General features: G+C 40.5%; 1 long non-coding RNA gene across 1 annotated transcript; it reads right to left on the minus strand.

Moving 5' to 3' along the window:
* Positions 1–17482: 17482 nt before the first annotated feature.
* LOC309673748 lies at positions 17483–87645 on the minus strand. The gene is made up of 3 exons (XR_014269340.1): positions 87584–87645; positions 40440–40536; positions 17483–17557 (listed from the first exon to the last, which is right to left on the minus strand). It is a non-coding gene; the product is annotated as an uncharacterized lncRNA (long non-coding RNA).
* Positions 87646–144179: the final 56534 nt, after the last annotated feature.

Here is a 144179-nt window from a genome sequence, read left to right on the forward strand (position 1 = left end):
GGATCACCTGAAGGAGACTGAAGCAACAAGGAGGCTGGTTACTAGGGCATTCTGTGTGAAGACACCAGAAAGATGCTCTTCAGCCTAACTTGGAAGCAGCATTCACCTGGTACCAGCAACAGCAGACAACTAGTCAAGACAAGAGAGGCTCCTTGCAATACATGCCAGCAAAGCACCTCTGCTATGGCTAATACAATTTTATGATACCATTACCAAGGAGAGTAAAGTACTTCAAGCATTCTGTAAGAATCTGATTAACCTTCTCTAAAGAAACCAGACAAACGAGCTGTTTTCTTGCACATAGACAATTTAATGAAAAATCTCCAGATAATTCATCAGAAGGAAAGCCTAAGCCTCCAAGACATTCCTATGTTGCAGATCTCCCAGATGCAGAGAAGGCTACACTCATGCCTGTCACCCCTTCCCTACTAGAAATGTGGACATCACTAACCTGCATCACAGAAAAATTGCTCACAACTTTCTGCATTTGCTAGTTCACAAAAATTCCAACACTTGGGAGGGGGTGTCAAGCCATTTAGTGTTGATTTTTTTATCTGCTTTTTTAAAAAAAAAAAAAAAATTTAATTTTCACCAGAATCTTGGAACCGATTTATAGATACATAGTTTTAAAATTATGTATTAATCTATTAATAAAGCCTTAAAATACACTATTGAAAGACTTCACTGCCATTTTTCTTTTCAGACCATTGTACCACTCATTTACTTTGTCAAGCATTACTCTCCTAATATTTAAAACCTACTTCTAACATAACTAGTAAGCTATGAAGTGCTCAACTTTTGTATGGCTGTCACTTAAACTGTATTCTCTCTCACGGAAAACCATTAGAAGTGACTGTTCACTCCCCATCATTTGGTTACCTGACATGCTTACTAGACCTACAAATTCTGCGTTGGGTATGGCAATTCACTAGGGTGCCAGCTAAAAAGCAGACTTCATGCAATCATTTACCACTGAAGAATAACTTTTCTACTGTATATAGAAGTTAAAAGCCCCCAAACCTAATGAAAATTCATTCCACTGTACGAAGCTAAGCATCCCCTTTGTGCATGCATGTGATGGGGGACACACACAGGGAGAGGAACAGAACAGAAATAATTATGTTTGGCTTGAATCCATTATTTAATTTCATTAATTGAAAAATATTCAAAGATATTCTTAAGCATGGAAAAATTGACACAGAAAAAACAGATCGAATGGTTGTCTGAGAATACCTTGGGGGAAGCAAGTTCGATACATACAAATGATAGCAATTGAATATATGAAGTCATGCTGTACTGACTTAGTTAAACCAATGTCATCCCTGTGCATGAATGCTCTTATGTAAGGTTAAGCCCATTTTTCAGTTTATCTTGTTATTTACCAGGAATATTTTTACATCAGGACTGGTATCATCTTTTCTAAATTGTAGGAAAAAGACTATGTATTTTCTGTAGTGGATTTATGATTTCACATTCCACAGCATGGACACACAATTAACTGCGAACCTATACAAGCTGAAGAAAATACTATACAGAAACCAACTGTTGCATACAGATTACTGTACCTATCTAAATATACCTGCATTAAGTTTTGAATTATTGGATATTCGAAAAACAGCTTTGATAACGTCACATTTATGAAAAGAATTCTTTATTTTTCCAGTTCTTCCCAGTTAGTTTAAAAACAGAAAGTAAACAAGCTTAATGCAACCATAACAGAAAACATTACTCAACCTGATTAAAAAGGGGACTATTGTGAAAAAGCAAAAGCTGTGATCACACATTTCAGGCGGTCTGGTGCAGAGAGTTGTAACAAAAGAAAGAGACCTGTAATGATCACAGACTCCCCTTGAACCCGAGCATCTTTCAGAGAGCAGACTACATTCTCACCCCATAATAAGGGTTTTCAGACTGACACTGTACATCCCAATAACAGTACTCCGCTGTGGCCAAGTTCTGAGGACGTTACACCACCTGCAACACCTTCACCCCGTCCTCTCTTTGAGGGCATCAATGAAAAGAGAAACAGGGCAACAGACAGCTCATGAAAAGAGCTAGAAAACAGTTAGGAAAAGATGGAGTTTCAACAGTCCTTAAGCTATTTAGGAAACAAGAAAGCCCTTTAGGATCAAGTAAAATAAACATCTGCAAAAAGGAAAAAAGCTCTTTAAGGCAATGCTTAAGAGTATTAACAATAAAATTAAATATGAATCCGTAAGGCAGCAACAAACTAATAACAAACTGCAACACCAGCCTCATTTATAAATTTTCCATTTAATATACAAGTCACTGTGGCCCATCCCTTCTGTTTTTTTAAATCTTTCTGAGGTCCTCCTCTTGCACACACTGCATACATACTCTCAGTTAAAATACACTGTTAAGCTGTTACAGAAATTGTGCTGTAGAACTTGCATTTGGAAGTTCTTCTTGTTTCTCAATTTGTATTAGCCACAAAAGGTAAATTCTATATACATTTTATAGCACAGTTAAATACAAATATTGTGACTGGGTGCCCATGTGAATTAAGTCCACATTTCTGATTTAGACTACACCTTATTGCATTTGTTATTTTTAAGGAGGGAGGAATTTATAGGTACATTTTTAGCTATGAAAATTTAAAAGGAAATTCTCCAATTAAAATATTTTCCCTCTGGATACAGTAACTTTTAATGTGCACACACAAAAAGAGCTATGGTGATACCTTGATAGGCACGTGAAAGACACTAACAGCCAGAAGGCCTTTATAAAGAAGAAAAGAAAATATTTTACAGTCATAAAAAAGAAAGATATCCATATAAGAGGAGTATTTGGTTATACCCAGTTACACTTGGAATAACTGTAAACTTGACTGTCACAGGCTGCCCAGGGAGGTTGTGGAGTCCCCTTCCCTGGAGATTTTCAAGACCCGCCTGGATGCAGTCCTGAGTGATGTGCTCTGGGCAATCCTGCTTTAGCAGGGGAGTTGGACTAGATGATCTCTAGAGGTCCCTTCCAACTCTGATAATTCTGTGATTCTGTGATAATACAATGCTGAATCTGTTTACGTTTTCTGTAACAATTTAAAATGCTGCTGCTCAGCATCAAGGAGGCACTTGAGGTGCTAATGTTCTTACTGAGCCTGGCTTTGAGAGTTTGATATAAACCCGTCATACCCAACTTCTGTAAATATTTAACACAGCTATAGGCACTGCAAATTTAATGGCAGTTAAAGCAGATCCAGCCCAGAGTTTCTGAAGTTTCAAAACTTAATTAATGCTGTTTGGGAAAAAAAAAACTCTTATCAAAATAAACTTTACAGTAGTGATTTTCACTGGCTGTTTCAGATGGGTACTTGTATATTATTTGTTACAGAAAAACCTTCAAACTCCTACACCTATGAATACATCCCTATTGGAATATTTGTTTCCATATTCTTGAACACACAGTAATTTCAAATATCCAACACTAGCTGGAAAGTAGAATTACCAATATCCGTGATTCATACCGATATTTAAAAAACCTCTTGTGTATCTTCATATATAAGGCAGTTTCCATTAACGTGTACATGAACTTCACAAAAGAAAGTCTTCTCAGGACCCTTGAGAAGTTGTAAAACGCTCTTCGCTCAGCCACACAATTTCTGAAAAGCTGTTATTCATCCAGAAACTTCAGAACGCGGGGTCACTCTTCCACAGGTATGGTGGTAGAACTCACACACAACTCCCTTGCCCCCCTGGCTTTTGGCCATGCAGTGCTTGGTGCCCATGGCACCGGGCACTTGGTCCCCATGCCTGGGCCACATACCAACCTTGGAGAAGTCAGGCATGAATTGCAAAAGACAAAGGACCAGAGCACTAAGGGAGTGCCTGGCTCCTGCTTCCGCTATCACTTCAAAAAGGTAATGACAATGATCCATACCTCGATCATGGCCCAAAGGGGGGGTGATACCAGAACTTGCAGATCTACCAACTTCTGGGCTCACACAACTGGTAGAAAGTGCCAGAATATCCCATCATCCGAGTTGGGCCAGAGTGGACAAATACCTGACGGAAGTCCACTATCTTGGATGCTGTAAGTAGCGGTTCTAGCAAGACCCTTTGAGCTCTTCTGGATCGCAGCGGGCTGTCACCGGCATCTGCCCCAACCTGGGATGCCGCTCAGGCAAACTCCTTGAGGATTAAAAGACCAGGGAGAGTCAACGCCCCCTCCAGTCTCAGTTATTACCTGCTGAGGAACCCCAACGCATTGTGAGTATTTACTCCAAACTCAAAGAGGAAAAATTTAGCTATAGGCTAGCTTCTCTTTTGTCCACTTCTCTGTATACACATTAGCTCCTATGAGTGTAGATGCTCTTACGCTTACTGGACCCAAATATTTGTCCATGCGCGTGTAAAAAGAGGCACCTTTTGGCTCACTGTAGTTGCCTGTTGCGATGCAAACTTTGGTCCTAGCAGTTAAATCTTGGCTGTGGGCACGACTGTATGACCCCTGAAGTGGTGTGTGTTTGGTATGTTTGTGCCCGTATGTGTATGTACTGATTTGGGGTACTTTATAGTAAGTTACTGTGAATCTTGCCATTCTCGAATCTTTAAGTTGCTGTTCAATTGTTTTGTTAAATCATCTTGTAAATCCTTAAATCAGTTAATGATTAAGTATTGCTAAAACTTAAGCACTTTACCATCTCAAATCATTAATAAATTTTTTAATTGCCACTAAGTCATAACTGTGTCAAACATTTCCAACACAACAAATTGGCATAGATGGCAGGATGGCAAGCAAAATCACCAAATACTTACAAAAACACAGTATGCAACCAAATCCCACCTTCCCAGAGGACTGGGCTTGTAATAATTGGCATAACTTGGAAGAGCGAGAGGAACAGTTAACTGACACTACAGGTTCAACTGAAGTTGGAAAGAATAAAGGTATAACTTGTAAAATGTTGACCATGTGCCTAGAAGCTGCCTGTCAGGAAAGAGGAAGACTTACTGAAAAAATACAAAACTTACAGGATGAGATAGAGGAGCGCAAACCTACTGAACTGTTGTTATCAGTTAAAATAGACAACTGCAAAAACAACTTAACAAATCTCAATTAAAACAACCAAAACTTGGAGAACGCATTAAATTGATGCTAATGCAAACTCCAAATCCCCACAACATGTTTCAAATCAGAAAATTAATTACTTCTCCCGAAGACTGGGATGGTAATATCTAGGGTGCTTCAAACAATAATGGCTCGGCGAAGATAATTCTTATCATCCGCCTGAGTCTCCCCCGCTCCCAGTCAGACCAATTATTAAAACAAAAATAACTACAAGACCTTGGAGCGGTAAAGAAGAAAGAACTTCCAAAACAACTCCATTTGATTCCATTCAGATAGCCAACTTACAAGATTGGTATGGCCTAAGCCTGGAGAAACTGAACCTGAACACCAATGGAGAGTGTCTCTAACCAGGGGAGACAGAATCTTGCTAGACAGCAAGGAAGCCAATAGCTATTGGAGTCCCGGCGTCTTTTTTAAATGCCATCTCTGACTCCGCAGAGGACTCCCATTCACTAACCAGCAGAGTAGCATTTTGGGCTGGTGGCATCAATGTCTTAGAAAGGGGAGAACCCCTACTAATACCTAGCAGATCTATAAATGAGTTCTCCACAGCTTTTAAAAGGCTGCCTGTATTCAAGCCATGCATCAACATGACTCCACTGATGCTCCTATCTCAAACACCTGTAACTCCTGCCATGCTTAAACTGTTAATAAAAGGAGCCCCTGCTGCACTCAAACCTTTCCTTATTGCAAAAAGAGATGAAATCCATAGGAATGTAAGTTTTAATGAAATAATACATTTAATACAGGCCATTAAAGAAAGTGAAAGCAGAGTGGATGAAGGGGAAGATGAGACAGGTTGCAGAGAGGTCCCCATCTGGGCAATATTAATGCCTAAAACTATCAATTATATGCAAGAAATGGGATGGAATGAAATTCCCAGTTAAATGAAAAATATAGGTTGGGCTGTTAGACAAATTCAGCAATCACATCCAAACAGCTCTCAAGAACCAAAATCCTCTAACCAGCAATTAAAGGGCCAGGAGTAGAGAAATGAATTATGGAAACAAGCACTGGCACTAGGAATTCCAAGAACCACGATTCAAAGCCTACTGGCATCATTCTGAGTCTAATCCAAGCGTTACAGAAACGCAATCATGCAAACACTTCAACTCCTCCACTGCCGGCTCCTAGAGAGAAAAATAGTCCTTTCTCCCCTCATAGCAATCAGTTACAAAGCACAAAATCAAAAAACTAACAGTGGCCAGACAGTGATTGGGCATGACTGTCCAGCAAGTAGAAGCTTATCAATGCCTATATGAGAACAACCCTTACATTTTAATTCCATTTGGTCCTAAAAAACAATTAATAAAATTGTTAATTGATAGTGGAGCTCAAATTTCAATTATTACACAACAGGATTCCAATAAGCTGGGCTTATGGCCTAGGCAGCAAAGAGTTAAAATTACTGAGGTTATGGAAACTTGTGCTGTGTGCCAAACCACAAAAGCTCATTTATGGCCCTCTGGCGAAAAGTGCATGACATCTATTCACTTTGCAGTTAAAGATCACCATGAAAATATCCTAAGTTTTGATGCTCTGAAGGGCCACACTTGGCATCTGGCAGACAGTAGTTTATGGTCTTTCAGTTCGAATGCCAATCTTAACCCTAATAAAAATCAACAAACTGCCACAGCGTGTGCACTCCACGCAGCCCCAGTATTTCCCTAATCAAAAATCACTAATGTTCCGCAGTACCTAATTTCTGTGATGGCACGGACTGGAATTTCAGAAATAATTGCAGATTTAGAAAAACGACAAATTATTTTCAGAACTCACTCCCCATATAATTCTCCAGTTTGGCTAGTCCATAAACTGGACGGGAAATGGCGTTTAACGATTGATTATTGGCACTTAAATGCCAACACAGCCCCATTGACAGCTGCAGTCCGCAATAGTGCAACTGCTACTTTGCAAGCCTCCTCACATCCTTGGATGGCAGAGCTAGATGTGAAAGATATGTCTTTCAGGGTTGCCCTTACAAGAGAAGGATAAAGAAAAATTTGATTTTACATTGGAAGGTATCCAATAAGCCTTTAATAGACTCCCCCGGGGTATAAACACTCACCCACAATTGGTCATGCTGCGCTTGCTGAACTTTTACAGACAGTTTCACTCCCTGAAGGAGTAAAACGGTATCAATATATAGTTGATATTCTAATTGGAGGAATCTCCCCTGAAAAGGTGAGGGAAGCAGCAATAACCGTTTGGCAAACATTGCACGCAGCAAACATCAAAATCCCACCTGGAAAATGTCAGGGACAAAGTGGAGAAGTGAAATTTCTGGGCATTTGGTGGATCACTGGAAGCACAGTAATTCTACCAGATATTCTGGATAAAACAGAACAATCACAGATGCCCCAATCTAGGAAAGAATTACAACAGCTGATGGGCACTTTAGGGTATTGGAGGAAACATGCACCTGGATTCTCCATCACTGCCCCCCCACTGCATTCACTTCTACAAAAAGGAAAACCATGGAAATGGGACTCAGAACATCAAGAGGCAGTCAAAACTCTAATACAAGAATTAAAAACATATCAATCTCTAGGACCTGTCCATTCTCATGATACTATTACAGCAGAATAGGGCCTTGCAAAACATGGTACTACTGTAATCTATTCCAAAGCGGTCCTGACGGACCAAAAAGACCTATACTATTTAACTCGGCTGTATTTAAAGAGACATAACAGAGGTATTCTGAGTGGGAAAAAAATCTTTTGTCCTTAGTCCATGCAATTAAAACAGTTAAGAAAATACACCTGCAAGCTGTTTGAATCAGAGGCCCAGTTAATTTACTAGAAATGATCCACCCTGCTTCCCCAGAAGGGATTGTACAAAAATCCACTATCAAGAAACGGTATGCTACCTAGTAGGAGTAGCAGACGAAATGTAGTTGACTGAAGGACACACAAAAGTTTCTAAATTACAAATGCCTATTAACACTGACCCACTAGCAGTGCAACCACCATTTAAGCCCTCACCAATCCTATACGCACCCACCTTCACTGACGATATACCAACTGAGGGAGTTTGATTTACCAATGCCTCAGGAAAGAGAGTGAATGGCAAATGGCAATATAGAGCTGTCACACTGGAAATGAAAACTGGTAAACGAGTTATCAAAGAGGGGGAGGGCAGCGCCCAAGCGGTAGAATTAAGAAGGGTTGTTTTAGCAACACAAAATGAAGCAAAAATCATATATGTGGACTCTTATGCCGTTTGGGCAGGTGCCACACAATGGCTTTGTCAATGGGAGGCCTTAAATTGGGAAATAAATAGATCCCCAATCTGGAAAACTGAAGACTGGAAATTGCTATTAGACATAGCCAGGAAAACACCACTCCAAATAGGAATGGGTGAAACCTCATGCCAATGACAATAAACCAGCTACACACTGGAAACAAAAGGTGGACGAACTGAGAAAAATTAGGAAAATAAAAGTTGAGAATTCTGTAAATCCCACATGATATTGATTCGGAGAATGCTTACAACAGAAACTAGGCCACACGGGTTGAGAAACCCTTTGTTTTTCAGTTCAAAGCCAAAGTTGGCCCCTTAGTAGAAAAACATGTGAAACCATTCTTACCAAATGCCCCCAGTGTAAATTAAAATTACAAACAGATCACCCTGCTAAAGCACCACCTTTACATATTAGGGAAGCAAAAACATTATGGTCTAGTTGGCAAATTGATCATATTAGTCCTTTAAAACCCTCTGCCGGGTATAAACATATCTTAACAGGGGGAGAAATAATATCTAGACTCCATGCAGCTACCAAGGCCTCTCTTCATGGTTCCCAATACTGCCCGTTCCAGACTCTGTCCAGAGTGATAACAGCTCACATTTCACTAACAAAGAAGGACAAGAATGGGCAAAACAGGAAGGAATAAAATGGGCATTTTACACACCTTATTATCCACAATCTAATGATATAGTTGAAAGAGCCAATAGACTATTGAAAAAAATATCTTAAACCACATGAAGGGCGATGGGATAACCGTCTTTAAAATTTTACAACTAAATAATTGGTATGGAAGTCCAACCACTCAAGCCTTTCTAACATCTCCTCTGGAAAAACCCTGAAACAACAGGCATACCTGGTCTTCAATGAAACCAGGACAGCCTGTGATGGTAACAATACCATCTGCGGGGACAATACCAGTAATCCTAATTAGACCACAAGGATTTTTAGCATAGGATGCTATTGACAATGATGAGTCGAGTGCAAAAATCAGTACCAGATGGTTTTATCCTGCATCATAAAAGGGGTAACCTGTTTCGCCTTCCCCACAAAAACTGTTCTTTTTTCCTTTTTTTTTAACAGAAATAATGAACTCTGCCCAATGGCATCAGGAGAACAAATAACATCTCTAACGACCCCACTAATAGCTCAGTGGAAGCAATACTCATCTTCAACATCGGCATCTTCCCAGCATCATGCCTACTCCTTCTCTCCCTTACTGTATTGGTCTGCTGGGACACGTATCAATGGCAACAACAATGAGAACAGATATATGGTCCTTCCCCACTCTTGCTGCTCATTGGAGTAAGTATGCTCACAATGGCCCAATACACAAGATCCATGGGACCAGGCACTACTAAGATACACTGGAAGTACTAGCACATCACAAAATAAGACAGGCCTAGGTCTTTCTATTTTAGTCTTATATGGGAAGAAAGGCTACACAAGGAGGAATGGGGTTGGGATGACTCTCATCAGATGGCTCAACTCCAAGGCATGCCAGGAGAGAAAATACAAACTGGGTGCCGGGTAAGCAATGGATCCACATACCAGCAAGCCAACCAAAATTAAAAGATTTTATACCAATTTTCCAGACCAGAAAACCACAACAACGGTAGTTAACTAACAGAATTGCTGGTATAATTTCACCTTTACCAAACCTATAACTGCACTTTGTATTTGGTGCCATAAAAACACACATCTACTATTTGATTTTTACCATTGGCATGCAAAATATGGAACTTGAGCACAACAGCATAGCCCTGGATCCATGCTCATATAGGCTATAATGGATATGCACCCAATATTTACCCTGCGAAATCGCTAAATTTGTCTGTAGTAGTGTAGCGTTATGTAACAATTTTGCCTTTCATAAGCAAAAATTAATCATAAAAGATGAAGACTGGCAAATTCCATCTCTAAAAAGGACAAGTGGAGATACCATTTCAATGGGATGCTAAATTGAAAACCATACTGAGTGTACAACAGTTGTACACATTAGTGTAGGCTATACTGAAAAACTCGAACATGATGTTGACCATACACATACTTCTCCTTATGGACAGGATTGTTCTTATGCCTTTACCATATTCTGCTCAGTATTCATAATGTGCTTCTGGGCTGACTTCAAATTCCATTCCAGTTTGGCTTTCCAACTCAAAATCAAAATTCAACAACCATCTTTTCCAAATCAGTCTCCTACTAAACTGCCTCCTCACATGTATAACAAAGGCCCTTACATAATTAAAAATACAAGGCAACAGTGAGTTGTCTTTAAACCCAGTTGGTCCCTAATAAGAATGGAACTAATGCTGCACATTAAACATGTCAGCAATTAGTCGAGATGCTTCTGCCTTTCTGGGAGTTGCTCACACTGGCTGGCTAGCATGGTTACATGGGCGATCTTTTAACAATAAACAATCCTGACACATATGACAGGATACCACCGGGTTACTGGGAACAGGATTAAGAGTACCAAATAGCATAGACACTGAAGTCCTAATGAAGAAACTAACTGCTACTACCGATGACCTAACCAAATTGGAATGCTCACTAAGGTCATCTTCATCAGCCTTGGGAGCAAGTCAATGGCTCACTCCTATCAGACATTTTACCTCATTGGGAATGGATTGAAGAAAATGATCACCAACTAATTGTAAAAGCCCTCAGAGCAACCCAAGGTAATACCTCTCTTGCCTTCACTTGCATCCAACCATAACTGTTGATACAGTCTATAGAAGCAGCCATAATTAGAAAAGAAGGAGGAATCCTACCACTGAGATTTGTAAATTGATTTGGGACAATGCCTCAGAATTTGAAAACGAGTTTCAATCATGGTGGCAGTTAACTTCATTTATCATGTAGAAAGTGGTAAGACCGTTGCCTTCGTCCTCACAATATGCAATGCTTTGGTGTACAATATATACCCAATCATTGCAATAGGACTGAATCACAACAGAACCATACTCATATCTCTTAAAGCATAGAGCATGAGCCCATCAAAAGGAGGAAAAGTGTCAAACAGCTGATGTAAATGCATGCATTGTGCAAGAACAACAAGGTTTAATTTGTGAAAGTAACACTCTTGAAGCTCAAGACATCTGCTTAGACACAGAACAACACATTTGCCACTTTGAAATCCATCCAAGCAAGGTTCCTGAAATTGTAGCCATGCGTGCTGGAAAATGATCTGTTTGCATGTGAACACTGTATGAATCCTTATTGATACATGAGTTTTCTTATAATCAAATCGGCTCAACTTTTGTGTATGCAACTTTTCTATGGTTATTGGCTGTGATTTCAATTTCTGTGTACCAATAACTACTAACGATGATTTGCCTTTAATTACATGTTATATCACGAGCTACAACACACACCTATTGGAATGGATTTAACTATAATCAAACAACTCCTTCATCACCCTGATATAATCGGCCTCCTACAACAAGCCTGAGAAACTGGATAGAAAACTCTTATCACAGTCCATCAAGAAGTTGAAGAAATACATCAAGTGTCAAAAAGAATCAAAGGAGATGGTGGGAAGTCCTCTTTGGATAGTCTCCAATGGCAGCTGGAGCACTAAACATGGTGTCGCATCCTATCATGATTTTACTGATTGCTGTTATATTGTGCATGTTGTTAAACATCGTTTTATGTATTAGAATTTGGAGAATGGCTAAAGGTTACATTTTTGCGAAAATTTTACTGTATGAAGTCACTTAGCCACATTTAATGAAATTCTGAGACTAATCGAACACAAAATTTCCCTCAAATTATAATTGGATCACGGCATTCCCCGTTTATAGCCATAGAGGCAATGACACCGCCACGCTATGGACGAAATAAATTTACTTTAGTCATGGGGTAGATTGTGGTGGTGCAACACATGCACTACCCCCCTCCTCCCTCCCAGCTTTCGGCCATGCAGGGCTTGGTGCGATTCCCCATGCCTGGGCCATGTACCAACCTTGGAGAAGTCAGGCATGAATTGCAAAAGACAAAGGACCAGAGCACTAAGGGAGTGCCTGGCTCCTGCTTCCGCTATCGCTTCAAAAAGGTAATGACAATGATCCATACCTCGATCATGGCCCAAAGGGGGGGTGATACCAGAACTTGCAGATCTACCAACTTCTGGGCTCACACAACTGGTGGAAAGTGCCAGAATATCCCATCATCCGAGTTGGGCCAGAGTGGACAAATACCTGACGGAAGTCCACTATCTTGGATGCTGTAAGTAGCGGTTCTAGCAAGACCCTTTGAGCTCTTCTGGATCGCAGCGGGCTGTCACCGGCATCTGCCCCAACCTGGGATGCCGCTCAGGCAAACTCCTTGAGAATTAAAAGACCAGGGAGAGTCAACGCCCCCTCCAGTCTCAGTTATTACCTGCTGAGGAACCCCAACGCATTGTGAGTATTTACTCCAAACTCAAAGAGGAAAAATTTAGCTATAGGCTAGCTTCTCTTTTGTCCACCTCTCTGTATACACATTAGCTCCTATGAGTGTAGATGCTCTTACCCTTCCCGGACCCAAATATTTGTCCATGCGTATGTAAAAAGCGGCACCCTTTTAACTTTATAGTAAGTTAGTGTGAATCTTGCCATTCTCCAATCTTTAATTAAGTCACTGTTCAATTGTTTTGTTAAATCATCTTGTAAATCCTTAAATCAGTTAATGATTAAGTGTTGCTAAAACTTAAGCACTTGATCTATCTCAAATCATTAATAAATTTTTGAATTGCTACTAAATCATAACTGTGTCAAATATTTTCACACCTGTGACACCAGGAACATTCTGGGAGGAAACAGGTAGTTAGCATCAGCTCATGAAAAACCACCTGCCTTCTTTCAAGTGAATTTTTCCATGAAGCCCTGTTCCAACACCTTTGGCCTCATTTATCAGACATATACCTCTGAGGGCAGAGCTCTGAAAAGCATCAAGGAGACATATGCAGTTGGGGTGGGATGGGAACACTCACAACCCTCTGCACCTTCTGCAACCAGAGCACCATGAGCACACACAACACAAGCTCTATGCGATACAATGCAAAAATATAAACAAGGAACAAGGTTGATGACTAAAGTTAAACAGGGGTAGCCCCACTGATAAGTCAGAGATCAACTATTATCCTGTGTAGTGCGGGGAACACCAAGACGACTAGATCTTGGTAAAGATCAGATGCTTCCAGGTTGACCTTCAGATTTTCTGTTTTCTTTCTGATTATTTTATTCAGCATTTTGGAGGACATACTGAATTATTCCTATCCTATTGCTCAATTGCACAGTTATCAAAAATACTTTGGTCTACAGATGATGGACAGGCTCTAAATTCCACTGCTGGTTTACACACCACAACCTGAGAACAAACACTGGTAAATCACATGAAAGCAATAGGTCTTGTTTAATGATTTCTTTTTAACCAAACTTTGAGGTGTAATTCATCAAATTGACAAGCTGTTGGCTGCCCTTGTTTCTCAGCAAGTTGCTCCAGCTAAGCTCATTGCTAATCCATCAAATAATTTGCTTATTTCCTTAGGTCTCCAGTTATTTTAAACTAAAACGCAACAGCACAGGCTCCTAGCCATTCTCCCGTTACTCCATACTTTGCACTGGTTGCGGTTGTTTCCCCAGTCACTGGCCTACTTCCTTTGATGTCTTCAAGTTCATAAGTCTGAACTTTAAAAAATAAATTTAGCGCATTTTTTAAGACACTACAAGTAAGACGGCATGATTAGATAAAATTGCAGGTAAGACAATTATACTTGTGAAACCAAAATAGTTTTGGTACAAGTACAGAATGTTTACGTAAAGCAGCTGCAAGAAAAAGGAAGCTCTGCTTTTTTGTTGGATGCACTGAAATCAAATCTTTTGCCAAATCCTCTCCCAGTTCAAGCTCCTTCACACAAATTATTCCTTGTACTTTCACATCTGAAAACCAGATCACTTGAAATACTATGAAATCCTTTTATATAAAATATGAGCAATTAAGCCAATAACTAAGGTTTCAACTTTCTTGTCAGTAATGGGATGGGGCGGGGGTTTTTAGATGGGAGAAAGGTCAAAGGTTTCTGGGCCAGATGCTTGAGCAATCTTGCTGCTATTTGTTGTTTTTACCATGGAGAGGTTTATGCGGTAAGCCATCTACATGTTATTCATTCCATATAACAAAAAGCCTGATGAGAATTTTAAAGTTTGAATTATGTAGAAAGAAACAGAGCTCACAACTGACATTTTTATGGTACCACTACTATGACTACTAAAGTCATACCCTTGCTTTGATAACCACGGACCAGCTCCCTCTCAAAGGACAGCTATTACAGATAGCCCACTCTTTTTGTGTTTTGAGTAGCCTGCAAACCGATTATAATTTTTAGAGGGGTGATTGCTATTCCTTAACTATTCTCTAGACCATTTGAAAGCAGTTTTCAGCTACTGGTGCTGCACAAATTGTTCAGTTTAATTTTGTTGTTTATTTTATTATAGTAAATGAAAATCCTTCCTAGTTAACAGTTGAATACAAGGGCCTGGTTTTAGTACACAACCAACAAACATTCTTCCATTCTTTTTCTGTGTGAAAGTTAGTATAGAGAACAGCCACTATTCATTTAGTTGAAGAAAAACTCATACACACAATTCTTTCCAAACATTAGCACATGTACAAAACCACAATGGGGTAGAAGTTGTTAGTGAAAGGCAGGAACAAAAAAAAAAGAGTACACAACCACAGATGTTTCAATCCAAGTAAGCAGCAGCACAACATCCATCCATTACCACTGCAGTTCCCAGGATTTTCACATACAGACCTGCCTTCCCTCTCACACCCCAGAGGATGGGGAGGCAGGGCTGTCTCTGGCTTGCCCCAAACCTTGGCAACAGCCAGTCACCCAATCTCCCCCAGTTTAACAAGCCAGTTAGGTTTCACCTAACCCAGCTCCCCACTTCCAAATTTTGGCCCTACTTGTCTCCTGCTCCCCCCAGCTCAGCATCATTCTTCTGGCTTCCAGAAAGGAGAAAATTAAGGGCTGAAGAGGAGAGAAAGGAAATCCCTTCTTCTCCAGTACATGCTACACGTCCTCAGTAGGCCCACCCTATTATAAAGGAACTGTTGTTTTATCAGCTAAATACTCTATAATTTTCAAGACACCACAATGGGGTCCTAACGGGAAGACTCTTCCATGAGCATATAGCAGCTGGGGAAACATGAGACACCTACATCACAACACACACACGCAAAAGAAAGTAATTATAGTACTACACACAGCCTTAACTTTTAATAGTCACGATTCCAGAGAATTCAATGTCTCAATCTGAACAGTCTCCTAAACTTATTTTACAGTGGAAAAATATGCAGCTGTATTCTCCTACACTTTCATGGTTTTCTGCACTGCAAAACAATGTTGATTGTACGTGTCTATAGTCTTGAGCTGTCTAAATGCCACCCCATTGATCTCTGCAATCTCTGTTAGGGACAAAAGAGATATTGACATCTGAGGCCCACAGGGACTAAGCTGGGGGCCCACACCAAGCCAGGGGCTACAGTTTAACATTACAGCTTCAGCCCAGTTGACAGCCTGACGCTGCCAGAAACACAGAGACTGAATCCTCCCATCCCCTGCTCCATTCCTCCCTTCTCTATTTCTGGCCTACGATCATCCCCCTTGCATTACAAACAGATTCAGCTTCCAAACCAGTAGAAAACTAACCCAGTAACAAAAACTAAATCAGTCTCTTTTTGCTAAGATGATCCAGCAGATCAACTTACAATGAGGGCAAGAGCTAGGGAGAGGAGCAGAAGAGAGAGGAGGAGGAGAAACAAGACTTCAGTCTTTCAGGGTACTGCTTACCTGTAAGGCAAAACTACCAGCTGTAATTTAAGTTCACAGACACTTTTAATAAAATTTACTATATTGTAAAGATTTTAAAGACGTGAGTATGTCTTCCAAGTTAGAGGAGAAAAATCAAAATACAACACACATATATGGAAAACTCCTGTTCAACTACATTCAAATTAGCCTGCATTTTTACACTTAAAGGAAGGTCTCCTTGTGAGCGCAAAATACATCTGAATGTCAACTTACCCCACAAATTCCTACTGCATATCTGTTTGTGAAGCTGCTTATTTCCCTGAAAATGTATGTTTCTAAACTGGGAGAAAACTCTTACAATTCCTCTTCCTCAAGCTGAAACAAGCTTTGTTATAAGCATGCATAGTCCTTTATTCATACTGTACCACATATCGCAAACACCATCGCAGTAGCCACACTACTGCTGACCCTATATTGTGAATTTCAGAACACGATGTTTAAGAAACTGATTAACATACACAATGTGTCCAGAGTGCAAAAATCAGTATTTCTAGAAGAGAGACGCTTTGAAGACTGGTCTTCATAGTATTCATACCTAAAGAAGCAAATACACAGTTCTTCAGGAACCCCAGTAAACCCCCTACTTTCACAATTCCATGTTAAATAATGGATCTAAGTGCAGATTAAGATCTCGCTGCGTGCCTGTCTTCATCTTCACACACCTAGATATTTGCACAGATCTGCTCAGCCATACTCCTGTGATGATCTAGCTAGTTCTTAGACAGCTGGCAAATCAAGTTAAATAGACAGTCAAGTCCCTCCCTTTTTGTCCTGCTCAAAATTTCTAAACCAGAAAAACATATCAACCCCTTAACTCTTCTCCAATATGGTTCTTACAATCCAGAGGGGAGCTTTTGGCTTTCGTTTCAGTACTTATTCTCAAAAAACAGCTGTAAAGTATAAAATTCAATTAATAATGTTTTGATATAAGACAGCTCACCCAGACACTACACAGGACAGATTTACTATTCTTGTCGTTAAATAAAACAGTCAGAAATCTCCAGAGACTTTTTTTCCCCTCCACAAATGTTGACAGAGATGAGCACTGTTTTTATTATCACTAAGCTTACAATAGAAGTATACTATTCATTTCAAATGACCAAAGCAAATAAAAAAAGGGAGCTACCCCAAGCATCAATCATTATTCTCAATTATGAATCATGAAAAACATTATGTACTAAAACCACCCAGTTTTTAAACTGTTTAGACTTATCTACATATAGACATTCCTATTAATGCACTCAATTAATTCATACTATGCATTCAATATTCATAGAAAAGAGCTCCACTTACAGAAAGATGGCTCCTATTGGAAATATCACAGGCATTTGAAGGGCACAGGAAATCTCTCTTCAAAGATGCAGGAGCTGGTAAAACAGAGACAAAACTAAACAAAATATATGGATAAAATAATTTTGGTTCAGACTTAACTAATTTAAGATCTAGGCAGCCAATGAGTTGGAGAACAATAATCCTGAAAAAAAGAAGCTTCCACCGAGAGCATCTGCCACAAAACTTCAGTGGTATCAAACAGCAGTACTGTAACAGAAGAATGGTCCAAGCCATCCAGGACTTTTAAAAAACAAACTAGTAGTTATCTGCATTCCCCCTGTCCCCAGAATCTCCTTTTGTTACTCATTCCTGCTCACTGCTTACAAATCAACTCCTCCCACCTTTCCTTGTCCTGTTCCCTCTCTCTTCTTCCTTCCCCTTTTTTTCTTTTAAACAGTCTCCGGCTCTTACAGTCTTTCCTTCCTCCCCTCCGAGCGCCCAGCCCTGTCTCCCAGCCTAGCATCTTCTTTCTTTCTGTTCTTCAGCCCTCTGGTATTTGAACCACAATCGTTTCCTCCCTCTGCTCTGCACTGGATGCCAACGCAGACTGCACTACCAGTACTGAACAGATTGTCCCTGCACTCTCATTTCGGAGACCCACAGCTCATGGAGGCTGATATTTCAAGAGGAAAGCGATACAAGGAGAAGACAGCCTCAGGCACTGCAGCCATGCACTGAGGTAAGCTCAGGTGCCCTGCCAGACCTTGAAAAAGTCCAGCCCGTGTTAGAAACAGCGAGTGAAGCAAAATGAGGGTCCTTCAGCAAACTTAGGTGCCAGAAGAATAAACTTAAACTGAGTGTGTGAAATCTGTCCAAGCTAAAAGTTTTTGACAAAAAGGGCTTAAATCGAGACAGCTTTCTTTTTCCCCCCCCCCCCCAAACAGTACAACCACCTCCCTCTAAGTTCAAAACAACAGGACTGCTAGAGCTACTCATCTAAATAACTGCAGTTCAAGCTAAACAAAATGTGGGTTTTTTTCCTGCAGTGCAAGCCTTGGAGCTTGACCGACAAGTCAAGATAGTACTAACATTTCCAGAATGGCATTTAAGACAAATGATCCCCAATGCAGAACTGCCTTGCAATACGAGGCTCTGAAACTCAACAGATCAAGGACTGACTGATGAGCAACTCTGCTTTCTGTTCAGCAGGGCAGGACAGAGCACACAGGTGTAGGCACCCAAATCAAGATATGCTACCCTCACTTATCTGGCAGAGTCACTCAGAAAAGGATCATTTTTAAGTAGTAAAAAATCTTGGGCAAACCCCAATATAACAGTTTCAAGAACTAAACTGTACAGCTTCACGCTGTGCACAACAGTTTTATCCAAATGCATCAGAACCTGTGCTGCAACACAACCCACCGTGAAATATTTGATTAGCTGAATTAAGCAAGACATCTAAAAGATGCTCCTCTCTGTGCAATACAAGCACATGCGCTGTGCACTTGAGTTGAGACTTCACACACCCATCCTCTCTCACGATTCCTGGGTGAAAGACCCTCAAGCAACCACCAAATCAGCAGGAAGCCAGGACCACCCCTTCCAAAGAGGGCACCAGCTGAAAAGCATTCAGTGAATTAACATGTAGGCCAAACTCAAGGATGTTCTATTTAACTTAATAATTACTTCCATTTGCAACTTCTGTTGTGTAAGCTGCCTACTTTACCCACTGATGGCTTTACCAGCAGAGGTTTTTGGTTTTGCTTTTTAAATCTGCTTGGAACTTTTAAGAAAACAGAACAACTGTAACTGCAATTTGAGTAACAGGATTTATTATTTCAACAGCTGTTCACAAGTGAGATTAATTCCACTAATGATGGGGAAAAGAACACAAATAGAAAAAAAAAAAAAAAAAAAAAATCAACCTTCACTCAAAACTGTAACATTTTCCTAAAGTCAGTAACATAATTCTGTTGGTTTAGGTCTTGCAATTTTTATTTTTAGCAAATATCCTTAAATTTTCTTTCCAGTTAAAAAAGGCAAACTAACCCAAAACTCTGCTGCACAACTACGTTTTCAGTCCTCCAGTTATTTGGAATGATTTTCTACTTGTTTTGCACTTAAAATGCCTTCCCAGACATGACAGATTAAAGAGAAACCCATGCGTCAAGTAGAAGTTATCAGAAAACCTACATGGAAAAAAAATATTAAACCAGATTGAATTTCCATCTCTGTCTTCCCTTGCACTTCAATGTCTTGATTTTACCAGTGTAGTCTATTTCATATAATTAAATAAAGGAAGAGACACAGTATCTGCTTGGAATAGGGGTTTTAGTGTGGTGTTTGAGCAGTGTAATTGGCAGAACCAGCAAAGAATGTTCAATACCAGTTCAGTAATTCAGAGAAGAAATTTGTCAAACAGCAACCATTTAGGACAAGAACCATTAGAGTTTTCTGGATAGTCTCCAGTCACCACAGCTTCAGCTGTCAGCACATGTAGTGTGCTACAGCTATTTGAACGGGGTTTTTGAACCATGGTCCTTTACTAAGTAATTCCAGCCATCACAGGGGGAGACCTATCAGCCAGGCAGTCCCAAGATCTATATTACAGCATACATTTACAAGATACCTAGCAATACTGCATGCCCTAAGTTACAGCAAGTCTGCTCAAATGACAGATATAGTACAACAAAAATAGTCACACAGGCTACTCATTTGTCTGGCTTTTTATATTTTTGCAAGCCAAGAACCTCCTTCTCTGCGCTTTTTTATACTGTTCTGACTCAGACAAGAAGACCTTTAAGTCAGTCCTAGTCTTGCCCAGATAGGAACTGCAGAAAAACATCATACATGCAAGTAGGTGGTTAGCAATACCAACACAGAATTCGTTACTCCCTCCAAGTCTTCCTGAGTGAAATACCGGTCCAGCAAAGCTCTACAATATAGTTCTGGGGGTGGTAAAAATCACACTCACATACAACAAAAAGTGAGGAGCATTATCTTTTTAATTTTGAGAAATACCAACCCTGCTCAAATTCATTAAGAATGAGTTACTTAATAGCAGCTTTTCAATAGCATACTGGCTTAGACAGCTAACATTGATTCTCGATCTCACCCAGGCCATCAAAGTCTACAGAGAAGGCTAAATTTGTGGTGGCACGTAGCATCGTGAGCCAGTTTTAGAATCTGGTCTAGATAATGAGAGATCCAAATACTCTAGGGGCTTGACAAGGAAGTGGCAAGAAAGTTTGCAGAAGTAACACTCAATACAATTTCCTTTTAAAAAGCCCTGCTCTTTAAATAAGAAAAATTAACACACATTTTAATCCAACTACTTACGATAATGTGCACTAGTGTACATGAATAACTAGTCTAAATAACTTCTAAACTATTACTGATTTGCTTTGAGAACTAGTAAAACACAGGAGATTCCAGAGCAGTATGAAACAGGGTACATGTCCTTTAACAGTAGTGAAGAAGTGGGAAAAGACTGAAGAAGTGATAAGACGCAAAACATAATTCTGATGCTTAGAAAGATCTGGATACATGGCTGGGGGAAAAAAGAGGGGTAAAAATCAATTTACATTAAAAGAGAAAGCTAAATTACAGTCAGGAAACCACAAAACAATATAATATTCTCCCTTGGGTAAATGTCTTAGTGAAGCAGCAGGTATAGTTTATGTAAATGATGCTTCTGACACTGTTCAACATGACCTGAAGATCCAAAATAACCAGTGTAGATAAGCATAACTCCTGGAAATTTTGCTTTCAGAGAACTAAAGCAGTGGCTCAGTATAAAAAACAGAAAGCATTTTAGGTCCGTCCACCCAGAACTTGACCTGCAGCAAGTTTTTTTTTGTATTTTCATTATTAATTTGGGTGGCCAAACAGATGCCCGCTTGCGTGCCCAGGTGGAGGACCTCCTGCAGCAGGTGGCTGAGCTGCAGGAGGCAGTGAGGAGGCTGCATAGTATTAGGGAGACTGAGAAGAAGATACATAACTGGTTCGAAGCGCAGTCTGCGGTGCACCCACAGCCAAACAACCAAAAACTCCCCCACCAGCACACACAGAAGGGAGAGGGGCCAATAATGCAGAACAACAGAAGATGCAACAGCAAGGACCAGTAGGAGGAAGAGACTTCTCCCAAAGCCTGAGGTGCCCTTGGAGATCTGCTTCACTGCTCTGCAGACTGAAGAGGAGAGACCAGTCACATCAGGAGAGACACTGGAGCTCAGTATGGAAGCCCAGTCTGCTCCCTGTGTAACAACCAGGCACGTAAGAAAAGGAGACAGATGACAGTAGTAGATGACTTTCTTCTGAAAGATATGAAGACACCCATTTGCCAACCTGACACACTCTCTGGACAGGTGAGCTACTTACCAGAGGTTCATATCACAGATGTCACCAAGAGACTACCACGCCTTGTACAGTCCACTGACTTATCCACTGCTGTTGTTTCACATGGGCACCAGTGATACCACCAGGAGCAGGCTGAGGAGTATCAAGAGAGATTACAGAGCCCTGGGAGTGGCGGTAAAGGACTCTGGAGTGCAGGTAGTATTTTTCATCAATCCTCACAGTCAAAGGGAAGGGATTTGAAAGGGCCTGTCAAATCTAGCAAGTCAACAAATGGTTACAGGACTGGTTCCAGAGCCAGGCATTTGGCTACTTAGACCATAGGACTTGCTTTGAGAAACCAGGTCTACTGGAGGCTGATGCTCTTCCCCTTCTCTGACAGATGGATCGTATTTCCAGTCACAGGCTTGCCAAGCTTGTGAAGAGGGCTTTAAACTCAAGTTGCCGGGTGGGGGGAACCTCAATCCATCCTACTTCTACCAGTTTGATGCCAGTACCAGCAATAGATGCCCAGAGCCTGGAGAAGGGTTGCAGGTCAGCAGGAGAGCATCCGGACTGCAGCACAAAGGAATTCCAGCCACTCCAGCCAAGTAAGTCAGCTTCATCAGGGGCCCAACTTAAATGCCTCTAAGTAAACGCATGTAGCATGGGGAATAAACAAGAGGAGTTAGAGACATGTTAGAGACTTGCACACGCCTGCAGGGCTATGATCTTATTGGCATTATGGAGACATGGTGTGATGGCTCCTATGACTGGAGTGTTGGAATGGAAGGATACAGGCTTCTTGGGAAGGACAGGCAATGAAGACAAGGAGGCGGTGTCACCCTCTATGTCAATCACCAGCTGGAGCGCATGGAGCTCTGCCTGGGGACGGATGAGGAGCTGACCGACAGCTTATGGGTCAGGATTAAAGGGAGGGCAGGGACAGGTGACATTACAGTGGAGGTCTGCTACAGGCCATGCAACCAGGAAGACTAAGAGGATGAGGCCCTCTATAGACAAGACAAGAGCAGCTTCATGTTCACAAGCCCTGGTCTTCATGGAGGACTTCAACCACCCTGGTATCCATTGGAGGGACAACACAGCAGGGCACAAGCAATCCAGGAGGTTCCTGGAATGCATTGATGATAACTTCTTTCTCCAAGGGATGGAGGAGCCAACAAGGAGCGATGCTATGCTGGGGTTCTCACCAACAAGGAGGAGCTGGGGGGGAATGTAATGCTTAAGGGCAGACTTGGCTGCAGTGACCATGAAATGGTGGAGTTCAAGATCCTTGGGGCAGCGAGGAGGGTGCACAGCAAGCTTGCTGCCCTGGACTTTAGGGGAGCAGATTTTGGGCCCTTCAGGGATCTGCTTGGTAGAGGACCATGGGATAAAGCCCTAGAAGGAAGAGGGGCCCAAGGAAGCTGGTTGATATTCAAGGATTACCTCCTCCAGGCTCAGGAGCGATGCATCCAACAAAGCGTAAGCAAGGACAAGCAGCCTGGGAGGAATACAGAGAAATTCTCCAAGTAGTCACAGATCAGGTTAGGAAAGCTAAAGCCCAGATGGAGGTAAATCTGGCCAGGGGCAACAAAAAAGCCTTTTATAGGTATATCAGTGACAAAAGGAAGACTAGGGAAAACATGGGCACTCTCCAGAAGGGAACAGGAGACCTGGTCACCCAGAATATGGAGAAGGCTGAGATACTCAATGACTTTTTTGCCTCCGTCTTCACCAGCAAGTGCTCTGGCCACACCACTCAAATTGCAGAAGACAAAGGCAGGGACTAGGAGAATGAAGATACATCCATAGAACGAGAAGATCAGGTTTGAGACCATCTAAGGAACCTGAAGGTGCACAAATCCATGGGACCTGATGAGATACATGCACAGGTCCTGAGCCAACTAGCAGATGGAAGTTGCTAAGCCACTATCCATCATATTTGAGAAGTTGTGGCAGTCTGGTGAAGTTCCTGCTGACTGGAAAAGGGGAAACATAATGCCCATTTTTAAAAAGTGAAAAAAAGGAAGACCCAGGGAAATACAGGTCGGTCAGTCTCACCTCTGCCCGGCAAGGTCATGGAGCAGATCCTCCTGTAAAACCATGCTGAGACACATGGAAAGTAAGGAGGTGATTGGTGACAGCCAACATGGATTCACTAAGGGCAAATAATTCTTGACAAATTTGGTGATGACACAGTTACAGCATTGGTGGATAAGGGAAGAGTAACTGACATAATCTACCTGGACTTGTGCAAAGCATTTGACACTGTCCCACATGACATCCTTGCCTCTAAATTGGAGACATGGATTTGACAGATGGACTACTCGGTAGGTAAGGAATTGGGTGGATGGTTGCACTCTAAGAGCTGCAGTCCACAGCTCAATGTCCAAGCAGAGACCAGTGAAAAGTGGTGTTCCTCAGCAGTTGGTATTGGGACCAGCGCTGTTCAACATCTTTGTTGGCAACATGGACAGTGAGATTGAGTGCACCCTCAGCAACTTTGCTGACAACACCAAGCTGTCCAGAGGGACCCTGACAGGCTTGAGAGCTGGGCCCACGTGAACGTCATGAAGTTCAACAAGGCCAAGTGCAGGGTCCTACACCCGAGTTGGGGCAATTCCGAGTATCAATACAGCCTTAGGGATGAAGGGATTGAGAGCAGCCCTGCCAAGAAGGACTTGGGGGTACTGGTGGATGAAAAGCTGGACGTGAGCCAACAATGTGTGCTCACAGATCAGGAGGCCAACTATATCCTGGGCTGCATCAAAAGAAGCATGGCCAGCAGGTTGAGGGAGGTGATTCTGCCCCTCTACTCCACTCTCATGAGACCCCACCTGGAGTACTGCATCCGGCTCTGGGGCCCTCAACATAATAATGAAATGTACCTGTTGGAGCGAGTCCAGAGGAAGGCCACGAAGATGAGGGATGGAGCACTTCTCCTGTGAAGACAGCCTAAGAAGGCTTCAGAGAGACCTTATAGCAGCCTTCCAGTACCTAAAGGGGCCCTACAGGAAAGACGGGGAGGGACTCTGTATCAGGGAGTATAGTGATAGGACAAGAGGTAAGGGTTTTAAACTGAGAGGGTAGATTTAGATTAGATATTAGGAAGAAATTCTTTACTGTGAGGGTGGTGAGGCACTGGACCAGGTTGCCCAGAGAAGTTGTGGATGCCCCATCCCTGGAGGTGTTCAAGGCCAGGCTGGATACGGCTTTGACAACCTGCTCTAGTGGAAGTCGTCCTTACCCATGGCAGGGGGGTTGGAACTTTAAGGTCATTTCCAACCCAAACCATTCTATGATTAAGAATCCACAAATGCCATGGAACTGGGGGGCAGGAGTTGCAAGGAATATGGAGGAGACAATCCCGATTCCAGGAGAGCTTGGGGAAATCAGGAATTCTAAAGCTGACCAGATAAAAGTCCGTGCAGGTAAAAGCAAAATAAAATGATCTAACTCTGAAAGAGATAATTAAAGTAGTAATAATTTTTTAAAAAACCAAAAGCCCCTCCCTCACACACAGAATTAGCCATATAAAGAGTAATAAAGCAGGAAAGAACTGGGGGAGCTGTACTGGATAACAGACTAAATAAGAGTCATAAACTTGATGTTGTTCCAGAAAGCCAAACATCATTCTGGAAGGAGTTAAAGATTACTGAGCACAAGAAGTTAAAGGAAATATTTCAAGTCTACTCAACACTATTGTCCTATCTTAGAATACGTAAGAATGATCTATATGGTATTTCAAATGTACAGATCATAAAATCTGGTTTTAAGGTTACTAAAAACAGATTGACAGCAACCGAAAAATAAAACCTTATCTTCTTCATAAGGATACTTATGTTTGGTTTTCCCAGATATCTTTACAGTAAATGAAAAAAAAAAATATATAAAAAGTGGTCTTTATGCATAAATTCATTCTTGTGACTTAATTCATGTGAACAGATTACTCTTCCCCTTCACCTCCCTTCCTCAAATACAAAAACTCTTTCCAACTTCAGTCTCCTTTTTTCTTGGTCTTCTTGTAAAACTAACATGGAATACTTTAAATAGAATCAGTGCAGTTAAAAGTTACACACTCTAATGCTTATATCCCATACTAATTCTACTCCTTTTTCACATTTGTCGAGTCATCTTTAAGCAGTCACAATTTTAAACAAACTTTCAATTGGACAATTTTTTTCTCTTTATAAAGTTGTTATATGCTGATTCCAGCTGATGTCATGTTGTGTTTACACCTTTAATATAATACAATTTAGACTTTACCTATAGTTGTGTATGTATACATTTATTTTAACTCTGACTGTGCATGTATTTTAGCTCTGATTTTATTTTTCAGCTTTGCTGTGAAACAGCAATAACATTCATACTCATACACCAAAACGCAACATGTAATTTACACAGGTACAGACTTAGAGCTTCTATCCGATTTGGAGTGTCAAGAGCATGTGACACCACCTCTCAGCTTTTTAAAGAATTCAGACTTTCAGCAGTTCTTGTGTAGATTTTGCACCACTGCAGCCCCAATTCCTTCATCAACATTCCTTTCTGCCAGAAATGTAATAATAGTAAGTTATTCACATATACAAGTTAGTTTCTCCAAACTGGTAGATCAAAACAAAGTGCCAAACACACACCTATAATGGCCATAAAGCTAAAACCAGACAGCATTCCCCCTTTCCTTTAAAAATATGTTTGCATATTTACTAGTTCAGAGATCTAAAAGCCAGAATCACGGAGTTTTCAGAGTTGGAAGGGACCTCTAGTCCAACTCCCCTGCTAAAGCAGGACTGCCTAGAGCACATTACTCAGGACTGCATCCAGGTGGGTCACATAAAAAAAACAAAAAGCAGTTTGAAAACCCAAGACTCCTTATATATATCACGTGAAAATACTTGCTGAAGGACAGAACAAGACTTAGATTATATCTCCAGGACTATTCTAAATCATCTGTGAAACTAGACCACGACGTCTGGGTCCAAACAAGACACACACAAGAAGGAATGCAAAACTTCTCTCTTTCCAGGAAGAATACCAGCAGTACTGCAAAAGGAAAGAAGGTCACCGCTGGCATATGTACAAAAAAGTGCTATTTCTCTGATACTATGGACAGGTATGCTAGTGTATCTGAAAACACTGTATTATCTTCAGAAACAGAACTCAAAATATCCCAATTATCCATTTGGTGTGTAGAATGAATTTTGTAAAGCTTTAAAAACAAACCTTCTTAACATTTGCCTTTTGCCTTACATCTGCATTAACGGAAAAAAACCATCAGCAATCTGGCAAACCACTTGGAGAGAAACATAAAACAACATGGTAAAAGAAAACAAGTTACCACCACAAGTTACCACATCCATCTGAACAGGGCAGCACCATTACACCTGAAGGGAGATAAATGCTACAGAAAATAGGGAATAGTGATGGTGTTATTGCCCTACAGAAGGCTGATCTCTCTCCTAACATAGCATTTTCAATCAGAAAACAATTCTAAAAGTATTTATCTCCTACATTTTGTTATTGTTTGGGACCTTGTAAGTCTGAACAAACAGCGGTGAGCTTTTAAATATTGCAACGCCAACCTTGTTCACCATCAAGTCTTCACAACCAGCAGTTCCCAAGTATGAGAATGCAATTTGTGAAGTCTCAATGCCTCTAAAAGGCAAAAAAAAAAAACAAAAAAACCACCACCACTTTATGTGGGAAGAACAATGACTAAGAGACAGTAGTATTATTAACCTGTGGCAAAGCAGCAGTATAATTCAAAGCTCATGGTTCCTGGTCCAACATCTCCATTTTTAGACAACAGTTTTTCTACATATCAGGTAAATCTTCAAGAATCCACATGCTTAACCACAGACAAAAAGAAAAAAAAAAAAAATCACATTGGAGAATAAACAGCTGTCTAAACACCCACTGAAGGCCAGAAAAGAAATTCTGCGTCATTATGAGGGATTTCAGTCCTGAAAAGATTAGCCAGAGGCCTCAGTACCATCAATAAAACTCCCCAGGACTGAGGTCTGCTTTTTTTCTGGGGGATGGAGGTTGGGGTAGTTAAGCTTATTTTGCAAAGTATTTTGTCAGAATAAAGATGATTTTACATTAGACCCCATTCCAACAAATAAAAGTTAGTTTATTACTGGATTTAGAAGCCTGTACCTGCCCAAATACAAGAAAGCACCGTCCGGTTTATATGAAAAACACAAAATATTGTCCGAATGTGTTACATTTTATATTGATCATATAGGCATGATAAAGGTAAACAATGCTGAGGTTTCTCCTGTTCTTGCCAGTGACAGATCCATCATTACTCTGTATACTCTTACAGTGTAATTCATGCACTAAAACACACACTGCAAAAGCTTTCAGACTAATAAAAGGGACTTAAAATACTTACTAAATCTATTTGATAATACAAAATACTTTCCCTAACAAAGGAATTTACAGCGCTATCTTACACTCAGGGTCATCTGAGTGTGGACTGTTTGGTGGATGAGGAATTGGCTGGATGGTCACATCCAGAGGGTAGTGGTCAACAGCTCAATGTCCAGATGGAGATCGGTGATGAGTGGTGTTCCTCTGGGGTCCATACTGGGACCAGTACTGCTCAATATCTTCATCAATTACACAGACAGTGGGATCAAGTGCACCCTCAGTAAGTTTGCCAACAACACCAAGCGAGTGGCGCAGCTGACACACCTGACGGACAGGATGCCATTCAGAGGGACCTTGACAAGCCTGAAAAGTGGGCCCATGTGAACGTCATGAAGTTCAACAAGGCCAAGTGCAGGGTCCTACACCCGAGTTGGGGCAATTCCGAGTATCAATACAGCCTTAGGGATGAAGGGATTGAGAGCAGCCCTACCGAGAAGGACTTGGGGGTACTGGTGGATGAAAAGCTGGATGTGAGCTAACAATGTGCGCTCACAGATCAGGCGGCCAACTGTATCCTGGGCTGCATCAAAAGAAGTGTGGCCAGCAGGTCGAGGGAGGTGATTCTGCCCCTCTACTCTGCTCTCATGAGACCCCACCTGGAGTACTGTCTCCAGCTCTGGAGTCCTCAGCACAGGAAGGACATGGACCTGTTGGAGCAGGTCCAGAGGAGGGCCACGAAGCTGATCAGAGGGCTGGAGCACCTCTCCTATGAGAGCAGGCTGAGAAAGTTAGGGTTGTTAAGCCTAGAGAAGAAAAGGCTCCAGGGAGAACTGATTGCAGGTTTTCAGTACTTAAAGGGGGCCTACAGGAAAGATGGGGACAAACTTTTTAGCAGGGCCTGTTGCAGTAGGACAAGGGGTAATGGTTTTAAACTGAAAGAGGGTAGATTTAGACTAGATAGAAGGCAGAAATTTTTTACAATGAGCTTGGTGAAACACTGGAACAGGTTTCCCAGAGAGGTGGTAGATGCCCCATCCTTGGAAACGCTCAAGGTCAGGTTGGACGGGGCTCTGAGCAACCTGATCGAGTTGGAGATGTCCCTGCTTATTGCAGGGGGGTTGGACTAGATGACCTTTAAAGGTCCCTTCCAAACTGAACTATTCTATGATTCTTTGATTCACGTAAGCTCAAAAGAAAGCGTTGCTGTTAGAGACAACAAGAAAAAACACTAGATCTGCATAACATAGAGGTGAAGAAGGCATAAAAATATCTTTCTAAATATTCTCTAAATTTCTCCACTACCTGACAAACCCATAGCCTCTGCACCTTCAACACAATTTGCAGTTTCTTTGTATGTGTTTTTCTTCAAATTAACATCCAATCTGACTATTGTCCCCAAAATTTGAGAGAACTTAACTTACCTGTTGTTAGAGTGTATCCTACATAACCAAAGCATCTCTGAGATCACCCAGGTGCACATGTGCCACTAAAAAATACTAATTACACAGCTCTCCTAGAGCAATGCTAGATTACAAGCAAAAATTATTTGGTGAACATGGGGTAAAAGTAAAAAACAAGGTAATAAAAGCAAGTCTATCATGACTAACAAAGATTAGGAAAACTCTGTTTCTTATTGATTTGTGCCCTGTTGCTCCAAAGCATCTTCCATCTCCACAACTTAATATTTTAGCTCCATTCCCTGAGAACTGCTCACACCGCACACCCCATCAGGGCAATACATTGCATTTTTCTCCAATCAAGCTACCACTCTGCACAAACTATTTGGAACTTAATATCATTGAGACTTGTATCTGTCCATCAAACTGATGGAAATAAACAGGTTCAAAAGCTGTTAGGAAAGCTTAGACATCATCAAAGCAAGTTTAAAAAACAGCACATACACACAAGTATTTCTGTCTAGCATAGAAATTAAGGTTTTTGTTTGTTTTAGACTTCCCCTATCAAAAATATCCCGATCAAATAAGAAGAAAAAAAAAATCAAAGTATGTTTTATTTGTTCACCTTTGTGACAATGTACTCCCAAACTCTGAAGCTACAAAAAGAAGCATCTTCCAATTATTTCTTCTTCCAATTTGAATTGTCTATATTTACAAAGTCAAATAACACATTCATCCTGAATATACAGCACACTATATACATTTTTATGTGTACAATCAACTGTTTTGCAGGAAAAAACATTTCACAGAATTTCCTTTTCAAATTCTTAAATTCTCTTGAATTAGAGATGCACAGAAGTCAGTAGCGTGGCAAGCAGGACACTGTCATGATAAAGAGCCACATGGAAAAATGCAAGAATGTGAGGTTATTGTTTCCCTGAACATAACAAATGAAGAGCTACTGTAAAACGATGAAACAGTGTGCAACATTTATCATTCTGAAAAGCAAAGACTAAAAGGGCAAGCTGTGCCTGGCAGTAACTGCGCTGCATCGGCAAAGATGTACTAACAGCTGTACGGATTTTCACAAACACTGGCACCTCTGCGCTACCGCACTGCAACCAACACTGAGAAGATACGACCACCACCACAAAACATGACACCTGCCACGTTGCTTTCTAAGCAGCGCCTCGTAAAATATGTCTCTGCAATCTTTTTTTTTTTTTTTTCCAGTTAAAATAGATGCCCTTTTTTCCCAGCCCCTGCCTTCAGGAACACTGCCTTATCTAAAGGAATTCTTTGTTATTTTAAATAAAAAATAAAATAGTTGATTCAGGGGAAAATAAAACAAAAACAAAACACCACAGCAATAAAAGCTCCAGACTCAAAATCTACAATAAGTACTTTAAAGAAACAAGCTTAAGCTTACCTAACAGTACATTACCTCCAGTGTTTTCATCATTATTTTAAAATGCTATGAGATACCCTTCTGAGCAGCAAAGAAAAATGGAAGAAAAAAAAAAGGAGGAGGGATGGGATTAGAGGTATAAATACATGTATCAGCCACTCAAACCAGGAAAAAGACTTCTCCAAACACCACCTTCTTGTGTAGTGTGAAGTATAATATTTTAGGAACTCGAGCTACAAGGTAACATCTCTGTGCCCTCTATGCTTCAATATACTTTACATTTTGGTGCTATAAAACTGGAAAGAAATCAAACATACTCATGTATGCTCCTCTACCACAAAGTACAAAAACATTTTAACATAGCTGTTTCTGATTTTTGATAATACTTACTACTAAAAACATTTCAATCTAGTTCTGCAATTCCTTGTCAGAAGCACTTACTTTACAAACACTGTTTTTCAAACACAAAATCTGAAATTGCAGGTCTGGTGCACTTGTGCTAAAAATAAACTAATACTGTAAGCCAGACAGCTAAACTGTAAAAAAAGCAAGCAAATACAGATTAAATAAGAAATTTATGATTATTTCTTTTTATGCCTAGAAAGACCAGCTGAAATAAGCATGAAAGAAAGATGTTTTTAAATTAATCTTGGCCATCATTAGGATGATCCTGAGCAGCACTGACAATCCAAAAGCCAAGCGAGAGGAACTATTTCAATGCCTCACTGGTCAATTTAGAACAGGAGCATAACCACTGCACAGGTATTAACACAGAATAAAACTGTTTTATAGGTAAATTGTATTTGCAGTTGAGATGACAGAACACACGAGTCTCTATAAGGCTCATAGCTGGAGCACCAAACCCAAACCTCGTCCTCAAGGGTTGGTTCTATTTGAAAAAGGGAAGAGAAAGGTGTCAGTTCTTCATGGTTTACCGAAGGACAAGGAAGAAAACCTCTCATATTTTTGCCATAATGGAATTATGGCCAAAAAAAGAAGTCTGTCAGGAAAAAAAAAACACACTAGTAACTGTAGTCCTTTGGTTATAAAATATTATGCAGCTTTTGTAGCATCTTAAAATTTTGTTTAGTGGTGACGTTTGTTGACACCTTCCATACCAGAATTTCAGAGTATGTAATAATAAACTCTTGCAGTTTCCCACACGTATGGTAAAGCTCAAAGGGTCTCAAAAGGTTTCTAACATTGATTTCCTTCAGAATTCACTCATTTAACAGAAAGGCTAAATCTCCATTTTCATTTAATAGGCAAAATTAGAAAACAGCTTAAATCCTGATTATATAAAAATGTTAGAAGAAGGTCAGCCACAATCCTCTTTGCTCTGTAGATGAACAATTCCAGGAGTGACCTTAAAGCACCGACACCATTTTGTTCATTGTCTGGGGGCCCCTATGGACTGAAGGTATGTGATTGCACTGCTATCCCAGAAAAACGAACAGCCATATTACTTGGTGGACATGGAGTAACAGTAAAAATAGAGAATAAAAAAAAAATGCAGTACGCATGCCTTTGGACATGTCAGCAGAGGTATTATTCATCTGGAGTAGGCACAGGGAAGTTTAAGCCCTAACCATGAATACAGGAGCCCAAACCTTGGAAAATTTCACATGCTGCAATGATTCACAGCTCTGAAGCACCCACTGTTAGGTGGGTGATTGTACCAACCAGATAATCAAGTATGATAAGAAGAAGTATTACCAGTACTACCTGGCATTTCTGAATTCCTTGCAGAATTCATTACACTGAATGATATGAAGGTATCTGCATCCATCAATTTATACTCCAGTGCTTACCAAAAAAAAAAAAAAAAAGAAAAAAAAAGCCCACAACAACAAAACCCACCCATACACAGCATTAGGAATTATTCTGAAAAGAACATTGGTCCTTTATCATACAACTGTATAAAATTTCTACCTTCGGTACCAAATGCAATTCTGTTCTTCCCAATTAAAAAATGATATTGCAGAATTAGAAAGGATAAGAGAAAGGCAACAAAGAGCAAAAGGTGCTAGATTTTCTGATTCAGAAAGTTCTGAGCTAGAAGTCACCAGATGTTAAATTAAGCTTAAAGCTACAAACCTGCCCTATATTCCTCCATTTACATCTACTGTTGTGCTCTGTCAGAGGCAGCACCACGAGGCTAGAGGGAACTTTGATGTGACCAAATACAGTAAGATAACTGTAACACTGGATTTCTGGATGAAAGACAACAATTAAGATTTTAAGGTATGAGAAAATGCATCCAACTTGTCCAAATATTTAACCTGCTCTTTTGAATACCTTTCCAGTATCTATAAAGATGGTCGTGAGCCTCAACATTCCTCTCTACATCTGAGCCAATTTAATAAAAGCAAAGCTAAAAAAACCTAGATTAGCCTTTACTAATGAAGAAATGACAACTGCTTTGCAGAACAATCCAAGAGAATGTGCTTGGCCCACAACTTAATTCCACAGCAAAAATATTAAATAGCCACTGCCTCTACCTGCTCTTCTCTTTCAAGTTTTCAGTCTTGCCAAACCTACCTCTGCTTCCCTTTTATAGCCAAGGACAGATGCAAGGAGCAAAGATTTGCAAAGAACACACGTCTGTCTCCTTTCACTCCCTCAGAGCCGAGCATGTAAATGTTTAAAGAATGCTATAAACTTCTGATTCTAAATTAATCCCAGCTGGGACGGCACTCAGGCCCCAGTCATTTTGCAGCTCATCCTCTTTCCAAACAACCTCCTCCCAACAGCCAATTATTTTCAGAGGAGAGGCTAAAGCAGCAGTTACCCTTTCTCAGAGGAAAGAAGGGTGCCTTGGTTCTCAACATCAACCTTTCTCCTCAGCCACCCTCTGCAAAGAGCCTCAGCACAGGTGCTAGAAGGGAGAACAGAACTAAAAAGAGCAGGTTATGCTGAAAAAAGTAAATGCCTAAAAGCAGTAGAGAAAATAAAGGAAAAAAGAACAGAGTGAGAAAATAAAGGAAAAAACAGAGTAAGAAAATAAAAGGCACACAAAAAATATATTAAACTTAACTTGGAGTTTAAACAATGATTATTCAGTGCTTCCTCATATCCTGAAAAGTCGTATCTATACTACTACATATACATGCACACAGCACCTCCGGGCTATGGGCTTTACAAACACATTACCAACAGCACAGCAGCATGAGGAAGCGAGAACAGCAGTGGCTCTTCCCCTAAGGTATGACTGTCACACAAAGAAGCCAAGGTCTTCAGAAGGCATGCTGCACCAGTACTGACAAGGCTGGTTAAAAAAAAAAAAAAGGGGGGGGGGCCAAAGAAGCAAAAAAGAAAAAGAGGTCTTCTTCAGCATTTCTTGTCACAGCTACCTAAACAATTCCAAATCTGTGGGACCCAGTAAACAGGTTGACCCAACAAACGGATGAGGAAACAGCTTTCCTGCCTTCATTTGGTGCGCATATGGAGTGGAAGAACCAAAAGCACTAAAGGCTGGCCAGGCCAGCACTGCTCTAGACGCAGCCTAGAGTGGTTCACACGTCCAGACACTCAGCCTCACAAACAACAGCACACTGATGTGGATGAAGGAGAGGACCATCCCCACACAGCCTATGAAGGCTTGCACACATGCTAAACACCCAACAGCAATAAAACCAAAAAAATCCACCACACCACATCCCAATTTAGTTCTATCCAACCAATTTCTCAACTTTAAAAGACTTTGCCACCCTAGGTTTAGAGAAAAGATTTTCAAATATACATAACTGCAAAAATCTAATGAGATTTAATGAGAAATTTTGCTCCTCCCCCTTTCTATTCCTATTGAAGAGGTACAGGCATGGGAGAGGTTGCAGCTCAAGCACATGTTAAGACATCCAACTTATTCCTGTCAAAATGGCACATGTAGAGCTAAATCTGAGTTTTCAGCTACCCTCCTGAGTTATAAAATTGTTTTTAACCTCTGCAAATTGTAAGCTTCCTTTGTTTTAAAAACTATGATAATCTATATATGTTGAAAAAGACTCAGTCAAATGAAATATTAGTGGTATTAAAGGTCAATATAATAAATAGCATAGCTTCAAGGTACCAAAGAACCATATCAAGCTTTTAAATATGGAAACAATGGGATAAACTAATGACTGATTACATAAATTCATCTATGAACATATAATAAGGCATAGAGACCACCATGCTAAGAAAACCTATACAAATCAAGATGGGCAGGAAGCACTATTTATTAATTGCATTACTACTAATGTGAAAGCTATACAGCCTCATTCACATTATGATGTGTATATACATGTATGCTATGTTATATACATAAAAAGACGTGACTAATGCCTCATGCTGATGGGATCTGTAAAGCTAGCATCATACTGTCTAGTAGACACTGATCTTTATCTTTCATCAAATGGAGCAGAGTTAAGTTGTGGTCTTGCATTATGCATAAGCAGTGAATACAATTAGACTGAAAAGTAAGCTGATCTTCTCTGATCTCAAGTGGAAAGCATGAACTCTGATCTTCACAGGTGACAGCTTTGTGCGTTACTCCAGTTTACTAGTTAGCTTGCTTGAATCTGTGTACGCAATATAAAACTCACAACACACAGTTGTGGCTAATCTTATGCAATCCACTAATGTTTAAACAAGCAGGAATATCAAATCAGAGAGCAAAGCAGTTATGTTACTTTGTTTGGCACAGAGAAACTGCAATTAGTTCTTGATTTTACAGTTCAAGAAGGATGCTGAAACACTGGAGGAAAAAAAAATTAGAAAGCCTATAGGAAGAACACAGGGAAGAAGAGAAGGAATGAATTTGATCTCTCATCAAGCAGAGAGATAAAAGAACCACCAGTGACGGGAAACTACACCTATAAATAAATTCAGGCTAGAAATGAGGCTTCTTTTGGTTTCAGATAGATGGAATAATTTAAGTATTGCTTATTTCCAAATTCCCACAAATTTTTCCCTTGAAACTGGATGCTTCCCAATAAATGCTATATTTCACCTTGATGTATCTGTTCTGAAGCATGAATTTAGAAAATCTAATAATAGTCAACACAGTTGTAGTAGTAGCAGTTGCGTATGTTCTCAAAACACTTTTACAAAGGAACCATGCATTTTCCATCTACAAGTAAAAAAGCAGTGAAATAACACTAGTACTCAACGGCAGCACAGGAATGAAGTTCACAGTTCCCAATTCAAATTATGCTACTCTATGGTCCCTTCTGCTGGGTTTTTGGTTGGTTTGTTTGTGGGTTGTTTTGTTGGGTTTCTTTTTGGGGGGGAGGGGGGGGGGAGGAGTAGGAGGTGTTTGTTGGGATTTTTTTGTTTTGTGGGTTTGTTTTTTTTAATTCAGTCTGTGAATTTTTAATTCAGTCTGTTAATTTTTCCTGCTTCACAGATTCCACTGCTGTTCTGCGTCTCAGATTTAACTGCCGATTCTTATTACTAACCTGCAAAAATGAAAAATATTTTAACAGCAGAAATCTGTTGCTATTGAAGTAGAAGCACAGCACGTAGTACTTTAGTAATATGCAAGCTGAGCCATGCAGAAACTCAAAATACCAAGGTTTCTCATTCTTCACCAGCCAGTCCCACAAAGTGTTAATATAGCAGGATAAACCACAGAAAACATCTTGTTTGTTAATCAGCGTACATTTATAATCATACATAGTACTAAGTACAAAGTTACAAGTTCTAAGTTATACTACATTCCACATATTAAAGGTAAAACTAGGAAAAATTCATACACAGAATAATATATGTATTTAATCTACCAACAGCTCTCCACATTTATGCAAGCTACAGAACTCAGTATCATGAGTTTTACAAAACCCACTCAATTTCCAGGGCACAGGATTGCAGTGATTAAGCACCCAGACTCCTTGACAGCCTCAACCAAGCTATGCTAAAATCCATGCTGTTAAATCCTTGCAATCTTTTCTAATCCAGGCTATCTAGATTAAAGGTAACTTGGGTGTGCCTAACCATTTTCAGATGAGGAAGTTTGCAGACATAGCATATGTACCCTCATTCTTGGCCTGCCTAGTCAACAGGTAACAGCATAAAAAGTAAATCATTACAATCCATACCATTAAGTCTTCAGTCATTCTGGACTAACAGAAAACAGCAATCAAAGCATATAACTCTCACCAGTTTACCAGTAGCCAAAAAAATAATGGGATCCAAGCTTTTCTCCTTTCATTCTCTGATATACACTTAGTTTATGAATATACAATTATTTCAGTCTCATACACAATGAAATGAAGGTGAGGCTTTTCTCATGAACACCCATTTCCTTTTATAAAGGACAGATTTAGCTATTAAGAACATTATCCGGTTTTGCTGAGTGGTCCAATTGCAATTCTTCAGTTCTAGAGTACATTAGATAATCTCCCAACTATCACATGCCAACTTCTGATAATTTGCCACACTGTTTTTAAACATAAAAGAAGGTAAAAATATACTAAGCACTTTCTATTTCTTTTCCATTTAAAGATAATAACTGTAGTTATCATTGCAATACCACAGTACAAAAAAGTTATGGAAGGCACATCAATGAGAGCATCTAATACCCCTATTCCCTTTGCCTCTCAGGTACACCGAGTGCGCAGGTACATGCGTGCATACAAAACACATACATGCACTCCCCAAGCAACACCTAAGGAGGCCAAGACTAATCGCAGGGCTTTTTCCTAACTTTCTCCAGACTCCTCAGGGAAACAGCTTTAAGTACAGACCTACACAATCCTAACAACAGAAACCGTTTGTACAATCACCAACTAAACCTTGGTGAAATTTCAGGGCAGAGAGGACGGGGACCTGAAAAACATAAAAACAGAACACAGTTCTGTACACAACTCTGTGCATCTCCTCCTAGCCATTCAGAGAAAAGATACCCATACAGCTGCCATCTCCCATTACACGCAACAGAGCACTATGGACTCTTAAACACGTCCCTGTGAAAGAAGAAGGATCACTGAGGCAAAACCTTTCCCACCCCAACCCCACTGCAGGCAACCAGGCCTCATTACCAGTGATAAATGAAGCCACGAGGCTTCAACCTGTCGACAGGAAAAGAACAGTACAGATAAAACCAGCAGCTTTAAATGCTATCCTACAAAATATAACTTAAGGTCAACATCAGCCACTCAGGTAGAGAGACCATCCCTTCCTCCTCCCCCCTCCCCCAAGTCCTCCTCTTTATTCTAAGTGTAGGTCAAGGAGAAATAAGCAGTCTCAGGTTAAGTTGTAGGCAGAATTTTACAAGTTTTATTCTGTCAATATCAACAGAAGAATGCGGGGAAACTAACAAAACTAAGCTTAAGCTGCTGAATGTCTTGCACCTAAATATCTTTACAAATCCAACTAGATTCTGTATTTGATACATAAGCAAAAATCAGCTTTATTGGAGCATGTTACTACTTTTAAAAAAAGCTACCTGTTAACATGGATATGCTTTACTAAAATGTTAAACTCCCAACAGTAAAACTTGTTCGTGAATTTTGGTAAACAAGACCGGGTCTATAGGACTATGGCCTTATGAGCTAATAAATAGGAACTGTTACTAATGAAACAAATTAAGTTTCAAATAAAACATTGTATAAATAGATTTATTACAAGCTGGAATTTAACGATTTAAAAAAATCCACTGGGAAACTTTCCATTAGTGGACAAAAATTGCATGTGTATAATAAAAAGGAACTTAACCACCTTCAGTAAGTATTTCAGTGGTATAACATGGTGACAGCATCACTGGCAAAATTAGTTTAATTACTTGGACATTCTTTATGGAATGTATATGAAAAAAACCTGTGGAATACAAGCATAGCAAGGGGGAAAAACTGTTCACTTTCCACCGGTTAGTTAAATTAATAGCTAAGAGACTGCTTTAACTTCATCACTCAAGACAGCCCTTTTTCACTGTCCATGCCCCACTACACAATGTTTAGGATCAAAATGCGTTTCTTGGGACCACAGACTTCAAAAACTTTTGCATTGTGTGGTGGAAAAGAGATGGACAACACTCCTCTCTATCCGTAACTTTGGGAGCTACTTATCAAAGATGAGCACAATAATGATTGCATGTAAAAATCAACACATGGTGCCAAGTAAAAAGGAAAGATGATTCCAGGGGAAAGATAAAATAATAAAACCAGCCTTTTCCAAGGGCTCCTGTAGAGCCCAAACAAACATGTTTGTTTCCAATACATATGTCCTCTGAAGGAAAGGTGTTGTTACTACAATAAATCAAACCTCAGAGGCTAAGCAGTCCTCTGCCGACACACGGCAGCTTTGCCGACAGTATTTCTGAAGAACAGATTTTAAACTGACACTTTTGACACAACAACATTGTCCAAAACAACTGCAACAACTACAGGGCAGATGCTCTCAAACAAGAAACCTATTTGTTTCTTTAGGCACCCCACAGACTGATGAACTGATTTTACAAGGGAGGGCTTTTTCTTTAGTAGCAATGTTTATTTAACTGCTTGTCACTTCCAGACTGGACTTCCTTGGCATATCCTACACCTATAGCTTTCAACATCAATTAATAAACAGGTCATCAAAATCTGTTCAGTGGAGGAGGCTGTGTTTCTACTGCCTGGTTGCACATCAGTTTAAACTGATCTAAGTTCAGATCTTGATGATGTTCTCCTTTCAGGCAGCACTACAGCTTGCACAACATGCGGAGTTAATTCAGGTAGCCGATTTGTCTGAAAACAAATCCATCCCTGCCCATCTTTGCAAAACCAATGCCACTGCTCCCTATCCCTCCTCCCTCTACCCTCAAAACCACACACTGCATCTTTGCAACCTTCTTGATATGCCTTCTTGAACCAGGTCATTACACACTCGCAAAGGACTTGCATTTGATACAAGGCAGAGTGCAAGGCTGCATGGGCAGATATGCAGCATCCCTTTTATCCTTTCAAAAGCTCCATAAAAGTATATTATATTTCTCTGTGAAAGGATAGATCACATACTGAAAGCCAGTCTTTTTCAAGAATCAGGCACATTCAGAATAATCATCCCTTTCTTCCTTACAACACAAGTTTAGTTTCGCAAGTAGAATAAAAGAAACCACCTACAAGAACTACTGTGTTTTAGAAAATGTGATAAAAACAAGCATTCTGTCACAGCCTGAACAGAGTCCAATCTGCTTTTACAAACACTTCTACAAATACCTAGTAGAAAGAGGGGACTCAGTAGCCATCTAGTCCCCTTGCATCTCCCTCTTGAAAAAAGTTCTCACATGGAGGATGCACTCAGCAACAGACAGGGATACAGTCTGGCACTCGGCAGCAGCCAGCCTACCCAGGCAAACCATCCTGCTGGAGACCACCCCTTACGTATTCTGTGAAACACTACGTGCTACCAGCAGTCGCTAAGCCAATAATGATTTTGTGGCAACTAGCACTACTCCAAAGGGTGACTGTCAGATGGTACAGGAAGTGGAGCATGCATTCTTACCTATCCAAATTCCTGAGAAGGCAGGCACGTGCACCTTTAGCAAAAATTCCTGGTGGTTGTCACAACCAGCTTCAGATGGATCATAGCACGGTGAAACCTAGAAGCAGAAAGACCATGCGTGTGTGAACAACATTTGAATGGGAAACAAACAGCTGAAATCTTTTCCGCAAGGTAAAGGGTATTGTGGAAACTGTGCTTGGAAGAAGCCAAAAGCAACAATGAAGACTTATAAAACCGTGTACCTATTAAGTTTTTGCAGCTAGCTTACTCATCTGAGAAAGCCTGCATGAGAAGTTTTTCACTACGACAATCCCAACTTTTCTTTTATCACCCTTTCTCTGAACTAAGTTATCTTCTTTCAGAATACATTCCACCAGGCATTTGGAGATTGGTTACACCTGAAAGAAAGGGTACATCTAGCAGTGCTGTGGCCCACTTTTTTCCTCACTGCTCAACATGAAGCCTACCACACATACCAAACACAAGAGAGAGCAGGAGTGAGTTTATCCAAGTCACCAACTGCAGCCCTCTAAGAAGTCTCCAAGAGTAGCAAGGAAAAAAGTTTCAAAGCCAGGCTGGATGGGGCTTTGAGCAACCTGGTCCAATGGGAGGTGTACCTGCCCAGGGCAGGGGGGTTGGAACTAGATGATCTTCAAGGTCCCTTCCAACCCAAACAATTCTACGATTCTATGAAAGCTGGCCCTTCCTATTTACCAGGTCCTGTAATGAAATCTGTATTGTCTCAGCATTAGCCTTAACATCTGACTATTGCTACAAAAGGCTTACATCTGTAGATGATAGGAGCCCTCTAAAATTAGACTGGGCAAACAGATGTAACCATGGAGATTGATGCTGGAGTCCTGAGAACTCTGCAGAGGCACAAGCTGGAGGCATAACACATACCACCAAATGAACTTTTTGTCCTCCTCTACTCCCACCAAGCTCACGTGTTAGAGATGTGTGGTGAATCATATCAAAGAAACAGATTAAAACCCAATTCTAAATAAGGAGACTGGAGGAGAAGACCTAGATCATTTCTCCAACCTGGTTTTCTGCAATCCAGTTCACTGCATGGCTACGTAAGCACTTGTGCTGACGTGAGGCAGAAAAAGCACAGGACAGGATAAGCAGACAAGGACGGCTGCTTTCAGCTGCAATGCCAGCTTAAGCTTAACATAAAACCATGGTACAAGTGCTATTTATTTTATTACATTTATCTCTGAAATTTGATAGGTTGATAAGCAAATAATTTTAAGTCACCCTTTGCTACTCTCCCAACAGTTATTTCTAGATAGAGTTGAATAGTTTGCATACTCGGTAGCCAGAACATTAGCATCAACCAAAATTCTTTAAGTGCCAGACAGCTTTATCAACAGAGCTCAAGAAAGTAATTATTGCTATCTTCCTTCAAGCAATTAAAAATACAGCTTTCAGAGGTTTTGATTTTTTTTTACCGTGAGTTAAGTTTAGGCTTATTTACAAAATATTGTGTGAAATTAAGACCTTGGAAAAATGAGAAGCATCATCAAAAGAGCTGCAGTACATGAAAAAATAATCATCAAGTATAGCAAAAGCAATTTCCAAAAGGTAGAGAGAACTGAACTCATGTTTAAAATAAGTAACATTCCAGGAAGAACAGCATTTTAACTTTTATATTACCAACAAACCAAGCCTGTCTCTTTCAAGTAGAATCACATTCTAATTTTGGGGTGGAAAAATTCAATTATAACTCAGTCTAATGAAGCAAGTAAAAGGTTTAAAATCCACCTGCTTGTGATTGCTACTGACATTTTGGCAAGTCATTTGGGCAGCAGGTAAATAAATAATTTTCGCAGGTGGTGGCCTTCTGGTCAAGAAAAATTTTCCTTGTTTCACTTAGGGTGAAATTCTTCACCTATTCAAGCATTACTGAGATGCATCATAATTCTAACTCAGAACTCTCCATTTTCTTTGGTGTTAAATTATAGACAAGCTGTGTAAAGACAACTTTTTAAAAAAAAAGATTGCCTGTGAAGCTCAATTGTGATTGGGAAGGCCGCCTACACAGCAGAGAGAGTGAGAAAAAACACACTTGCAGAGCTGAAAAAACATTGGTGTAGGCGTACTTAAGGGGGGAGGGAAGAAAGAACTTGGTTCTGCTGAAAAAGGCTATTTTCTTACATCACCCCTGAAAGAACTAAAATGTGTTACTTGAAGAGAATTGAAAGGATTGTTAGCTATTTTCCAGATGTCAATATGCAGTACTACAAGCAACATGAGGAACCCTTCCAGATTCATCCCCCTGATTTCAGGATCCACCACCTACCCAAGGAATGCTTCACTTCCCCCACTTCTCTGCCGCATCCTGCAAAAGCTATTCTCACAGAGCAGCAAGTCACCTGCACAACAGCAGTTCAAAGCTTTAGAAGCCTTATGTAATTAACAACATTAGGAAGTATTGAAATTGTAGCCAGAGCCTTTTCAAAAAAAGGAGAAAGAGAATGCTCTCTAGAAACATTAAGAATAGCTACCATTTATTCGCAGCAGAATCTAACAGTATTCGAAACTGTTGAGAAAATAGCTACGAGAAGTTCAGATGTTTCATTCTCATAGACACTCAAAAAAAAAGCCATTTTCCTCCCTAGCCTACACAGCCTTCAGTCCATTCATCTCCCAAGAAAAGCAAGCAGGCCTTTCAGGATGCCCTATTAACTAACCCAGACCTTCAAACGAGAAAAAAAAAAAAAAAAAAAAAAAAAAAGAGCAACAGTGGAAAACATCCTTTTTTTTTTTTTTTTTAAAGGAAGGCACCACCTATATGCATTATAATTTCTAAATAAAGAAGTCTACACAAAGTGTTCTTGTGCCATCATAAAGCAATGAAAATATTTTTAATAAGTCTGTCTTTCCCTCATGACAAAAACAAAAGGCTTCTGACACACATGTGTTAGCTTATTATTACTGTAATTACTACCGAAGGAATGAAGACAGCCAGGACAAGTTTCACCAATGAACTTCAACAAACATGAGATGATGTCTTGCGGGGAAAAGATGCTGCTGCTGCACCCACGGCCTTGGACACCAGCCTGCAACCTATTTAGTGAGCTTCAGTCACAAGGAGATAGGACTTCAGCACCTAATTCCCTTGAGTATTCAAAGCCCTGTGCCGAGCTGATGACTGAATTCCTGCAGCCACACTACACCGCCACAACGGAGAACAGCCTACAGAGCAGTCCTGCTGGAAGGCCACCTCCAACTAAAGCTTTCACAGGGCTCTAAGTTTCATCTCCACCCAAGCGTATGCTGCCACTGAAGATGCTGAATGCCAAAAACTGATAAATAACACTACTACAAAGTAAACTCCATTTTTATACATCTTTTCAACTACACAACTGCTAAGCACTAATGGCTATTACTCATACGCATCAGAAACACAGGTAAGACAGGGTTTTAAAAAGCACCAAGCCAGCTGACTCGGACAAACCTATATGGCAAGCAAAGGCAGCATGTTTAGAAGTCACAGCTAAGCTCCTAAAACCACTCTTCAAACTCAAGTCAGTTGCTCCTGAAGCTTGCTGAGGCACAAGCTCTTCTGGGTCAGAAAGGCAGGAAAGGATGAAGTATCAAAGGGAGGTATAAAACTCAGCAGCAGTAAAACCTCCAGAAAAAAAGGAGTATCTGAAACACTTAATATGAAACGGTGAAAAATAGAAGCAAGAAGTAAGGTGATGTAGAAACAAATACAAAAAATGAAGGTGCATAAAAAGTAGTAAGAATTGAAATCCCTTATTCTAGGAAAATTGGAGTCATTTATTATAAAAGAGGGTATATAGATTCCTATCAAACTTTGAAATTATAGCCGTCTTGACTTTCACCCTGGTGAATAGTGAAATGCTATTTCTGACACATTAATAAAGCCTCTCTACATACTAATACATGTATAATTCTAATAAACCAAAAATGCATGAAAATATTACACAACAAATGAATGGCATACATAGAATTTGCATCCTAATAAAGCGTATCCTTTCATGCTCAGCTTGTCAAGCTAAAGAACATTTGCTTCAAGAGTCACTGCTAGAATAACCTGTTATCTTGTATTCTTCCATAAATTTCACTTTTAGGTAAAATGAAGTTTTATTTCCTCTTAGTGAGAATAGAACAGCTCAAAGTAGTTTGGAAGGCTGCCTTTTACTGTCAGGCTCTAAAATCTCCAGTCAGACTAAGGCTCTTAGGAAAGAAAAAAGCCTAGAAGAGCACAGAGGGCTGTCAGGGGATTCTCTGCAGCTGCTGATATCAAAATTCAGAGAGAATACTTGCTTTTTGCTTTTCAGACACTAAGACCTTCAGGAATTTCTCAGAGATATGCTACTAACAAGGAAGAAGGCTGAACTAGTGACACCTTTTTACCTTCTCATACCTTTTGGTAAAATAGCAGTATAGAAAAAGAGATCTGAAATTATATTATACTTCAATTTCTGAATGAAGGGAGATTCAGCTCAGATGGGGGGGGTGTCTGGATTTTCTCATTTTGTGTGTTGGTCTTTTGCTCTTGTCAAGGGTAAACTAGAAGTCTGATGCAGATTTGCAGCCTGATACAAATTCAAATACCTTTGACTTCAAAATTACACGGTATCAATCAAAATTAGTAACATTGCACTTAATTCATTAATTCCTTTGCTGCCCTGTCACCAGGAATCAATTACTGTAATTCTTAACATTTGTCTCGAAAGGGGTAATGGAAGAAAATTTTATTAAATTTCATTTCATCTAAAAAGGCTTCTTCTAATGTTCACAACATCATTTCAGTGCAGTAAGCCATAACCTTTCCTTATTATTCACAACCACTATGGCTTACACACTTTCACACTGAGGCCGGTTTTTCTAGCCACACAGCAGATGACTGTAATAGCGTACAAATGGCTTCATGTTGACCTTTAATGCAACTGCACATCCTACAATAAAATACCTGTACCAAGAAGATACTGCTGACTGGAAAGAGCTTCTCATCTACTGCTTTTGTCTAGTGCTGAACTAACTGAAGTGAAACATCACGGAATTTATAGAGCACAACCATGAAAATGTGAACTTTGGAGTTATCCCTGACAAAAGGAAGCACTTTATAGTAAGGAATGCAAATACTTAAGTTTGAAATGGAGAAAACTAACAACAAATGCAAACGAAGTCCTCTTTTTCCCATACATGAAACAGTGACCCATCCTTTTTGCTGTCCAATATTCCTTCTTTTAAAAGTTAGTTTTTCTCTTCAGAAAAATTGTCTTATTGCTTGTTTTTCGGCCTAGCTTTCTGTCACAGCTAAGCTATAAGACAGGATTTTCCACCATAGGAGGAGTTACTGCTGCCAAGCAAAGAACTAAAAATCTGTCTATGGCAGAAAATACCAGTGGAGCAAGGATAAAGGGCAAATTTAGCAAAGAATTTGCAAATTCACAATTTGAAAGCTCACGCATTTTCCATTTTCCCTTTCCCCCTTTCATACGTAATTTCAATCCATTTGACTGCTGTTAAAAGAAATGAAACACTGAGCTGACATCTCGACTGATTTCTGTATTTGGAATTTTAAAGCCGCGTGTCAATGAAAACAGAGGAAGCGCCATAGAGAATATGCCGCTGTTAGGAAGCTTTCCACTGATAAAGGTTCAGAGTGCTTTGCAGATAAGGTAAATATCATTAAACCAAATACAAAGAAAGGGAAATCAAGGCAAGAGAAAGAAAAGGAGTTGTTCAAGGTCATACAGTGAACAAACTAAAAGCCATTACTGAACAGCATCTGCACACACCAATCCAGTGGGTTTCTAAATTTCCCCATCTTTCACAATATACTGGCATACTGCAGAAACTCCACTACTTAAACACTTTTTGTGGTAAAGGATAAAGCCAGGAATAGCCAAATGCAGATTTTGGTTAACTGCGTATGCGCTAGTACAAGCCTCCGATCCCCTTCACAGCACAACAGAAACATATACCATACATCTGCTACCCAAGGAAGCTTCACAATAGAAGTTGTATAGGTGTATACTGCCTATAAAATTCACTGAAAGAGGCATTAACTACATCAATATATTTTCAAAATATTCAAGAGCATATGAAAAGTTCTGCTCTGTTGAGGAGAATTTTTTCAGTCTTCAAAAGCTTTGAAACTGTCAAACTGAAAATTCTAGTAATCTCTAAGAAGTTTCACACTCCATAAATTATATCTTGCTTTATCCCTAATTCAAAATTCAACTATGATAAAAAGACAATTCTTTAGCTAGAAAGTTTTTTGCATATGCAACCAAACTTCTGCTTTCCTATGTTACAAGCCTTCCTTCAAGGAAAAGAAAACATTCATCCACATCACCTTTCAGATAAAGTAGAACGCGTTATTCCATCCTACTGAAAGAGGCAAAATTAATTGAAGATACTCCCCTCCCGCTGCACCCAGGGTTTCCATTTTCAGTGGAGAAGCCCCTGTTTCACTTGCATTTCATGGGAACTGATAATCTGCTATTCCATAAAACACAAGCACCTCATGTCTCAACCCCCATCTGACTCGCTTGGCAGACCTGGTAATTTCCATTAAAGTGGGGGGTTTCTCTGCCCATTCAAGGACCTTCACGCTCTTTGCCAGGTTAAGATAAAATTTAAGAGGGTTTTCTGCCTGCTTTCCCAGGAAAGTTACAGACGGTTTTGTACTCCTCTCAGTAGATAGCTCATTTATCCACATTTCAAGATATACTGTTCTATAAACAATAGTTCACAGTTATCCTCTTGGTCACGCAACTCTTCAGAAAACAAAACCAGCATTTTTCTGTCTGCTTAGACTGCATCAATATTATTACAGCTTACATAAAAAAGTTTTGCAAAGAATTTATTGAAAACCGGCACAGTCTAGCAATTTGACCACGTCTAAGAGCTCTGCATAATTCAAACAAGCAATTTTACTTGTCTGTTCTGCAATTTTCCCATTAATGAAAATAATATTTACTTCACAGGGGTCAGAATGATTAATTTCCATGAAGAGCTTTAATCTAAAACAGAGGGTAATTTCATAGATCTCTGAGGAGAGAGGGTGAAGGAAAAACAAATTAAATTTTATATTCATGTTCAAATGAGAAAATATTTGAGTTGCAGCAGAACCAGCTACCTTTGCATTTCCAAGAATATTAGCAAAATTACACACAATAAAGAAAATTCAATGCTAATATAATTTCTCTCAAACTACATGTCCAGCCATGAACAGCAGCAGATTTTTATCAGAACAAACAAGTTTGGGAATCTGCCTGGATTCTCATCCATTCCAAAGTTGCAGCAGTTTCACTCATAAAATGAGATGTAACATTTTGAGAACACGGTGCTCATTTATCCGTGGGAAGGAAGGGAAGAGAGTTACAGAACACTCTGAACATACGACTTTTAATAAACCCAAACCAAAAGAGAAATGTAAGAAAGTACCTCGTGAATCCAGAGACTATTAATATAGCTAACCATTAAGGATTTATCAAAGTCTATTCCCAGCTTCAACTGTTCAACTCAAGGCCAGAAAAATTACCCAGTCCACATCTGCGCACTACATAATTATTCAAACACTATTCTTAAGGTGGTGTCACTATTACAGAACCATCTGCGCCCAAGCTGACCAGGTATAGATGAAAATCTAGTCCACATCTTTCCTTCTTTTGTTAAAAATAAAGAGATTTTGAATGTCCAGCGATCAGCACAGGATTCTCTTATTTGTCAGTAAACATACAGAAGCATGAATTCACAAATATGTACTTTTTGTGCTTTTTTCAGTGCTAGCACTGAGAAATTATGCTACTTCAGGTAGATTACTTCGGGTATTTTGAGTTAACTTCTGGAACAAATTTGATAGATACCCTTGGACACAGAGAAAAATCCGTTGTTGAACAACTCATGATTTTAATAGGAATGCCAAAAAGGTATACACAAATTGAGATTCTGCACTTCAGTAAGTATTCATTAGTGCAGGGGAAAAAATACAACCTAGATGTACAAGAGCAGAAAAAAAGTGACTTAATGTAATGCTGAAGTATAAAGGTGATAATGTAGCTTTCGATGCGGTTTTTGTTTCTTTAGGTGCAGAAAACTGAGTTTACTTCTACTTTACAAAAGATACTCTTTAAGGGAAGGGTCACCAATGTTAGTAACTTCACACCTGCAACACCAGGCCAATGTAATCAAACAGCAGTTAACAAAGTTGAGAAGCTACAAATGTTACAGAACATAAAACTAAAAAAAAGATGTGATGTGCCAAGGGCATAACACTGGCATTTAGGGAGGCCAGGAAATAATTATTTATCTTTTTCTCCCAAGCCACAGAAGCCCTGTGGAGGAGGCGTGACACCTCCGCCACCAGCAGCACTCCTCCAGAAGGTAACCATGGTGTTCTTGTCAGCTCATCTCAGCCACAGCAGAAGCGCCCTACTCACCCACCACGCAGAAGGACCCACTATCCACGTCCGTTACTTAATGAAATGCACTCTGTACACCAGAAATTTCCATTAAAGAGAAGAAAAATCTTTTATCTTATGCCAGGCTAAAAAAATCAAATATAAAAGAATTAGTAACAGCAGCACAAAACCTGTACCCATTACTCATGAACATTTCTTTTTCAGCAATGTCTCAATCCAAATAGCATCTTGTGCTCTAGTCCATTTGAGTCATTGTCCATCACAGTCAAGAATATACAGGAACAAATCAATTCTTCACCTGCTTCCTTAAGTCCTTCAGGGCAGAACATGACTACTCTTCTAAATAAAAGCCTTGAGAAAAGCCTGTTCCAGTGATTCATTCAAATAAACATGCCAGCAGAGGTTTACATTCCACCAGTTGAATGTAAAAATAAAAAGTGCCTATAAATCTTGAGGGAAAAAATTAACAGGCTGTTCTTTAGTTCTTCACGAAAATATTTGTCCATTCATATCAGACAACTGAAACGTTGCACAGCTAGGTGAGCTGTACTAACAGGAGAGCTAGAAATCAGCTCTATTAGGTAGAAGTTATGGACTCCACGTTACATGTCGTTCCTTTGACTAGATATGTGACTTTAGTAAAAAAAAGTAAATGGTTATTCTCTTAAATTAAATAAGAACAAACCAACTCAGTGACAAGTAATCATTCTGAGGTACTGTCGACATTATTCCTACCTAAAAAAGCTTGCCTGCGTGCCTGCAGTGAAACCCAGCAGGCTTTATTTGAAATTTTTCAATTTCAAGATCAGCTTCAAAACGCACTGTCTTGAGAACACAGAAACGTTCAAACTGTTTCACAAGTAGGAAAATACTTCACAGAAAAGACCATCTCAGGTGTATCGTGGCCATTTGAATTGGCCAAGAGCAGATTTTTTTTTTCCCCCATATATTTGGAAATACGTTTTGAAAATCTATAGGATTATTACATGATCCTTAACCTCCACTGGCAGTGTCTATGAAGAGCCTAAGGCAGTCCTTAAGTGATTTTACCCAACTCTAACAACATACCAGCACCATTACTACAAATGCATGATGGTTAGCTTCTGACGGGATTAGGAAAAGCATGGGAAAGAAAACATTAGTAATGCATCACATGGAATTCAAACAATCTAGAGCAGGGACGTGGGGCACATGCCCAACTTTAACAAATCCTGCTTATAAAAAAAAAAAAGACATACCGTAAGTGACAGTCAATTTCAGAAACATCCTAGTAAGGCCATACAGGGCCAATTGAACCCAATATAAGGCATGTGGATGCTGATGGTGGGGGAGAGCTCTCTTCCCCCCTTCTTTGGAAGTGTTGGCTTTCAGCAGGACCAATCCCTTGCTCCAGCCTACCCTGCAGCTGCACACAGCTGTAAGTGGAGGAGGTAGGAAGGAGAAGCTGAGTTGGAGCAGGGGGAGGACAGAAGCAAGATGTGCCCTTCCAGGGGCTGCATGGGCTCATGCCAGGCTGGCGTGGACACAGCTCCGCACCCTGAGCTTCCAAGGAGGAAAAGCCGATTTTGCTAGAAAAATACAGATCCCATCCAATACTGCCACAACAGTGATTACCAAGAGAGAGGGCTGAGCTCTGAGACACCCGAACAAAAGAGCTCATCCCATTGGCTTTATTAGTTACCCCAGACAACTATTCATTGATTTTGAGGAAAAAAACACTTGAACTTTAGCTAAAATACTACTTTTACAAGGTACAAGCAAGCTTAAAATCTGTCAATACACTCCAAAGTTAGGTTTGAATACAGTTTGACTCTTATTCCAAGAGATTCAGCAGAAGCATTTGAAAAAAAATGCAGTAGATCTAGTTACCACACATGGCGCAGTTCCCTTGTTTTAGCATGACTGATGTAAGGGGAATTGAAGATGAGCTTCTGCAGTCCTGATGTCCCATAGATGGGAGACAAATCAAATCAGCCCAGACTGGTGCACTCTGTTAATGGATCTTCTCCTGACCTGTGGCAAGTAATCTCATAATTCATATGAGAAACTGCTCTGCTGAACTAGTTTTTAGAAAGGTCACAAACGGTTATCTAGCAATTACATACAAGAACAATTTGCTGCCCAGTTTCAAGTATTTGGAAAATATAGTATTATCGGCATGTTACATGGAAAGGTATTTGAAATTTGAGAAAAGATCCACCATCCCATTTATCGCTTCAGTATTTGGGCACAGAATAATTAGCAGTTGTAGTTTTGATTCAGTAAATAGAAAGGTCTTTTCTTGACAAGGGAATGTTTCCAAATCTGAAGATACATATTTTTATGATATTTTAGAGGGTACCACGTACTTTGTAAGACGATGACCTAAAAGGACTTCCCCATCACCAGTATTTCAATCACCACAGCCAAAGTGTTAAGAAAACAGCACACCACAGCACAGGGACGAGACCACAGGGAAGCAAACCCATACTCTGGCACAGGATTGCAATCATCGTGTTCCCACAGCTCTCTAGAGATGCACAGATTTTTAACATATTTCTAAGAATTTTACAAACATTATCTCCAGACAGATTAGCTGCACACTGCTTGCCCAAAATAGCTGGTAAGATACCCTAGAAAAGTTGTCAATAATAACACAAAGTTTTCTCCAGAGGAGAACGGACTCCTATCACACCACTCGTGCAGTTTTTCCCTTACATTGCAACAGGGTCTCAAGTTACAGCCTCAGGTTGTTTTCAAACACAAAAATACCTTGATCATAAGTATTCCTCACACCTCCCTGGCTTTCTGAAATACTTTGGTATCAAAAAAGCACAGGTAAGGGTTCCTTTCCTCATATCTAGACTCAACACATGAAAATCTCTCCTATCATGAGCCTCACCCAAAAACCCAACTGTTACTTGAGTGCACCTCTCCAGAGGGAAGTGGTTGCTTTTCCCCAAAAGAATGTTTCTTGTGATCCCTCCACAAAGCAGCAGGATGCAAACACTGTTTCGCTGAGGAGAAGACGGGTATATCAACACAGCATGAGGCTCCGAAGGAAAATGACCTTCACTAAAGCCTGCCGCCAGGCTAGCGTGTGCTCACAGATTCGGTACTTTGCTTCTCTTCTCACTCAAGCATGTCACTTAGCTTTGTGTTATACAAGTTACAGAAAATAAGTCTTAATATGTTGCCAATCAGTTCTTAAGCAACTGTGCACAGCGATGAGAGGAAAACTATTAGAGTTCATATGAAAGAACCATTTCAGGAAAAAGAGCAGCTCTAATTATGAACAGCAGAGGTAAATAAAGAACATCAATGTAACTAAAACAGAATACCCCGACAAAACAAAGGTAAATTGAAAACAACAAAGAACGCTTCAGATGAGTGATGTCACCACTCAGCACAAGTCCCAAAACCCTTCCTCCCTGTGGCTGCAGTGGGCAGGGAGAGGAAGGGCCAGAGACACCTGTGAGACCTGGGGTGACCTTACCCTCTACAAAAAACCAAGGTAAACTCTATTTCAAGTCAGTTCACACCAAGAAAAAAATACACTTAGTCTAATGGAAGACTAATTTGGCTCTATGGTAATGAACACAAAGTAAATCTAGCTAGTGAGAGAATATTATAGGAACTCCCCTCTTAAAAATTGTCTACCTGCATGTGTATGCTGTGTTTACACTTAATTTTCCACCAATTCAAATTCTGATTCACATTCACTAATTTGCCAACAATTGTGCCTAGTTCTGGAAGGAAAGGGGAAGAAATGGGAGAACAGCAAGATGCCAAACCCCTTTCTTTAAGAAACTACTGGCTGAAGCTTATTGCTCTCTTCTTTCAGAATCTTTTGTGGATTTCAAAAGTTTATAAATACATCCTTTTATTTTAGAAATACAACCTAAGGTTTTCAAACAACTTACCTTTAACTACAGTTGTTAATATTTTCTTTATCACAGCACAAATACCATACTGCAGGACTCAAAGGGATTTTTTTTTTCTTGCTACTGTATTTTTGTTAGGTTCATTTCATAAACCATCTGTTTCTCAGTAAAATACATACATAATGGGATATCTGCCTTAAAACAAGCTCTCAAGTAAAAGGTCCTACCTTCCTTCTCCTTCCTTTCAGGCCTTAAGTTGGCAGATGGTCAAGAGGATGTTTATAGCGATAGAGGATGTTTATCAACCAGCCTTCATAGGTTAAAGAGGCTGGTGCCTTAATAAAAACATTTGACAAAGCCTTTTAGCAATCAAAGTACTAAACGTGTAATGCATTCAAATAATTTAATTAAAAAGTAATTGGAAATACTACTCCTGCACTCACATCTGCAAAGCTGCCTTCTTACACCTATTTGGGTCGAAATCCCCCAAAATACAACCTTCACTCAATCTGTCATATTTAAGCACTACTTTAATTCAGAGTAAGTCTCAACAACGCTCTTGGGAGTTAACAGTCCCCAATGACTTTAGGGTTTGAGAACAAAATACTTACGAATTCCAGGTTCTCTTCATACTGCAATTTTGATTAAATACCCTTTTTCTTTTGAAGACAGAAAGTTAGGTAAACTTATTAAGCAGGTCACAGTCAGAGTTGCATAGACTTTACTACACTAATCAGAGAAACAAAAGCTCCACTAGCATACTGGATTTGCATGGGTTACGGAAGACATTGTTCAGTGTTACAGGCCAGGACTAATCCATATTCTACATATAACTTACTGGAATCTTCAAGCATTCCTCCTTATCACACTTTGTGAAACACGAAGAATTATTCCATTTCCGAGAGACGTAGCTGAGATAAGCAAGCTGAGGGTCAGGGGGTCTCTCGTCAGGGACACCCAGCCCCCTCAGGCACCCCCAAGGCAGCCAATCCACAACCCAATACCATACACTTCCACACATGCAAGTTAATTGTCATCATTAGGGAATCATACTCCATTTTGTGCTATTGCATTTTAACAAGATTTCAGCTAGTCCTCCAATTACACACTAATGGAAAGGGACCATCTTTTAAAAAACAATACAAAAACCCCCACACCCCACCACACATTAAGGCCTGACTCCCCAAAAGGACACACTTGCCTAAAAAACAAAAACAACAAAATAAAACACAACACTTGGACACGAACATCCAAGTTTCACACTAAACTCTAGTTTTGCCCTTCAGGGTTAAACTGCCCGAGGGTAACTCCGTCCTTATGTTAGCCTGGAGCAAGTGGGAGCTGCAGAGGAAAGAAGCCTTGATTTTTCCCACTCTCAGCCCTTTCACATGCTGTCACCAGCAGCCAGTGACATGGTGAGCCAGATCAAGAGAGCCAACTCGTCTGGAAGCTGAAATGCCTTCTTTGGCAGGTTAGTTTTAACACAGGGCAGCTTCCAGCCACGTTCACTGAATAGCTACCAGAATGCCCTTGCTAGCAAGAGGCTAGGGGGAGTACAAGACTACAGTTCTGAGTGATTTCAGGCCAGATTAAAATTGCCCAGGGAGCTACAATATTACTCATCTACATTTCCACAAGTCATTTTCCCAAGCCTCTGTTCCTGTTGAGAATTTTTATTATCTTATGCCTAACAATCCCTAAACAAGGAAATCGGATCTGGGTTTTTAAACAAGATCCTCTTCCATCGCACCACCAGGTACACCAGGGCCTAATCCAGCACATCCAACACACAGCCATCCAACCAGAGCCCTATAAAAGCACATCTCACACATATCAGGAGGACTATGATCCACATGAAACAATTAATAAAGACACAGCTAGTCAAAATTTCAGGAGGGCGATGGTAATACCAGTTATAAAGGTTAAGTAAGCATTTCTCAAATCTGAGACATTGAAATTTATTTTTTTCCCCTATGTTCTTTTTTTCTTTAAATCAGTGGATTCAAGTCCTGCAATATATGAACTAAGACTTACTATGCATTGAGCTGACCATTTGCAAAGAGAGAGCTCACAAAACTGTCTACTAAAAACTTTCACCTTTAAAAGACGTTAAACTATATTTTAGCTCCTAAAAACAACCCCAATATTCATTTATAAAAATATTTTTGTACATTTTCATATGAATTATATGTCTAAAAAGAAACTTCTAAATAACTTTTAAGCTTAATATACTTCTAAAAGAAAAATACCATATATAGAAAGCCATAAAATAATGATATAGGTGACATGTTCAGCAACTTTCAAATTGGATCATAAACATAATTGTCACATGCGTATAGCATACTAATTGTAAATATCCAATATATTTTGCTCTAGGGAACAAATTAATGTTTTTAAAACAAGGCAAATCAAAAGAGTATCAAGGATTTTTAATTGTCTGTGACCTAGCAAGGATAACTAGTATACTTCTTGCTGGGTATCATTCTTACTGATTGAAATACCAGTAATTTCCCTGTAGACAAAGCATATCTTATCAAATGACTACTATGCCCTGAAGAGGCCATAAATTAATAATGTTATGCAGTGACTTGATACTGGGTGGGGGGAGAAGGAAGGTGGAACAAGAATACACATGATGTCAATGAATTGCAATTTGTTTCTGAACAGTATGCTATCATCCATTTCAGCAGCAATAGACAGAGGAAACAGGTAAATGACATACAGGCTCCCACGTGAAGACACACAGCTCTTGAAAGAAAGTTTCCATGCAAGTCACATCATGTCAAAGCCCTAGTATCTAGAAGACCTCTTTAGCTCTGAAGCTAGTGACAGCAAGTTACATCTTTTAAAGTGTCTTGGCTTTACCAAGGGAAGCAAATCAATCTGTACATTTTAAGCTTTGTAATATAAAGAATTGAGAACATAGCTGCTGCAGTAACAAAGATACAGAAGGCCACCTAAGCAGCAGATGCACTTTATCAGGGAACCAGAAATCCAAAATCTGTTCCATGGATCAGAATACATGCACATACAAACATCTGTACAGTTCTATACTCATGTGTGCCCCTCAAGAGAATGATAGATGAAGAAAGACAAAGTCAGGCATGCAGAAAACAACAACAACAACAAAAACCAAAAACAAACAAAAAAAAAAAAATCAGCAAATCCCCAATGTTTTTCTATTTCAAAGTTATAGCAATACAGTATTGATTTTAACAAGTATTTTAAAACATTCTGTAAATACTCTCAGCAGAGGACTCACATCAGCAAGACCCATTACTTATACCTGAGAAGTGGTATGTATCTGAAAGAACCTGGCTGTCACATGTAACTCAACCTATCATATTCTCTTTTGGTAAGTGAATTATTGGTGCTTCAGAAGAACAAAAGACATACCAGGACACCACAAACACTATGCAAGTAAAGAAAACACCGTATTTCTTAATTAGATGCAATCACAGGAAAAGACCTGGAAGGTACCTTACATGGAAAACAGCATTCCATAGAATAAGTTATCATGCAAGCTAACAACAGGTCTCAGAAAAAAAACCTTCAGACTCCTGCATTCCCTTACTCCCATGTTAGGTGCTCAGAGCATCTTATTCCAGCAGATCTGGCCATAACAGAGGACTGGATTCCAGGAAACAGGCAGTGATTGCACATCATTTGGATAGAAGGGGCATTTTAGGGTATAATAACATGAGAGCTACTTTAAAGAAGCGATCTATGTAGAAACAGGGCATTAAAGATACTAAAATATCTCACCACTGTGACAGAACTTACAAATTCAAAGTGATCAAGAAAAAAATAGGTTTCTTTCAGGTGCAAAGACTATATCATATATAAAACAAATTGCCCCTCAAATCTTCAAGTTTTCCCTTTTTTGTTGCTTATACTTTTAACACCTTTTTCCAAATGTTTCATATCCAGTGCTTGACAATGAAACAACATTTGCTTTTTTCTGTTTTAAGGGCAACAAATGCAGGTAGTTAACATTAAGGACCTGTACGGAGCACAAGAAGATACCAGATGAACTTTGTAAACTCAAACGGAAACTTTGTGAAAGAGATCCATCTTCAATCTTATGGTTGCATGCTTTTGACAAGAAGAATGCTTGGCCTTCATGGCAAGACAGAAGCTGCAGCTCACCTGAGGTCTCAGTTCTTGCTGGAGGTGAAGGGCTCAGTACACGTTGTAGGAAGAACACTATCCAATTTCACTGTTCTGGAACAACGACGTTTCTTTCAGATACCTCTTGCTTACATTTGCAAACCCGCATATAAATATATTCATGCACAAGACGCTGACAAATCAGTCCAGAAGTGGTGGATATTTGCATTTCAGATGCCCTAGACATTTCATTCACAGCTCTCATTTGCACCCTACCGCAATCCACGTGGCCGTTGCTGTCCGAGTCACTTATAGCAACCAAACTATTCTCACTACCTTTCAAACTACATGCTGGTCAACTATCAATTCACCACCAGCAAAATCAAGTTTCTTTCTACATTATTCTATTTCTCCCATCCAAATAAATTATTTATAAATAAAGGGGCTTTTTCCCCCAGATTTTTTTTCATCTAACCAAATCTACATTACATTGAATTCATCAATTAATTTAATCCATGCTCGTTTCTCATTTTACCAGACTTCCTAAAATGTAAATAAAATGCACACTGCCATCTTCCTTTTTACCTACGGACTGAAACAGAAATAATCAATAAGTGACTGAATTTTGAAGGGCACTGCAGGACACTGCTGTGGCTCATTTATATTGACTTTTTTTTCCCTTTTGGGGAGGTGAAAGAAGGGAAATAATTATTTGAATTCTCATGCAACCCAATCGGTTTTACTCAAGTATGTGCATAAATACAGGCGTTACTGTCACAGTAAGGAAAAAGGCTAAGTATCACCAAAAATTTAAGTCACACAAGATTACTTTAACATGAGGCTCATTGCGTCATTCTAACTTTTAATCAGAAACCTAAAAAATACATCAATTCAAAATACATCCTTTTGCCATGCAGATAAAGAGGCCATACACCTAACTGCAAACAAAAAGGCATTACAGTGGCTGCTGGTCATGGTCTTTTCTCCCACAGGCTGAGCAGAAAAATCAGAGAACTAAACCAAAATACTAAAATCATAGCAGCAAATACTGGATATGGTGGACTTCATAAGCCCCATAGCTGGATGTCACATCTAGAAAGAATACAGGTACTGAACAGATATCGGTGCCTCTGAAGCTTTATGCCTACCACATGACAATCTTGCCATTACCAACCAAGCCGCCAGTGGGAATAACAGACTGTAAGCCAAGCAGGAATTTGGAAACACTTAAACTTACACATGTAACAGAGGAAAAAGACAAGAAGTGCAAAGAAACAGCTCTGCAAAACAAGCTCAAGGAAAAAAAAAAATCTTATCCAGTCTCAAGGGGAATGCTCAAGTTTAGAGATGAAGTATTTGTACATTGCAATGTTTCTATAAATACCTCCTTTTGAACAAAGTGTCTGATCTTTCTTTCCCTCCAACTTATAACACGGTGAATGCTGTCACCTTAAGATGTACTCTGAGCTCAGAGAAAAGAGGACAGGCCTGAGAAAAAGCAGGTTAAATTGGAGCAAGTTGAGAAACAGTACATGGAGACAGCTACTTGCTACGTAAGTGTGAAGACTAAAACATAGATAAGTCCTCCTGTTTTTAAAAAGCACTCATAAAAGGTACACCCAGAGAAACAATCATCACTTTTTTAACATGTGACCTTTATAAAAGGTTAGATTTCCAGGTCCCATGAGAAAGGGATAAGGGAGGAAGCTTTGCACTGTTCTGAAACAGGCAAACAACAAGAATTACACAGCGTTCACATGTGAAAATAAATTAAAGGCTGTTACAGGTTTTTGGCTTTTGTGGCTAGTAGAACTGGTCACTCATCTTATCCCAGATTAAAATTAAATAATTAAATAAAAGCTTCAGGTACAGATAACTTCCTTGCTTTGCAACAAGGGAAGCCAGTGCCCTAACAGGCTTGCCAGTTGCTCTTCACAATTCCATTAGTGTCTCAAAACCAGAACAGAACACAAAAAGTGGTAACAGTTCTTAAACTGGCTTCCAGAAACAAGAAAAATTCAGGTTATTTTCTGCCTATGAAACCTTAGGTAACAACACTACTTAACCCTTGACAAACTACCACTTTAAAATATTATAAACACCCCCCCCCCCCAAAAAAAAAAACAACAAACAAACAGGAAAAAAAACCCAAAGAAACACCCCCCAAAAAAACCACAAACAACAGACCCCAGCAATCCTCATGAGTAATTTTACCTACGGCAATGTTCTTGCTGAAGCCAACTAGACTGTTCACAAATTAAATACACGCCCTCATGTTGTTACAATCAGGAACTAACATCATTCTCACGGCAGATACATTTTCTTAGATAAAAAACAAACTTTAAATGACTTCAGGACCTTAAAACAAGTCAGATGGGGAGGGATATCCAAAATAGAGTATGTTCTTGCAATATTCATGTGCTCATCCATTTGTATTACACAAGCTGACTCACTCGTTTTAAGCAAATATTAAGTGTGACGATAAAATTATCATATTGGGGTTTGAACACAAAAGTATGCACTCAATAAAAAACATCCCAAACCCCTCCCCCAAAAACACCTATAAATCAATAAGCAATAAGCAAGAATACGTATACCTGACTTGAGAAGACTCGCATGAAGTTTTATTTTGCAAACCTGTTCACAGATGTTGTCTGCAATACCTTTAACATATTCATTCATTCATTCCTAATACTTTGTAGTAGCTATTCCTTGCTTTTAATTCCAGTTAAGCTTTGCTTCTAACAGTTAAGGTAAAATAAAATTTCTGCTAAGCTGTATAAAATGGAAAATATTTTAAAACTGAACATTTTTTTTTTCCCCTGTTCAATGGAAGAAAAGCATCTTTGCTTTGGGTCAGCCCTAGGTAATTAGAGTATCAGGAATTCAGAACAACTTTCTGGTACTCTGCTCAGGAAATTCTACCCATTCTCAAAGAAAAAACAAATGTTGCTACTTTATAGCTAAAAATCAGCTATTTTCATGGTGAGTTTTCCTCTTTTTTCCAACATTGCTTACATTGCACAAAGATGATGGAATTTAGTCCCACTTGACAAGAAGCATCATCAGAGATGCAGCCAAAAGTGTATTTGCAGGACAGAGAAAGTGACATTTCACAAAATTAGCTATGTCAGGACAGGGGTATGCAAGGAATAAAGAAAGAAACTTAGCAACTGCACTGCAATGTTGTTTCTGCACTACCACTATCATGGAATACACAATCACCCACTCCTCAGTACTAATGAACTCTATATAATACATAAAAAAAATATTCCCAGGATGTCCCAATTCTGTATGCAGGAAGAGACTGCACAAATTCTCTGTTGAAATCTGAACGTTCTGTAGTAGGATTCAAACTAGTGAATTCTACCAGCAGATATTACCTATAAGACGATACATTAAGCACCTACCTTTCTGTTTTCTTACACTCTGTTTCTTTAAACCTAGAGCAGGAATGCAAAGTCTGGTTTTACTTGAAGGTGTATTTTCAATATAATCTGCCTCCAATTTTGAAATACTACAGGAGAAATGCAATACAGTGATTTTAGCTACTTCAACTACAGCATTGGTGGAAAAATCCTGCCCCAATCCTATTTTTTAATTTAACACGACCCTGCCCCACCCCCACAAAAAAACCCACAACCAAAAAAACCCAAAGAAAAATCCCAGGCATATTGCCTAGTTTTTCCTTTATAAGGATGAAGTTTGGGGAGAAAAATATTAATAAGTAAACAAATTGAAAATGAAAAATTTACAGTGCAGTCCAAGTAAAATATCACCCTGTCTAAAAAAACAGTATATGGTAGGTCTTTCACAAGAGGCTGAAAGCTTCTAACTTGTTTTGCCAGTATAAAAGAGCTCTTTTATAACTGTTAACCAACAAACGAAGCATCTCATCACTTCCCCATCCAAATCTCTCCTGGTTGAACTGAGAAATCCACCAGCTGTACCAGACCAAATGAGCAGCACTCTTTATTGCTTGAAAACAACTTTCAAATGCCTCTCAAGTAAGATTAAATTTATCAGTGAACAGCTCTCTTTCAGTGATGCTATGCTGCTATTGGTCCCAGGTGTACGCTCAGAGATAAGCATAGGTCCACTAGTGTGGCATAAAAAAGGCTAACACAGCCCCACTGGGATCACCAGGGCAGCTATTTGCTCTGGCTTATGTACGCACAGCTGCACCTCCCCCTATTCTCTTCTCACTGGCAGCTACACCCAGCCCTGTATAAATAAGATTCAGCTGAATGCCACTATAGTTAATATTTTCAGATTAGGTTTGGTTTTTCTGGGTTTGGTTTGGTCCCGTCCCGTCCCCTCTCCCCCCCCCCCCCGACAACTGATTTGTAGAAGATAACTGTAGTTTCCTTTACAGTCCAGGCAGCTAAGGGTAAAACCAGATGAGTTAGGAGATAGTCTTCTATTCTAAGATAAACTAATGAAACATCATGAGCAGGAGTTACAAACCCCCGATACTCCCTCAGCATACACCCTGGGTGTGTCCATCACATCAGTCAGACCTGGCACTCCCCACGGTTGCAGTTCTGATCTGAAATTCAAGAGCAAAGTTGTTGTGGTTGGACAGAAATGAGGCAACAGAGACTGCCATATTAATTTTTCTTGCCTCACCCTTAAAAGATTTTGGAGCAATGACAGAAGTGTAGGAAGTGGTGCGTGAGCACTCCTAACTGCACCAGGCAGTGTTCCCTCTGGTGTGTCCTAGAAGTGGAACATGCAAGGCACACTCAGACAGATCTCACAATTAATTGTTTTTGTATATTCAGGCCTTGATTTTCAAATAGGCAGAATTTCATTGAAGTCATACTCCTGTCAGTTAGCACGGAACCCATTCACAGTATGTTTTAGAGTAAACAGATGAGTCACTGAAATCATCATGTTCCTTGATATTGTCGTGCATTTCAAATTACCTTCCTGTTCATGAGAAAAAGCAAATAGGTTAGAGAGATGAATAAATATAACTGTTAGACCACAAATAAACTCATGCCTACATATCAAGTGCCTGTATTTCACTCTCATTTTAAAAAGGAAACAGATAACTCACAATATGGAGATTTAAATACACATTAAAAGATGACTGTTGTGGTCCTTCAACAATCTTTACATCAAACTAATTAAATCAGTATTTACATGAGAATTGTAGTGATCAAAATACAAAAATGGAGATAATGGAAATAAGCCAATAGATTTGGATTGTGATAACCCAAAAAGCGGGCTAGTTAGTGCAGAAAACTAGCTTGAAGCCTCCACCAATTTCAGATTCTTTCCACGCACCATCATATCATCAATGATTTTAACTCCCACATCACTTGGAATTTTGTCCCTAATTCTGAGAAATCTTGCTCGTCCATTTAGGAGTAACCTAAAATGTAACCTTATTTCATTCATACCCACATTACTATGACCATTCTGCTGTATTATTGCAGACTTCCCTCTTTCACATTCCTTTCTGCATCCCTCTGAAGAAACCTTACAGAGCAGTCTCTATTCCCGACTGTGTTATTTCATTGTTGTAACCCTTATAACAAATGGTAAGTAAGAAAACACATCTGGAGGAAAAAAAAAAGCACACGTAGATTGCAGAGGAAACAGCAACAAGACATGCCTTTTACCCAAAAGAATGGCAAAATGCTTAAAAGTGACAGAACTCATTTAGAAAAGGAGCTACAATAAGGCCAACCGCTAAGGCATATAGACAAACTGGGTTTGGAGACACTAAAGTAAGGGGTGGAGTTTTTGCATTTTAGTCTTGAAGACCTCAAACACCATATGGCCTTAGTTGTTTGAATCAGATACTTTGCAAAATTGTCAGTGAACCAACAGGTCAGTCTAGCCCCCAACCCCAGCACATGACTGAATGTTTGAGTGTTTCAATGGTTATTACCAAACTTTACCCCACAAATACATAATCTGCAGACCAAACATACAGCCCATCAGTAACAAAAACAAATAAAAAAATTTTGAAATGCAAGCATACAAAGACACATTTCCATGAGAGACGGGCATTCTGTAACAAGGACAGCACAGGGCAGCCCTTCACAAGTGGCCTAAATTGTGATTTGCAATTGCTTTCATTTGCACTTCAGAACCTGAGGATTTCTGAATATTTCCTAGAAAGACGTTTTGCCAAGATGAGAAATCCAATACCATGGCTTCATTTTAAGGTGCATCTTAATCAAAAAACAAACTAGAAGACCCTGGAACATACACATTTTCTTAAGGGGGAAAAAAAAATTAAAAAATAAAAATTGCACATTTCATAGAATGGTTTAGGTTGGAAGGGACCTTGAAGATCATTGAGTTCCAAAGCTCCTGCCATAGACAGGGACACCTCCCACTAGACCAAGTTGCTCAAAGCCCCATACAGCCTGACCTTGAACACCTCCAGGGATGGAGCTTCCACAACTTCTCTGGGCAACCTCTTCCAGTGCCTCACCACCCTGAGAGTGAAAAATTTCTTCCTAATATCTAATCTAAATCTACCCCGTTCCAGTTTGAAGCCATTCTACCTTGCTCTATCACTACATGCCCTTGTAAAAAGTCCCTCTCCAACTCTCCTGTAGGCCCCCTTTAGGTACTGGAAGGCCACAATAAGGTATCCCCAGAGAAAGATTTCTTTTGCAACGGCATGTCTGACATTAACACAAAGGACTGTTCTTACTGACAGTAAGAACCTCACTGAAAAGAGGGAAGAATCAACAGTTTGAGAACTGCCACATTTGGAAAATAACAGAAAACACTTCTTATGGAAAGGGGGGGTTATCAAACTGAGGACTATTTTAAACAACAGACACCCTGTTTTTATGAAAAAAAAATGTGTTGTATCAAACAGATAATTTTACTTACTACATGATGAATTAACATTTAGAGATTTAATTACAAGCGAAACTTTCTAAAAATATTGTCTACATCTCTGGCTTCCAAAGATGGGAACGCAAAGCCCTGTATTACAAGCTTAAGATGTATCCACAAATCTATAAAATCTGGATTATGGAAACTTTTGCAATACCCAAGTTAAACAGAACACTTTAGAAGTTTGCCTCACTCACCTGTAAAAGACAGGCTCCAGAAATGATATAAAGGTATGATTAAACCTTCTCAGTTATAGACAGACAGGTTCTTTCATCTTGTAACCAAGGTCTGAATCCGGGCCTGGACACCCACATCTGGTCACACAGGGGATGTGCTCTTTCTTATTACTTAAGTTTCAAAGTTTCAGAGCCCCACATGTTTCCTGGACTATATTTTCTCCCCACAATATTAGCTGATAGCTCCCTAGAAACACTAACAAAAAAAAATACTGCCAAATTAAATATTGTTCTGCAGCTTAACAGCTTCCTTTCTCTTGAAATATGTCTTGGCAGTTACAGTTGACATGGTCACATTTACACACCTCTGGAAGCTAGACAGCATGATATCACTTCTTTGAGCACCAAAAATACAACTGGTTCCCCTTTTAAAATATATATACTGTTATTTTCCAATTTCAAGTGAATTAGTGAAACCAATCTCTTATTAAAAAAGAGGGAAGTTTATTTTACTGTATAAACTCTTGTTACCACGGGTATGAAAGAAAAATACATTAAATAGTCATTTCATTCAGCATTTCTACCTTCAACTTGACCATTAAAGCAGAGAATACAAACAGCAAGGATAACGTGCTATGTGAGAAGAATCTTTTTATGTAGCTTTTGGTTCAAGGAGGGATTTCCTTCATTCATTCTATTTTTAAAAATCCATGAAACACGGTTGAAGCTCCAGCTAATCTTATTTCTTTCATATGTCAGTTCAGAAGTAAGAGGAAAGATTTGCTTTCAACCTTGTGCAGCTCAGCTTGCAGGTTCCTCCCCGAGAGAGGGCTGGCTATTACTCAAATCCAGCCAGCCGCAATGAAATGCCCAACTCCCCCTAAATGTGCCGATGAAACCCAAGAAACGTACTACATAATCACAATGGCAAACACCAGAAGAAGGATGTGTGCATGCATAAATACAGCACATCACAACTCTCTCTTCTGCTGAGCTACAAAATCTCACATAACAAGTTATGCCACCTGACTGTCTAAAGGCAGTTTGCCTTCAGCCAGTCAGATGGTAAATTAATGCTTTGACATGCCATACCATACAGATTCCCACAAAAAAAAGACACCACCTGAGACGATTTAGACGGCAAAGGGCAAAAAACTTGTATCTGAATAGTCACTGAGCGATTAAGGAATGTGAACACCATGCTTAGGAACAGCAGCTCCATGAAATACAGGGTGTAACACAGAGGTGTTTAATTTTATTGTCAAACATAGTACTTCTGAATAGATTTCTGGAATAAGAGTATCAAAATGTTCCTCAAGGGGCACAAAAATTCCCTGTGATTGTGATTTTAAAGCACATATAGTAAGAATTAAACACTATTAAATACTTCCATTACCATAGTGCATAACAAATTAAATCAAAATAGGGCCTACTTTGTCTTAGGTGCAGCAAAAATAAAGCCAGTTCCCGAGATAATTGCCTAAACTACTTGTCATACTGTGAGCATTAGGCAATTAATATTGAAACTGCGTTGTCTCCATCAGAGGGAAAGATGCCATACAGTTAAGGATGTACAAGTTCATTTTCTATTGTGCAATGCCTTGTTTGGATTGCTTGTTTCTATCTGATCTGCATAAAATCTGTAAAGTTATCATTTAATTATGCAGTACGCAAATCCCTACATTTCAGTTGGTTTAAGCTGTTGCAGTCAGAGCACAGGAATTCATCGTCTCCCTAGTAACACACACCTGATCCAGAAAGGACTCAGACTGAGGCCCAGCAACGCAGGCAAGCAAAAGCATTTTCTGGAAGTGACTTTAAGACAACCTTACCCACTGGTGAAAGAAATCTGCTCCAGACGACTAAATTCACAGCCTCAGGCTTTTAAGCCCCCTCCACTCCAGCAATGTTCGGAAGTGTTTTCCACCAACCTAAGCCAAACTACTAGACCCATCCTTGCTTGATGATAGTAAAAACCAACCCAAACCAACTTTGTAATCACAGAAGCAATGTTACAAAGGAAGTTACCTGGGGCTAACTCAAGGCACCCCTGAGAGCTACCTCACCCCATTGTGACCTGGTCCTCCTCAAGCACCAATGCCTGAACTGACCATGCTGCAGAACGCTGCCATCCTCTGCCATGGCTGTTAAGCATCACTGCAGCTCCAGCTCACAACCCTATTCCCACACCAGTGGCAGTCAGTGACCTCATTTTCCCTTTGAGGATGACCCCTGGATAAATACCGACAAGTGTTCCTGCTATTCAAATCCTTCGTGTCTCCTGACTACATCTAAAGTTAATTGAGGGGGGAGGAGGGACACAGGAATATCAGTCCAGGGGCACCGTGAGATCAAATGCCATGCAACCTCTCATCCTGCCTGAAGGTGAACTTCTTCAAAGATAACATTTCCCCCAGAAAAGAAAAGATGCAGCAGGAATGCAATGCATTCAACACATCTGACAGTCTTCTGAAGTGACAGTGCCTATTTATGTAGTTTGAAAAAGAACGGGAACAAGAAATACAGAAAAAGTTCAGATGATTCTGCTTTGTTGTTGGGAAGCATCACAGTCAAGCACCACAGACTCCTCCTAAACTCCCTTGCAAAACAGATGTTGCTAAGGGTTTTTCTATATGCAAATATCTCACCTTGATCAATTATAACAGATCTTCTAATCAAACTCTGTTCCAATACTCAAAATTTGAGACTTTTTTCAAGAAACAAGAAAGCTGTTCTTTAACCATCCAGCCAATCAACAGAACTGCATTTCTTTCTTAGAAAGGCAAAAAAGAAAAAAAATATTTCTTTCCCAGCAACTGGTGTACAATTTGTCTGCCAGGCTTCTTCAATTCAACTCTATTATTCCAACTCAGGTGTGGGACGTTTTTCCTCATAAAGGGTGAAGCAGAGTAGCTGTGTAAGGCAACATATTGATAATGACCACCATTCACGTTGTGAAAAATTAACTGTCAGGAGAACTTACAATGAATTAGTTCTACAAACACATGAAAAATGCTCTTTCAACTTCAATACCCTGAGTATTTACAAGCCCCTAAAATTATCCCAAGGGCCAAATTACTTTACAAAATTAATTACTGAAAAGTCCCAGTGAACCAATTTTTACATGTATGCAAGAATTATAAAGCACATTTTTTCCTTACTGCTGTAAGTAGCAGCTGTCCTATTTATCTTTCAGGCTTTTTACTCCACACAGGGACTGTTTACACACAAACTTTGACAGAAGTGGGAGAATGAATTTTTAAGAGGCTCAAAAAAAAAAAAAAAAGAGACTGCGTGCTTCAACAGTTTAAGATGAGCATCAGAAAATAATCTTTAAAAGTGCTATATAACTTTCATATTGTTTTGATCTTATCCCTATAAACACTGTTGGCTAACTCAATTTAACTACAGAAAACCAGGTTACCCTCTGGGAAAATAACAGATTAGCCTACACTTACAAAAAGTGATTCTTTGAACTTTTAAAAATATATATATATATTTATTTCACCTCAAAGATTCACCTCCCTACTGCCATCTCCCACACAGCCCTCCTCTACAAGGCTCGACTGCCTGGCAAATAAGACACAAAAATAAAGCCCAGCTGGCAGTCATTTGGCCAAGTGATAGTGCACAAAACAACAGGCAATCAAAGTGCTAGTGAAATAGTTTAATGGTTATACTGTTGCAGTGCAGTTTTCACATGCCATCTCAGAGTTATGCAAAATACTCTGCTGACCCTGATGTCATGAAAGCAGGTGGCATTTCCTTGAATAAAATAGCAAGATTTAGCAATAGTGAGATATTTTGTGAACCATAACAACTGAAGCAAATAAAGGTAACACCAGATCTACTCTATTGAGTTTTCAAGCTCCTGTCACAACAGAGCAGTGAGATTCCCTCCTCTCGCTGTATCTTCAGCGCTCATTTCTACTACCCTCTCTTGGAGGAGACATTAAAAAAAAACAAACACACACACACTCTGAATGAACTATCATCAGTTAAATCCACACACACACACCCCAAATGGATGAAGTCAGATTAATTCAAGCCACGTTAGCTAATAGTTTGCTATCACCACAAGCCATAACCTGACAGACAGCTTGTCTCCCCTGCACACCCCGTCCTTCTGGGTTACCTCTCTACTGACTTCGCCAACCTACACAGTGTCAAGTCAGAGACAGGCTCACACCGTGAGGTGGGAGGAATGGGGAAAAATGAGGTACTGGAGAAGTAGTTATGGAAGGGTTTTCCAATTCTCTCATAATGGGGTTTGTTACTTATAGATAATAGATACATATTGGCCTCTCTGATATCTCTTACAAGTAAAACCCGACGGACTCCACAAAGCACATAACCTGTTCAAAAGAAGGAACCCAACACATACAATGCTCACAGACACAGGGTTAAAAAAAGGCTTTATAAAAAAAGCAAGCAGCAATGGTTTTCAAAGCAGAAAGTTAAAACTGCACAAGCCCACCTTTCATAGTTTTTCTTTGACAGGTCATCTTGAAAATCAGAAAGTTTCTGACTTTGTTTCAGAGGGCACAAACATGATGTTTCCCAGACTCCGCTGAGTCTCAGGCTTTTGTTCTGATAGTAGCTTCAACTGACTAGCACTCGGGGCTTGGAGTTTAATAAAGAGATTTTTTTTTTTTTTAAAGATGACAGTATTAATATTACTTTTCAATTCCAAAAAATGGCAAAAGACTACAAGATGAAATAAAAAGAAGTAATGAATTTTCCAAGTGAGCACAAGAAAGTTTCTAAGAGGAGAGGAAGCAGAAAATTGGCGCATTAAAATTGCATGAATACTACCCATGTTGCTCATGAGGAAAAGCTAATCTTTCCCTGTTAACATTCCATTTTTAAGCATTAACAAACATTTCACTTTTAAAAAACCTGTTTGGCATTATCTGGTACGCATGAATTTGGGCCTATGAAAATCCAGTTTTAAAACCTTATGACTTTTTGTCCTTACACAAGAAGTGTTAAACCTTCTGTTGCATCTTACTGGGTTTGTTCCGTGCTCATATAGAGCTGCCCAAAGACAGTGCTACTGCCCAAACTGAATTCTGTGGTCTTTTATCAAGTAGTTGATGCACACGGAGTTCATTTTCTCCTACCACTTTATCAAATATGTTGCTTACGTTGAACTTCATGATGGGGAAAAAAGTGCAAATATTCCAAAGCAAATTTTACCTTAAAGTTGCTAAGGCTATGAGTAATTTTCATTTTGTATCTTCTTTCCATTGTCTTACTTCTGTTTAACCTAGACTTACCCCATCTGAAAATAATTGCAACTCATTTTTTTTAGTGTGGTACACAATTATTTTGTTACACTAACATCAGCTAGACTTAAGCAATATTGACTATGTTAACTGATGGTATTCAACACAAGTTACAGCACTGTATCTGTGTTAGTTAACTAAATTAAACATATGAAAACTTTTCTGGCTTTGTTTCCCAGAAAAGGAAAAAAGCACTGAGCAAGGAAGCCAAGAATTACAACATAAATGAACAGGTTGATAAAGTATTTTAATTTCACATAATTTATTACTGTTAAAGTTTTTTTAAAAAAAAAAAAAAAAGCAAGAGTCAGGAAGAAGGTAGAAAGCTAACCCAATGAAATGGTAAGTCATAAACTTCTAATTTTCTGTTGGCCACCAGCCTCTGAACTTTGGCACCACTGACAATTGTACGGTGACTTGAAATATGAGTTGGTAATTACTGTTGGTCTCTGTATACAACAATTCCAACATATCGGCCAAATCTCTCATCAAGAATGAATATGCCTTTTGTTTCCTTTAATTACTGTAAACATTGTCCTGCCACTGACCAAGATTTCCTTACTACAGAAAACCTATAAATTTTCACAACAGAGCACTCTGCTTTTCAATTCCACCAGGAGTAGACCGACCCCATCACCCTGAATGTACTGTTCATTATGAAAAAGCAGCCCACGTTCCACTGCAACAAAGAATAGATTTTAAATGGATTAAAATGTGAATCTACCCTGGAATCCTTTTTCACCTCCACCTGAAAAAAAAAAAAAAAAAAATCTATAGCCCTCCCTTAACCCGGTAACCATGCAGGGCAATAAGAATGATAGCATAGCAAAACCAGCTGGTCTTGGCACTCTGTTACTAATATAACGGACAGGTTTTAAGGAAGGTTTGGAGTTCATTCAAGGCAAAAAACTCTGCTGCTGCTGTTGCCCTGTTGTCATAACCTGAAAGAAAGATTTTGAACATAAAGCCTTCTTTACAACAGTTCAAGCCATACCTTTACAGTCTAGTTTACCTCCACTTTCCTCATACTCTCCCTCCTTTTTGTTGCATTTTCCATTTAATTTTTCGCAGTTACTTGAAAATTCTTGTTTCACCACTCATATTTTGTTAAGAGCAACGTTTATTCCACATTCTATGTATCGGTATCTATATGTTCCAAACAAGCAGAAAGGTGTCTTACAACTTTTTCATAGGATAAAGGCCTGCAGAAATATTGCCAGATACATAAAACATAATGGTGTCTTATCTTCTAAAACATGTGTAATGGCGTCTCTTCCATCTAAATGGTGTCTCCTGCATGCTAAATTAATTTTTCATAATTTTAAGTGCTATTAACACTCTGAAGAAAGAGTACAGACAAACCTAAAATGCCAATGAAACATTTTCATACACGCACGTAAGTCTAATCCTGTAATTTAGATTTTTGTGAACTAAATCATGTGGCTAAAATACAATCTACAACTGCCTTCTGGCCTCCACTTCAACCATATATATGTGTAGATCACAGGATTTCTACCTTTACCGAAATCTCCTCTGAGAAACTGTCTGTGAAACTGTGCCACTATAATAGAGCTGAATGTTTAACAACTAATCCAAAATGCTTTTCACTTCAGACAACGAAAATTTTAATGTGCTAAGGAAGAAGGTGAAGGGGTTGGTTTGTTGTTTTTGGTTGGTTTTTTTTTTTTTTTTTTCCCCTCAAGAGGTTCATATACTTGAGCTCCTTCATTTCATTATAAAGTCATTGTTTAAATACAGTATAAAAGGTAGTATTGTTGCGTGTTTCTCAAAAACAAAGACAAATTTCTTGGAGAAAGCAAAAATTTATTGTTTGGTGGCAAAAACTTCAAATTTAAAAAGATTAAAAACAAGAGCTTTGGGGACTAAGTCAAAGCAGCTTTGGGGACTACCAAAGCAACCTGTTCCTTCTCACAAACTACACTGATGACAAAACTCCTGAAGAGGAATAAGCTTCCCACAGGCAAGCTCCCATAGAAGTGATGATTCTCCATTATTAGTTTTTCATTATATTCCAGCATTACTACTGACAGAAAATGCTAGCATACACACTAAATGCTTGCTAGCCACCTGCATTCAGCTGACAAACCACATGTTATTTCTCTAGCAGAACTCTTGCCAAAGGAAGCACTGAGTGGTCAACACCTTGTTAGTTACGTTTCTAACTTCTCCCACCAGCTTCTGCCTCAAATTTAGAAACATAAGTTCTTAAAGAAAAATTCCACCTAGTGCTCTTATTTCAGATGGCACATTTAACAAATCCAATTCACTGCCCTGGGGCACGTGATGGATGGCAGAACAGTCATCTCCACTTCTCTGCTACTTTTCTTCTGGCCAGCTGCAGTAGGGCAGTGTCCTTGGCCCTCCCCAGCCAGTCTTTCCACCACACCCCCAAGAAGTTTCCTACCAAATCCCAGCCCAGGTTCTGTCATCCACAGCTGCCAGGGACACCTCCTTAGATGAACCTGCTCAGGAGCAACTCTTCCGTTGTGAAAAAAGCTGTGTATATGTTAAAGGCAAAAGTGACTAAAAACCTCCAGCCAAGAGGTTACTGTCATAAATGAAAATTGGAAAAAATGGGGCAGGGGGCAAGTCAACGTTCAAAACCAATATCCACTCAATCATAAACTTAGAAGGGCAGAGTGTTGCTCTACAGTTGTATGAAGTTAAGCAACCAGTACTGAAAAGCCTGCAAACAAAAAATTTCACAAGTTACTGGTGTCTTAAAAAAAAAAAAAAAAAAGGGGGGGGGGGGGCAGTAAGCTTTCATGGATTGAATTGCTATATACCAGCTGCAAATGTTGGTAAAAGCAAAATATGGCAAAACCAGTTTAAATATTAAAAAAAAAAATGCCAAAACTGCATATTTACGGCCCTATACTTTTCCTTCCTCCTTTTTTTAAAAGGTAGATACGCTTCTTTCTAGTTTTGTTATTGATTTGGAGGAGCTAAAGATTAGGGAGAACCAGCAGAAGAAACGATGTTTAAATGCATCTGAAAAAGAACAAAGCCTTAAGTTTCCACAATGCTGCAAGAATTACATTGCCAATTTTTCTCCTCCTACCCTCTATTATTCTGTGTGATATAATCACATATTACATACAGTCGTTAATCAAAAGCTTCTCAAAGCTTTTCACAAACATCTAGTTAGGCCTTATAAAAGAAATAGTAGTTTTCATCTTTCCAAACAAAGAAGACTCACAGACAGGGACCTGATCCAAGACAATACCATGTCTCAACCAGAACCTCTGTATCTATTCCTCACTGCTCTGCTGCCCGGCACTCACCTGGGTGTTCTTTCTGGTCTCCCTCAGAGCGCTCTAGAAACGTTTACTATATACACTTAAACGTACACTTTAAAACTATTTACCAGACCAATCTAACTGCAGAGAAGCTGTTCTTCAAATAAGCTGCAGGGTTTTCTTCGTATTAGGGCCAAAGCATATTACGCGAAGCATTCTAATTACATCTGAACAACAGTGCTTCTAAAAACCAGTCTGGCTAAAACAAGCTCCCAAGCCCAGCAATGCACCTGAAGACTTCCAGGAAGTGAACGTGCCACACAGGACGTTAGCTTCACCTTAAGCTTCCAGCCCCTTCTTTTCCTTGAAAGCACACCACAATGAAAATGTGCCTGTACAACAACCATAAACCCAGGCTCCACTTCAGCAATATTCTGATGAATACTTCGGACCTTTAAAGGTCTCTTCCAACCCAAACCAACTATGAACCATTCTAACATTAATCAATTACCACTACATAAAATGAATAATTTGGAACATCAAATCCACCCCCTGCATGCGAAAACAGGAAAAGACAAAGGTTGTATTTTGTAAACAAAGCACTTTGCTGTCTTCCTTAGACGTGCTATTGTCAGCTCCGCATATAATAAAAACAAGCCTGGCTGTCACGTCGTGCCCTACAGGGCAGGCGTTTGAAGGTGAACGCAGCTACTCAAGGCAGAAAATGAAAGGAAAAAAATCTAACCAAACCTCACTGTGGAAATCCAGGTCCCAGGCAAACTTGTTTTGTACACGGTCAGTTTAGCTGTAGATATTAATATCCCAAACCACCTGCTTAGCGCCAAAGATGACAGGAGTGAGACCTAACTTACTAAGGGCAAAATCAGCCAGGCAGGTTAGGCAAAGAGCCAAGCCAGCCTACCGTAGACAGGCAGCACTCACACAATCCCTGCAGCTGAAATTGGGAAGATGGGGAGGAGGGATTACTTGGCAGTGGGATTAGCACAGGGCCTTTTTCACAGACACCTCTGGTCTGTCTCGATACCATGTTTTTCACCGAGAACGTGAGAATTCATACTGTGATGGCATGCACCAACAGGTGTTGACATCTTTCTCATCTGCAGAAAAGGTAAAAGATGAAGAATTGTACAGTGATGCTAATGAAAGTATCCAACACTTTAAACCACTTCACATCATCCCTCCTACCTTCATAAAATTTTCTCAAGACAGGCAGAAAGTAGTCTCTAATAAAGCTTTGTATAGACAAACTCTCCTTTTCACCATTCTATAATGTTTCATACTTTAAAAAGAACCACATGCCTAAAAGTAATTTACCAGATATTAAACTTAAAATTAAAAGGCAACACCCTTTTCTTTATGGTGACCTGACAAAGGTGAACAAATTAATAAAACTTCAAAAAAGTCATAATACAGTTTACAACATTCATTACAGTATAGTCCAAGCTGTTATTAAATAGCTAGCATTGCAGCTGAAAACACAATATGCCAACTGAAAGTTTAGAAATACTTTTCATAATAAATCGAAATGCAGTTAAAACATAAGACGACATGAGGAACCCATGGAAACAAGAAAGGTTTATGAACATGAGAAGCTCAGAACAAGCCTAAGCATCGAATCCTTTTTTCACCCCTCGCTGCACCTTATCTGTTCGTAGGTAGAGCCTCAAAATACCTGTAGAAAATACAAACATTCAGAGTGCGCTACTACACAAAGGCAAATCTCTTGCCTCCAGTTCCAAAATATGCAGTAGCTTTGACAGAAAACTGTCTGTTACAAATACTGCGGGGAAAAAAAGATTAAAAAAAAAAAAAAAAAAAAAGCAAGCAGCTGATGCTCTTCCACACCAACACAGAGGCGGATAACCCTGGATACAGCCCCGACTGTCCCACACCATACAAAAGTCACTTTAGTCTTTTTAGCTTCATGACAAACTAAAGTCCTAGATCCTCCTAAACTGAGAGACAAAACTGTGAATTCCTAATGCAACAGTGCATTCAACACCAGTGACTGAGCACGTTTCATTGCTATTTTTTTTAAATAGGGTAAGAATACATGATGTTCAATAATCCAATTATGAGCATCTGCACCATCTTCAGAGTAGCAGTCATGTCTACGCTCTAGAAAATTATTTTTAGCATATTCATTTAGTAATCATCCCTATCTTTTCTGTTTCTAGTATAATATGCTACTCTATTAACCACAAGATTTCATTATCTAAAGGGCTGGACAAACAAACTTTAGCAATTTATTTTAGAAAAAGTAATTCTCTATTTTTTAAATGAATATGAACATTAAGGGAGACTAAGTCAAGTTCCATTTCATAATTACTCATTTCTACGAACATGTGTTGACATTTTTCAGCATATGGCCATTTCTTCTAAAGCAGAATCTACGTTACATTTCATGTAAGTGACTTAAGCTGTTTCCCAACACTCATGCTTTACTCTTATCTCTACCAGACACAGGACTGCAAAGATTTCCTGATAACCACCCACTTGGAAGCAAGGCATAGAGAAACTGACACAAACCCGGAGATATTCTGCCACTCTTACTTTCCAAATGAGCATACTTGGTGCTTAAAAGAAATTCCACTGAATAGCCTGATGACTTTTTGGTTTTTTTGTTTGTTTGTTTCTTTGCTTTTTTAAAGTACAAACAGAGAAGAAGGAGGATGCACATCCAATAATACTACAACACCGTCACACATCCTTGTCCCGGTCACGCAGGGCCCCTACACAAGAGCCTCCTTTCCTTAACAATACTTATACCTTGTGACTTTGCGTCTTTTTTACACCTTTCTTTCCACAGCCGATGCACATCCATTCTAAACATCCCCCCAGTCAAACACACTACTCATTTCAGAAATATTTGCTAACTTCACACTTACCTCTGGTTTTAGTCTAGCTCTCATTGCAAACCATCTGTAATAAGGAACAGTCCAATAACCCACTATCATCAAATCTTTTTATCATAATATTCTCCATCTTTTCAACTTAAGTGGAATGTCATTCACAAAACTGATGAGAAAGTATGGCAATCCACAAACGTAAACAAATACAGGACATCCTTTCCATAAGGAAGCCAAGAAAAACAATTTACACAATGCATTTTATAAAAAGCAACATTTAGTGTTTAGAGAAGGCGCAATACAGTAATCTTTTATGGAGGTATAGCAAGCAAAACAAAATACCAAGCAGGAATATAAAGAAAATAATGAATTATGTACACAGAAAATGCTGTGTGCCTTTCAACAGCAATTAGCAATTATGATTTTGGTACAATTCTTTTACATGATTTTTACTTGAATACGTTCCCTCAAAAATACACTGTAATCAGCACAAAATAAAAGATTTACTTCGTACTGATATGCTGTGCTTATCACTAGTTTAAAATGAAAAACCAAACTTCTTACTTTAATTTAATTGCACAGGCCCTATCAGCCAATACAGAGTTTTCTTGTCTTACGTATTTTTTAAAAAAAAAAAAAAAAAAAACAAACACACAACAAACCAGCTGTCATAGTTCTCTGCTTTCTGGAAATAATGATCATATACAGAGAGGAAGTTGATGCAACAAAACTACAGAAAATAGCTCAGACAGTTTTATAAAGGAGAAAAAGGAAGGAAAAGAGCTATTCAGAATTTGGAAGCTTTTCTAAAAAGATTTCAGAACACAGTTAAACTAATTAGGCTTAATTTTTTATTGCTAGATTATTTTATTATATTAATAAGATATGCAAAAGCAAATTTCTATGACATCATAAGCAGTAAAATACTGAATGGAGCACCTCTCTTACGAGGAAAGGCTGTGAGACCTGGGTCTGTTTAGCCTGGAGAAGACTGAGAGGGGATCTTATCTACGCTTATAAATATCTAAAGGGCGGGTGTCAAAGAAGATGGGGCCAGACTCTTTTCAGTGGTGCCCAATGACAGGACAAGGAGTAATGGGCACAAGCTGGAACACAGGAAATTCCATCTCAAAATGAGGAAAAGTTTCTTTACTGTGAGGGTGACAGAGCACTGGAACAGGCTGCCCAGAGAGGTGGTGGAGTCTCCTTTTTCAGAGATATTCAATGCCTGCCTGGGTGCGTTCCTGTCCAACCTGCTGTAGGTGAACCTGCTTTGGCAGGGGGGTTGGACTAGCTGATCTCCAAAGGTCCCTTCCAACCCTGACCATTCTGTGATTCTGTGAACTGCATTAGGACCATCCAACACCGCACTGGTTGGCTGAAGATGCTATGTCTCAGCCACACATTCTCAATCCTCTCCTGTGCCCACACTAGTACGTGGTAAGCAGCAAGTTGGATCACTTTGCTGCTCTGGCTGAAAAGCAAAAAAAAAAAGAAAAAAATCCAAAAAGTGAAAAAAAAAAAAAAGAAGGTCTGTGCAGATCCAAGAGCTGAAGTGATTCGCTGCCTATGTGCCAATCTCCTCATACTACTGCAAGAAAGCTAAGTAGAATGCTTCAGCAGGAAGAAATTATGCAGCAGCAGTGCATTTTTAGGTTGCCTCCGTCATACTTTACACATAGGATCCTGTTATAACTTTGGCTGAAACCAAAACTACACAGAACATTCTCCAAGTGCACGCACTGCGAGCGTTGCCTTTTGAACACGATGCACATTCAGAGGAGGCCTGGAATCAGTCAGTTCTGTAACCTGCCTCAAAGACCAAGTCCCCTTTTCAATACAGTTTTTAAACTTAATTTTAGGACTCTTCGCCAAATTTTAGCTAAATTACTTTTTTGCTCATGGTTTCAGAACAATGCACTTCCACTAGGGAAATCAGAATCTGTATTAGAAAACTATGTAGTAGGAAATGGGATATTTAATGAAAACATTATATTCTCAGACATTTCAAATCCCATTGCATTCATGAAATAACTTAAATGATTTGCCCTTCACCCCATCTTCTGTGCTCACAAACTGTAAGTGCCTTATATGACTACCACAAAACACGACGACTTTACTATTATTCTCTCACGAGGTAGCAAACCAAATGCTGAATTGCAAAGCATCTAACTACTCTAAAATTCTACCTAAAGACTGCAGCCAAAGAACTTAATAGAACTAGATAATATTCACTTTCAAAACTTCCTGCTTACTCAGCACACTACTGAAATGCTTAATCTTGTTTTATTTTTGAAAGAAATCACAAATTTCAAAATGTTTTGGAAAAGGTTCAAGCACCTAAATGTGAAGAAGTATCAAGCAACTTCTGGTTTTTATTTTTCAGCATTTCTACACTGAAAGACTACCTTTTTTTTTTTTAATAACAGACTCAGTATTGTCATTTTTTCCTTACACTTTTTGTGGCTTAATCCTGCAATCAAAAAATTTCATCCAAAGGATGACATTCATGCCACCAGCCTACATACACTTTTTGGCAGGCTACAAAGCAGTCGGTGCTCTTCACAAAGCAGCTCTGTGCTACATGGTGACTGATGCCAGTAAAATAGTACCCCAAAGTGAAGCCTAGTATATAAAACGTATGCAAGCATCAAAATCCATACTCTGAAAATTCATTTCTCTTGATGAGTAATAAACTCTTCAAAGGTCTTGTAGCTCAAAAGAAAAAAATTTACGGAGTTTGTGTCACCCCACACTTCATTTTAACATTTTTTTTTTAAAAAAACACCAAAGAATGGAGAAAATACAAAAACCACTCATGGAGAGCATGAACAAAAATAGACTGAAGATTCCAATGCAAGATACTTCTCTCTCACATGCCTTTAAGTAATTACTGCTTTCAAAGCTCATTGTCTATCCTTTGACATTGGAAACAGATGAGGAATTGTATCTTGAGCAGAAAGAAGGAATGGTTCATAAAAAGGATAAGAACAGCAGCACCGGAGGTCTGAACATTAATTTTTTTCCCTTACAAATGCACAGTAAGTGTTAAGTTTTTAGCTCAGCTCATCTTTTGCAGAGTAACATACTTCTGATAGGAGCATTAAATGAAATACAGTAAGAGACGCACTGTCTTCTACTCCCCAATTCCTCAAAAGCTGATGCCCTGAAATCCAGTACTTCCAACACAGCTCTAAGTTTAACTCAGCTCAAGCTATTAGATGGACTTTGCTACTCAGATTTCTATAAGCAGATACTATTTTCAGGAACTAATGGACTTGATGAAATAGTCTCATTAACCAGACATGAAAGTAAATAACCTTCATATGTACAGTACACAACAACCCTTTTCTAGGGTATGAAGACCATAAGCACTCTGAAATACGCATATACACATATATAAAATACATGGTTATGTAAGCTTAAAATAACACACATGGTTATAATGATGTAGAAGCTGGTCATGGTGGAATAGTGTTTTGCACACGAACCAAGTTAGTGTTGTTTTACAGTACTACTTTGTTGTTTAAATTCATAACTGGTTTTTATGCTTGTATAAGCTAATGGAATCTGGATCAAACTATTGGGCTCCAAAAAGATCATCTATGCCTACCCTACACTGAAAAAAAAAAAAAAAAAATTACCATGCAAAATATAAGACTATGTTCCCCACAAAGAGAAAGCAGGCAGTTATAAACTAGGGGAGTAAACAAAAACTAAAAACATACGTTCATGGTCACCACAGTTGTATGACACATTAAAACAGTCTTCTGCTCATCATCCACGTCAACATCTCATCAACTCAAAGCTTCCTTGTGTAAATACCTGTATATTTGCATGCAATTATGCTGTGTCAAAAAGTGAACTTAAGAGGTTGTAACACTCTTTTGTGAGATCAGATTTCTGCTTATGGGTTTTACTTTTTTTAAAAGTAAGCCATTTTTAACAAAAGGCAACAATAAAATAACTTGTATTTTGCCAAATTCAAGTTAAGACATTAATCAGAGCAAATGTACAATCGTAAATCAAAATTGCTATAACAAATCATTCAACTATTTGCATACTCAAGATTAAAAGATATGTTTGAAACTTCTCCCTCAGAAATAAGAAATACTTTTTGTGAGGCTGTTAGTTATAACCATTTCCAAGTTTCAAATAAAAACCTCACCTACCCTAGAAATGCAAAGTCTGAAAAATGAAACAAGTCTAGAATTGGAATTCTTATTAAGAGTACTGATCTCAATTTGTTATGGAGTACAACAAAAATAACAATAGAGATACTCTTTGGCAGTATAGCACCATTCTACATTAACCAGTCACGGCAACAAAGTTTTGCTTTTAAATCCATTTGATAATGAAACCTTTCCAGAAAACTGAGAATACAATGCTGCTTTTCTTAAGAAGGCAGGAGGCCTTAGTACAGTATACAGGTGAGACCATGAAATATCAAATCAGACCTCTTCCTGATTATCAGTGCAGATGAAGAGTCATGTATGGTTAGCAGGCTTCAAGTTTTATGATTTTTACATGTTTATTATTTTTTCCTAAGTGGACTACTTCAAAAATGTTTTAGGAAGAAATACTATTTTCTGTTTTACCAGCTTCCCAATTTCAGAATCTTACAAGCTAGCCCTAAAATTTACTATGTAGTTTTAGAAGATAAAAATCCTCATATTGAATCTTTCAACCTCACTAGCCAACTGCAACTTGCCAAGGGAAGTTCAGAAATTGAACCATTCATTAAATAAATGCACTGTTCTGCACCATGCAGCCCACAGAGATTCAACTCCAATGCTAAACTCCGTATAGTGTCAATGTGCCATGATCACGTATGTAGCGAGGCCTGATCTCACCCACAATTACAATGTACATACATTACATTTATTTGTTTTCCTGAATGTGTCAGGGATGCCTCAGATTACCAGAATTCATTTCAAGATATTTTTCTTGCCATATCCATTAACTGACGTCTTCCTCATCTACAAAAAGCTTGCTAAAATTTCTTTACTGCCACACAAAACTCCAAATGCTACGAAAAGTCTTCTTGAGTATAGTTTCAAAATTAGAATTTTGTTTTATTATTATAGTCCATTACACACAGTAACATGGCATACTGAGATAATACTGCTTCTGTTTTTAAAACTCAGATTATTGTAGAAGTGTAATGGGAATGTAATTACTTACATTAAACTAATTACAACAAAGAGAAAAACATTTAAGTTGTTCTTTTATCAATGAAGAACCACTATACAACTACGGGTTTAATTATTTTTAACATAGGTTAGTCATATCACACTACCTACTTCCTCCTCCAACATTTAACAAGAAATAAATAGCAGAAAGTAGTACTGCTCTTTGTAATAGGGGAGAAAGTGGTTGTGGATTTTTCTGCGTACAAAAATACACTAAATATTCATCAATGATAGTGGGGCTTTACTCAAAATCCAGGCATAGCACATAGCTTCCTAAATTTTGTATTCTCCTAGATTACCCAAAGCTGCTCTGTTTCAAGAAATAATTCCAGCCAGGCAATTTGGAGGGACCATTTTGCCTCCCAGTAACTTGCTTGCTGAAGTAGTTAATTCACAGATTATTTTCAGTTCCTTACGGTCAGTTCACAGTTTGTGCTCAGCCTGGGGTTTACGTGTCACCTCCCTATTCATAAGTTGTCATGACTGGGAATTAGCATGAGCAGGGCAAGTCAGTGGCAATAAATATCTTAGTGGCAATAAATATCTTACAAGAATCTTATAAGCATCAATTTCAAAATAAAAGAAAGATAAAAGAGAGCTAGTATTTAATTATGGCAATTTACCTGTAAAAGTTTTTTGGTGGTGTTTTGGGTTGTTCCCCCCCCCCCCCCCCCCAATACTAAAATATTCAAGTATTATAGGTAGATTTATCATTTATCTGCAAACCACCTCATCTATGAAAGCTGAGGCAGACTCTAGAACAAGTGTTGAACTACAGCAGAGTCCCAGGACCTACTTGCTTATGGAATATCAAAAGTAGTAAAGGACAAGCAGTGATCAAAACATAAAGCAGGTAAACTGGAGGCACTCAAGTACACAGAATGACATGTCCAATTAGACAGCTTCCTGTCTTCTTCAGGCTTCAGAGAGAATCACATTTGATCACTTCATGGCAGTTCTATGGAAATTGCCCTTTTGCGTTCTAGCACTCGAGCTGCCATTAAAGAAAAAGTTTGACTGATCCATTAAAGCAGCAAAGAAATTCAAAAATAAAAATGTATGTTCCCTGACTATCTGCAACAATGATTTAGGATATACGAATTCATTTCAAGGACTGGTAAAAGAAATACCACAGGAACCTATAGAACAACAGAGGAAGCATTATTATATTGCAAAGGGCTACTTATTCTATTAGTGAGCACTAATTATGTTTGGGAGCACATCTGGAGAGAACAACACTTATGTATTTTCCTCCATCAGGTGCTATTTTAAAAGCACCTAGAAATAAAAGACTAGATGATTTGGTAGAAAGCAATGTAGCCATTGACCACTCAAAAAAAAAAAAAAAAAAATATCATTCTTCGGGTACAATTAGAAGCAGTAAGTCTCGTTATTCCCATGATTTCATGCCCAAGAACAGGTCAGAAAAGATGATTTTCTCTTTGTGGATACCAACATGAAACTTTGGAGGATTTGTTTGGTTTATCTTGTATCCACATAATTTTTTTTCTGCAACACCAAAAGAACAGACTTACCTCAGAAGTAAGTATCGCAACGCATCATACTGTACTTGCAATTAATTTTCAAACTCAAAGTGAACTTAGAGAACATTATCATCCATGAAACACTAATTAGGATTATGTGATTTTTCAGAATATCATTCTAGAATTAACATATATCACTTGAGACACTATCAGAAACAACTTCATTCATGTACCACTTCACAAGTATTATATTTGGCATTTCATAACCGCAGAGCCCAGCCAACAGAGATTTCCTTTTCTGCACGTTATCTAAAAGTCTCAGAGAAAGACTTCTAAAAGCAAACGGACTAGAATTATTCTGAGTATCTTCCCCTCACTATCTGAATGTAACACGACGCCTCTCAGATAGCCTTAAAACCTAGTGCAAATGAATATTTCACATTACCCAGCCGGCAAGAGGGTGCAGAGGAGAGTTCAGGGAAGGCGGCACCCCGGGAGCCTGCCCCACCGCCTGAGCGCAGGGAACAGGCACAACCAACTGCCTCAGCCGCATCCCGGCGCTACCTACACAGTTAAACTTAATTGCAGTCGCATATTTTATTCAACAGTTTAAAGTGTTCCAACAAAAGAACCTGTTAAGTAAAGCTGAGATTTACAGTACTCATTCCTTTCAAAAACTTCATTAAATCAGCTTCTTATTACACAGCAGCCATGAGGAACTGTTTACAATGTATTAAAAATGCACCTTCCTAAGCGCAGCAAACAAGGCCAGGGTGTGGTTGCCTCGCACTTGGCAGGGAACCTGCGTCTTACAAATATTTCCAGTTCTACTGCGCAGCGGCTTGGGTTTAAGGCAGCACAACGCAACAGGTTAAAACGCATTCAGAGTTATCTCATGCCATTGCCACAACGACAAGGTGTGCCTCTTGGCTCTGCTAGAGACACTCTTTATTATTCACCTTACTTCGCCTGCCTGTTCAAAGGAAAACATCATCATTTCTTTACAAGAAGTTATATAGTAAAGCACTCCGATTTCCATAAACAGAAGTCTAACCATTTAGGATTTGCTAAAGGAGACAATAAGCATATAAAAACTATTCAATGTAGTACATCCAAACAGTTCAAGAATATGCACGGAAACAGGAGAACCGCAAGATCTCCATTGAAAGGTCTCAAAGAAACCAAATTCTGATAGGATGAGAGGGCAACAAATTACCTGGAAATTATAACCGATCAACAAATACGAAGTGGGAGATAAGAAGAAACAGTAAGATTTTTTTAAATGGTGACCAAGGGAGCAGAAAAGAAGGGAAGAGGACAATGCACTGATAACCTTTCTCAAGGATCTACACTTCGACCTATGCTTATAAACACGGAGTAAAGTGACAGATACAGAAACTTTTGTAAACTTTGAGAAGCTAAAAAGTTTGATATTCAGATTCAGAATTAGAATAATCTTGTCTGAAATTCACTGTGGATAGCTACAGAAGGTTTGCATAGCAATAGGTTGATTGTGAAATGATGTGTTAGATGAAATCCATTGGCAATAAATGCAATAGGTAGGGATAAATAACTTCAAACGATTAACAGGCTTCATATTTGTTGTTTAACCCTTCAGAAAGACTTGATATCGCTATGGATAATTCACTGAAAATATCAGCTTTACGCCACCGAAAAGCAAGTGAAAAGAACTGGGATATTTTAGAAAGGAAAAACAAAATAGAAATCACCACCACATACAATTACCACATTTCTTCTAGACCACTGTTTGTCTCTCACATTGTCCAAAAAGATAATAGAGGGACTTGAGAAAGTGACAAACAATCAGATACAGCACGGCTTCCACACAAACAAAAATTACAGACAATTGTGGCCTCGGGTGGATTAAAAAAAAAGGACACAGCTAAAGTCATGAACAAAAACAAGAAGTAAAAGGAAGTTATCTATGGTATACAAAGACTGATGAAATCTCAATAAAATAACCAGAGTTTAACAAGAAATTTAAGAGCAATTTTCTTCGCCGCAATATATGATTGTGACCACAGGACAACATAAAGGTCAGAATTAATAGTTTGAATCAAGAAGTGAATCCATTAAAGATGAGGAACTTTTTAATACAACACCCCAAATGCGTCATCTCCAGTGCTGGTAGTCCTGAAGCTAGTAGAACACAGTGAAAATAACTGCTTGTAATATACTTCCTCATTTTAAAAAAAAAAAGGGGGGGGGGTTGTAAGGTACAGGGTACAGTTTTAGCAGTATTTAAGGCTTAGATTTAACAGTCCCCAAAAGTGATACACGTAAAATAGTTTTGATTAATAAGCGTCTAAATCACCCAGATTACCAGAAGTGTTGTTCTCTCATTTTTCAGTACATATGCTATTTGTCATTTCCTGAATGCTACCAGAACTTTCTCTTATTAAATCAAAGTTTTCCAGACACCATTTGGGGCAGGGGAGGGGTATGGAATGTCAAAAGGGTCACAAATGAGTCACCAGAAACTACAGACTCGAAATCAAAGTTGAACAACGTACTTCATTAAGGAACCCCTACAAAACCTGAAACGAATCCCATACATTCCTGTACCATCACAAGATTCACATTAGGTTGAACTATGCATGTAATGAAAAAAAAAAAAAGTTTTTAAATTGAAGCCTGGGATACTGACAAAAAGTTAGATTCTTTTTCATGCACCAAATTTTCAACAGCTCAAGGCTTGTATTGAATCCTTATAAACATCTCTTATTTGTAAAGCACATAATTTAACATTATGCAATTGCACTATGGCTGCCCCAAAATATTATGTGCTGAAAGCGCCAAAGTGTTTACGGACCAAGCTTGCCAAACAGTCATTCCATCAAAACCACAACTCAACCACTACTTGAGCTAAACTTGTTCGAACTAGACTGAAATACAGATGTAAAGTATTATGTTCATACTAAATTGCAAAATAAATGCCAGGAAAACAAAAACAACACACCTGTTGGAATGCATTCACAGAAGCAATCTGCCAAGCTCAGAGCTGGCAGCGATACATATGCCATTGTAATACAGATTTGAAAGAGGAGAGAATAAAGCAAAACAGAAAATTTTAAAATACCTCAGACCGCTGATACTGTCTAGGTGGAGGTTTCTCCCCCCTCCTCTCAGAATGTTACTCAGAAATGAAAGGAGTGACGCACCCCCAACAGGGGGAAGAAAAAAAAAATAAAGGGGGGGGGGGGGGGGGGGGAGTGGAGGAAAGAGACCCAAGGAGTCTGTCACCTATAGATTTCAAGTACAGCTTAAAACATAAGATTATTCTCATCCAACAGCTGTGTATTGTGCAAAGAAAGAGACTTTGTCCCATCCCAGTTTCTACTGTCCAAAAATGACCCAGAACAGCCTCAATTAACATCCTCATTGCAGCATTGCAGAAGGATATAAAAACAAAAGTAGTACAGAAGAATTGTTGCGGCTCTGAGTTCTCTCAGAATGAGCAGCTGCGCTGCACTTGCAAAATTGCATTTGTTACAACCTATGTTCTTTTTCTTTTACAAATAAAATCATTCTAGCTTTAAGATTTTGAGATAAGCAATTTTCTCTTCCAGTTTGATTAGCTGCTTTTTAAAATATATTTATTAGCTTTGCTGGTCTTTCAGAGAAGGCAACATATAAAGACCCAGAAACACCTAAAATTACCACACTATTTTTAGGATGTGGTTTGATGAGCAAGTCTTTTGGTGCAGCTTCTTGCCCCTCTACTCCCTTCTCAATTGTGCAAGCACGTACGAGGTGGAGGAGGGTAGAGAGACAGCAAAATGACTCAATGGCTTGTGCAGCAGTGACGTACCTGGGAGGAAAGCCCAGAAGCAAAATCTAGCAGAGAGCAAGAAGCCAGGACTCCATAGTTGTCACTGTCAGTGAAATAGGGCAGTCACAATGCAGTTTCAGGTGTAGATCTGACACATACGGCACCCTAGTTCATCATTAAGAGTATTGCATTGTGAGTCCCTTTCCTAACTTTCCTAGGCTGTCAAGCAAACAGATTTGGGGGAGACACCTCGAAATCAAAACTGCAAAGGAGTGCAAGTGAAATCCTGGCCTCCAAAACCTACACTTAAACATATTTCAGTCTTAGGTGCCATGAGCTTAGAGCTTTCAAATAAAAAAAAAAAAAAAAAAAAAAACCAAAAACAACAAACCACCAAATCAAAACTATATTCTGTCTTAACCATGCATTGCTCCTTTGGGCACATAAGACTGGCTCACTACCATTCAGAAAATAGAGCCATTTGACACACAATAAATTAATGAGGGATATCTCTGTATAGTTTAGATTAGGTAACAATTACCTAAGTTTTGAAAATTCAGAAAATACCTTTCTATCAAAACCAGCCCAAACTGCAATTAAAGACAAATAAACCATTTTAGGGAAGAATAACTGAACTCATTACACTGAAGCGCCTTTCTAAGTACTCCTCAAAAGAAGGATCAAAAGAAGTTATTAATATTTTCAATAATTTTCTAATCTGCAAGGAGCAAAGAAGACCTAAACTATTGTTAACTTATCTGTGTATGTTAAAACCACCTTTGCTTTTCTCTCAGCTGCCCTTGTTTTAGGAACCAAGGGAAAAAGTCCACACAGCCATACTACTTTCCCCTGCTCCATCATGTCAAGCACAGAAACTCTCCACATTTAAAAAGAAAAATTAAGCCAAATACCCATTAGCATTGCATTGCAGGAATTACATTTTCTTTGGTAGAAATAAAAGACCTTTAAAGTGTAAAGTCACTGTACTAAGTCAATTTTCACAGAGGATGATCGTTCCTGTCCACCAAGACCTTTTTAAATTCCTACAATGTTTTTTTTTTTTAAAAAGTCATTCTACTTTTGAGTCCATTACCAACATAGAGCCCGTAAGAACAAAAGGTCAGAAACCATTACAATGAATCACCTGCAGCTATGAAGCTAAAGAAGTCATGAAAAATATCACAGAAAAATCCAGATATGGTTTAACTATACACTGTGGAATAAATCTTCAAAAGAAATGGGAGGTTTCATTCTCAGCCCACTTCTGTTCAAGCTTCTTCACAATGTGAGCTTTTTACTGCATGCCAAAAAAGTATCAGGCAAAACTAATATCTGATAAGAAAGAAAAACAAAAAGCTTTTCAAATTCAAATGAAATTTACTTTAGGATATTTCAAACTCAAAGCAACTCCCTGAAGTTATTCCTCAGTAATATTTATGACCACCATATACTAAAACTGATTTTAAAAATGCTCTGCTTCCCCCAGGTTTCACAGCCAACGTGGCACTTCACTTTGTTAGAGTTCAGAATAAACAGATGCCAAAAATTTCACCTCCTTTTCCTCAACAAACTTAGCATTCTGCCACAATATATCTTTACTGTGGAACGCACTCCATGTCTGCCACTACCATTTTCCAGGTTTAAATATTCAGAACAATGATATTTCACCTTATGCTGGAACAGAGAAAAACTGAATTTGACTGCTGTCTTTACCCTTCATAACTTCCATTGTTCTTTCCACTTACGTAGCAGAAGGTGGCACATTCTGTACTACAATAGCCAAATATCCACCAAAGTAAGGTTTACGCAAGATAAGTGAATTCTTACCCTGCTCATCAATTCCTTTAGATAGCTCTAGTTTCACAAAAATCTTCAGATTTTCATTCCTGTCAGAGTTAACATCTGGTCGAGTCCAAAGGATGGTTTTCACCTAAAAAACCCATCAAAAGTTAGATTTTATGGCAACAGCTTCATCACACACACACAAAAAAAAAACACCACCAAAAAAAAAAAAACCAACTTTTTTTCTCTCCAAAGGAAGTATTCTAAACTTGTTTTCTTCTTTTGTAAAAACCTTATCAAGAAAAATTTTAGTCACAGTTGCAACCATATGAGCAATTCACAAAGTGAACTGATAAGCTGAGTAAGACTACATGGCAAGTTCAATTATGGATGCACCATATGTTTCAATATTCCTTTAGGTATACAAAAGGAATCAATTTGTGCAATTTGTTCAAAACACAAAAAGTCCTTTTGGCAAGATCATCCTTTAGCTGAACAATCAGTCTGAACACTTGCCTGCTGAAGACATCACCCTTTCGCATCCCACAGTAATAACTAACTTAAGCACAGGAGTAATGCAGCTCTGAACTACTTGGTTCTGCTAAAGGAACAGATACCTTAAGATTGCAGGAGAATTTCCTAGATCCCTGTTTATTAGCAGAAATAAGTTTTGAGATTGGTAGTTTGGTGGTGGTGTTTGGGTTTTTTTCCTAATTAACTTTCCTCTGATACTTAAGGTAACCTTTACCAAAGCTTTTCAGCAGTGGTACAGCAGTAGCCTTAGATGTACAGAGCTACTTCAAGTTTTATAACTCCCTTTCCCCCTTACTTTACATGTCACCAGAACTGCAGGTAAGTAAATTCTGAAAATGAAATGTTTATGTCCCAGCAAATGTATACAGCTTCCTACATACAATTTAACTGAAACAGGCTGCCCAGGGAGGTTGTGGAGTCCCCTTCTCTGGAGATTTTCAAGACCCACCTGGATGCAGTCCTGAGTAACGTGCTCTAGGCAATCCTGCTTTAGCAGGGGAGTTGGACTACATGATCTCTAGAGGTCCCTTCCAACTCTGAAAACTCCGTGATTCCGTGAAAGTCATTATCACACTAAAGTACGAAAATTACAAGCCTTAATAATGTTTGTTATTAGCCTTAATTTAAAAAAATACGGAAGTTTGATTATACCTGGAACACATGTTCTAATAGAAGTTTTTTTACTACTCTCTTTTCCAGGCTGGAGTTAAGGTTTATCTTTCAGGAGATGCAGACGCAGTACAGTGACACTATAAAGCAGTATGCCAAATCAGTAGCATTTTTTCTAAGTAAAGGCTCTCAACCAAAAAACAACCTGGTACAGGTCTAGAGTTCAACAGCAGCACATCCCTCCTGCCCATTAATTTCTCTCCTCTTCCAGTGGTCATTAGCCAATGGTTCAGTTAATTACTGTTGGATCTACTCGCTTAGTATGAATGTACTTATGCAAAGTGGAGTGTAGCTTTTAAGAACAGTCTCCATTTTATCTACTAAAACACAGGAAAACAGACTAATCAAGCTAGTGCTCTGTACTACATATTCTCCCACCAGTGAGAATGGAAAGAAAGAATTGTCTAAAAAGGCTGAAACTCATTAATTGAAGCAATTCTTACAGAACTTTTCAAAAGCATCAGCTTAAAAAAAAAAAAAAAAAAAAAAAAAAAAGCATCAGCAACGCTATCTGCCCACAGAACCTTACGTTGCCTTTGCAAAAAATACCAGTGCCCCACTAGCGCCTTCTGCTCCTCAGCGCTAAACTCATTCTCCTATTTTCTCAAGGAATTTTAGATCAGTCTGATGAAGTCAGAAGCAACTAAGAATACAAATTTTTGATCCAAGTGTAAGAAGCTTTAAAAAACAGGCATCCCTTAGAGTTTCATGCACGACATACAGGGAAGACATTCAGTTCTACCCAGGCTGATACACGACTGTTTGTGCAAGGTGCATCACAGCCTGGGGGCCTCTGTGCTCCAGGCGCTGCCAGGTAAGAACACTGCACGTGCTGTCAGAGACACACTGAACCACCTTCTACAAGCACATTGGCATGGGAAGAAGATCAGCACTACCATGCTGTACGATTGCCAAAATAGAGAAGGCATTTTACCAGGAATTTCTCTTTTTTCCTGGCAGCTTTTTGGGAGGTAGGGTGGTGTTTCACATTTTTTGAGGCTTGCTTGTTTGTTTTTTGTTTGAGGGTGTGGAAATCAAAAACTAAAACAAATCTACGTTTGCTAGATTATTTCTTTGAATTTGCCAGTTGGGAAGCTAGGGGCTAAAGAGAAACAGGACTGCATTCACCTTGGCTGCAGTTGCTTTAAAGTAGGTTTAGTTTCCATAATTAAACTTACATTTGGTATATACCAAAATGCAAGTACAACCAGCGAGATCTTCAGATTCAATCTTCTTAGCAATAAGCAAAAACGAGCCACCTTCACAATTCACATATTCTGATCAAGTCACGTACTAAATGTTTATCTGGTGTAGACCACTGTCCTAGAATAAAGCGATGACAGAAAGCAGCTTCAGAATAATTGCCACACATATGCAAACCTCCCTCTCCAAGTACAGATTGGCTTAGGCTACAAGCCATAAGTATTCCTAGCCATTCTAGTATTTTGGCACTAAGAATATCAAGTTTAAACATCAATAAAAAAAGTTTAATAATGCACTTAGTGGCTGTCGTGGTTTGGCCTCAGCAGGCAACAAAGAACTACATGGCTGCTCACTCAACCCCCACAGCTGTGGGAAAAATCAGAAGAAAAAAGCAAAACTCGTGGGTTGAGATAGGGCAGTTTAACAGAACAGTGAAAGGGAAGAGAAAACAATAACACCGACAAAGGGATACACAGACGCAATTACAGTACCACCACTCACCGACCAGACCTGGACCACCACAGCCTCCCTGGAGAGGCGACTGCCTCCCCTCCCCCAGCTAGCACCCCTTATAGCCCAGGCATGGCTCAGGTGGGAGGGAATACCTGCCTCCCCTGCCCCATCCCTGGGGAAATTAACCCCATCCCTGCTGGAACGAGGACAGTAGCAATATAAATAATTCAAGTTTCCCATATGGCAATTTTCTTCAGCTTTTCGATCCTACAAGCAATTCCACATACAGAACAGTTCACACAAAGGAAATTCACATCTGAAGTAACGACAGATTTATTTCTCTTCCTCTTATTTTCATCTCCCAGTCCCTCAATCCTCAAAATACAAATGCTATTTGTATTTCATGATATCCAGGACACCAGACAGAACTTCACCCAGAAACAATAAAATCTCTACAGCCTCCCATATAAAAGTCACCCCTATTTCGTATAAGTTAAGGTAGGGACTCCTCACCCTAAAATGCAGCATTGCTTTCAGACTAGATGATCTTCAAAAGTCTTTTCCAACCCAAACCACTCTGTGATTCTGTGAATTACACTTATAAACCAAAAAGTAGGTTGCTACAAGTTTAGTGAGTTTTAGTTGACCCACATCTACTACTAAGTATTATTTCAGCAGTAAAGTTAGGAATCTGAGCAACAAAAATGAAATATGTTAAAAAGAAGCAGAAAGTACCACCATTAGCTATACTAACATCTTAGCTGATAAACCTTCTTACTTCCACTGTTATTTTAGAAGCTCCTGAACAGTGAAGTTTCTGCAAAAACCACATTTAATAGTTTCAAACGTCAAGAAGTTGGTAACCATGAACACTGCAGATGTTCTTTTTCATCAGCTGACATGAAAAGAGCAAAGGGGATGGAAATCAACATTCACCTGAAGCTGATACAAAAGCAAACTAAGAAAAAACAAAGTAGACACACACTAGTCTGACAAGTTTAAAAAAATGACTTAGACAAGGCTCTGACTGCAGTTTTAACACCAGCTAGTCTCCCATGAACACTGCATGGTTTTACAAGTTGTTTTAAAAGAACAAATTGTAGTTTAGAAAGCCAACACCTGTGACTAAAGAAAGCAAGCTGCAGGTGCATTAGAAAAATAAGTTTGTCCTGTACAGGTGATAAAAAATAAACCTTCCTCATGGGAATAAAATAAACTCTAAGAGGTAGAAAACTGGAGTTAGTTGAAACTCCACTTGACAACCCACATAATTTCATGGCAGATTAAAAGAATCATTGAAATAATCCAAGAAGCATGAAGCCATTCAAATAAGCACTGTTTACATTTTTATCTTATCTGTGTCCACTGATCAAATTAACAGAAAAAAAAGTAACATTGGCAAGATAGTAAGAGTGGCTCAATTAGACATAATTACACCCGATAAATCTTTTCTCATGAGGTGAAAGGCAAGACAGCTGTGACAAGCACAAGCTGCAAGCTGATTTGTCCTTACGTCCTGAAACACTACATGGTATCTTAAAAACAAAGCCAGTGATCCAGCCTGCTGACAGCCCATGGCACCAGTGGTGCAGTTGCCACAAGATAATGTTGTGCAGGTCCCAGCAAGTTTTAGCTAGAGTTACTCTTCGGCCAAAATCAGTCATATGACTGAAAGCATTACCATAGAAGAGGTCTGAACCTGAGCTCTGAAGGGTCTGAATTCCAGATGCCGTGGACTCCACACCAGGACAGCTTCTATGGCAGCCAGCTCCTGCCCTGGCAGCACCACACAGCCTGCGAGATGCCACAAGCAATATGGTAAAAGATACAAGTAGCAAGGACAGTGTCTTTTCTCACTGGTCCACAGGGAAGATTGATCCACCCTGGACAAAAACACATTCTCTGTCTCTTCTCTGTTCTCCACCACCACTTTGATCCCTTACTCACCGTTTCTGAGAATGCTCGCTTTCACATTTCTCCCACAAGCATTTATTCTGGCATGACTTTAACCGATTTTAACGATGACACATTGAAATCCGGTGCAAAGCGCACCCCTGCATACAGCTCAAACAAACAGTAATTTATAAATTGAAAGCTGACATTAAGAATAAAATAGGCAGAAAACTACTTTCTCCACTCAGACAACCACGATGGTTTGTTTGATGGCTGGCTTAAAGAAATACAATATAAACCAATATATCATGCCACACAAGGCAAAATACATCAGTAGGATAACTAAAATGATGTGCAACTACCCAGTTAAATTTGGAAAAAACACAAGAACAGAACAAACAACTGCAATGAGCAGAGAAATATATTGATTAAATTTGCAGCTGCGTGAAACAAGTTTGCCTACAAATTAGAAAGTCTACTTCAAGCCAGACAATGTAAATAAGCCTTTCTGGAAACAGTGATATGCTAAAAAATGATTCAATCAAAGGTTCCTCATGCATCTAAGAATAAAAATAGACATTTCTGGAAATACACTGTCTCTAGCTGTAGGGAAGATTAAGTTACAGTATTTGCCTTGCAGTGCTCGTCAGTGCTCTGCCTAAACCCAGAAACGACACTTTTACTGAGCATCAGTGAGATCTCAGTTGAATAAGCATGTCCAGCTTTACACTGCCCAGCGTGAGATGGACTGAAGCAAGTTCAGCAAGAAGACCACCAAGTGGTTAGGGGGCTAACGTACACAAGGAACAAGGATGGGCTGAGACACCTGGGCTTGTTACACTGGAGGACACTTGGGGGATCATCTTGCTTTCTACATCTACCTAAAGGAAGATTATAGCAAAGACTAAGCTAAAGTCACTATCACTGTACGCCTCCAGTTTATGGTGGTCATGCTTTAAGTGTGGTGGGTTCGACCAGAAAACACCCAGAGGTCCCTTGCAGCCTAAATCAGTCTACAACTCTGAGATTACCCATCAAAATTTTCATCCCAATTTTAGGTGCTGCTTTCTGATTATTCAAGTTATTGAATTACCACACAAAACAGAGAGAGATACCTACAACATACTGACTTTGTGTGGAAAGAGTAAGGTTTCAAAAACCACCTGTGCAGCATCATATTTGATACTAAACAACCATTACCTAAAAAGCAGTAAATTTTGCTGTAAATCTGAGTTATGCTTTAACTACTGTTAGAAGTGGAGTAAACAGAAAAATGAACAGCAAGGCACAAAAAATATCAGTTCCCCTGAAGTACAGTTCATGCTACAGTACAGGGATTTTCTGGAGGAACAGAGATGAAGCAGTAAACTGTCTTCTACACATTATTCCACCATTTTCATAAGAAAAAAGATGCTGCACTTCCAGAAAAGAGAAAAACAGACCTCTAGCAGACTCTGACTCACGCGTATGCATCAAAACTAACTCTTTAAAAGCAAGTTTCAGATTTAAAGCATGTCTGTGTCAACCTTCCACAGAAGACTAGACATTTCTGTGCATACCTGCAAGGACTACGTCACCTGCTTCTACAGGCCAGCAAACCCTCAGTGATATACATGATGTTCCTTAAAAGTTTGTCAGAAAGCTGGAGAGCAGCCCTGAGGAGAAGGACCTGGAGGTGCTGATTGACGAGAAGCTCAACATGAGTCAGCAGTGTGCGATGGCAGCCCAGAAGGCCAACCGTATCCTGGGCTGCATCAAAAGAAGTGTGGCAAGCAGGTCAAAGGAGGTGATTCAGCCCCTCTACTCCACTCTGGTGAAACCCTACTTGGAGTACTGCATCAAGCTCTGGAGTCCCCAACAGAAGAAGGACATGGACCTGCTGGAGCGTGTCCAGAGGAAAGCCATAAGGATGATCCAAGGGCTGGAGCACCTCTCTTATGAGGAGAGGCTGAAAGAGTTGGGGTTGTTCAGCCTGGAGAAGAGAAGGCTCTGGGGAGATCTTATTGTGGCCTTCCAGTACCTAAAGGGGGCCTACAGGAGAGCTGCGGAAGGACTTTTTACTAGGGCACGTAGCGATAGGACGAGGGGGAATGGCTTTAAACTAGAAGAGGACAGGTTCAGATTGAACATTAGGAAGAAGTTTTTCACTTTGAGGGTGGTAAGGCACTGGAGCAGGTTGCCCAGAAAGGTTGTTGAGGCCCCATTCCTGGAGGTGTTAAGGCCAGGCTGGATGTGGCCTTGGGCAACCTGGTCTAGTGGGAGGTGTCCCTGTCTACGGCAGGGGGTTGGAACTCGATCTTCAAGGTCCTTTCCAACCTAAACCATTCTATGATTCTATGAAAGCATAACACATTAGATGAGAGCAGTATGGGACTAGTAGACCAAAAAGTAAATTTGTCATTCCATTCCTTATATAATGGAGAGGTCCAATGAGTAGCTCTAGCTTGCAGTTGCTATGTAGCTCACAAACAGAAAGAGAATAGAAGTCAAACAATGAAACAGAATTTCTGAATAATATCCTGGAGAATCTTTTCCCTTGACTCCTGACAGGCACTGTGCTGAAGCAGTGTTCAGAAATATTTAGAACTGCAACATGTTAGACATCAGAAACATCCTGTAAACACACACACAAAAAATACTTTAAAGGTGACTGAACACTGAAACAGGTCGCACAGGGAGACTGTGGAGTTTCTGTCCTTGGAGATGTTAAAAACCTAACTGGACAATGTCCCCAGGAACCTGCTCTAACTGACCCTGACTGTGTTGAGCAGTGGGGTTGGACTAGATGATCTCCGGAGGTCTCTGCCAACTAAGAACACAGAATCATTGAGGTAACTGAATCTGCAGAGTCAGTGAAGGTTAGCCTCCATAAAAATGTGAGAGTCTGTATACTCACATTTATCTGCAGAATCTGAGCTATACTTGCATAGTATTTTGTGTATTTTCTTTGATGCCTCTAGACATGATTGTACCATAAATGTAAGTTACTGAAATCCAATAATCAAACCAAGGAAAGACGCCTCAGCTTGTGGAAGATGTAAACAGAAGACAATCCTGGTTCATTGCACATGAAAAAACACTAAAAGAAGCCACTATCTCTCCCTCTTTCTAAACATCGCTGATAAACACTGCTAAAAAAAAAGTTCAAATGGAATGCTTGCAATAATAAACGGAATTTTTTAAGACCTGCCACAGATCAAAATCAATTAAAAAAAAAAAATAATCAGCTGAAGCCATGTTCTTAAACATTTTGTCAAAAGTCTCCCACCATTACAACAGTTGAATCACCTCACCCTGCACTTTTTGACACTCTGGATTCAGACACATTCTGTAGCAACCACGACACTATTTGTAAACCTCAGCATATTCTATTCTCTTGGAAAATGTCCTATGTTAGGTTTTTTGAGTACAAAAAAAAATAAAAATACACTTAGTCACAACCCTAGAAGTGCATGTTTCCCCCTTTCCCAAAGAAAGGTCAAAAGACTTTAAATAAGACCAATGCATGTCTTGAAACATAAATAGCAGCTCGTAGTAGAATCAGGTCAATTACTGAGAACTTTGAATATGTAAATGAGTTCAGAAGGACATTCAATTTCCAAGCCATGTCTAATAAGACAGATCCAAATAGAACATTTATGATCCCATTAAAGTCCTGTAATGGCCTTTTTTTTTTTTAAACATTCTCCAGATAAAAAGATTTATGGTTTTATATCTATCAAAATACTTAAAAGGAATTCAGGAAAGAATTTGCTTCACTCAGATTTTTTCCCCCCTTTTGCAAAATTAGAAATAGGCTTTAGTTTTGGCATAACATTAAGAATGGATGATGAACAAAATGAAGATAAATGTAATGAAGATCAGTGTTTAACACATCTAAAAGCATCCTTCTGTAACTTAGACAACAGTGGTTGTACAATGGATGCGAAGAGCATCCTTTCTTTAATCATTCAAACACTGAATAAAAACAAATAGTAGTTTAAGTCATTTACTAGTTACAAACAAAACTGAAAAGTAAACTTTCTCAAACACTTGTAGAGATAAAGATGTCAGGAAGTTACAGATGAAATGCTGGATTCACAACCATTAACAGCAAATCTCTGCACTACCACACCACCAGCCATGATAAGTTTGAGCCAAATGAGACTTAGGCACGTGAGCAAATTTTATCAAGTGTTCCAGAACATGATACCAAATTGGTATCAGTGGCAGGAAAGTGCGTATCTAAACCAATATAAAATCTTAGTGGTCTAAATAAATAATGCATTATTCAAATAACACATGCTGCTACCTGGAATGTATTTTATTTTTGCTTTAATTAAAGCAAACAGAATAGTTTATGAGACTGACACTTTACATATGATCACTACACTTTTTTTAGCCAGTACTTGGGAGTCCTAAAGCCCTGCTTGTAGCACTTTGTAACCTTAAGGTAAGTTTGGATATGTTATTACATATGCTTCCCACCAACTAACAGCTTTCTGTGCTATTTTTCTCTCTGCTTTTTACCAAGAGGAAAGTTGAAAGCATTATGCGTTGCAGCAGCTCTACAGCCCAACACGACAGTGCCAACTGATGCTGAATGGCTGAAAAACATTCAGACTTTTTGACAGACTGCAAAACTGTATTATCACAGCAGCCAAAAAAACGAAGTTGTTATCCTAGAAATTCATGAATAATTATAGTCTAGTATTAGGCCTTGCAAACAGCCAGTGCAAGTGAAGAGACTAGTATCCTCCTCAGCCCTTGAGGGTAAGAGCGATCAAAGATCTCCACTCTCAGGAGCGATGGGAAGAGAGACGAGAGCTCACTGAGCCCAGACTGCACATCATATGGCAGTTGCCAAGATCAAGGGGATGAAATGGAGGGTTGAGAGGCAGGAAGAAGCGTCTAGCCCAGTTACAGCTTCACATGGTGCTGACGTCACACACAGCTGAGGTCAACATGCAGCTTATTCAAAGATTTTCCCCTCTCAGATGCATTTTGCCTCTCTAAAAAGGGACAGATCTCACATTGCAAACCTACTTTGTAATCAATCCCAAGTTTAAAAATAAATCATTCAAATCCTGCTTTACCTGCAGCCTTATTCTCCAACATTCAGAAGCATTACAAGTGCAGAAGATACAATCTGTTCTAAAAGTCAGGATGTCCTCTTTGGATGGTCTCCCCTACCACCTGTCCAGTAAGACCCAGAACAATTAGCTTCTGCATCCCTTGACTAGGTACCAAAAGAATCTGCTTCGCTTCTCAAACAGAACAGGAGAATTTGGACAAGAAAAATGCTGAAGTTTTAAACTGGTCAGACAAGCAAAACCAAGAACAAAACAATCTTAAAAGTCATCACATCACCTCCTTTCAAAAAAGCCTTACAACATAATTGCCAGTAAGCACCAGGAGCTGAGAGGGAGCCAGGAGCATCTGGTGACAGTGAACTGGTAGGACTGTGAGAGGGCAGGATCCCATTTATGTCTGTGCTCCTCTGATGGAACTCAGGCGTTCACAGAAGTTTGCAGGATGACCCTGGCCTTAAAACATTCACGTACCTCAGTAGCACTTGGACAAGATTATCCTTGAGAAAAGCTGGTATGAGAAAGCTACTGCTAATCAATGTTCCATTTTTCATCAATAACAGCTATACTTGGAGGCGGGAGACATTTACCTGATACAAAGTGATTTCCTCCACCAAAAAAAGAAAACCAAACACAAAAGCTACTCACACAATAGTATGAACAATTCAGGGTGGGGTGAAGCCCATAGGACACTTACCAGCAGAAACTATTGGGCAGTCTAAATAGAAATATCACTGTATTACTACATGCTCCCATGGGATTTTGTCTTCTGCACTTAACAGAAATCTACACAGAACATGAACTAATAGAGCCTGGTACTTTCAAATCTCTCTCTCATACTTGACCAGATTCGATAGCTTCAGCTGAAGTTTTTCCCATGCAACTGTGTTTATCACACAGCTTCTCTGGTGACTAACAACATCTTGGTGCACACTGCAGCTCTTGCTGGGACTCAATCTCACCCACCCAATAGTCTTTTTATACAAAGCCTGTTGGACTCTGGATGTGCATAAGGGGCTAGAAAAACAGTCATTGCATTCCAAGTATTTAGGAGATTGGAGAGAAGGAAGAAGTGTTAGATAGAGGAGAAAAGGAACAGGCAGGCACACACAGAGCATAACCACACAAGTTGGTTTCCATAGGAAACCAAAAACTTTGAGGGCAACCTTGCCTCAAACCCGTTATCAGAAATGTAGGATACAGCGACTGGTGCAATCTCAGCAGTGACTGCCACACAGCACAGACACTCGAGCTAGCTCTGAGCTAAAGAACACTATCCACACATTTGCTAGAACTAGACAAAAACTAAAATGGAAAACTTGTAGGAGTGACGACACGAGGCACATCGGCCGACTCTCGCAGGGCACAGCATCAGCAGAGACATTCTCCGGAGTACAGCCAGGCAGTACTTCACATGTAACTGCTGAACACAATTCTTCCTGAACTCGACTTGAGAGCCCACACCAGATACTAATCCAGATTTAAAGGAATACTTTAAAATATATTTTAATGGCCTTAGATTCGACAGTTTCTACACATTTCATTTATCCATCTTGTATGCAGTCTGTTTTATTCTTTTTGCAATTTTCTTGACAGTCTTATTCTCTGTTGCTACAGGTTAAGATGCATAAGAGTTCACTAAGATAGTGATGTCCACCGGGCAATTAAAATCCAAAGCATTCTGTTCCAGTATTATTCTAATTTGCGGCATGCCAGCTGTTACGTTGGCACCACTGATCTTCTGACCTTTGAGCTAAAACCGCTGGACTAACACCAGAACCAGAAACATGACAGCCACACCAGCACAACACTGTCCCCAAGCTTGGTAAGCCCTACTGAAGAGGAAGGCTAATTAGCTCACATGTAATGCTACACTACTGCTGTTAAATGCTACTCAGATGCAAGCTACAAACCCAGCACAGTGTCGCACTGTGCCATGTAGTCACTGTGAGCTAAAGCTATAATAATAAATAAAATAAGGCCAGGGCACAGGTTTGAGCACTAATCCATAACTGTCCATGCCAGTAAACTGCTACCCCATTCTTCAGCACGGTTTTGTTCATGTTTATTAACAGACATTGATAACAGGAGATCCCACAGAACTAGGGACTGTTCCGAACAAACAGCAAGGGTCTGAGCCAAGCCAAGCCACACTTCAGAGCAGAAAATGGGCTGCAGAGAAGTATGGACACAGCCATTAGATTCCTCAGAGCTGGCTCAAGAATCTCCAGCATAGGTTTACAGCTAGTTATGAATAAATTTGTCCATAGTAAGACGAAATCTAAAGCCCAAGGCAGCTTCTGCTCTGAACACCATTACAGATTTCTCATGTGTGTGTTAAAACTACTTGCTCGAGGGCATCTGCATTTCCTTATTTCACAAAGTCAATGAGGTAAACTAATGAATGAATCCGAGGTACTGATATTACAGTAATGTCACATCAAAATACAATCTCATTAGTACCCATAAATGAGCGAAGTAGAGTGCTCTCAATGCACAGCAGCACACTTATTCATCCATGCTGCACCACACTACTTATGTAGATGATCCTATATTTTGCCTAAGATGTCAGATTAGGGCTCTGGCCCTTTCCAGTCCATGAAAGTACAGACACAAGTATAAAATACTTACCTATTGTCATTGTTGTAATTATCCTGCTTGATTAGATTCTTTTTTTTTTTTTTTAAAATCAAGTTAGGTAGTATTGTCTAAAACTAAGGTGGGAACGTGTAAGGAAATCAAACTCCATCCCAAAAGTAATTGTTTCTGCCACCATCAAAAACAATTTACAGAACTTTCCCCACACATACCCCTTCTTTCCCAGCAGCCTTTCAGATGCTGAAAAGAACCCCAACAGATCATATTAACTTTACCAGAAGCAACAGCCTGCTCCTCACATGTAATCATGAGACTGGGACAACTGAATTTTGTTCACAAGACAAGAAAAGGCCCTGAGAAGAGAGTACTCTCAAAGCTGTACACTGCTATTAAAGCAGTCCCTGCCCCTGCAGCCAGGTCTCTGACCATCTAGTGTCTCAGACAGAAGAGGTGACTGAGACCAGATAAGCCATAGCTGTCCCTTGGGAATAAATCAAGGGGCACACTGTAAGCCTTTCTCAATTATCTTTCTTCTGGGGAAGAATCAAGCAACTTTTCAGTACAACTGTTCAATGAGATAATGACAACAGCTCAATTTAACTAGCAGTTTTATTAATACTGCCTATGTTCATCTTAATGACATTCAGCACTAACTAACATGGTTATAAACAGAACATCAGTAGCATTTCAACAGCATCTTAAGTCTTTGATTCCAAATTTTGAGCCCAGAGATAACACATTGCCTGGCTACCCAAGGTGCCAGTATTCAGTAACCTAACCGAAGTTTCCATATATTTCAAGAGCTTTTGGCATCTCAGCTAAGTACTAAGGCGATAACAAAGAAGGGTTATAGCAAACAAGATCGCTACTGCTATTAACATTTTTAAGTCAGAAACTCAGTGCAACCAGAACAGTCACTCAGCACTAACACAAGATTCAAAAAAAAAAAAAAAAAAACCACCACCTTTAGAAAGACAATATTTCTACCTGGCAAAATTGCTTTGAACTTCTAACATGCAACAAGAAATAGTGTAATGCAGAAACCAACCACTATTTAAGGGTATTTTGCATTGTACTATACATACAATTACTTCATTTTCAAAAGTACTATTAAACGATAACATTAATCGACTTTACCTGCAAGTACATAACACCCACATACTGTTGCAGAGCCAAGAGTTTTTATTGCCACCTGTAAAATGTTACTGAAATAGAGCAGCACTCTTCCATAAACCCTTTTCTTTCCCCATCTAAAAAAGTGAATATGGAAGACCACACAATCAGGTACTCCGTCTATGCTATTCCTCATGTAATTTATCCGTTACAAGCAATAAAGTTATAATTTGTAGCTAAGTTTCAAGTAAGAATTAATTCTAGCCATGTTTTCTGTCAACAGCTGGAAAAAGCTAGTCATTCTGGAGGAAAGCAGGATTCAAATTTAAGAAATTAGTCACAATTTTAAGCATTTAGCTTCATCTTTATAGTTGTACTGATTCTTCTCCGACCTCCCTTCAAACAGATCTTCAATTCTTCTCTCACTTTTAAAGCCAGAAAATCACAGACATCTTTGGACCTTTCTTTTCTAAATTGTAACACTCAAGAAAAAGAGGGAGGGAGGGAGAGAGGGAGGAGGATAAACAGAAGATGATTCACTTGTTCATACAGTTTCAGCTACAATATTTAAACACAGTATTCAAAAAATTGTTTTTTCAGTACTGTTATCTACCAGAAAGTATCAGTCATATTCTGGATGGTTTAATGCCATGTCAAATGAAAGCTCACTGTTCTGTCAAAAATCGTTTAGTCCTCCATGTTAGCAAAACTGACAACTGTAAAGCAAACACCACTACAATAATTTACAGTTCCTCCTCATCTGAACCCAACTTTTTCTGTCTAGTCAATGATCTAACAATTCTTATTCTTACTACCCTCTCTGGCTTCCCTAATGTTCACAACACTACCTTCCAATCTGCTCCAAACAAATAAGTGATCAAAGTGCTGCTTCATTTTAAATCTGTCCACTAGCTCTCCATTTCATCAATTATAGCTTCAAGTTTGACCCTTGTTAATTCTAATTACCTCTTCCTATTACACGTATCTGAAAGATGAAATGAGGATTTTATCTACAAATTCCTTCAACTGCCCCTTAATTTCTCTCCTTACATCAGTTTGAGAGGCCTGTCTTATTTATCCCCAAGTCACTTAATCCCCTGCCCCAAGAACCTGAAGAAACCTGACACTTGAAGTTAGACTGCATCATACTTGGGAATATATGGCAACTACTATAAATCGCTTTGGGCTTTTTGTTTTTAAGCAAAGTGAAGGTTTACAAAAAATAAGGAACAACAAAAGTCTCCCCCCTCCCCCAGAACTTCAGACATTTTCTATCTCTGGGCATTTTGTGCTTTTACAAGAGGTGACCTTTACCTTGCACATGATTATTTTTCATGTGGCCAGCTCTGCACAACTGCTAAGTTGTTCTGAATTAAACTGACTGTTCCTCCTGCCCCAATTTTTCAGAAGAGATGCATTATATCTCTTCATTAAAGAGCACATTTACAACATTTGCACTCTTGCCCTTGGCAGGCATAAAGCTGTTGGCAGTTTGAGGTAACTCATTACACTTAAGATACAAGAACAAAAAGATACTTCAACAATGCAAGAATGGGAAACCTCAGTTCAGCTGCTCAGGTATATAAGCACTGACTTACATACTAAAAACCTGAGATTTAATGATGCCAGCAATCAGCAGATAATGACTAACTTCTGTTAAAATAACAGTGATGAGCACCCTTCGCAAGATTTAATTACTACTTATTATCATACCTTTGTTTTACTGAAGATGTGCTTTAAATTACCGACAAATTTGAAAGTCTTTACTGCATCAACACTACATATACAAGTGATTAAATCTGAAACATACTGTTGCATGTTCACACCCAATTCTAATGCTGCTGTTTGGAGATAGAATAATATTTTCTGTTCTCAAATGTTATCTAGCATATTAATTAACGTTAAAAATTTTCTGGCTGAAAATAAAACTACAACAGTACAGGATTAAAATAAAAGAAATCCTGACAATTTTAATACATGATAAAAAAAAAAAAAAACCAACTATGTAGCTCTGCAGATCATCTGGCTTTGCCTAGATAGGGAGGCAGTTGCATAATAAGGCAAGAATTAACTTCTGGCTCTCAAATTGTTCCACAGAGCTTCTCCCAGTTCAAATTGCAAAGTGGAAGTTTCAGTGGCAGGCAGTACTCCAGACTACTAATGGACATTCGTTTCATTGCACAGACAAGTGCTAAAAACCCACAGAATTCAAAATCCCAAAAAGGCCTTATCAATTTCAAATGAATGGCATGTTTTAAGATTATATTAGCATTTTCTTTTTGATTATATTAACAAAGGTGTCTTACCAAAGATTCTCCTACAGTCTCTCTGTATAGCAATGCAATAAACAATACTAGATTTGGGATGCATGGGAATTTCCAGAATTATGTCAAGAACGAGTCAATGACTGCCCTGCAAGATGCTGCAGAAGTCAATGGGGGGAAGGTTAAAACAAACGGACTTTCTGTCAACACTGCCTTCTTCAAAGACTGCAAAAGAAGGGAAAGAGTGAAGAAAAAAGCATCCAGGGAGAAGACAAACTATGTACATAGCTTTTATATAAGTTTCTCCCTTCTTTTCTCACTTCTAAATGTTTGCATTAGGAAAAGCTGAGGGAAAGCATCAGGTTTCACTCTTTATTCCAGCTGCTGTATAATCAATACAGTGCAGTCTATTGAACTATTTTATTACGATTCATGCAACAAGCTGTTAAATACATTTGCAAAGTAGATCAGTGCCAGTATCATGTCATTCATAAAGATATGTTTATTTTCAAGGCATGAGAATGTTAAACCATAACTTTCTTCTGGACAATTATGCAGCCCTTCTGCATGGCCTGAAAGCACAAAATCCGGTTTCAGCCCTTCCAATTTGAAAAAAATACTGGTAGACATCTCAACTGCATCCAGCAGAAGCAGGGAAGGCCCTCTAAGATTTATTTGGTGGGGTCTAGTATTGTCTTTCGTTTGACACATGCAACGATATTCTCAAAGGAGTATCAAACATTTTAGTTTTTAGAACACTAAAAAAATTAAATCAGATGGGTAATTCAGTAAGTGAAGAGGAAAGGCCTGTCCACAAAAACAAAAAGAAGAGATCTTTAAATAGTTCAGAGATAAAAACCATAATTCTTTTTGTGTAACAGTAACACATTTAAGCCTGCAGTTTGAGTTTCATCACCATTGTCCCTTTCTTTTTTTCTTTTAAAACATGTAGACAAAGTCATGTTACACTTCAGGCATCTGAAAAAAATAAAAATAAAGTCTGATTTTTGCTTCAGTTTCTTCAGCAAGAGCAAATTTGTGCTCTGGCCCCGCCAAAGTACAAACATGGTGTATGTTTCCTCTTACATTGGCCTCTTGCAAGAAAATAAATAAATAACTACCTCCCCTTTCTGGCGTGCCAATAGATAAAGGAAATCAGGTTTCCTGTTGCAGGTTTGCAACCTGAGAGACAGCAGGAGGAAGCTGTGATAAACTGACACCAGCGTACTGTTGCTACCCAAGCAAAAGACATGCAACGGGCTGGACACCAAAGTAAAACTGTTTCATATTAGCATTGGGAAAAAAAAAAAAAAAAGCTACAAGGATGGTCCTGATTTTTAAAAGTTGTTTAAACTGCATTTACATCAGCATTTTGAGCAGCAGTAGCCTTTGAGAAGGCCCTCCAGCTGTCTGCAGAGTGGTTTAACCCAGGAGCCCAACCTCCTGCTCCCAGCAGGGCTGACTTCCACCTTGCATCAAGTTGCTCATGTCTCTGTCCTGGGAAGCTTCAGATGTCTCCAAGGATGGAAATTCACCAGTCACTCTAGGGTGGTCTGTTCAAGGCTTAACAGCTCTCATAATGATTTATTTTAATTTTTATAGTCGCTTTGGTGTGCATAAACTGGATTTCTCCTCAAGGAAACTGAGCTAGAAATCCCTCCCCAGAAGTTCACCAAATGTGGCCCAACCCTTAATGGCCATAACGGTCCAAACCGACAAACCACATCTGTGTGGGGGACATCAAGTTTAGGAGACCAGACTACATTCTGCCTGAAGTAAAATTACTGAAATACTAACAGTGTAGATTTGGGAGGCTTGCCACCCCCACCTTCAGCCAGAGATCCACTTCGACTCTGCAAACATACAGACAGCAATATTGAAATTAAATGAAGGAAAGAAGCACTCTTTGAACCAGAAAGAAAGGAGGAAAAAAAAAAAGTTTTAAACCAGAAATTTATAATCTATCTTGTAAAACACCAATCCTTGTGGATCTGCACTGATTACTTCTGTGACAGTGTGAACTACCATTATGATTTTGAGTGAGCATGAAGATACGTAGCTTACTATAAGACCAAAAAAAAAAAAAAAAAACAGGCAATAGAAAAATACAATTTCAGTCATTTCAAAAAGTCCCAACAACATGTTAAAATGTTCTTGGGGCTAGCTATGTAACTTTTGATCAAATCAACAAGTGTAGGTGTTTAAAAACATTAACTCTTGAGAGAGTCTGTATTACCACCACCAAGAAAACCCAAGATAGCTATCAGAGCTGCTGATGTGAACAACTGGCATACAAAAAGTTCTGCTACCACAGCAGTTGTTTTACAGATATTATCTGCCACTATTAAAAAGACGTTCTGTATTAATCCTATTTCACATCACATCAGCATACAATAAGCCCGTCATTTGCATTCAAAGGTCAAAAGACAATTGATTTAGCTGATGGTGCTGTAAAATGCATCACGACTCGAGAAATTCAGAGAGCAGAGCTGTGCTACAAAAGCAGCCCTTGGCACCTCCTGGAACCCCACCATCCGCTGCGCAGAGACAGGCAACAAAGCAGACTACAGAGCAAAGGAAGGGGCTTGGCAATTTCCCCCACCCAGAAAAGTAAGCATTAAAATTCACAAAATACCATTCAAGTATACTAAATGTTCCTAAGTCTCCCAAGCAGACCCAACACGAAACTTTTCTCTAAGTTATGCTCAACGTCTGTCCCGTGCTTTCTAACTGCCTGCAATAAGAGCTTGTTTGCTGCTGATTTTGGCTAGTTGAGGCTTTTAATCCACTACAACATCATCAATTAGAAAAAATAAGATGTATTACAGGGTTAACTTGAAATGCTTTCACTAAGATAAAAGTCCATGTTAATGCACAAGTTCAACTTCAGCATGTTTCTCTCACAGCTGCAGTAAAAAACAGCCTCTCCAAGGTCTAAATAAGTATTTTGAGGTAAAAGAATTGTTACCTCAAAAGGTAAACAAACACAAAGATTGAAATAAATACCACCAAAAGGTTTTCGAGCTCTAAGGAATCATGAAGACCAATCCAACTTTAAAACAACTATATGCTATATGATACTAGTTTATTTAAATTTTGACAACTTATGAAATAAAACTTGGTCTTCAAAACACATTTCATTAACATCCACCTGAAAAAAGCATTCTTCCCATTCCACAGAGCCCAAGACCAAAGGCAAAAGGGTATTAAAACATCAACAAAAAATTCAAAGTGCCTCTCAGGCCTAAGCATGAACCACTATTCCCAGTGACAACTCTTCCTTCTGTACTATCTTTAAAAAAAAAAAAAAAAAAAAAAAAAAAAAAACATTCAGAAAAGTTGTTCTGTTCAGTCGTGAATCTGTCAGGAACTTGATCTCTCTCTTCAAAACAGAAATCCATCCACTGTGAAGGGAACAAGAGCTACTACTATTGTACTGCAGCATCCAACACAGGATAAAGTAGCACGAAGAGATGAAGCCATGACTGATTTTGATCCTAGTAAACATGGGTTTGCAAGAGAGGATCCACTTACTTTGAAACAACACTGACAAATACTCGGTTAGCAATTGTGGAATTCACCAGCTATCAAGATTATGAAAAGTGTTATGTCACCACATTCAAATGAAGTGCTCTTTAAAACATGCTTCCATAAAGAAAACAAAGACTTGTAAATGCTTAGTCTCACTTAACATGAAAGACATGTGGCAGAATCTAAATCAAACAACCCACCCAGCAAACAAGTGCTACAGAATTCAAAATTAAAGAGACTGAGACAATGACATAATTTAGCTTTATGTATGCAAAAACAGACATCTAAAACAATTTTATCTGCTGGTTCACATTCAAAAACACAGTTAAATAACCAAGGAATTCTAGTGTCTCTGCAACTCCTAAAGGGTTTCTCAAAGTTCAGGGTGCAAAACCACTATCAAAGCTAACACTGAAACTGCTACAGACTGTGTTAGTCTTGCACTGCCAGCTGCATAAGGATTAAAAATCACAATTAGTCAAAACCACAAAATTATCATCACTCAGTCTCACCAATGGCCATACTCTGTAGGTTTACAACTGTGCCTTCAGTTAACTATTGCTGGTAAGATTCCACTCCCAGAAAACACTGTCTTTCACTAAATAGAGACTATCTCAACTCTCACAGACCCATAAAAATCCCACTGTTAAAACTAGAAAAAATCACAGCTCCAGGACTCTCCAGCTTGAGAATGCTCATTCCAACATTAAACTGAACTCAGTGAAATATAAAGCTTAGACTATTTTAAAGTTGCTATTTAGAGGGATATACTTGAAATGAAGTCACTGAAGTTGTATCTCCCTGGAAACATAAAACACAGAACAATATAACATTTTTTCCCTTGCTCACAGAAAGATACTTATCATATGATTAATTTTACAGGCCAAATCAATGAAAACCTCACCTAGCAGATTTTAAAATATATGTATTTACAGTGATAACAGAAATAAGTAACTGCACTTACTATATTTCTGTCATATCTTCCTAAGTTAAACGAATGGGTTTCAGAATAAATGAATAAAATAAAAATCTAGAAGATCAATAATGAAGTAAACAAAGCAAAGTTATAAAAAGATATTAACAGATAATTAAATCATGCCTTATTGACTTTTTAAATGTTTAAATTAAGGAGCTGATGAGGAATAAAAGGAATCTGCCTGAAGCTAAGGAAGCCAAGGAAACGAGATCAAAACTAACTGCCAACTAGCCAACACCTAGGGTCAATGAGAATAAATTTAAACCTCAAAATGTCAGCATTAGGGAAACCAACTTATGTGACTGAAATTTTGATGAAGGCAGAAGCTCTGCTTCTTTACCCCTGTAGGGTATCCAGGATTTCTAACCAGTATCAGTAAGAACTCAACAGCTTGCAGCAACCCCCTTGCTGAAGGGATTAAACTACTGATATGGAGAAAACTGTTCCTTTTTCTTCTCCACAATAGACATGCTATAGGACAAAACAGATAGAGGAACAGCAAAGAAATTCAATTGGGCCTCAACCCTTTCTCTTACTAGCCTACGTCTCACTTCCCCAGTGTATTTCTGAAATTATCCTCCTTAACTGGACAGACATGACCTTACTAAAATTCAAAATAACTAGTAGGAATATTTTATGTTCTTAAAATTAAGTTTTGTTTTCCTATCTTAGAACTAAAAAGTGTCTTTATAGAAGAATTAATAATTTTGAAATAGACATTTTAAAGGATATCTGAGACACATTTACAAAACTGAGAGGACAAGAAGAGCTACATAAGAACAAAACGCTCTCGAGGCAGCAGCAGAATGCTTATAAGCATGATAAAAAACCTCCTTGAAAATCAAGGTGGCGGGGGGGTGAGACACCACATTCAGATATGGTTTTTAAAACAACAGCTATCCAAAAGTTAATCCCTAACCTTAAAATAACATTTTGGATAAACACAAGAGGGAAGAAACTCTTCAAACCTAGAACCAGTTATGCATGAGTGAAATGACAATCATACACTTTATTATAGAAAAAAAAAGATTATTAATGACTTGTCCCTATATTAAGTTTTTATTCCTTATTGCAGCTCCACCCTTTCACAGTTCTGTGTCAGGGCTTACCTCTATACCCGCTAGCATTTTTATACAAGCAACTTTTTGCAGCCACAATAGTCTGAATTGACATCCCATTTTGCTTCTGACTTCATGATCTAAGAGGTTCTACGAACCACAACTGAAAGTTAAGTATGCCTATCCCAAGCAGCAATATTAGAACTAAGCAATTTATTAGCATCAGTAATACTTTCTTAATACACTGTTGAGCAACTAAGAGCACATCCTTTAATCAACATAAATAAACCCTGTTACAATGGTGGGGGGGAATCTTCTGTCCCTAGTTACCTATCAATAAAGAGTCAACATAGTATTTACATAAAACATTCAGTTGTGAAACTTTTCTTTTTAGCTTTACCTAAATAGACCATGTGTTTTTATACCTAAGGAAAAGATAAATCTAATTTCCCACACTGTTTCTAGATTAGTAACTCATATGGTATCTGACGGCCTGAGGCATAAAAACCTTGACAGTGAAACACAACTTACACATCTCTCTCTGGGATTACAACTGCCACAAACTTCTACCTTAGTACTTTCACCTGTCCCTCTCCCACCACTCCAGCTGAAGGGGAACAGAGACTAGCCCAGCAATACCTTCCAAATAAATAACAACCAAATTCTCCACCAGAGAAAACACAGAAGCTTATTCTCCAGTTAGTACTTACAGTGACAACAAGCAAAAACTGGGGGAAAAAGACCGCTTCCCCTTTTACAAAACTGGTTTATGCCTTAAATCGAAGCAAACTAATGCTTGATTCCCATAGTTAACAAGCAAAAAAAAAAAAAAAAAAAAGCAACCCTCAATCAAAATTCCACCATGAAAGGACTGCTTTCTAAAGAAAACACCAGTCTTGGTTCATCCATACAGATCTGGAACCTAATGAAATCTGACACCTTTACTCTGAAAACAAATTTGCATTCTATTATCAACTAAGGCTCTGCGCTCACAGATGCACTTCATTCAGCATGCAGTAACGGGTTCATTAAAGCAGCATCACTAAAATTTTAGACAGCGATTTTGCAGGCAAATTTTTTTAAAAGCAATTTCGTAAGCAATACTATCCAAAAAACGCCTCTGTATTCTTCTTTGGGTAACAAACACGCCGCCTCCATCTAAAACATACAGATGTTGTGGCCAAGGTTACACAAGGAGATCTTCATTAAGTTGAGCAATTCCCATTTTGTATCACTGCTTTACCAGACACGAATGGGTGAATTCCTCATTAAACGAACTGCAGCTGCATCAGAGCTACCCAGTGCAAATAATACAGTTATTTTTAAATATAGCATGAGAACACAAATATCAAGACTTCATGCAACATAAAATGGGGGAAGAGTAAACTAACTCAGCTGAGGAAGGTTATCCCCTTCTCCTCCACCCTTTCCACCAACATCACCTCCTCCTCCCTCCCTCTAAGATGCAGTTTAAAGCATTCCCTGTTTCTTCCACTTTTCCAGGCTCCCAGTGAAGAAATCAACCATCCGCAAATATTTTGCTCCTCCACGCCCCCCCCCCCCATTCTCTCATGAGCTGAGCGTTCGCAACATCCCCACCGGCACTGCCTCCAAATTACCTAATTGTTATCATTACTGTGGTTCTCACCACCGGCTCGGAACAAAAAAAAACAAACAACAACAAAAAAAAAAACCCAAAAAATAAAAACAGCACAACTACACACCCTCGCTGGCTATAAAAAGTAAAAAAAGAAAAAAAAATTAAAGTACAACTTACCCAGAACAAGTTATTTACCGAGCCGTGAAGGCGAGCAGCCTCTGCCGCTCCCGGGCCCGCAGGGGGGTGCGCGCCCCCAGGGCCGCCCTCGGCGGCGGCCGCCTCCGCCGGGAACGGGCAGCGCGGGGAGCCGCCGCCGCCGCCGCCGAGTGGCACTGCGCGGAGCGGTGCGGTGCGGTGCGGGCCGCCGCCTCCGTCCGTCCGCCCGCCCTCCCGCTCGGGGCTGCCTCTCCTGAGGAGACAGAAAAAAAAAAAAAAAAAAAAAAAAAGACACAAATCGGGAAAATAGCAGCCGGTACGGCTCGCTCCGGGGGTGAGGGGGCGGCGAGACCCGCGTCTCAAGCGGGGCTTACCGGCAAAGGCGGGGGGCGGCCCCGGGCAGCGGCTCGGCGGGTTCCCGCCGCCCCGGGCCACTTTCACCTGGGCCCCCAGCCCTCCCCTTCGCCCCCGCCAACTCCGGGGCGGCGGCCCCGGCTGCCGGGCAAGGGGGCCCGCTCCCCCCCTCCACCGCTCACACCCACCCACACACCCACCCCCTCGAGTCAGCGGCACGGCGGCAGGAAGGAGGTGGACGGAGCGCAGCCCGCCTCCCGCCCCGGCTCGGCTGCGGCGCTCCCGCTCGCAACTCACCCAACAAAGTTGCCGCGGCGGCTCAGCTCGGCTCGGCTCGGCTCGGCTCGACTCCACTCGGCTGGGCTGGGCTGTGCGCGGCGCTCCCCGCCCGCGCCCGGGATGAGCTCACCCCCGGCCGCCCGCTCCACTCCGCTCCCCTCCGCTCCGCCTGCCGCCGCCGCCGCCGCAGCTCTCGCGAGAGGGGCTGCCCCACCGCCCGCCCGCGCTCCGGCGGCGAGGGGCGGGGGCGAGCGGCCCGGCGCGCGTTGCTATAGCAACGGCCAAGCGCCCGGCCTAGCGGGCGGTCGCGGCCTGCGCCCGGTTCGATTCCCCACCAGCCGCCCCCCACCCTCCCGGTCGGCCGGCGCGGCCCTCCCCTCACCGGCCTTCACCCGCGGGGCGGGAGAGCCTGGGGGGCGTTGAGCGGGGCGGGAAGCTGCGCTGTGGTGCGCGTCTGCCCCGAGGGGGCAGCGAAGCTGCGAGCCGGGGCCGCCCGCCTCGCGGCCCGGGGTCGGCAGCAGGGTATGGGGCCAAGGTCACTCATAACAGCGACCGGTACGTGTAGGGTTCGTAACTGGGCTCTAGTTCGTAACTGGGCATGCCCAGTACACCTTAGTGTTGCACCTCTCAGAGCTTTTTTGCATTAAAATGGTCTTTTATCTTTCTGAGTTGGTTTGTTTTTGGTTTTGTTTTTTTTTTTCTCATTTTAATCATTGCATCCCATTCCAGCCTCCTGGAGACCTGGAGGGAGACAGTCGCTGCAGTTGCTGACACACAGGCAAAACCTTCTGGTACTGTACAAACAGTATATATATTGAGCTCTTTTACTGCCAGTTGACCTAACCTGAATTCTCTCTCTAGATATCCCCCACAGATAACAAATTAATGACACGGGCAGGCACATGAAAAATAACGAGCATACATCAACATCGCCCCTTGTTCTGCAGGAGCACTGCTCCGTTTCCATACAGCCAAAATTTTGAACCAAATCAGCTGTGGGCAGCCCCTTCTGAATGCTCTGCTGGTTGTCATTACAGTCCTTGGCTTGACGGAAGATTAACAATCTCACTTAAACCAATGTAACTGAAGCTTTCCCTGAGCTGTCTCCGAAATTAGGACACTCCAGAAAACATCTCAGATTTGGGCTGGCGACATTCCAGCAGCGTGCAGCATGGTGATAGCTAGAGCAACCGAGCCGTGGGGAGCAGCTGCTCTGCTGGCGAGATGTTAGCTTCACCTCCAGCCACTTTCCAGGAACGTCTGGACAGCAAAGACCGGCAAGACTTACACATGGATCCAAATGGCTCACCACTTTCTGAAGATGTTCCTAATGGATCTTCAGTGCTGATGTTTAAATACCACAGTGTTTGGTACTCTAAAAACACTTGGGTGGATTTCCAGAGAGCAATCACTCCCCTAACGGGTTCCCCAGCTTGAGGTCATGACTCCAGCATGTATTACGGGGTCACAAAAACCCTCCCTGTCTCATCTTGCTAAGTAGAGGACCGTTCTAGATGGATGAAGAACCAATCCTGATGCTGCTCTGGTATGAAAAAAAAAAAAAAAAGAGAATTTGCAATCTAGAAAAACAAATAGGAATGTTTTAGGTATTTAAACACATTTATCACCCATCTGAAAAGCTCTGTGTATTTTATGTAATTGAAAAGTTTTTTATTGGCAGCTCTAGCCCCAGTCTTACAAAGGGAAGTCCAGAGAGGCTTACAGTCCCCAGGCATATACGCACCACAGTGCTGGACATGACTGCAGCATCAGGAACTGTGGTGTGCGATTACTGGATTTGTCTTCATCAGAAGAGTTCAGATAGCAAAGCCGTGGCTTGCAAGCCCTTTAATGAGGTTAACGAGGCTAGCACATTCCCAAACCCTTTCTGTGATCTTCCCTCACACACTGCTGATGTGTCAGATCATAAGATGAGGGAGATGTTCAGAAGGGTCACACAGGGAGGGACAGGCTCTGAGACAGAGCACCAGCCCAGCCTATGTGCTATCTGAGATGAGGCTGCGGTGGAGGCCCACACCCTTGGTTGCACACCAGCGCTGGAGCTAGCTCCTGCCCCCGGGCCCCTGCCTGCGGTCCCTCCCAGTCCCGGGTCTAAGAGGTCAACATCTGGTAGTGCACGGGTCCTGGCATGGGGGCTGCCGGCGTAAGGAACGGCCGAGACGCTGTCCTCGCCGCCTTCTCCCTGTGCGTGGTGCCTGGAGCTGTGGTTTAGGAGGGGCAGCAGCGATCAGGAACGATGCCTGTTCTCACAGGTCTCAGGATATCCAGAACTCAGTTATTTTCTCTATGTGGAAGTATAAACATTTTTGTGCCTTTATAATTAAGCAATAATTAACTAGGTTTGAGGGGAGTGGGGGGGAGAGGAGGAGAATTTAGAGTTTACCTCCTGCCTATATAAGGAGGCGATCAGAATGGCTGATCTAGAATAAGAGGGATAGAGGGGGTTTATTCCAAAAGAATTACCTTGCCTCAATAATGCACAATTAATTCCAAAACTACAAAAGGACTCCCTTCCCTTTGACAGAGCGCTCACACATTGACCTCGGCTTGATTAGCTGTTCCAGAATGAAGGATGCACAGTCGGCATTCCAGTCAATTTCCCTGTGTAGACAAGCCCCAAGAACCTCAAGAATTTCTGAATGCCAACCCTTCTTCTGCCACTAATTTGCTGTGTTACCATAGGCAACTCACTTCATTTCTGTTTTAATATTCTCCTTTAAACAGAAAGGGAAAATGATACAGTTATTTACCTCAGAGGAGCAAGGTGAGTGTAAATTAATTAACATTTATGTTGCTCTCAGAAGGTTTGGCGTTATGAAAGGGTAAGTAGTAGGACTGTTTCTGATTAGGGCTGGCTGGAGCTTCTGGAAGCACAGGGAAAATTTGACTAAGAATCTGAACCACCCTGAAGCAGAGTGCTTGATTTATTCATTGGTGAACAATGAACATGTGAAAGTTTGTACACAGCGCACCCTTCCAAGAAGCATTAAAATTTGGATACACAACCCACCAGAAAAATAGATGAGGTAGTTCATGTAGAGATGCTTTGCCAGAGCCCAAGATCAACAAGTTGCACGATATGGAAACGGTCCATATTCTCATTCATGGTCCCAGGAAGTCAGTATGTGGGGGGAAGGTTTTAGGATCTTAAGAGTGTTTTTCTAGCATTATTGGCTTGGGTGTTTTAGGGGATTGTCTTTAATGTGGATCATTTCAGTGATCCAGTTTATAGCACATAAACAGTTATACTGCCATAAGAAAAGGCCAGTTTTGCTTTGGGGCACTGGGGGCAGGAATAAGAGGCGACTTCTTTAGCCAGCTTTGGCAGGAAAAGCAATGTTTTGTGAACTATAAATTCTGTGTTCTTTTTTCCCTCACTAACAGGCCTTTTCTGACATGAAGTAGATATAAACGCTCTCTGACTTCATCAGTTATAACTCTGTGCAACTCATACAGTCAACTTTGAACTCTCTAAGGGACTTCACAGGCATTTTAAAGCAACCTGCTCTTCAGCTTACAAGAATTCACCCTGAAGTAAATCTGTTTCATTTAATTGGTATGGATAATTACAAATTGGGCATAAAGTATTTAAAGTCATTAAAACTCAAGATGAGAAATACACTATACACACAATGTCTAAGTGGCGACCAGTGATGAATGGTGGTCCTCAGGGGTTGGTACTGGGACTAGTGCTGTTTAACATCTTGGCGACATGGACAGTGGGATTGAGTGCACACTCAGCAAGTTTGCCAAGGTGAGTGGTGCGGTCGACATGCTGAAGAGAGGGGATGCCATCCAGAGGGACCTTGACAGGCTTGAGAGGTGGGCCTGTGCAAACCTCATTAAATTAACAAGGCCAAGTGCAAGGTCCTGCACGTGGGTCTGGGCAATCCCAAGCACAAATACAGGCTGGACAGAGAACGGATTGAGAGAAGCCCTGAGGAGAAGGACTCGAGGGTGTTGGTTGATAAGAATCACAGAATCACATAATGGTATGGGTTGGAAGGGACCTTCGGAGGTCATCTAGTCCAACCCCTGTGCCAAAACAGGTTCACGTACCGCAGGTTGCACAGGAATGCATCCAGGTGGGCTTTGAATATCTCCAGAGAAGGAGACTCCACAGCCTCTCTGGGCAGCCTGTTCCAGTGCTCTGCAACCTTCAAAGTAAAGAAGCTTTTCCTCATGTTGAGATGGAATTTCCTGTGTTCCAGTTTGTGCCTGTTGCCCCTTGTCCTGTTGCTGGGCACCACTGAAAAGAGTCTGGCCCCTGTCCTCTTGACACCCGCTTTTTAGAAATTTAGAAGCATTGATGAGATCCCCTCTCAGTCTTCTCCAGGCTAAACAGACCCAGGTTAGCAGCCTTTACTCATAAGAGAGATGCTCCAGTCCCTTGACCATCTTTGTAGCCCTCTGCTGGACTCTCTCCAGTAGTTCCCTGTCTTTCTTGAACTGCGGAGCCCAGAACTGGACACAGTACTCCAGATGTGGCCTCACCAGGGCAGAGTAGAGGGGGAGAATGACCTCCCTCGACCTGCTTGCCACACTTTTCTTGATGCACCCCAGGATACCATTGGCAGTCTTGGCCACAAAGGCACATTGCTGCTTCATGGTTAACTTGTCCACCAAGACTCCCAGGTCTCTTTGTGCAGAACTGCTTTCCAGCACACCAACCCCTAACCTGTACTGGTGCATGAGGTTATTCCTCCCTAGGTGCAGGACCCTACATTTGCCCTTGTTGAACTTCATTAGGTTCCTCTCCGCCCAACTCTCTAGCCTGCCCAAGTCTCCCTGAATGGGGGCACAGCCTTCTGGTGTGTCAGCCACTCCTCCCAGTTTTGTATCATCAGTAAACTTGCTGAGGGTACACTCTGTCCCTTGTTCAGGTCGCTGATGAATATGTTGAACAAGACTGGGCTCAGTACTGACCCCTGGGGAACACCACCAGTTATGGGCCTCCAACTGGACTCTGCACCACTGATCACAACCCTCTGAGCTCTGCCATTCAGCCAGTTCTCAGTTCACCTCACTGTCCACTCATCCAACCCACACTTCCTAAGCTTACCTATGAGGATGTTATGGGAAACAGTGTCAAAAGCCTTGTTCTAGTCAAGGTAAACAAGGTCCACTGCTCTCCCCTCATCTACCCAGCCAGTCGTGCCATCATAGAAGGATATCAGATTGGTCAAGCGTGATTTCCCCTTGGTGAACCCACGTTGGCCACTCCTGATAACCTTCTCTTCCACTACATGCTTAGAGATGACATCCAGAATGAGCTGTTCCATCACCTTTCCAGGGATGGAGGTGAGGCTGACTGGCCTATAGTTTCCCAGGTCCTCCTTCTTGCTCTTTTTGAAGACTGGTGTGACATTGGCTTTCCTCCAGTCCTCAGGCACCTCTCTTGTTCTCCATGACCTTTCAAAGGTGAAGGAGAGCAGCTTTGCAATAACATCTGCCAGCTCCCTCAGCACTCATGGGTGCCCATCAGGGCCCATGGATTTGTGGCTGTTTAGTTTACCTAAATGTTCTCTAACCTGATCCTCCTCAACCAAAGTAAAGTCTTCCTTTCTCCAGACTCTTTCTTACCTCCAGGGTCTGGGATTCCTGAGGGCCGCCTTAGCAGTAAAAACTATAGCAAAGAAGGCATTCAGTAACTCTGCGTTCTCTGCATCCTCCATCACCAAAGTACCCACCTTGTTCAGCAGCAGGCCCACATTTTCCCTAGTCTTCCTTTTGCTACTGGTGTACTTGAAGAAACCCTTCTTATTTTCCTTTTTTTTTTATTTAAAAGGTACGTCATAGCCATCCATGACAGCATTCCAGTCATGCAAGCTATGAGAAGCGGCTCAACATGAGCCTGAAGTGTGCACTCACAGCCCAGAAAGCCAACTGCATCCTGGGCTGCATCAAAAGAAGCGTGGCCAGCAGGTCAAGGGAGGCAATTCTCCCTCTCTGCTCTGCTCTCATGAGACCCCACCTAGAGTACTGTGTCCAGCTCTGGGGCCCCCAACATAAGAAGAACATGCACCCATTGGAATGAGCCCAGAGGAGGGCCACAAAGATGATCAGAGGGCTGGAGCACCTCTCCTACGAAGACAGGCTGAGAGAGTTAGGGTTGTTCCGCCTGGAGAACAGAAGACTGAGGAGACCTTGTAGCAGCCTCCAGTATATGAAGGGGGCCTACAAGAAGGCTGGAGAGGGACTTTTTACAAGGGCATGTAGTGATACGATGAGGGGTGATTGCTTCAAACTGGAAAAGGGCAGATATAGATTAGATATTAGGAAAAAAAAGTCCACTATGAGGGTGGTGAGGCACTGGGAAGCTGTGGAGGCCACATCCCTGGAGGTGTTCAAGGCCAGGTTGGGCCAGGATGGGGCTTTGAGCAACCTGGTCTAGTGGAAGGTGCCCATGCCCATGGCAGGGGCTTTGGAACTAGACTATCTTTAAGGTCGCTTCCAACTCAAAACATTCTATGATTTCATGATTAGTTAGAGTTAGAAGTGTGAAAAATCTATTTTTTAATAAATGCAAAGAAATGTTTCTGACTTTGGTATATTTAACTTAGTAGAAATATTGAAGAATTTATCTCAAAAAGGATTTGAAAAGAAAGAAAGGATGCAGGGACATTGGCAACAAAGCAGCAGCATGGAAGAAACTGTGTGGGTGAGCCTGGAGGCTGGTACAAAGGGATTGTCAGGTAGGAAGTACAAAATGAAATGATCAGTGTCAAGCCTGACAGGCCAAAATTGTGACCTCTCAGCTGTACATGGGCTCACAGAGGCACCCATCCACATTGATGTTTCCTCCTGCCAAGCCTGTCTGTCCTGCTCTGCAGTCAGTAGGCTCTCTCTCATAATTTGCAAGGATCTGCATTATTCTTTTGCCTTTCGGTGGACTGCCAAACCACTGGAACAGAGAAGAGAGGCCCAGAAACTTAGTACCCAGACAACTACATAATCCTCAGAAAAGAAATCGCGAAACACGCACTCAGAACATGTCTCAAACCTGCCTTTATAGAGGCATTAATGCACACAGACATTAACTTTATGAATCAAGAAGGCTTTTCAATAGTAAAAGCACAGTTAATAACCTTGACTAATGTAAAAAAAAACCCACATTTTATTTGGATGCACATCAGAATACTTAAGAATGTTATTTTGGTGTTACCTTTTGTTTTTAATTCAATATCTGGAACAAGGACATATCTGGTTATATCAGTCCCCACTAATTCAGCATTAAGTGTCAAGTGGTCATAGTACTAAAGGCTTAGAAGAAATTGCAAGAAAACAGAAGGGAAATTAGAAATTTTCCTTGTCTCAGAAGAAGGTAATGCAAAAGGGACATTTGTGGAAAGAGGGTTCTTTTACAAATTTTCAAGTGATGGCAGTCATGAAATCATACAATTCAAGTATCTAAAAACAACATAAGCAGAATTCCAAAGCGCTTTTGTAGACTGCATTTAACACAAAGCTCCACTCCCTTCTTTCACCCCAAGATTAGGGGTGAAAAGTCAAACACTCAAAAGTAACAAATGTCAAATACCAGCTGCTTATACCTTTGTTGTACCAGATTTCTTGGGCAGACACAGTCTATAATGTAAATTGCAATCACATGATTATACAACTTTCTCACAGTTTCTCTGAAGCCTGGGGAATCGGAGCACAGCTCCACACCTTCCCTTCTGCGCACGGTTGTCCAGTAGCTCTGGACAGGTGGATGCATTGCCAACTAGGTTGATCTAGAGTGTTCAACAGAAGAGAATGTTTCACGAACAGCAACAAAAGCATTTTTACCCCTTTCCTGTAAGGTGATATTATTAACCACATTTTACAGATCAAACAACTAGCACCTGGTTTTCCAATACGGTTAGCAAGGGATAGCTCTCCTTTTCAAGGAAGCCCATCTCCCCGGGAGTTCACTTTTACTTATGAATGCTTTTGCGAATCAAACCCCAGGCGCCCTGGAGCAAGGCTGTGGCTTAAGTGACACTTCGGGACAGCATACACAGGCACTGCCAATGGAAGAAGTAGATCTGTCTACTCCACATCCTGCTCCGTCTCCCTCCTGGCTGCCGGTTCCTGCCCCTGAGCTGCCCCAACCTTTGTGCTGCACAGACGTTCATGTGACTCGATGGCCAACTGACTCACAGGACTTATCCAGCTAGAAACTAACCCAGCAGGAAAAATACCATTAGCTTTTAGCCAGATGAGTTTCCTGATCCATTTTACAGTGTGGCCTCGTAAATGCTTGCCTTGGTACAAGAGAGGACATGATACGGGAACAGAAACAGCCAGGCAGGAGGGCAGGTAGGCAGGACTCCTTTGCTCAGTGGTAGCGTCCGCTTACTCTGGATACAAGTGTTTGTTGAACTTTAGCATGAGGGGCACAAAAACGTTAGTTAAAAAGTTTGGTTCAAGGACTAGACTTGAAGGGAAAACTCACAGAAGCTGGAACAGAGTGTGGTAGGGGTGGAAGCAGTCACAATTCCGGCTCGGCTGCCCTTTTGCCTTGAGACTACTGAACTTTTCCTGACCCTTTCTTTCTTAGCCACCTATCTCCCTGAAGTCTTGCTTCTTTGTGCTTCTCTGGACTGTTCTTCACTGATGGCACTCACACATTGAGTTCAAATGTAATATCTAAATTGGCATTCCTCTTCATAGCTTTCCTGAGCAACTTATCACTAGAGAAAGAGGTCCATTTTATTCTGCAAATGAGTGTCCTATTTAAGACAAGTCAGCTGGAGGGAGGAAATGAGTGTTGGTTCTTGTTCCAAGGGTTGTTTCCATCTTTTGTGAAGAACACATTCTGGGTAATACTCACAAATAATCCAAAGACACTGTCTCAGGACTGACTTTTATGCTCTTTCTCTGGTAGCAGAAATCCTGTCTTCCTTTCTAGGAAATGGCGGAATTACAGCAGAAGTCATGCAGAACATTCTCACCAAGAGCAGCGGGGAACAGCGTGTTTATGGCATGTCCCTGGGAAGTGGGACATGTAGCTAGAGATTCATCTGGTCCAGAGAGAAATATAACCCTAGTGCCCCATATCCTGGGCAAGTTTTATACAGGAAGAAAAGAGCAGTACCCCTTCTGCTGGCAACATCTCAAAATGAAAGAGTGACCTCTCCTTTCTACTTGCAATAAGCATCTATCTTTAGCAAAGAATTTCAGGCTCTGAATACTAAGGAATGGACGTATCTCTTGGACTTTAATAGCAGACACATAAAAAGAGAGAAAAAAACCACAATTGCTCCTTAGCAATGTCTAGTAAGTTTAAGCAGAATTCTTAAACAAACTTGAATGATTCATTCTGAAGAAAATATAAAATAAAAAGCCTTCAGATACTTTTCATTTTCATATGTCCATAATTCAAGGTGACTATTTTCTAAACTATTTGATACACAATTAGCCTAAAATATGGTTTTCTAGCTCTCAGTTTTCTGAGCAAAATATAAAATGACACAGTTATTAACCTTTGGGAAACCTCTCCTACACACAACAGAATTAAATTCTACAGAAAACTGAATAGCATTGGGAGATATTCCAAATGACTTACCGCTCATTTGTTTGATGGATAGTTGGGCTAGCTATCGCTTTTTACAGAGCTGCCAATCACCAGGAGTTCTGGGATATATTCCGAGAACTCTCTTAGAATCACAAATTGCAGTCGCGGGCTTCCGTGGCTTAAATTGTTATGGAAGAAACAATTACTTTGCAGAGAAGGAGATGGTACTGTTTCTAAGAGAGGGTAATGTTGTGGTATCAGTGGCTTCGACTTTTCAGCAGAGTAAGTTGCTTCTTCTAATATGACATTTAAAGAAACGTTATCTGTTTGGAAATCTGTTCTGGCTGAAGATTTCTCTACTGATGTTGAAACTCAAACTGAGATCACCATAATAGACAGAGAGGGGGAAATTGTTATATCAGTTTGTTTATTCTGCATTTGGCAACTCCCTGAATACTCAGTTTCATTCTTTCCATAGCGAAGGGTGTTAGTCATTCTGTTGTTTGTCTGAGGATTTCATATAGCAGGAGGAAGAGGGAAAACCACTCCACTTTGTGATTCTTGAAATCCAGAAACTGATTAAAAGATTCTGTACGGTGGCTAAAACACAAAATTATTTACCACACTTTTTTGAAAGAGTTAAGCCACCTACAGTTATATGCATATTATAAAAGTCTATTTATACTCACAGAGTACATTAGGTCAACGAAGCAAATTATGCTAAGTAGCTATACTTGTATTTTGGTATAGCTGTTTCAGTTATTCAGCTGTGCATGGCTCATCCTGAATCACCATGGGTCACCAGATTTTTCTGTAGACCTCGGGCTTGAATCCCACCTTTTCTGTTGTCCGCTCTTCTGTCCACTCTGTCAACACAAAGATATGGGCAGGGGGGAAAAACCAGAATTTCTTCCCCCCCCGGTATCCAGTCCATAGGATTTCCATAAACAGGGTGACTTTGATCCACTCTTGCATCCTCAGGTTCCGGTTGGCCTTTCTGCCTCCACAAGATCTGAAAATCTTATTGCAGATTTAGAAGATTACCCGGAAGAGATCGATTAATTAAGATCTTTGAAGATCACTCCTTGCAGTCCAAAACTCAGTATCCACTTTCCTCTTCACATGCATCAGGATTCAGCTGCTTGGAAGTTATCTTCCAGATACTTTGCCAAAGAAGCCTCCACTGAGCACGTTCAAACTGCAATTGCAATTCAACTTACAACCAAAATTGGAATTCAACTTAAGAACAAGTGGGAAACCGAAGTAATCTTTAAAGGACAAGTGTAGGGATCTGTAATGGAAAAGTGCCAGGTTTATACACGGTTCTTTTTTCCTTCCCCCCCCCCCCCCCCCCCAGTTTATATTTCATATGAAAGACATGAAAGAGGGAGAATTGCAGTTTTGTCTTGTACCATAGAACTTCTTCACCATAAGACTCTTCAACATGCCGTAAGGTTACAAGTATGTGTTGCAAGCTTTTTATTAACTAGTTTGTTGTAATAACACCTGTATTAACCTGTACCTATAGCCAGCATAATTGCAGAATCTAAGGAGTTCCTTAAGGTAGATCAATGATCATGTAAGTACGATGTATTACTTTTCAGTAATACAAGTGCACCAATATAGATTTATTTTTGCTGCTAAGGAAGAAAACCGAAGGGTCTGGCCTAGCCCAGAGCTCCTCCAGGTCTGCTGAATCAGGGAAGCTTTGAAAGTATCCTGTGGCCTGAAAACAATATTCGCTGGGGGGATCTTCTTGCTACTTAATAAACCTTTTCTTCTCATGGTTGAACATGCCGCTTGCCTATCCTTTCTTGTTCAAGTTTGCCAGAAGTTTCATAACCGGAATCAATAAAATAATTTTTTTTTATTGTAAATTGTGGTTTCAGAGTACAGAAATCTGGTTTGTTGATACAAATGTTCATTCAATGCTGAATGGTTTTTAAATTCGCTTATACGATCATACAAAAATTGTTTACAGAAGGAAGTCCAAGTGTATTTGCGTAAACCTTAGATGGATGTGGCTACAGAGCTTGTTGAGCGTGAATACCAGACTGAGCTCTGAGAGCCTGAGGTACTGACAACATTTTAAGACTATCAAATCCTAATGGTATTAGAACCTCAGGAAAAAAACACACAGGAGCTTGTAAAATGGAGCCTCTGGCAATTACCTGGAGGAGGGAACTGAGAAAAAAAAATTGCCTGGAGACCCTGTTTTAAGAAAAAATCTTCTGCAATTGCCAAGGGACTAATGAACTATATCTCAGAATGCCAGCCAAAGCCCTGCTGCCAAAATGTGCATTTCGTTTCGGTAAAAGCAGGGAATAAATGTATTTCAATCTTTTCCATTTTCAAAACTGGAAAACAATGGACTTTTGACTCATAAAGTTTTTTAAGCTGAATAAAAGATTACCTTTAATTTTAAGTCAAGAAAAGTTAAAAGACCTACAAAATGCCATACAGAACCTATTCAGAAATCAATGGGGCTATTTTACAAGTATGCATATATTCCCCTCAATTAAAATTTGGAGGAAGAGTTCATGATGTTCTTAGCAGTTCTGGTCTAGAGCAGCTGCCACACTTGTACTTCAGGCTGTTGTCATAACTGTAGAATTCCCTGTCCCAGTTTCTGCTGAATAAATCCTTATGTTTCTCAGTTTTCCGAAAGCCCTCCTGGGATTAAAATCGAAGCGTGTCTGTCTTAATGAGACATCCTGGTGACATCATTGCAGCCCCCATCTCCAGACTTCCTTTACATTTCCCATCACTTTGAATGGCCTGAAACACCTAATACTTTCAGCACTGGCTCTGTCGGTATTTTGAGGTCCAACAAAATATCATTCTTTTCCAAATTTCAAGCTTTTGTGTTTAAAAAAAAAATAAACCAAAACCCCTCAGTATTTCACATGCCATTTAGCAGAATAATATATGTTCTTTCAGTTGCTGTGTCCCTTAAGTCACCTAATGACACAGATGGGTCTGCTGATCTATGCTGCACATGGATTGCAGAACTTCCTGTCCTGACGTCTCCCTTACAAATTTTATGATTTTTGCCTCTTCTTTCACAATCTTAATTTTTTTATGGTTCATTTCTGTACTCGGAATGCATACAGAGCTTCCACTCTTGCCCAGCTAGGGAGATATTTCAGCTAAATTTGCAGCGGTTGCTCTTCTATGACATTGTGTGGTGGAGTTATTTTCTCTTCTGTAAAATAACATAACCTAGTTGAATCACAGTAACTATGACTCATTAATCTGAGACATCTGTTGATAACCCCTGAAGTCACTGTATTTCAACACTGCAACAATTCATAACCCTTGCACGAAACAAACGGGGAACATAAAAGGTACTAATCCATTAAAGTTCTGGCCTCCTGTGATCTCTAGACTCAATAGAAATGTAAGCGTATTGTAAAAATGAGGTAAGCGTTAGTTGTCTAGACATCCTATATGTGGCCATTCTCTGTGGCAGTTGCCCTGGGGTAGTCATTAGAACAATCTCTATTTAAGCAGATTAAAGTTCCTTGTAAGTGGTGTTGTTGGCAATGCCCTCCAAATAGAAGACGATAGTTGTAAATGCAGCAGCGCATTTTTCCTAGCTTGTATTTCTTGCCTAAGTACTTAAGTGGCCTTTACTGAGATTGGACTTCCAAAATTACAAGAAATGAGTTTCATGTGCAAATACTTTTTGCCCTATTTTCTAATTTGCTTTCCCCTCTCTATTTCATGTCTTTATGACCTCTTCATTATAATTTATTGACATATAGCATAAAAAATAATTATTTTTCTCCTGGGTCGCTGCTTGAACATTTGCTTATATTAATAATTTTAAGCCTTGATGAGACAAATATAACAATTATGCAAGGAACAGATAATACTGCACATATTTTTGCAAGCGATCAGATAGTTTATGATTGTACACGATCATCGTAACTGAAAATGCACCTGCAATAATTTTGCAGGTTTTTCCTGCTGCAAATCCTCCGGCGTTCTTTTTTCATCTGTCTTTATTATTTCTAAGAAAAAAGTGGTTCAGTGAAATTCATCACCAACATAAAATTTGACTGACAGGGGTTTTGGAGAATTACGCTGGTTTAATAGAAATCAGATTCCTGCTCCAACGTCAGACAAATGCCTTTGGTTAGAAGTAAGATATGGTTGCTGGTGGAGGATTCTTTTCTGTCTGCTTTTAGATAGGTCCCTGCTGCCCTTTTAAAAATGTAAACATGCAATTAATGCAAGCACATATGGTGAAGTATTCCTGACGTTATCTTCCAGGTGAGACCTTTAGCGCTGTAGTGCTGTGTTCTGTGTGGATATTAAGCTTCCCAAAGCTCCTCTGACTCTCTTCAGTATATTCACTGATGTCTTTGGCTCAAATTTCCTCTCTTACATTGTACAATATTAATTCCGTATCAGTCTATACCCTTCATTTTGGAAGTGGCTATATTGATCTAGGCCCTTTCTGTGTCAATGCGCACATACTGTCACAGCTTAATGCACGTGGCAGCTCAGTTCAGCACGAGTCACTGCTCATCTGAGCCCTGGCAGGAATGGGATCAGGTTTGTACAGTGCTTTGTGGCTCTTGGCACACCTTTACCTCTTACAGTAATTTCTTACTGGCAGTAGAAGGATTTCTAGGTAAAATGGTAAAGCTATACGACACGAGTAACCTTGCTGTTGAATCTACCCAGAAACCAATCTTGATTCTGTCAGGGTATTTCATTTAAACTACGTGCAACGCTTGCCAGTCACTCCAACATCAGAGCCCAGGACTGGGCAAGAACTAGACACTCTCTATCCACTATTTTTTTTGCAACTATTATTATCTTTTATGGCTGGCGGTTTGAAAAAAAATCACATTTGAAAAAAAAAAAAAAAAAAAATCAAATATTGTCATTAACTCTGCTTTTATAGATTGGCCTCATGGTCTGCAGATAGCATTCTGTGCTGCTACCGCAAAATTCACTTTCGGTTATTTGATTTTGAGACTGCTACCTGAAGAGCAGCCACTGTGTAGCTACCTCTCTTGGCTGATCAAATATCAGTTCTCATGATAGGTTGTCCTCTCCCATCTCTTTCCCAGGAGAACAGATGCACGCTTAACTTTAATCATGAGCAGCCCCACAGAACTTAACATCCGTCCTACAGCTCAGGAGCTCAGGGTTCAACACACTGCGTGAAGCTGAAACGGGAGGGCTGGACTTGAGGCTTGCCCACAGAGGCGCACGAAGGAGCAACGCTTCATATAATCCTCTTTCTTTGGACTGACAAAAAAACAACCCCCAAGAGCTTACAAACAAGGTAAACAATACATACTCCAGGTGATCTTTAGAGGTCTAAGGGCGCTGCTAGCAGGAATCGGCCTCTTTTCCGATGGAAACTGCTGCAACTGTTGCCATCACAGCAGACTTTTTGCTAGCTGGCCTGGTTGATTGTGTAATCTCCTCTGCAGATCCTCTCAAATGCTGCTTTAGCAATCAGCTAGCTGCAGGCGCTTGCCATGAAGGGCCGTGTTAAATCACTTGTCTTCCCTGATGAGCCTGGCTTCCCACCACTCCGAAACTCGGTCTCCCCAACATCCTGCTTTCCTGCCTGGCAACCTAAAGCACTGCTGATGTGACACTAGATGAGCCAATATTTGCTCATTTTGTTTGATGTTATTTCTGTTATCAAACTCCGAAAAACACAGCCGTAGCCAAGAGGATCTCACGCTTGGATTTACGGGGCCTGATTGCCACTCGCACAAAGATGCCTCTGTGGCTCTGACAGCCTGAAAAGTGGGAATAAATGACATTACCAGAGCACTGTAAAAAGGGCAGTTCATGGTTTACAGGAGTCATGTCTATCATGTGCATCTCATGCCACGGCTTAAAACAATATGGGAAAGTAGGAAAGGGAACAGTGGGATTTGAAAATTTTGTGAGACCTAATTGGACAAAACAAAACAAAAAAAACACAAAAACCCCACACACCTTCGTAAAGAGAAGCAAGACTAGCAGGTGGCCGGTTATCACAATAAAAGATGTCAACAAGAAGATATCAAAGTAGTAAACCGGAATAAACAGGCTTTTCAAACTGTGTATTACAACCTGGTGATAGTAAAATTTACCCAGTGATTATTCATTTAGCAGATTTGTCATGTACTATGCCACCAGCAAATGAGATACTCTGTAATATCAAGTTGGGTTAATAGAAATCCCATTCATCTTGAAGAAAATCTCTTGTGGGCATCGCATTCCTGAAGAGCAGTGCTATCAGCCACAGAGGATCGTTATGAACTGTTGGAACAGGCATCTGTGCAATGTATTAGTGGAGGCTTTAAATATATCTCAGCAGATTCTCTAAAGGAGATAGCGTTTCATTTCCTCTGCTGTTTGAATCTTCACAACCAGTGCGAGTGAAAATCCCTCATTGGATGTTTATGCGGGGCATCTTTAAAATCTTCCACTGCATCATGTGTTTCAGCAACAACCAAAGTACAGAAGCACCTCTTTGCAACGCGCTGCTTATCATGAACTTTAGCCACAGGTATGAAGTGACGTGGCTGTCAGCTAGCTGGGAGCCCCGTTGCAGAACCCACCGCCTCGTAAAGATATAAAAGTAGTGTCTAAGCTCCTCATTCCTCTACAAAGATGCAGCCCTGTTTACCGCAATGTCCACACCTGGTCTTGCTGTGGATGACTTGACGGTATACTGTCCTTTGTCGTGTTACAGGAACTGCAACAGAAATAGGAAACTGGAGCTCTTTGTCCAGAAACAGCCTTTCTCTTACTGCAGCATACAGGAAGGCGGCAGGAAGGAATGTTGCCAGTAGCTCAGTTTATTCCATGATACATCTGAAATGCACTCCCTCATCAATACCACTGAGTGAATTACTCTTCTGAGATCAGCTTGTGCCAATTCTTTCCCCATACCTGCTTAATTCCCTTGAAACCTCTGCAGCTCAGTTCTACCTGTCTTACCACTGAGAATTTCTTTTGCAGCAGACAATCCCGTTGATTTTGCTAGGACATCTCCTGGGATCAAACCCTCCCTAGTTTAAATAAGAACGGCAGACGCTGGCTCTAAACATCTGCTGGCTGCTGGAATGGCTCTCTGATTACAAGCAAGAAATGCCAGTGAATGTAAAATTACTTATCAGACCGAAAAAAAAAAAAGAAAAAAAATATTTAAAGAGAGTTACACTGGGGTTGGGGGAAGGATGGGAAAGCGTTTGGGAGAGATCACAAAGACAACATTGACAAAAATTGATTTGGCTTATTCAAAGCACTAACATATGCGATTGTTAGAAATTGTACGATTTCAATTCCCCTATTCAGCTTAGAGTTTCTTTAGATTCTAATTACCACCGCTTAGAAGAAAAGAAAGCAACTAACAGAAAGAGTGACCTTTTATGGAATCTTGGCACTTAAATCCAGTAAGGGTTGAAAGCATTATTGTAAGAGTTTATTATATAAAATAATATTAGTAGCATTTTATATTAAGTAATTAGGACAAAATTGTCTTAACTGTGTCAGCGGATGTCACCGCTGGACTGCCTCTGACCTAAGGGCCACCTATGATCTTGGAAAAATGCGTGCTTTCAACTGGAGAGAAGAAATGTTACATTCTTATTATGAAACCGCAACATGTCCTTGGACTTTGTGCTGAAGGTTTTGAAAAGCATGATTTAACCAGCCTTGTCACTTCATCAAGATGCTGAAGACGTGGAGCCCCTCATGAAGGTCCACCACCCCCAGCTTACCCAGAGCAGCTCGGGAGTAACCCAGCGGTGCTGCATGCTACGGGTACCTGTTCAGTGCTATAGCTGGTTCCTCGTGTCCTCGCAGGCTGCTCTGTGTGGCTCCAGGGGAGTGGAGACGGCAGTGATAGTTGCCCCTGGTACAACGCAAGGAGGTCTGAAGAAAAGCAACATGGAAACCCAATTGGTTCAGCCAGCAGCGAGGGAAAGAACATCCAGAAAAGGAGCAAGGGAAGGCAAAGAGAAGCTCATTCCCCACTGCAGACCTGGCCCAGTGCAGCTGATCTGCACTGAACTCATCCGCTCTGATTCCCAAAGGGCTGTGCGCTAACTGGGGCTGGTGCAAAACACAGGAAGGATGCCATCATAAGCACAGCATGCACAAGCCGGTCCTCTTCACCACCAGCCTGGGAGGGGTGGGAAAATGGGGACAGTCACAACAATCAGCTGTGCAAGTTCTCCACCGTACCCTGAGAACGCTACCAGTGGTCTTGCAGATGGTTTCTCCTGCCTGTGCATTCAAACAAGCACCCCTAAAAGGACGGGAATAAGAGGAGGAATCTGACCCACAGTACTGACCTTGCAGCCTTTTCATCAGCCCAGCGCTTTGTTGCCACACCGAGGTGGTTTTCACCCCTAACGCATGGCCAGAGTAAACGCTCCGTCCGCGCGGTGAAGCTGCTCTGCCTGGCAGAGGTGGCTGTTGGCATCCAGGCTGTCCCAAGCCAAAGGGCTCCTCGGCCCTCACACGACAGGACAGAGATTTCAAAGGGTACTGAAGTGCAATTTGCTCCCTCGCATACGGAAGAACTAACTCCTCAACAAGGACTTGCGAAGACATGCTCGCCTGCGGCCAGAAGGCAATTTTATTGCCATTTGAGACGAGACTTTTTCCCCCATGGTGTGTTACATGGATGGATTACCGTCCCTGTTACAGAATCTGCAAAGTTTGGTATCTTCTCCAGTAAAGAAGGGCAGACAGTTCTGGAGACTTCACCTCTAAACCCCCTCAGCATTTCGAACACCAGCCATATACCCAGACCAGCATAATGAAAACGGCCTTTCTCGTTGTATCAGGCATTTGAAATTCATATCCAGATTCTATGGCTTGAACTCATCTCGAGTTATAATGTGTAACATAATAGACTAACGTGTACTGCTCTGTCTTTCCTTTGATAAAACAACAAGAAAGTTAAAGAATGCCTGACTGAATCAAGCATGAGCTTCCCACGGGATAAAATTAAACAGCATTCTGCTAGTGCTGTGAAGGGAAATGCATCAGTTACCATTGCAGAGATTTAATCACGCAACGTTGGAAAAAGGATCAGCAGCATATATGCCACAGCAATATTAACAGAAAACCCTAAGCTTAGAAATACGAGACTTTTGGTTAAATAAAGAGGAATTCACCCTTTCTTTTCTGTATAATACTGGAGATTTCTTTTTGACAAGAGAGAGTTTCGTCTTTTTTTGGTAATAGGAGTTGATGAGGTGTAAGAGTTAAAAGGAAAATCTCACCGTTTCCATTCCTTCAAAGCCCCGCAATAGCTGAGAAATCAGCCAGTTATTTCTCCTATCATCCGTTTGCAGAAGTTCATTACTTAATTCCCATTCATATCGCCTCTGTGGAGAATAACAGGCTGATGACATTTCAGTTAATCATAATCTTCCCTTTCTGTGACAACCTGCCAGCAGCCTTTTAGAAAATAAACTCGCAGAATGAAATTTTTAAAAAGAAGGATTTTTCTCACCCTCATGGAGAAAGAAAAACTTACAAGATGAATACGTGAAAATATAATGAAAAAAAATATTCTGGATTTATTACCATTTCCCTCTCCACATTTGACATGCTATTTTGTTGCCTGGCAAAATGTTATTGACATAACTTTACATTTTTGCCTTTATTCCCTTTAGAATACAGGACCCCTATTGCCTCTGTAAAATTCTTACTAGCAAGAAGGATTCCTTCAGTTTCCATGCACTGACTTGATTACCAGGCAACTATAGAAACGCAAATAAAATGTGGTTGTGCGTGCACAGAGAAAATCCTGTATAGGGTAAGAAAGTGGGAAACTTTAAGACTTGAAGCCCTTACTGCTAGTCATCTTATATGCCGTGCAGTCTAATAAATATGGCCATTTTTACCCAGTTAGCGTACCAGCAAAGGAATGAGAAATGGGAGAGTGAACTGGAAAGAACAGGGGAAGGCTTGGAGGGTTTGCTGGCAGCAATGGGCTCACAGAAGTCATCGCCAGCAGTTGAACTTAGGTCATGGCAGGTGTAAGACTTGGGTGGAGGCCACTGAAACCCAGGGAAATACGATAAGCTGGAGGCAAAAAATCACAAGGAGGCATCACTGACAAACAAAGAAAAAAAGTCAAAGGCGCTCTCATCCACAGTGACAGGTTTTGTGAGAGTTCAATCAAAGCTGCACAAGTGTCAGCGCCATTTGTTCAAGGCAACAAAAGACAGGATGTTGAGCTACCTGGAAACAGCCTCTCTTGTAAACAGCTGCAATGTCATCGAGAAGAAGAAATTCAAGTTTCTATCAGCAACTGCACACTGCCAGCTTAAAGTCAGGAAGAATATCCACGGGGAGGCAAAGTGAACAGCTCTTTCATTAACACAGCTATTTAAACTACGATGTCTGAGGAAAAAGATCTTGACTCCTTCCTGAGGGCCAATCTGCAGTTGATCTTTATAGAGGTAAAAAAACACCTTTGGAGGCAGTCTAATTTGTAAGGGAAGCTTTGCCCGAAGGGATGATAACATACTCAATGGTAACTCAAACTCATTATGCGTCTCTTGTAGATTTAGTAAATGCCAAACTCTAAAAGTTCCCGTGAACGTATAAATAAAACTGAGACTGGCTACTGCAGCAGCAGCAGGTGAGGAGATAGATGGGTTAACTGGGATGGGGTGTTGCAGTCCAGGTGCAGGAGAGACCATGTCAATCTAGAAGCCGCTGTGGAAGCTGTGCCTGCCTTTTTGCCGAAGTGCCTGGCAAGGCAGCACCTCCTGCCTCTGTGGGGCTGGTGGGCAATGCCAAATAGTCCTGAACGAGCTTTCGCGTCTGTGCGGAGTACCCTTGCCCAGAGAACCAGCGGAACTTTGTCAGCAAACCAGAGACAGCTGTTTCTTTATGACAAGAACAACCAATAAAGAGGATTGTGCATATTCCAGCAGCCTTGGACAAATTAAGCTGAGAAAAAGTGAAGGAAAGAAGTGCGGAAGTGCAGTTGTTGCGTGACTGGTAAAAGGCAGCTACGCCAGCTTATCTCTGATGATGGTGCAGTGTCACATCGCAGCTAAGAATTCTGGGGATTGGGATCCTGAGCTCTTTGCAGTAACTCCAGAGCCTACAGGAGTGCAGAGGCACTTACAGCAATATTAGGAAATCCAACGGAGTTGCAAGGAAGTTTGTTCTATCCTTTCTGTAGGGGACAGTTTCCATGCAAAGACACAACCATATGGTCTCCTGGTCCTCCAGCGTGCACCCTAAGGTCTCATAGTGCTGACTTCAGAAAAGTTCGGTCTTCTACACTACAGTGAAAGAATACCCGATTATTGCTAAACATTTACCATCTGTAACTGCATCTTAACTCACGGATGGCTGTTACAGCACAGGTTTTTATACCCCTCATTGCAGGGGGGCAACTGCACACATCACTAGATAAGTAATAATAAGGACACATTGCTTAGTACCTTTTCTGTATGAGAAAAGCTTTTTAATTAGGTCTTTTGACAAAAAAAAAAAAAAAAAAAAAGGTTTTTGGTGAGGGAAGAAACATACAAGATTATGTAGGTCCCCAGAGAACCTCCTGTAATGTCTATTATTTCCCTCCAGCATTTAGTTAATATAGGAAGATACTGTCAGTTAGTGGGACTACTTATTTTGCCTCAACATACATAGTATCAGCTCCAGTAAGGTCATTGTACCATCAAATGCATATCAAATGCATGAGAAGATCAACATTTATTTGCATTAATTGCAAGGGTAATTGGCTGGTTGCGCATATCTGCTTTGTTACTTTTTTTTTTTTTTCGCCTTAGAAGTGATAGAAAAGTCAAAGACAGTTGCTTTACAAACACTTAGGCAATATTAGCATAGCAATGCGCTCTTTCGGAGAACTTTCATTCCAGCTCCTTCTGCAGTGGGTAGGAAACTCACACCCACCGCACACCACCCCCAAGGTCTATCTGACTTCTTCACACAATGTACAGTATAATCACTCTGCACTTCTACTACAGAAGGTGGCCAACCGCGTGACTGGTAACCATAGCAGCTGCAATAACCAAAAAAAAATTCCAGTGCTGAATGTATGCACAAGTCGGTTGCTTTAGCATCACTTTATTTGCCATGAACGGCATCAATGGGTATGCCTCAAAACGTCCCAGTGCTTGAGGAGGAAAGAGATGCGCTTCGTCGCCACATGGAAAACAGCATGTCTCACGCAGAAGAATGCTTTCTGTCACTCTCTTGACTTTTGTAACGCCTAGAGATATTTTTCTGGAGCTGTAATCTCAGGCATTCAAGCTAGCATTTCTATTTCTTGTATGGGAAAGATTGGTCCTGGAGATTTTCCACACTGGAATTGCTAGTCTTTTTCCTGTCATGTGCTGAGTGTTGCCTGCCAGGGACCGAGAAGTAATGACAAGCAATAACATCTGATTCTTTCCCAGTAAGAATGCCAAAACACAGTATCAGGACACCACTAGTTGCCTCAGTGCTATTAACTCTTTCAGAGGGAATCAGTGAACTTGCCACAGGTGGTGCACGTGGGTAGGGAATTTCTCCCTTTCCTCTCCCTAATGGAGACTTTCCAGCTGATCTGATGCTTGGGAGAACATCGTCCCTTGGAGAAGGTGGCAGCGGGATGGGCCTTTCCTCCTAGACCATCCCACCTTATGGGATTTACCTCCCCAGCACAGCCTTTCCTGAGGACCTACAGACTCCTGTTGATCCAACCCATGCAGCAGCTCTGGTCTCCCTGCTTTTCTCTCTCCATTCCTGGAGTGAGGGCAGCGTGAACGTAATGGCAGCCCAGTGCTGTAGAGGAGAGTGAAGGAGGAAGCGGAGTAAAGGCAAGAGCAAAACGAAGCCAAGTAGTGTCACTGCAGGCAGTGCAGCGAGGAGCTAAGGTTGTTGTTGTAGATAATTTGACAGAATATCCTCTTAGTTTTGGTAACGAATTTACTACCGTGGGCATTTAGAAGCCTGTTAGTATTATGGTGCCAGTACACCATCCACTATCGAAAGCATTCAGTTCCCGACAGTATGTCACACTTGGATGTAATCCAAAGCCAGTGACAGTCTTAAGACCTGTGAGTTATAAAGCCAATCCCTACATGCTTATTTATATTAGAAAGCTCACATTTCAACCCAAAGCCCGAAAGCAAGATATACCTCAACATGCAACAAATTACAGATGACTCCTGAAATCTGAGTTCAAGTCTTTTGGACTCCAGCACAAAAAGCTACCACCTAAGCAGCTGCTTGGCTGACGATTTCCTTTCTTCTATGTTTCTTTAAAAAGCAGGACCCTTCAGAACACGAGGAGCCTCAGAAAATTCAGTCCTGTTATTTTCAATGTATTTTGTTTAAACAGAGGAAACACAGCAAGTACGGATTATTTAGCAAATAATATAAAACAAAATTCAATGCTGCAAATGTGGTATCAGCAGAAACCTAGAGTTTTCAGGTAACATCTCTATAGGACAGACTCGTTTTGCTTCCTTATAAGACAGTGGAGACACATAAGGACACTTGGCCAACACAGAGAACAGCTGATCCACACACCTCCAGATATAAACGCATGAGTTGATACAGTTTTGGTTAAGGTGCTGTGGCTATTAGCTGCAATAAATACTCATCTTTGCAGACTAGCATAGAAAAAGCTTACCAGTTGCAATACCTCCATTGGTTTGCAGCCTCCCCCACCAATGCGAGCCATAATTCGCTCTCAGGAGACCGAGGCAGAAGTGCTCAGGAGAACATAAGGACTATAGCTGCCTCCTTCCTTCGCAAAGGCAAAGGAAGGACAGACACCCCCAAAAAACCTCCTTCCTTGTTATATAGGGCATTGCGGGCAAAAGTGAATCGGGAACATCAGGCTGGAAGGGGCTACTGAAAGACCCCAACAGTCAGGTTTCCCAGAGACCTCGTTATCTAATCCACTTCCTGGAGTGATCAGCTGAGGAGTGGTTACACCAGTTGCTCGTGCTGAGAGGTCCCTCAGAGGCTCACCTGAGCAACTCATTCATGAATTTCAAACCCTTTCGAAGGATCTCTGTTTTAGGCAGAGCACTAGCCATGCCAGAGCTTACCTAGTTTGTTAAAGCTTGGGATGATGACAACCCACACTGCTACGGATGAAAAATTCATTTTATTGTTACCATCTATTCTTCATTATTTCTATAGCATAATAATTGAATGGTAAATACCATAATTTTTATATGACTATGACTAACTATACACAAACAAAAGATCGCTTACCTTAACTTAATACGTGTTTCCATGACTCTCTTGTGTAAGTGCTTCTGTTCCCACAGAACAACAGTCTCTCCGTTGGTTTTTCATTTTGGGGAAACAATTAACTTAGCATACCATCTTTTCTAAGGAATTTAGCCAAACCCAAGTCCCTTATTAAAATTAGATTTCCAGTCAAGAGAATTATAATTATGTCTCTTCTACCCAGACATTTTCTATTAAGGCATGACTCCCTTTATTCTGCTGTCTTCCACACAGAGCAGTAATTATTGGGACTCTAAAAAAAAATAGGTGGTTTTAAGTTTTGCCTTTTATTGTAAAAGTTTCTTACTATACCGATACCTCTTGAAGACCAAACTTATCTTGTAAAATTGCAGACATTCTAAATATTTGTCAGTATTAGTGGTGTCACTAAGCAGTTTGCGTGCAGTGCAACTGTAGTGCAAAGTTGGGAACAGATGTGCTTACGTCAGCTCTGATAACATTCATAAACTCATTTAACAGAGACTTCATAATGTCTGCAAAATGATATTCAAAAGTAATTACTTCCCTTGCAGCATTCACTCTGTCTCGCTGTTGAATATAATCTTCACATATTAGTATATTACACATTTGGAGAGGAATTGGTGAAGTAATTGGTAGTACAGTGAGGAGCGATCATCATTTATTTTACACTGCAGCCTTGCTTTAAAAGCCTGGCTTTCAAAAGGACTAGCCAAAAAAGGTAACCTACGTGTTAAAAAAATGTGTGAGAGATTCAGATATTTTATAATTTGGTCGGTTATGAATAATGAGTGGGCTTTCTATTTGTAACACAGTATATGCAGCTATGGGAAATTATGGCACCATGCCTTCCTTTAATTTGATGTTGCTGGGAAAGGCTGTGGAAGTTGGCTTAGCATCGATTTTTTAACACTCCAAAGATTCAATAGATACAGATGCACTTTTTAGCAAAGCCACAGGAAATGCCTGACTCTTCGTGTGCTTGCTGCCGTTGCGCGAGGAAGCCTTGACAGTACAAAGCAGAGAAGCACTGCGTTTGGTAACGAGTTTGGAAGATCAGACCCTCCCTTAGTTGCTGTGATCATTAAGCTGCTCCTTTACCTGTGTATCCCTTCTTCCCGTACATGCTCTCTAATAAAATGCAGCAGGCTGTTAAGGCTGAAGAGCAGTGGGAAGCAATTCTTGCTCTTTCACTTGTAATTGGGATAAACCGCTTGTGACTGTAACTCACTTGGCGATGCAGTGACTCACGCGGATCATTCTGTTGAGTTTGACTCAACCACCAACTCTGAGCAAGACAAGCCGGCTCGAGCCCCTTTCTTCAGGGGAGAGAGCAGATCACAAGGAAAAAAAAAAAAATCCTGTCCTCCGAGAACAGAACAACAACCTGCCTAAACTCCGCCGTGGTGCCTGTTCGGCACGACTCCTCACGAGCGGGCTGCGGAGGTTTCTGCGACCTTGGCAGGATGGCAGAGGTCGCCTGTTCCTTTAAATAGAGACCCACCTGGGAATGGGGAGCGAGAGGAGGCTGTAAAAGCATCATAGCCTTTACAAAACACTTAATAAGATTTCAGAGGGTGCTGCTTTTTTTTTTTTTTTTTTTACTTTATGAACCGTCAGGAAAAACAAAATCGGAAATTATGGGTTTAGCTGTGACTCCAGTTCCCACCTATGAAGGTTAGAAAGTTGAATTCTGCTCAGCTTTCCTTTCACTCAAAGGTTCAGCCTTCAATTATATACTGCTAAAAAGTTAATCATTACTCTGTTTCTCTTTGTTCTTGATTATTAGATATTGATTGCATTGCTTTTATAGTCTATCCTCTTCAGTTCTTTGAGTTGGATTTTCTTCCTTCTGTGGGCGTTCCCCCTCCCCCGCCCCTTCTTGCGTTGAAGGAGGATTTGCACATTGTTAATATTATTTTTGTCACATTTCTCCTTGTTCTCATTTTAAAAATAATTTTTGCTACACGGAAACTATCTTACAAGCTGACCAGACTGAGCTGTAGCCCTTGTTCCCAGACCATTGTTCCCATTACCCTAATCCCGTTCCCATCGCCTAGAGCAATGAGGAGGGTAGAGCTGTGGTGCTCAAGCAGGGGCTTCCTGGAGACTTTCTTCACATCTCAGCCATGCGGGATGGTTTCGGGGCCCTGAGGGCAGTACATGCAGCCGCTTTCCTTGGGTCTGGTCCAGAAAGGAGCAGCACGCAGGATCCTCAGTCCCTGGTGCTGCGCGCCAGCAGGGAAGCAGGATGAGCAAGAAGCTGAACAACCCCTCCTGAGCCAGGGAGAGGGCTCAGCTACCTCCTCTCCACCAGCGGGACCTTTAGTCACAGCCCCGGCTGGCCTTGCTGTGGGTGGGCTGCAGAGCACAGAAAATTTCAGGCGCCTCCTCCCTCACCTCCCTGCTCACGTACAGAATGACAGGATGGAGCCCACGGAAGGAACCAACCCTGTTTTCACTGTACAAGGACATAACGCGCTGCCCCAGGTTTCTCAGCAGTCAAATATTTGGCTGGTGGGCTGTCTCCAGAGCCGCTTCCAGCAGCAGGGCTAGACAGCTTCCTGCAGCCGCAGAGCTCCGCTCCTCCCCTCGCTCGTCCCTCCTCTCACACAACATGCCAGGGAGTATTTAAACATCCACATAGAACCTCATGTTTGAGATTTCATCCAAAATACACCCTCCTGCCACCCACCCAGAGCAAACTCATTTTATTTGTTTAACAAGAACAAAGGGCTGAGTGAGTTAACCCTGCCAAGCTTGCAGCCGGGAATCCAGACTTTCACATCCCATTTATAACACCCAAACCCACCCATTCAGCTAATCCTTACACAACCATGATAAATCATCCTGTGTCAGAGGCGTCACAGGAGCCAGTACTTTGCTTTTACCAACTTTAAAAAAAAAAAAAAAAGAAGGAAAAGAAAGAAAAACAGGCAGTGAAGTGAGGCAGAGACCCCTTTCCTTCTTTGCATGCTGGAAAGGTGTATTCCAGCAGGTGCAGGAGGTGTATAAAGCGGGATGTGTCGGATTAATAAACACACACCTTCCCTATATTACTAATTACATAGCCAAGATATTCCAGTTCAAGGAATAAAAAATAACAAAGGGATGTCTTTTGTGCTGTTAACTCAGGGGAAAAAAAAAAAAAAACAAAAAAATCCTTGCAGAGAAGTGTGAGAGAAAAAGCCAGGCAAGCTAGCTAGAGTTTGAGTTGCACACGCAGTTGCCTGTGCACTGCAATGCCATTGAAATAATCTTCCTGCAAACCAGTACACCCCTGAGATTTAAAGCGGGGTGTGAGAAGCATTGCGGTGGAGGGAGAACTGCGGAGAGCAGCGCTTTGGGGCCGGCAGACCTGCTGCCAGCACGCTGCCGGCTGCTCCAGGGGTACCAGTCCTCACTCAACTCGCTAAATCTCCACCGCGAAAGATCGACTAAAGATACTGTGCCTAGAGGCATCCCCAAACTCTACTAATAATCTGCTGGACTTTTAATAATCCGTAACACTCACACACATCAGTTTATGTAGCTCGGTGCCAGAAGTAGGGCTCTTTAGAGTAATAGTTCCCAAATGCAAAGGAAAAAACGTGTGTGTCCTGGTTTGAGGTAAAACAGAACCAATTTTGTTCAGTAACTTCGCTTCTTAGCTGGGCCTCTTCTAACAACTGAAATTAACTGCATATTGTGCAGACAGTGTTCACTCTCTCAGAGTGATAAGGCCAATTGTTTATAGCCGATGCCCAGGCATGGTATGCAGAGAGGCTCCTGCTTACACTTATTGCCATAACAGCCAAGGCCAACCAACTTTGTTATTTGCCACGTTGGAGGGTCGGAAGCGGAAAAGCATAGTGGGGTTCCACCTGCAGGGAGGAGCGGACAGGACAGGTGACCCAAAACTGACCAATAGGGTATTCCATCCCATCTGCCTCATGCTCAGTATAAAAGCTGAGGGACCAAAGGGTCACGGGCTCTTCCTTCAATGGCCGACGTCTGAGGAGGACTCTCTCTGCCTGTGATCCCAATCCTGACTCCAGATCCGGAATCCAGTTCCCGTCCGTTACTGAGTCCAGCCTGGGACTGCCCCAGTGCCAGCCGGTGACGTGATTGTCATCTCGGGAGCTTGATACGGTTTTGTATATATTTTTCATTATTTCTTTTTATTTTATTATTAATACTTCATTAAAGTAGTTTAGTTTCTTCTAAACTCTTAAGTCTCTTTTTCCTCCTCTGCCTCTCTCTTTGTAGAGGGGTAGAGGGGAGCATCTGTCGGTCCCGTCTGGGGTCCCTTGGGTCCCCAGTGGTGGATTTGGCCTAAACCACGACAGTGTGCTTCCAGACCGGATGATTTATTGCAGGTTAAAAAAATTAAAGAATGGAGAGAGAGAAGTAAAATACGAATCTGGACCAGAATAAGCAGTCCCCCCATCTTGAATCAGCTCGCAGCCCCGTTGCTCCGCAGGCAGGCGTGCAGGCAGGCTCCTCGTTTCAAGGCTGCTACACAGAGAGCGTACACCGTTCCCACGCAGAGATGACTAAGACCCTGACTGTTCAGTTTGCCAAGCCCCTCAAACAGTCCTAAGTAAATACTCTGCTTTCCAGAAGCCCCTCAAGGTCAAAGACTGCACAAAGCCTCCCTCGTTGGCCTACTGCTAGCTGTTTTCCTTCCAGGAGAAAGCTCGTATCCACTCCAATAATTTTTTATCCAGCTGATCCTAAAACTTCAAAGGAGTTATTGATATTTATGTGTCCCTGACTAGTACATTTTGGTTATGATTTTTCCATGTGGACAGCATTTTAATGTTAATAATGCACAGAAATTGTTTACAGAAGCAAAGATGGGTGATAAGAAGAGAATTTGCAAACACGCTGCAATTGACAGTCTTTTCCGGCCTTTTTCTTTTGTTTGGATGAGTGGGTGGGTGATGAATATTAAGGAAAAAGAAAATAACTTGCAGGTTTATGGCAGCAGCTGAAGTCCGCGCGGCTGCAGCTACTCTGCTACCAGCCCTTGCTATGTTTGCCGGTGCCGTGCCTGCGCTTCCAACCGCGCTCTAGGTATCGTCTTTAATCACTTTGCTCTTTGCAGCGAATCGGTTTGAAATCCACGTTTTTCAACCGTACACGTAGAAAAGCGAGACTGGTTCTCATTCCTGCGCTGCTGATTGCTTCCGGCTCCCTCCCTGCCCATCTGCTTGGCTTCTGGCCCCAGTAGGTTAGAGCACAGCCTGTGCCTGCGGGTCCCTTCTTCGTCCCCGGGTGCACCACAGCCATAAGATTCTGCTGTAGCGATGAGCCCCTCTTTGTCACAGACAGGTTTGCAAGCGTATAGGGTCATAGGGGACCCCAGGTTCAAAGCTGGGAAGTGCGTTCCCACGAAGAGAGCTTTCCAGCATCACATTCCCACCGTGGGATGGATACTAGCACAGGAGCCTGAATTTAAATCTGACCTAAACTTTCCTGCTGTTTAGGGGTGCTTGTAGGTGGGATTTTGGTGCAGTCCATTAGAGAGACAGGATGCACTTTCTTACAGAGAAGAAAACGTCCCGAAAACCTAATCAACAGGAGTGCAAGGGTGTCTTAAAATTTCTGGTAAATTCATTTTGGTACTGGAAGAAACACACAAATTCATCTCTCCTGAAGGAAAGTATCTGTTAAGATTGCACATTTAGTTCTTACGCTCTCTCCCATGGGAGGAAATGCGGTGTTTCTTTTTTCCCCTCATCCAGAGGATATCTTCATTATGTTCTACTAAGAGCTCAGCATTACACGAGGACATTGCTAATGAATGCCTCCAGGCTTCAAAGGGCAGAGTCTCAAGAGCTCTATGATTAAATATAATAATTTGCAGTTCTGCAGTACCTTCCATCTGAAGATCTCATCTGTTTGTACAGATTCCTGTGAATTAAGCTCAGTCTCTCACAAGTGAGCTATTTCTGATAAATACCGAGTGCCCTGGGAGCAAGGACACGTTCCCAAGAGGACAGAGACACAGTTTTGAGCCTTTCTGACTGGGGCGCGAAATGAACCCAGGCGCCCAGTATTCCGGGCAGGTCCTCTCCACAGCAGCGTGCACTGATGGGGGAAAGGAGATATCCCACCTCGCCTTCAGGCAGTTTGGAAAAGGGTGACCTCTTCTCAGCCCCGTCAGAGAAGGCTGTAGATAGTGGATCCCCAAAAAGATGAACGTGCCTCCTGGCAGACTACCACGGAGCAGGATTTAAGGCTCACCTACCCTCAGCACTTTGTGGCTGGTTCATCATAGGCTGAATATGGGAAGCTCCATGCTATGGTTTGTTCAGGTCCCATTAAAAAGGAAATTTAACCCTGTCCTTTGCACTGTATGTTGCACCCTGATGGCTAACACAGGGCCCTACATTTTATGCAGTCCATTTGATGTCAACTTCCATGATGAAATTATTCAAGAAAAGTTACGGAATGGCCTCACAAGATCTGTTTCTTCTCTTTCTTTTGTGTCTTCTGTTCCAGTCAATGCTTCTCCACCTCCAGCAAAGGTGATTGTTGGCAAAGTATTTCCAGACAAAAATGATGAACACACTTTTATTCTGTTTGATGGGACCAGGAAAAGTTGATAGGTTAAAAAAAAAAAACATCATCTCTGATTATTCTAGCTGCCCTTGTTTCAAGAGTCAAAACGGAGAATAGGTTTAGAACTCAAATCCTCAAAGTAGTAGTATGAAATGACTCCATACCATTAGACTGAAAGTTTCACTGCCAAATGTCTCGATTAAAGATCTAAAGCCTCCTATATCAAGTAGACCTCTCATGCAAGTTTTTGTTAGTTAGATGGTTTTAGTAGCAGTGGGGTCATGTGTCAAGTGGATACACATTCATGTTGCCAAGTTCAGATCCCTGTTTGTACAGAGTGTTAAATGTTCTAGTTTTAGCTGTTTTGAACAGGAAATCCCACTGATCTGCAGGTTGTGGAAAAGTCCAGAGAAGCAGAATTACGGTAATTAGTGGGTTAGCTTTAATTAACACTGAGTTCTTAAGTAATACAACGAATCGATAAAACGTACATCAGTCTTGAAGGCTTCTTCTGCATTTTTTCTAGCACCGCTTGATATATGCTGGAGGAAAAATAGCAAAATTTCTTTCAGCAAGATGGGAAGAGAAACACATGGTCGAGGCAGGGCAGCTGATGAAATCCTGCCGGAGGGGGAGGCCTGAGACACGTCCGCATCCAGGCAGCTGGAGGGAAATGCATTCGCCCGGCCAATGAGAAAGACTATCCAAAGGTCACGGGGTAGCTAAGCAACAGAAAGGAAAAATCCTCCATCACTTCCAGCTGGAAATAAAGCAAAAAAATACTATTTCTGGGATTTAATAGCAGTGTTGTCCAGTGGGTAGGGAAGAGAGCTACGGGAGCAGGCAGTGTATAGTTTTCCGCGTTTGAAGAGTTGCTATGTGACGTTAGGCAAATGGACTATTTTGTGCCTCAGTTTCCCCACCTGAAAATATATGCCTTAATGTACATAATACACCTTACCACCACAGAAGGGCTGGGAAGTCTACCTTTCTACACTGCTTTAGGACCCTCAGGTAAAAGAAGCTGCAGAAGCTGAGACTAATATAATTATTTTCTGTTTATTTCTAATAGGTAGACACACAGTAGGAACCATTTTGACATGTGTTAGTGTAGGTGGAAATGACTCATTTGGCTGCACTGGAAGCGAGCTGCTGTAGACTGGTTGCTGCTGCAGTCCTAAATAAATCCCATAAGACAGATCTTGAAAAATAAAGTGAATCTTGCCGCTCTGTTACTAATTACCTTAATATATTTAACATGTGTTTGTACGAGCACATGTCTTAATTTATACGCATGTGAACACATATACACTTTCTATAGTGTATTCATTCTTTAAATCACTTGTATAACGAACAACTAATGCCAAAGAGGGACCCAATGCTTTTTTTCCCCACTGTACTTACCAATATCATAAAATGACCTAGAAAATACCATATGGAAGTTTCCTGAGCATTGCCTACAAGCTTTTCAAGAGATCTGTTATATCCAGAAGGGGTTTTAGCAACAAATGTATTGTAACAGAGCGGACGAAAATGTAAGTGACAAAACTAAAGCTCAGACGAAGACCAGAAAAGCTAAGGTGATAAGATCAGAGTTTCATTCCTAGTTCCATCAGGGACTCTCTGGCTTCCTGAGGGAGACGGGAGAGCTACAAACCACTGCTGGGCCAGGTCCCAGCTGGGATGAGCTTCTGCAAATGGCTGTACCCAACGAAAAGCTCCCACCGGCTGCTCCTCAGGGCATCTCCACTTCCTGACCTCTGCACAGTGGCCGTGGATACACCCTGCCAAGCAGCTATCAAGTACCCGCAACTTTAGATCTGCATCTTTCTCTTTAGGGTACCAGAGAGTCTGCGACATGTCTTCCTGGTCAGGCAAAGAAGGGTAAGTACTAATCTGTAGTCACCATTTCTTTCCGTTGCAGTAGGGATGTGCGTCACGATTTCAATAAAGTGGATTTAAGCTACTTACAATATTTCCTTCTGGCCTTGGCAGCTCTCAGCCAGAACAGCACCACAGGAGAGATACAACATATATAGAAGTACACGTTAAAGAGGAGGCTCTTTTACGGGCTACCTCCGCTGGGCTCCATCCAGGTTCCCAGCCCTGGGGCGCCCGGCAGACACCCGAGCGTGGCAGCAGGGTGCGATCTGCCCGTGTGTCCCTGCCTGGGAAGGGGACATGGGTGTCCTGCAGGGTTGGGGCACCCCCGGCCCCTCCGGCTGGGCAACACGGGGGCAGCTGCCTGCAGCCAAGAGGAGAGAATCGTGCCCCTGCCCACCTCGGGGGAAAAGGCAGAAAAGGGCACGTCAGCCCGCTCGGTTTCTGTTCACGTCCCCGGCACACGTCTTCTCTTGCCCGCTCCCACATGCCGGTACACAGATATTAAAGCAACTGCTAAGAGGCAGCTAGTCAGAGATCCACTGATTTATGTCACGCTTAACGTTGGCAGAAGCACACTTGGAGGTGGAGGCAAGAACATTTCAGTGGCAGCATTTCAACGCCAGATTTAAAAATCGGGGCCTAATGTTTCTGTAAATTAAAATGACCTAATCAGTCAATGGGCTGGGCGAGTTTTCCA

The sequence above is a fragment of the Vanellus vanellus genome, assembly GCF_965231255.1.
Source record: "Vanellus vanellus genome assembly, chromosome: 6".
Classification (NCBI taxonomy): Eukaryota; Metazoa; Chordata; class Aves; order Charadriiformes; family Charadriidae; genus Vanellus; species Vanellus vanellus.